The sequence below is a fragment of the Globicephala melas genome, chromosome 15 (assembly GCF_963455315.2).
Source record: "Globicephala melas chromosome 15, mGloMel1.2, whole genome shotgun sequence".
NCBI classification, from domain to species: Eukaryota; Metazoa; Chordata; class Mammalia; order Artiodactyla; family Delphinidae; genus Globicephala; species Globicephala melas.
In genome coordinates this window covers 74,812,614-74,945,863 of record NC_083328.1, presented here as the reverse complement: position 1 = coordinate 74,945,863, position 133,250 = coordinate 74,812,614, and the positions used below count along the sequence as shown (strand labels likewise).

Sequence of the window (133,250 nt, the reverse complement as noted above, 5' to 3'; positions counted from 1 at the left end):
TAGCAGAGAGGCTTTTAGATCTGAGGCTTTCCTTTCAAGTTTATGATTCAGAGCCAAGGGCAGATAATAGTCAAGTGGAGTGGGATTGGGGAGTAAGGAAATCCTGAAGGTTGCAAAATGCTAGGATCTTATTTCAGCACTGCTGAAGTATTGAGCCAGGAGGATTGGGAAATAGAACCCCAGAAACTCATTTGTCCTCTCAGGATTGGCTCTTAATTAATTTTAAATTTGGGTTAAAAAAATTCATGTAGGGAATACATCACCACTTTAGAAAAAAATTGGAAACATAGGCAGATAGTAAGATAACATAATTTTAAAATCTTACCAATACTCCAGCTGTATAATTGTTGACAATTATGCTTAATCCCTTCATGCCTCTATTTCCTCTGGGGAGTCAGGAAAGCCGTTCTGAGGTGGTGGCATTTGAGCCAAGGCAAGAAGGATGAGATGGAGCCACCACTGGAAGAGTGTTCCTGGCAGAGGGAATAGCATATGCAAAGGCCCTGAGGTGGGAGTGAAGATGGCTGACGGAAGGGATGGGACGATGGCCAGTGGGGTTCATGAGAAACAAGGGAAGGGGGAGTCGAAGGAGATGAGGTCAGGGAGGTAGACTAGAGTCAGATCACAAGAGGGGGAAATGGTTTTGGGGACAGGGAGCTGCTCATGTGCCCAAAACACAGATGATCAGCCAGTAATCCAAGCAGAAGTTTTATTACTTAGCATCCGGCTTCTAAGAGGAAGGGCAGGTGAGAGACACTACCAGGTAGTCAGTACATTTTTACCAAGTGGCTACTCTGTGCCAGGCCCTGCCTGGAGTTCTGGCTTCCAGGAACATTTGCTTTGAAGATCAGAAATTCAGGGGCAGCCAAGTCTATAAAGAGTCATTTTTCCAAAGAGGACACCTGACTAGCCAACAAATGGATGGCAAGAGCCTCAAGGTCCCTCCAAAGCAGGCAATGCAGGTTAAAACATTTAGAGACATTTCACAGCTGTGGACTGGCAACAATTTGAAAATCAAAACCCAGCAAACTGTAGAGGAGTGGTTAACAGCTCAGGCTCTGGAACCAGCTTCCTCGGGTTGGTACCATGCGCTGCCATTCCTAGCTGGGTGATTTGGGACTAGTTACTTCACCTCTCTGTGCCTTCGTTTCTCTATCTGTTGAATGGGGATGAGAATCGTCTTTAACTCAAAGTTTCTTAGGAGGGTTACATGAGCTATTTCATGTTAAATGTTGAGAAAGGTACTTGGCACAGACTTAGCGCCATATGTGATGGTGGTATTATTATTGGTGAGGAAGTGGGAAACAGAAACTTTCATAGACAGCAGTTTGGCATTTGAAAGGCATGCACCCTGTGACCAGCAATCCCACTTCCAGGTATTCACCGTAGAGAAGCTCTCACACCTGTAAGGATGGATAGCTTCACCCATAATAGGCCAAAAGTGATACCGACAGTATAGGTGTCAGCAGGTGAGTGGATATAACAAACTGTGACATACCCCCAGAAAGGAATATCAGTGAGCAGCAAAAATGAATAAACTAGATCTAAAGAGGTCTTAAAAATATAATGTTGAATGAGAAAAGAAACTTTCAGAAGTAAACTCTTAGTATGATACCATTTATGTAAATATTAAAGTCACAAAACAACATTATATGTATAGTAATACCAGAGGTGATATTGAAATATGACCTGGGCACCAACTGATCAGAGCAGAGGCTGACCATGTGGGCCCCAGTGGGTGGTCCAGAAATGGCTTCTCCATGCTCACTAGCACCTCCCAGCCTCCCCACCCCTGTTCCGTCCATTCTATTGCTTATTAGCTGTATGATGTCAGGCAAGTTGATTAATCTCTCTGGGCATCCGCTTTTTCATCTGCAACAGGGGAACAATAGTTGCAAAAGCTAATACATACACAGTTCCCCGTGTGCCAAACCCTCATTATAATCCTCATAGTAACCGTTTGTGGTAAATTCTATTATTACTCCCATTGTGTATAAATGGAAACTGAGGCATAGAGAGGCAGAGAAACTTATGGTCATGGTCCGTAGAACTTAACCTATTGGATTATTGCAAATATATAGTAAATAATACATGTTAAGAGCTTAGGAAAAGGTTTAGTACTGAATAAGTGCTCAGTAAACATTAACAGTTATTTTTATGTCACTGCCCTGCTCAAAAGTCTTCAGTGGTTCACCATTGCCCCTAGGAGACAGTTTGAACTCCTCAACATGGGCTACAAGGTCATGGCCTTTTCCCTTCCCACCCCTCTATCTCATTCCCCTGTTTCCCCCTGTTCTCTATTCTCCAATCAACTTTCCTTCTCTCAATTCCACCCATACCCCTCACCTTCCCTCCCACTGGGCCTTTGCACATTCTTTCCCTTTGCCTGAAATGCTGCTTCCTCCTGCTCTTATTTTACCTGGTTAGCCTCTAAACACCTTCACAGTCATATACAGTGACACCTCTTTCAGGAGACCCTGTAGGAATGGGTTAGGTCCTCCTGGTCTGTGTTCTCATAACTTTGAAAACATGTCCCTTAAGTAATGCTTCTCCCTCCTGGAATTAATTCTTTAGTGTTGGTCTGCCTCTCTCAACAGTGAGCTCTTGGGAAGCAGGGAACTCCTCTGACTTTATCACTGTTGGTGGCCTGTGGCAGGCATTACAGTCTGGCTCACTCAACACTTGTCCCAATCCCCTTGTAATGTGGCTTCTTGTACTGTAACAGCTAGAAAATGAAAAACTAGATTTCCCAGACTTCTTTGAAGCAGGAGTGATTCATGTGGTCCAGTCTCCCCTGGTAAGCCTTAGAGGCAAAAATAAGCTGTGGGGATGCCAAGTGGTAGAATCTTCTGGCAAGCACAACGGTGGAGATATCTGGTCCTTCTAGGGAATAATAGTGGAGTTCTAGCTGCCAGCCCCTAGCTCCCTAAGTCCTGAGCACGTAGCAGAGGCAGCAGAGATGTTTCTATTGGAATATAGTTCAGCAGTGAAGTTTTTTATTTCTCCTGGCTTTGATGCTCCTGGCTACAGTGGGGTTATTTAGCAACTGTGGTACCACCTAATACCTTTAATAAATCCCTTGTTCCTTAAGCTAGCTCTAGTTGATTCTGTTGTTCGCAATTTAAAATGCCTTGTGCACGCACTCAATAAATATCGGTTGAATGAGTGAATGAATGATGACCTCTTAGGAACCTCCCTGTTCCCACTGCTTTTATCCCCAAGTGGTAACATCACAAGTCCTAGACGGTTACCTTTCTTTCAAAGGTCAGGGACAGGAAGATGACGTGGAATGTCTTATCACTGGCAGGCCTTGTAGATGAAAGAGAGTCCTAGGAAGGAACTGGGGCTATCTCCTAGGGCTGCCAGGGGAGCTGGCTGGGGCCTCGGAATGACTGGGCTTGGAGAAAGGATGTTGTGTGAGGGAGAGGGAGTGGGCAGGGTGGGTCACCGAGCTGTCCCGGGGCCATCAGGGCAGGGGTTCTCTTATTGGGGCCCACCATACGTCAGTGCATGTACTGCTTTTCAGCTGAAAAGCACGTTGGAGAAATATAGTTATGAGCCAAAGATTTTCTAAGAAAGCTTAAACTGCATGTCAGCCAGAGCACTTTTGGCTGTGAGTGACAGAAAAACCGATCTTAGGAAATGCTTTGGTTGGGTTCCTGCAGAAGCAGATCTGAGATAAGGATTTGTTCATTTGGGAGATGATTCCGGGAAGCGCTGATGAAGGAAGTGGTAAGTGAGACGGGGAAGGGAAAGAAGCCAATATAAGGGGAGTCACTGAGCAGGCAGTCACTTTAGGCGGCTGAGGCTCAACCCCATCATGGGACTCTGGGACACAGAGTAGAACACAATTCAGAACTGCCCACTCAGTGGGCAAGGGAGTCGGGGTATTTACCCACCGACTCCTGTCAGTCATTGGGGAGGGTGACCCCCCCCCAGCATTCTCAGTTTGTTTGTACTAAATGCTCATGGGGGGCAAAGCCCTCAGACAGAGAGCACAGAGGCTGGGAATTGGAAGCCATTGAGCATCAAAACAATGATTGCCAAGGGGGTATGGGCAGAGGATCAACATCATCTGCTACAGTGACTTAAGCCAAAAAAAAAAAAAAAAAAAGAACATTTAGCTCATGGAGAATAGCATGTCCCGGGACATGCCGGCTTCATGTACAGCTAAATTCAGGGGCTCGTAAGTTATCAGGACTCAGTCTCTCTCTTACTCTCTCAATAGTGGCCACCTTTGAGCTTCAGGCTCTCTTCATACTGGTCTAGCCCAGCAGAAAGTAAGCAATGCTTTCCCAACGACTCCAGAAAAAACCTGAGGGTTGACTCATCGGTCCACCTGGGGCCCATGCCTATCCCTGAACCAGTCCCTGTGGGCAGAGGGATGAGGTATTGATTGCCTGCTTTAGGGCATTTGTACTCCCTTGGAGCCAAGGATGGAATTAGCTCCATCTGTTTCATATGGACAGGGAGTAAGGAAGGGGCCTCCCAGGGAAGTCGGGGAAGGATGGGGAATTGGATACCGAGTAGATAAAGCCAAGAGGACAGATGTAGTCCAAGCTCTCCATGTGTAGATGAGAACCAGCACCCCAGACAGGGGAAGGGACTTGCCCAAGGTCATTCAGTTAGGCAACAGCAACCTAGCTTCCTGTCTTAACCCAGCATCTTTCCACCAGGAGCCCGTGGCCTCTCAGTAAATCGGGTTGGCTTATCCAGTGCAAACCCTTTATATCCTCCCATCCTAGCTGCTTCTCTCGATCCATGAGAGCCGTGTGTGACTGTAACACATATCTCCCTGCTTTTATTAAATAAATATTTAATCCCTCATTTCCCAGGCAGAGAAACTGAGCGTTTTTAAAAAATGGTGTTAATTCAGGGGTTAGCAAGCTTTTTCTGTAAAGGGTCAAATAGTAAATCTTTTAGACTTTGTAGGCCACGTAAGTCCTCTTTTGCATATTCCTCTCCTCCTCCTCCTTCTCTTTTTTCTTCTCTGCCTATTCCTTCTCATTTCTTCAGCCCTTTAAAAATGTTAAAACCATTTTCAGCTGCAAGGGCCAACAGGCCACAGTTTGCCAATTCCCAGTATAATGAAAGAACAAAAGACTTGGTGTCCCAGGGCTTCCCTGGTGGCGCAGCCTGCCGATGCAGGGGACACGGGTTCGTGCCCTGGTCCGGGAAGATCCCACATGCCACGGAGCGGCTGGGCCCGTGAGCCATGGCTGCTGAGCCTGCGCGTCCGGAGCCTGTGCTCTGCAACGGGAGAGGCCTCGGCGGTGAGAGGCCCGTATACCGCAAAAAAAAAAAAAAAAAGACTTGGTGTCCCAGAGGGTGGACTCTGGTGCTGATTTAGAGCAAATCACTTTGGCTCTGAGCCTCAGCCCCTCAACCATGAAGGAGAGACCATACTCCCTCTCTCTTGATGCTGATCTAAGAAATAAAGATTGTGAACAGAAGATACTATATTATATTAAAGTACAAACTAGAGACCCCAAATAACCATGGCTTAACAAGGGAGAAGTTGTTTTTGTAATTGAGATAAAATACACATAACGCAAAATTCACCATTTTAACCACTCAAAAATGTATACTTCAGTGAAGAGAGCAGTTTTTAATTTCTTTTTTAAATCTATGTTGGATCTGAGGGGGTATGAGTGCTCCAGGGCCAGGATGGCTCCATGGGGTGGGGCCTAGGCTCCTACCTTGTTGCTCCTCCATCCCTAGAGAGGCATCCTTTCCACATGGTCCAAGACGGCTCCCCAACACCATGTCTGTCATTTCAGCCAGCTGGAAGGAAACAGTGAAGGGAAGAGCATTGCCCATTCCTTGTGAAGGTCACGACGCAGAAGTGGGTCCAGGGGATATGTAGCAGAGGAGCTTTCCATTAGCTACAACTTAGTCGCATGACTCCACCTTGCTGCAAAAAAGCCTGGGATATGTGGTAAAGCTGTGGGAAGCTGTGTGTCCAGCTAAGAGTCAGGTGTTCTCTTACTAGGGAAGAGGGGAAGGAACAGATATTGGGGGGAATCATTCATAATCTTTGCCCAAAGCATCTGGCTCAGAGAGGCTCTACAACTGCTATTGTTGTTGTCTCTTCTTTGAAAAACTCAGTAGGTGTATTTGAAAGATATACCTAAATACTGGATACTGATATCACCCTGCATTGGATTTTGGAATCAATACAGTAAGGTTTAAGTCTCTGTTTTCATGGCTATGTGATCTCTCCGAATCCTGTTTTCATCAGTCAAGCAGGGATAAAGGCATATTATTCATGCAGGGGCTGGGAAAATCAATGAGCGTAAAGCTCATGCACAATGTCCAGCCCAAAGGGGGTGCTCAGTAAAGGGTCATTTTATTGATAAGAAATGTGTATGATAGGTAAGAACATGAGCTCAGAGATCAAACAGACCTGGGTTCAAATGTAGACTCTTCTACTTCCTAGCTGGGCAAACTATTTAACCTGGCTGTGCCTCAGTGCTCTCATCTGTGAAATGGGAGCGGTAACAGCTCCAGCCCACTAGATGGGTTTCAGGCTCCAAGGAATTGCTGGCACATTGAAACCAGCAGCGAGGTGAGTTATTATTAGGTCCCCTTTCCCAGTTTGAGCTTGTGGAGGAAGAGGCAGGGTCAAACGCTGTTGCTGCAAACCTAATGTTGTGCAAAGAAGTCATACATGAAAGAATTAATGCTGTATTGTGCCAACACACAGAGTTCAAAACAGGTAAAAATAACCATTGGTTTTGGAAATCAGGGTAATGGTTACCATTCAGGGTGGCAATAGAGGCTGGAAGGAGGCTTCTAGGGGACTGGACAATTTCTGTTCCTTGGTCTGGAGGCTAGTTACCCTAGTGTGTTGCCTCTGTGAAAACGTATTGAGCTGTCACTTGTGTATGTGCACTTTTCTGTATGTATGTTACACTTCAATAAAAATTTCCCTCTAAAAGATAGTTGTAGTGTATTAGAAAGCCAGCAGTGGCTGAGGGGCCAAAAGGCACAGGTCGGGGCATCCTTCCTTGCCAGCCACCACAGTTTCTGTTTCAGCTCGAGGTACAGGCGTCAGCTTCCCCTCCAAATGCTCAGCTTGGCATCTACCACTGGAGCCTCTGGCCACAAAGTTCCCCTTTCCCTGTGATGTGGCCTGATTACCACATCTGGGTCCAGTCTGGTGCCAGCCAGCCTGACTGCCCATGTTATCAGCTCCTGGACCTTGGGAGAGACTTGTTTAGACAGGGGAACTTCCATAAGTCACCGGAACAGCAGCCTCATTTCATTGATCTTACAGCTGGGATTAGAGCTGTTCAATCTTCATTTCATTAATCCAGACACTATGTATGTAGCTCTTGACAAGGTTTGTGGTTGGTACAAAGATGTTTCATTCATTCATACAATAAATATTAATTAAGCACCTACGAGGCACTGTGCTGGGTACTGGGGATGCCTCTGTGTAGAAAACAGACATGGTCTCTGTTTACCTGGAGCTGACTTATTAGTGGAGGGAGATAGACAATAAATAAACAAATAAATATATAGTATGTTAGATGGTGATGGGTGCTATGGAGATGGAGATGGAGACAGAGATGGAGACACAGAGTGTAAGACAAGTTTGGGGACGGGGTTTGCAATTTTTAACAGTGTTCAGGGAATGCCTCCCTGAGAAGGTGACATTTAAGCAAAGACTTGAAGAAGAGGGAGTGGGCCAGGTGAGGATGGAAGGAAAGAATGTTCCAGCCAGAAAGGAGAGTAGGGAGCTGAGGTCAGAGAAATTGCAGGGAACCAGATCCCCTGCCTTGGGGGTCAGGGTAAGGATTTTGACTTTTACTCCAAGTGAGAAGGAAGCCATGGGGGGATTTGAGCAGAGAAGGGAGATGATCTGATTCTACCATAATGTTGGCTGCTGTTTTCAGAGTAAGTTATTGAGAAAAAAGGTGAAAGCAAGGAGACCGGTGAGGAGGCTGCTGCAATAATCTGGGTGAGAGATGATAGTAGCTTGGCCCGAGATGGTATCAACAGAGGAGTATGGATTCTGGATGTATTTTGAAAGTAGTGCCAAAAAAATTGCTGATGATTGGATGTAGGAGGCAGTGAGAGACAGAAAGGAATCCAAGATGGTGCTCACATTTTTGGCCTGAGCAAATAGAGGGATGAAGGAGACATTAACTAAGATGGTTAGAAACATGTTGGGGCAGTTTGGGTGGGGAGAAATTCAGGAGCTGGACTTGGGGCATACCCATTTTGAGATGGCTGTCAGATCTCTAAGTGGATATGTGGAAGGGGCAGATGGAGATCTGGGCCTGAGGTTCAGGACAGAGGTCTGGGCTGAAGCCATCCATTCAGGGAAGTCAGTGTTTAGATAGTATTTCAAGGCAGGAGATTAGATTGGAGAAGGTATCCAAGGACTAAGCTGTGGGGCACATCCAACACGGTCAAGGTCAGAGAGACAGGGAGAAAACCAGCAAAGGAATTGAACAGGAGCAACCATCATTAAAATAAAATTGATTCACCATTATTAAAATAATAACTACCCTTGGAAAAGATTGTATCAAGGTGGAATGCACTCCAAGATAAATTTTTACAAAAAAATAAACAAATCCGGGCTTCCCTGGAGGTGCGGTGGTTGGGAGTCCGCCTGCCGATGCAGGGGACACGGGTTCGTGCCCTGGTCCGGGAGTATCCCACATGCCGCGGAGCGGCTGGACCCATGAGCCATGGCTGCTGAGCCTGTGCGTCCGGAGCCTCTGCTCCGCAACGGGAGAGGCCACAACAGTGAGAGGCCCGCGTACCGCAAAAAAAAAAAAAAAAAAATTGGTGAATCTGGGTAAAGGGCGTACTGGAATTCTCTGAATTATTCTTACAGCATTTCTATAAATTTGAAACTGTCTTGTAACCCGTAATTGTGGTTGCGTCTTGGGTGGAAAAAGGAACATGGAGGAAGGAGCCCCACTTTTTCACCCTTCTGTAGTTTTTGGAAGTATTACCTGGTTAAATAAATAACTAAAAAGTGAAAAGTAACCAAAGTTCATTTATTAGACACATGTTCTAGGCACTGTGTTACTACTTACATGCTCCAGACCATTCTCATTTATTCCTCTCAACTATGCCCATTGCACAGAGGAGAAAATTTAGTCTCCAAGAAAGGAGGTGATTCACCCAAAGCAGAACTCAGAACCAGGAGTTAACCCAGGTCAGTCTCATCTCAGAGGCGTGAGTTTGGCAGGATCTTCATTGTTTAAAGGAAGAAAAAAAAAAGCATCTGGCTCTTACTGTGTGGGTGTGGATTGTCCATTGTGAAGATTAATAAGGGGTGTAGCCATTTGACCAATTAGTCATTCAACAAACATTTATTGAAAAATCTTTATTGGGCTCAAATGCAGATTGACTATGATTTACGAGTACTGGGAGGTATTAGGAGTTCTAGAGTGTTCTGGGGTGAGTGAGGGGCAGCCAGGGTGCAATCGGGAAGTATTTCTGTGTAAACTGCCTAAAGAGATTCCAGAGGAAGGGGTCTTGACTCTCCAAGTATCCAGTAATTTGAGGTGAGTTATTTTTTTTCCTTGTCAATAAATATTTTCTTACCTATTTCATATTTATAGATTGTGTTCTTTTTCTAAAATTACATGAACTTCAAAACCCATAACCACTAAGAATCGAAGAGGGATCTCACAGTCTGGAGGAGTTGAGCAGTTACAACACAGTGGCAGGTGCACTGCTGGGGGAAGTAGAGGTACCGTAAGTAGCCCTGATCCAGTCACTCAGAAGTGCCCAGGCTGTCCTTCCCATTTCCTCACAGTTGCCCCCAAACTCCTGTTTGACCAGCAATTGATATTTTTATCATCTAGTTTCTTGCTGTCCCAAAAGTGACACGGGTAACTGGCGATGGCTCTGTAGCATGTGTGTGATAGTATCAGATAATATAATGAATACTTGTCTGCTAGGCACCCCCCAGTCTGAATTTACTGAATTCATCTCATTTAAGCCTCAGAACAGTCCTATGAGGGACACACTATTATTATCTCCATTTTACAGACGAAGACATTGAGGCATGGAAAGGTTAAGTACTTTGCCCAGGTCACAGTGGCATGTGGAGGAAACAGGAATCAAACTTGGGCAGTGTAGTGTTGCCCAATACTGTGGGCATCTGCGGCTCATACCCGCCCAGAATCCCAACTTTCCTTTGGGGATTCACCCACTTCCACTTTGGACCATGTGGTTTGGGTGAAACTGACCATGCCCCTTGGCTCTGGGGTAGGTCATGTCATCAGTCCTGGCCCATCAAAGCTAGCCACGGTGATTAATTCAAAGGCGACCACAACCAGGTCAATGGGAACCCTCCCTCAAACCTTTATTAAAACTAGGTGAAAAACGTACTTCCCAGGGTGGTGGGGATGGTAAGAGAGAAGCAGCCTAGAGCTACTGAGACCTTCTTTGTCACCTGCTTGAGAAGGAAGGCAGTACAGGCGAATCTGAGCATGACAAAGCCCCACTGACATTGCTTGAGTCCTGGATCCAGCCATACCTGAAATGCCTGTGGGCTTTTCCATGAAGTGAGCTAATATATTCTGTCCCCCTCCCCCCTTTTGTTGGCTCAGTTAAGCACATAGTAGGAGCAGATGTTCAAACAGCAGTTGTGGTTGCTGTCATAGTCACAGGTCCATCCCCTTACTTCTTTTTTAAAACTTTCTTTAACAGCTTTATTGAGATATAATTCACATACCACTTAATTCACCCATTTAAGGTGTCCAGTTCAATGGTGTTTAATATATTCAGAGCCATGCTGCCATCTCCATAATTTTAGAATATTTTTATCACCGTAAAAAGAAATCTCGTATCCATTATTAGTCACTACCCATTTCCCTCCAATCCCCCCACACCACCCCAGACCTAGGCAACCAGTAATCTAACTTCTGTTTCTATACATTTGCCTATTCTAGACATTTCATATAAACGAAATCATATACTATGTGCTCCTTTGGGTCTTTCCCTTAGCACATTTTCAGGGTTCTTCCATGCTGTAGCATGTGCCATTACTTCATTCCTTTTTATTGCTGAGTAAGATTCCCTTGTAAGGGTATACCACATTTTTTTTTCACATCTTTATTGGAGTATAATTGCTTTACAATGATGTGTTAGTTTCTGCTGTATAACAAAGTGAATCAGCTATACATATACATATATCCCCATATCTCTTCCCTCTTGCGTCTCCCTCCCTCCCACCCTCCCAATCCCATCCCTCTAGGTGGTCACAAAGCACTGAGCTGATCTCCCTGTGCTATGCAGCTGCTTCCCACTAGCTATCTATTTTACATTTGGTAGTGTATATATGTCCATGCCAATCTCTCACTTCGTCCCAGCTTACCTTTCCCCCTCCCCGTGTCCTCAAGTCCATTCTCTAATAGGTCTGCGTCTTTATTCCTCTGCTGCCCCTAGGTTCTTCATGACCTTTTTTTTTAGATTCCATATATAGGTGTTAGCATATGGTATTTGTTTTTCTCTTTCTGACTTACTTCACTCTGTATGACAGATTCTAGGTCCATCCACCTCACTACAAATAACTCAATTTCGTTTCCTTTTATGGCTGAGTAATATTCCATTGTATATATGTGCCACATCTTCTTTATCCATTCATCTGTCGATGGACACTTAGGTTGCTTCCATGTCCTGGCTATTGTAAATAGAGCTGCGATGAACATCGTGGTACATGACTCTTTTTGAAATATGGTTTTCTCAGGGTATATGCCCAGTAGTGGGATTTCTGGGTTGTACGGTAGTTCTATTTTTAGTTTTTTAAGGAACCTCCATACTGTTCTCCATAGTGGCTGTATCAATTTACATTTCCACCAACAGTGCAAGAGGGTTCCCTTTTCTCCACACCCTCTCCAGCATTTATTGTTTGTAGACTTTTTGATGATGGCCATTCTGACTGGTGTGAGGTGATATCTCATTGTAGTTTTGATTTGCATTTCTCTAATGATTAGTGATGTTGAGCATTCTTTCATGTGTTTGTTGGCAATCTGTATATCTTCTTTGGAGAAATGTCTATTTAAGTCTTCTGCCCATTTTTGGATTGGGTTGTTTGTTTTTTTGATATTGAGCTACATGAGCTACTTGTAAATTTTGGAGATTAATCCTTTGTCAGTTGCTTCATTTGCAAATATTTTCTCCCATTCTGAGGGTTGTCTTTTGGTCTTGTTTATGGTTTCCTTTGCTGTGCAAAAGCTTTTAAGTTTCATTAGGTCCCATTTGTTTATTTTTGTTTTTATTTGCATTTCTCTAGGAGGTGGATCTAAAAGGACCTTGCTGTGATTTATGTCATAGAGCGTTCTGCCTATGTTTTCCTCTAAGAGTTTTATAGTGTCTGGCCTTACATTTAGATCTTTAATCCATTTTGAGTTTATTTTTGTGTATGGTGTTAGGGAGTGTTCTAATTTCATTCTTTTACATGTAGCTGTCCAGTTTTCCCAGCACCACTTATTGAAGAGGCTGTCTTTCCTCCATTGTATATTCTTGCCTCCTTTATCAAAAATAAGTTGACCATACGTGGTGGGTTTATCTCTGGGCTTTCTATCTTTTTCCATTGATCTATATTTCTGTTTTTGTGCCAGTACCATACTGTCTTGATTACTGTAGCTTTGTAGTATAGTCTGAAGCCAGGGAGCCTGATTCCTCCAGCTCCGTTTTTCTTTCTCAAGATTGCATTGGCTGTTTGGAGTCTGTTGTGTTTCCATACAAATTGTGAAATTTTTTGTTCTAGTTCTGTGAAAAAGGTATATCACGTTTTATTTATCCATTCATCAGTTGTTGAGCATTTGGGTTGCTTCTACTCTTGGCTATAATAATAATGCTGCTATGAACCTATGTGTACATGTTTTTGTGTGGATGTATGTTTTCTTTTCTTGGGTATATTCCTGGGAGTGGAATGACTGGGTGATATGGTAATGCTATGTTTAACCTTTATTATTATTATTATTAGTTTTTATTGGAGTACAGTTGCTTTACAATGTTGTGTTAGTTTCTGCAGTACAGCAAAAAAATCAGTTATACATGTACATATAGCCACTCTTTTTTAGATTCCCTTCCCATTTAGGTCACCACAGAGCACTGAGTAGAGTTCCCTGCGCTATACAGTAGGTTCTCATTAGTTATCCATTTTATATAAGGTAGTGTATATATGTCAATCCCAATTTATCCCATCCCCCTTTCCCCCCTTGGTAACCATAAATTTGTTTTCTACATTTGTGACTCTATTTCTGCTTTGCAGATAAGTTCATCTGTGCCATTTTTCTAGATTCCACATATAAGTGATATTATACAATATTTGTCTTTCTCTTTCTGACTTACTTCACTCTGTATGACAATCTCTAGGTCCATCCGTGTTGCTGCAAATGGCATTACTTCCTTCTTTTTACATGTTTAACATTTTGAGGAACTGCCAAACTGGTTTTTTGAAAATGGCTGTACCATTTAACATTCCCACCTGCAATGTATGAGCCCCTCTACCCCACCTTACTTTTGCTGTGTAACTCTGGCAAATTGTTTCAATTCTCTGGGCCTCAGTTTTCCATATTTGAAATGGGAACACACCGTTGTGGGGATTAAAAAGAGATCATGCATATGAGATTTAGGGCAAATCTCTTAAGTTCTGAGCCTCAGTTCTCATCTGTGAAATGGGATAGCAAAAGCATTTCCTTCATAGGGTTTTTCTGAGGAGGAAAGGAGACAGCTGCTAGAGAACAGGACATAATCAATAAAAGGTGGCTGTACCCCTAGTTAGAATGTGATTCCCTCTTTCCAGTTGAGCAAATCTCTCCTGCACATCTGTGTGCTATGCACCGGACTGTATATGTATCAATGCTCCCTTGATTTTCTTTCTTTTTTTTTAAATTAATTAATTAATTTGTTTGTTTGTTTTTATTTTTGGCTGCGTTGGGTCTTCGTTGCTGTGCGTGGGCTTGCTCTAGTTGCAGTGAGCAGGGGCTACTCTTCGTTGCGGTGCGCGGGCTTCTCATTGCGGTGGCTTCTCTTGTTGAGGAGCACGGGCTCTAGGCATGCGGGCTTCAGTAGTTGTGGCGCCCAGGCTCAGTAGTTGTGGTGCATGGGCTTAGTTGCACCGCGGCATGTGGGATCTTCCTGGGCCAGGGCTCGAACCCGTGTCCCCTGCACTGGCAGGCGGATTCTTAACCACTGAGCCACCAGGGAAGCCCCTCCCTTGATTTTCAAGTTGGAATTCCTTTGTCTTGTGCAACCCTGGAAGATTTGTGGGCTAATCATTGATAATCGGCTGACATTCAGGAACCCACAGAGTGTTTCAGTGGGGTGACATGATCTGCTGATGAATGACACATCCCCTTAGATATAGAAACTGCCAAGCTTGAAGCAGGAAAGTGTGAAAACCCCATGACTGAGTCATGATCCCTGGAGTGGGATGGGGGTGGGGAGGTGGGGGAAGGAGTGGGAGGGGGCTGGATAAAATCGCTGTTCCCTAAAGGCATCCGGTCTTTCTCTCTGATCTCATCTCTTCCTCTCCCTCCTCCTACAGTACCCATCAGTCAGAGTAAACCCCTCACATTTTCTGGAACAAGCAGTGCTCTCCAGACCTTCGTACTCGCTGTTCCCTCTGCCAGGAGCACCCTTTCTGCTCCTTACCTCCCTGTCACCTATCATAGTCCAGTTCATCCTTGAGTTTTCAGATTGGAGGTCAACTTCTCCAGGAAGCTTTCTGCAGTGGGGATCTTTTATCTTGCCTATGCAACGTTTGTTTCCTCTGGATCAGAAAACAGCATCTCAATTTTCCTTTGGGGAGCCACTGCCTCCCCAGCTTTTATCCATGGGGTTCAGATATGGGCCCCTGGCTCCACGGGTGAGCCTGGCCAATGAGCATATCCCATTCCCCTGGCCACAGTGATTGGCTCCTCGATGGGCACGTCATTCCAGGGAGGCCAATGAGACTCACTGGAGTTTTGTTGGAATTTTTGGGAGAGAGGATCTCCCTTCCCAGTGGGGTTGCCAGTTACAAGAATTAAGCAAGCTTGGAGTTGCTTGTGGCCATCTTTGGCACCAGGTGCAGAAAGCCTGTCTGAAAGCAAATCCAAAACAGAGGAAAGCAGAGCTGAAAGGTGGAGAGAGAGATGAAAGGAGAGACAGAGACATGTATTTTTTGATATTGTTCCAGTCCCTGGAGTCATGCCTCAAGGCAGTTTTACATCTTGATTTCTTATAACTCAGTAAGTCATCCTCTCCCACTTTTATTTCACTAGTTTGGTGGGTATTCTCTCACTTGCAACATAAATACACCTGACTAATACTCCCTGATTCCATACACACCCTTGAGCTGGGATGGATACCCTTTCTGGGCTCTCGCACAGCTCCGTTCCCTCCATTTTCATTGCATTTAATAGACTGTAGTATAATGATCTCTTTGTTCGGTTGTATCCCCCACGAGACGCAAGGAGCAGTTGTGCCTTGTTTACTGCGGTATCTCTAGGACCTAGCCACACCCAGCACATAATAGCACCTCAATAGATTCAATTTTCATTCCTTTTTTAAAAAATTACAGACTAATTCATAGAAGCATATATACACACACACAAAATGATTCTATAATTTTCTATGGGTCTGTATGGAAATGCACAAAAAAAGTTTGGAAAGCTACCACCCATGCATCATGGTGTAAGTTACCTCGCATCACGGTGGTCACAGGGCGAATGTGCTTATGTATCACTCATTATTAAAAATTAACTAAAGATGAAGCTTAACAAACAAAAGCGGCACAGGCTCTTTGTAATAACGAATGCAATCAATTCAAAAGTGTATAGTTAAAAAAAAAAAGTGTATAGTTAAAAGTGAGAGTTACCTAGCCTGTCCCAATTAATATCTGTTGAATTCAGGAATAACTGTCACAACTATAAATAGTTGATGAATGAATGATTAAATAAGAAAACAGTTCCGTCCAGAGAGACCTCAATTCAAGGTGACCTCCCTGTCGCCGCCCCCCGCCCAGCCCCTAAGAGGCCAGCTGGTTTCCCTGAAAGTCTGGGCCTTGGGCCAAGGTTTTAATTCTTTCTGGACTGGGCCCCCGTCTGGGAGTCCTTTTTCCCTGGAGCCTTGTAGAATGACTCACAGGGTTTTTTGTGGACAGAATCCCCTAGTGACCAGAGGGTCAGCTCCTATTCTTCAAGCAGGTGGGCTCTGAGTAGACTTCCCAAGGGCTGGGTTGGTGAAGGACAGGGGGTTCCTGAGTAACTGTGTGACCAGTGGCTGAGTGATGTTCCCTAGGAAACAGCCCCCAGTAGACAGTCCCCAGTTGTAACAGGCTGTGTGGAGAGACTGACAGCCCAGACAGTGGGCCCGAGGTCCAGTCCTGCCAGTTGACTTGTGGTGGGACCTTTCCCGTCCATGAAGTGAGGGAGGTATGCGGTGGACACTGGTGGTTGCCTAGCTAGTAACAGTCCTGCGCCTTCTTTCCTGCTCACAGACCCTCAGTGCGGGCGGTGGGGGAAGGGACTGGATTGCCATGTGTTTAAGGGGAAGGTTGGGCCTCTCCTTGTCCCCAATCCCCAATGTTTCTGTGTCCAAGTGAGTGTGCACACACACATGTATCTTCGTGTACACACACACACACACACACACACACACGCACACACACACACGCACACACATGAATCTTAAATAGTCCAAGTGAATCATTTTAAGGCCGTAACATAGTAATGGGTTTAGCATGTCATAACACCTTCGGTGTGGTTTTGGACAAGTCACTTATTCTCTTTGTGCCTCAGTTTCTCCTTTAAAATGGGAAGAGTTCTTACTTTCCGATGTTTGTTGTGGGCCTTAAAATGAAGCCAGCTAAAGGGCCCAACGTCCAGCAGGAGTTAGAGTTAACAGTTCTTAGACAAACACTGTTGGCTTAATTCCCCGTTTGAGGACTTTTTGTTCTTTTCATAGGTGACAGCTAGTGACGATGACTTTATTAACTCCATTTGCTAGTCCTACTTGGAATATGTATGAATTATTATGTTAAAGGCGCATTTTGTTCAATGAGCAAGGTGATCTCATAACATTGGGGGTGTGAATGAGGAGAAATCTCTAAGGACAGAGGATGTAGGCGGTGAAATATGGAGATTTACTTGTGTCTGGAAATTGCTGATGTCTGGAAAGCCATCCTGTGGGAAATATGGAATGCTGGCCCCTTCTCTACAGGTCCAGATGCAGCGGGGCCTCTGTTAACAAGAATTTTATCAGTTGAAGAATTTGGGAAACCGTGGTTTTAGAGATTCATTCTAATCCCTGATTTTACCCTTTACCATCTGGGCAAGTCATCCTATTTCCATAAGCCCTGGATTCCTCATCTGTAAAATGGTAATGATATAACCAACCTCAGTGGTTTGTAGTAAGAGTTAACAGTGGTTCCCAGCTGGGGGTGATTTTGTCCCCCAGAGGACATGTGGCTGTTTAGAGACATTTTTGGTTGTCATAACTGGATTGGTGAAAGGAGGGTGCCACCGGCATCTAGTTGAGTAGAGGCCAGGGATGCTACTAAACGTCCTACAGTGCACAGTATAGCATCCACTACAGATAATTATCTGGTCCCAAATGTCAACAGTGCTGAGGCTGAGAAGCTCCAGGTTAAGTCTGTTAATGGGCCTACAGAGGATGTAGGCCAAGAAGACTTTTTTAATTGCCTTAGGACAAACAAAGCTGCCCAGTAAAGCAGAGTTAAGTGCAGGGTGTAGATAAGGTTGGAGAGCCAGAGAGAGCTCCATTGTTCTGTGTGAGCTGTGGTGGGGAGAGTGGCAGCGGTGCCAGAATCTCTGTGTGTGACCCACTGGGAGAAGCCAACTGGCTGCCAGGGGTTGCCAGGGCCTTTACTCCAAGCTGCATTGTGTGGCGAGTTTGAGGTTTTTGCATAGATGGTATCTACAGCTCAATGAAAGTGACTCTGTTTTCTGAAGTTGCTTGTTGTTACATTTTATATAATATTAAGAAAATATCAATGGTCCATATCAGTGGTTCTCAACCAGGAGTGATTTTTGTCTCCTGGAGGCCTTTGGCAATGCCTGGAGACAATTCTGATTGTCACAACAGTGGAGGAGGCTGCTGGCGTGTAGTGGGCGGAAGCCAGGGATGCTGCTAAACGTCCTGCAGCACAGAGGACAGTCCCTTCCTCCCTGCAAAGAATTATTTGGCCCCAAATGTCAATAGTGTGGATATTGAGAAACCCTGGGTTATATCAGGCTGTTGTTGGTATTGTGTATTGGGGTCTAAAAGCCACCCCAGCTGTTAGAGGATGGGGGAGGGCAGGTGTGATGGAGTGGAAATGATAAATTCTGTTTGGACAGGTCAGGTAGTTCCTGAGATCATTTGGGAGCCAGAGGGGGACCCTAGGGGGTATTTCACAGAGTGCTTCTTGAGTGTTTCTTTTTCATGCCATGTCCTCTGCCCTCTGCTGACCACAAGGACATCTTAGAGAGAGTTCATCTCAGCTCTGGAGAAATGTCTGGTCAGTTGAATGACAGGCACTGAGGATTTTGAGGGTACAGAAGGAAGAGCCCTGGGCTGGGAGTTCAAGTCCTGACTTTGTTTCAGTGAGACCAGCAAGAGCGTCTCTCCTGTCGAGCTCTGCAAGCCCTGGACTCTCAGGGGCTGAGATGATAGGGAAACAAGATGGCGGGGACACGGGGAACTTGGGAGGAGGATGGGCACCACTGGGGTTCCCAGGACACAGGACACAGTTGAGGACCAGGGAGGTCCAATAGTTAGGACTTAGTGTAAGCAGATGCAGGGCAGGGCAGAGGCCTAGCCACCTTTTAGCCAGAGAGGAAGCAATGAAGGGAAAGAGAAGATTGTCAGGGGGAGGAGGTGGTGCAGAGGATACACCTCTCGAACTGGGTTAAGGTCTCAAGTCACATAGGGGTGGCTGCAGTTCCTGAAGTGGGTTTTAACACTGTGTCGCCAGAACCCCCTCAGTCCTAGGCAAACTGGGACAGTTGGGCACCCTGTTCAAGCTGCCCATTCCCAGTCCTCCTCCCTCTTGCCTTCCTCTACTAGAGAAGCCAGGAAGCTAAATATTTCATTTTCCTAGCCACCTTCTGGCCAGCGGAGACCATGAGACACAGTTCAGGCCAACCAGAAGTAAGCTGAAGTCCACTGGGAAGGCTTTCCTTCCGGAAAACAAAGACAAAGCCTTGCCAGGACAGGACGTTTGGACTTTCTCTTTCTTTTAGTAGCAAAATCCCTGAATTTTAGCTGGGTGGCCAAAGACTGCATTTCCCAGAACCCCTTGCAGATAGGAATGTCTGTGTGACTATGTCCTGGCCAATGGGATGTGAACAAAAGTGACATGCACAAACTCTGCTGAAGTTCCAACATTCACTCTGATTGGACTAATTGAGGTCATGGCCTATCTCAGAACCAATCACTGTCACTCAAGGGAGGCAATGCTTTGATTGTCCAGGCCTGGTCACTTGTCTCTTGGGGTAGGGACAGTCTCACCTGAACCTCAGGGACTAGACATGGGGGAGGGGAAGTTCCCCAAAGAAATACTGGGTGCTGTGAGCAAACGATAGGGGGATGAATGCTGGACAGGCGAGGGGAATTGTTTTCTGTGTAGAATTCCTGTTCTAGGCCATATATCTCCCCTACGTGCTCAGGGGCTCTGGACTTCTTGGCCCTGTTGTGCCAAGAAGGGTCCAAGCTGCCCTTTTGTCCAGATCATGAAAAGAGAACTGAGGCACTGACTTAGGAGACCATCAAAACCACGAAGCAGACTTTGTGGATTGCTTTATTCCCCTTCTTCCTTGCCAACAGAACCTAATTTTGTTGTTGAAGAGCAACATGCCAGGTCCAGAGAATGAATTCTGATTGGTCTAAGCCAGCCATAGCAATCCTGTCTCCCTTTGTCTTAGTCCCGGGGTAAGCTTGGGACCCAGTCCTGGCCAATGAGGCAGCAGGGAAAGTCTGCTGAGGGCTTCTGGGAAGGATTTTCCTTCTTGTTAAAAGAAAGAGAAGTTTTGTCCCCCAACCCCTTTTCTTTCACAGGTGTCTTGTTATAGCCTTTGGGTGTTGTTGTGACATTTGGAGCTGTAGCAGTCATTCTGAGACCATGAGAGAAAGACCAAGGGAATCCTCCAGAAGCTGACTCACTGCTCTAATACTGAGATGCTGAACTATCCAACCCTGAAACATTCCACCTGCCGGTTTATTGTTACCTGAGATTAAAAATGTCCTCATCATTTAAGGCCCTCTTAACTGAGTATACAGTTATCTTCAGCCCAAAGCACCCCAATGGATCTACCTTCAGCCTATAAATTTTAAGGCAAGGAGGTGGCCACTCCTCAGAGACTATTTGGTTCTAAAGCTGGTCAGGCCTCTCCTATTTTGCTCTCTGAATGTTCTATTATGAAGCTCTTGCACGTGATAAACATTAATAATTCAGGTTTCCCTCGTGGCTCAGTGGTTAAGAATCTGCCTGCCAATGCAGGGGACATGGGTTAAAGCCCTGGTCCAGGAAGATCCCACATGCTGCAGAGCAACAAAGCCCACGTGCCACAACTACTGAGCCTGCGCTCTACAGCCTGTGAGCCACAACTACTGAGCCCACGTGCCACAACTACTGAAGCCCACGGGCCTAGAGCCCGTGCTCCGCAACAAGAGAAGCCACCGCAATGAGAAGCCTGCATACCACAATGAAGAGTAGCCCCCGCTCGCTGCAACTAGAGAAAGCCCGCGCGCAGCAACAAAGACCCAATGCAGCCAGAAGTAAATGAATAAATAAATTTTTTTTAAAAAAAAAACATTACTAACTCATCGGGACTCTCCCACCATGGACTGAGTATTGTACCTTCCTTGTAAGTCTCAAAGTTGCCTGAAGCTCTTTACAAGCATTCACAACACAGAGAGTAAGAGTGGGCTGGCCTGGGAGTCTGGTCTCTAACATTTTAATTTTTGTTTCTAATTTTTGAATTTGTTAATAATATCAAACCTACAGGAAAGTTAGTTGAATAAAAATAGAACAAAGTATATCTAGATACCCTTTACCCCAATGCACTTATTGTTAATATTTCTATAATTTCTTTATCATTTGTGTTCTCTCTCTTTCTGTCTCTGTGTTTACATAATTTTTTGAACCTTTTGATTGTAAGTCACATATATCATGGCCCCTCACCACTAAGTATTTCCTAAGAATAGGAATATTACCTTACATAAACCCAGTGCAGTTATCAACCTCAGTACCTTTAACATTGATAACGTTTTAATTTGTGTTCCAATTTTGTTAATTAATTGATCCAATAATGTCCTTAAGTTTTTTTTCTCTTCCAGTATAGGGAGGGTCCAGTTTAGGGTGACATATTGCATTTAGTTGTCATGTCTATTTAGTCTCCTTTAATCTGGAACACTTCACAGCCTTTGTCTTTTGTGACATTGACATTTTTCAGTAATACTTTGGTCTTTTTTTTTTAAAACAATGTTTCTCATTTTGGATTTGTCCAATACTTCCTCATGATCAGACTCAGATTATGCATTCTCAACCTGGCCTTTAATTTTGATTCTAATAAAATCTGGCCATATGATCCTAAGCAAGTTATACCTCCTCTTTGAGCCTCAGTTCCCCTAAATGTAATAAAAAAGGGTTGATTAGAACCCCCTCCTAGGATTCTACTATCATTTTTCATATGACACCAACCCTGTAAATTCTTTCCTTCTTTTCTTCTAAAAGGAAAAAAATGAATAAAAGGAATTGATAAGAGAAGTATATAGCCACTGACAATTTGGGATTCATTCACTCAATAGATAGTTATTGTTCACCCATATTGACCAGGACTCTTTCAACTGGAAGGTACAGAAACTTAACTCATACTGGCTTGAACTACAAACAGAAGAAGCCCAGAGGAAGGTTTAGCTTCAGATAAAGGTGGGTACAGGTGATCAAGTGATGTCACATGGCGTCTGTGCCTCTCCCTTTCTTCATCCTGCTTTCTTTTCTGTTGACTTCATTCTCTGGCAGGCCGTCTCCTCATTGTGGGGAGCTGATCACCAGCAGCTCCAGGCTTGCAAACAACCAGCTCAGTAGCAGTAGTGGAAACGTTGCTTCTGCTTTCCCGTTGTTCTAGCATAAATCCTGGGGCGGGCTGTCATTGGCGAGGACTGGGTCAGGTGCCCATGCCTGAACCAATCACTGTGGATGGGAAAGTAGAATTATCTGGACGGGGGCCTGGATCATGTCTCCACCCAAAAGCCAGAAGATGGTGTCTGCCCTGGACTGTGTATCAATCAGCGGAGCAGAGCAGAGTCACTGTCAGTGACTATCCCATAGGATAAGGGATTTATTATAGGAAGTAGGTCCCCTACAATTGTGGGAGGAGTGGGGAAGTGAAGGCTTGGAAGAGAACTCAGCGGATCAAAATAACAGTCATCAATCAAATTGAGAGGCTAAGGCAGCTTTTGGTCAGCAGGGCCAGCAGTTAGGAAAAAGAGCTGGAAGTGGCATAGTGGAGAGCAAGAACAAGTCCACCAGTCATGAAAACAGACAATTACAATCTAGTTTGATAAGTGTTTTAACAGAGGAAAGCATAAGGTGCAATGGTACCCTAAGGGTTTACTGAATCCTGTCTAGAAATCAAGGAAGTCTTCCTGGAAGAGACAGCATTTGAGCTGCGACATGAAGAATAAAGAGAGGGCCAGATGAAATGGGGGAAAGTAGAAGAATTAGCACATGCAAAAGGCTAGAGCCAAGATAGGATATTAAAGAACTAAAAGTAACTTAGTCTGGCTGGGGCCTAAATATGAAGTGAGGAGGGTCAGGGGTGATGCCAGGAGGACAGCAGGGGCCAGATTGCAGGTCCTTACAATGAGAATTTTGAACTCCTAAGAGCAATGGTGAGTCATGGGAGGATTTGAAGCAACAGAGAAGTAAGTGTCATATTTAGGCGTTGGCAATTTGGAGACGGGTGGATTTTCTAAACATTGTTCCAGGAAAAGTCCAAATACCTCAGCTGGAACTCTGAGCTCCGTACCTTCAAGGGTTTGCTAGGTTTGGTTTCCTTCCTTGCAATTTGGGCAATAGGGCAGGGGTCCCCAACCAGCAGGCCGTAGACCAGTACCGGTTGGTGGCCTGTTAGGAACAGGGCCGCACAGCAGGAGGTGAGCGGCAGGCGAGTGAAGCTTCATCTGTATTTACAGCTGCTCCCCATCGCTCGCATTACCGCCTGAGCTCTGCCTCCAGTCAGATCAGTGGCGGCATTAGATTCTCATAGGAGCACGAACCCTACTGTGAACTGCCCATGCCGTGCAAGGGATCTAGGTTACGTGCTCTTTATGAGAATCTAATGCCTGATGATCTGAGGTGGAGCTGAGGTGGTGATGCTAGTGCTGGGGAGTGGATGCAAATACAGATTATCATTAGCAGAGAGGTTTAACTGCACCGAGACCATAATAAATCAACTGCTTGCAGACTCATCTAAACCCTATCAGCGGGACTTCCCTGGTGGTGCAGCGGTTGAGAATCTGCCTGCTAATGCAGGGGACACGGGTTCAGTCCCTGGTCTGGGAAGATCCCACATGCCGCGGAGCAGCTAAGCCCGTGCGCCACAACTACTGAGCCTGTGCTCTAGAGTCCGTGAGCCACAACTACTGAGCCTGTGCGCCACAACTACTAAAGCCCGTGTGCCTAGAGCCCGTGCTCCACAACGAGAGAAGCCACCGCAATGAGAAGCCCGCGCACCGCAACGAACAGTAGCCCCTGCTCGCCACAACTAGAGAAAGCCCACGCGCAGCAACGAAGACCCAACACAGCCAAAAATAAATAAATAAAATTAAAAAAAAAAAAAAACCTGTCAGTGAGTGGCAAGGAAAACAAGCTCAGGGCTCCCACTGATTCTGCATAATGGTGAGTTGTATAATTATTTACTGTATATTACAATGTAATAATAATAGAAATGCACAATAAATGTAATGTGCATTTAAATGTAAGTGCACATTAAATGCAATGAGCTTGAATCATCCCGAAACCATCTCCCCACCCCGCCCCTCCCTGGTCCGTGGAACAATTGTCTTCCACCAAACCGGTCCCTGACACCAGAAATGTTGAGGACCGCTGCAATAGGGCATTGGGAAGGTGACTGCATTGGTTATGATATTTTCAACTGTAAGTGACAGCATGCCTGACTCATAGTGGCTTAAGCAAAGAAAAAATGTTGTTACCTTTTATAACAAAATGTCTGGAGGCTGGCAGCTCCAAAGATGTTGCAGTGGCTTGATGGTGTTCTCAGGGACCCAGGCTCTTCTCATCTTTCTTCTCTGTCATCTCCAGCAGTTGGCTTTAGTTCTCAGACATATCACCCATGACAGCTGCTTCCAGTGCCCCACATCATGTGATCACAAGACACTGATCAAAGCAGGAAGGAAGGGGCAGGGGCAAAAGGCTCTCACCTCCTGAAGTTCTATGTTATTAATGAAGTTAATCCCCAGATTTCCCCTGACCTTCCATTGGGGTGAAGAGCTGGATCATGTGCCCATCCTGGACCAATCATTGCTGAAGGGGAATAGGATTACTGCTCTTACTTAAGATGAATCATGATTTATCAGCTGGGGTTGGAGAACAACCTATCTTTCAGAGATCAAGGGATTTCTGCCTCTTAGCTGAGCCCCAAATCAAGGTTCTTTGGTGAGGGAAGATGTAGAAGTGGAATGGGAATGCCTGTGGGGTAGCAAAGCGTGGTGTGTCCGTTCGGGTGCTCTGTGAAGCAGATGCTAAAGTGGAGTTAGGAATGCAAGAGGTTTATAGTGGGTGGGAGGAGTGTTATACTTATGAAAGATAAAACATGGGAGAAAGCAGAATTGATCAAGGGAGCTTCAGACTTCAATACAGATCTGACAAAGTCTTCATCAACAATGTGGGGAGCTCCAGAGCAAAGGCCGTTGGTTAGAGGAGCCCCATGTTGGGCGGAAGTGGCTGGCCCAAGTTCCCCACTATACTCAGTCATTGCCTGGGGGCTACTCAGGAAGAGGCTGGCCTTGGCTTGAAGTTTAGACAGATCCCAAAGATGCTGCAGCTGGAGGCTGTCAGCTAACTGCACTCTTCACAGGAGAATAGCAAGTTCTTTCTTGAAGCGGTGCCCCTCCAGGACTGTTGTAGGGCGCCCAGCATCTGGCCTGGCTGTGTCCAAGGAAGTCAACTTTGAGGTGACAAATCTATTTCTGCCCAGATCAGCGTCAGCCTTTACAGAAGAAGTGAGAACAATTGAGAGATTAGGCTCAATTCAGAAATTGAGTTTCATTTTCAGACAACATTTTTTCCCACACATAGGCTATTTTCATTATAGTAAAATTAGAAATTGCACATATGCACAAAGAAGACAAAAGTCAGTTGTAATTCTTGCACCATTGATGAGGATGATATTAACAAGATAATAACAGCTAACATTTATGGAGTAAGGATTATGTGCCAGGCGCCGTGATAAAAAATTCATATTCATCACTTCATTTAATCCCAACTCTGCTGCTTGAGTGAGTTGCTTAGCCACTCTGTGCCTCAGTGTGCTCATCTGCCTAATGGGGATATATGATAATATCAACCACATGGGGTTGTTCTGTGGATTCAACGAAGTTAATCCATGTGAAGTGCTTGGAACATGATCTGGCTCAAAAAATGCTCAATAAATATTAGCTGTTATTTTCATTACAAATCCTCATTCTTTTATCCACAATTCTGAATTTTTTTAAGTTATGAAAACCAACAGTTTCCCAAAAGTCTGGTGCCAAAGCTCATCTGGGAACAAACCCTGATGATCTGAGGTTATGTGTAGGCTTGTTGAACCCACTTAGTGTGAGTTTTCATGTGTCTCATATCAATGAGTTTGATTACTTTTCTGAAATGTAAAAATTTCTAAATTTTGAAACACTGATTTCTGATAATGGATTGTAGACTTGTGCTTTCAATCCTCGTGACAACTCTGTGAGGTGGGTACTAGTAATATCCTTGTTTTATTTTATTTTATTTTTATTTATTTATTTTTTGGGGGGGTGGTGTGCGCAGCATGGCTTACAGGATCTTAGTTCCCTGACCAGGGATCGAACCCGTGCCCCCTGCAGTGGAAGCGCGGAGTCCTAACCGCTGAACCACCAGGGAAGTCCCAATATCCTCATTATACAGACGAGGAAGCTGAGGGTCAGGGTCATTATGTGCATTGCCCAACCCTCCTGGCTAGTAGGTGAAACAGTGAGATTTGAACACAGACAGACTGACTCCAGAACTTCTGTTTGGGGGAAATTTTTTTTTTTTATAGTTTCCTTTACTGCAAGACTTTCCAGAGGCTTTAATCTGCTAACATGCTCTATAAATCTCCAGGAGGGGCCTACAGAAAGTGGCAATCCCCAAACTTATAGACGTCAAGGTCACTTTTTCACAGGGGATTTCCCAGTGCTAACACTGAGAACACTGAGGGAGTCCCCTTGGAGCAGATAAGGAACCTGGGCTGACCAGGATCATCAAGGGGCCAAAGCAAGTGAACATGGGCAAGCAGGGAATCCTCGGCAACTCCCACCCTGTCACCAATTGACTGTGTGTGACCTTGAAAAAAAATCCTACTTCCTGACTTGTAAAACAGATGAGGGTTTTGTCCAGTCTTTGAAGGAGAGGAGGCAGACTAATGCATCTGAAGTATACATTCAAAAAGAACTTCAGGGAGGTGCAGCTCATTCCAGCCTCCTGGAAATCCTTTGAAACTCTAGGCGGGGCTGGTTGAACTGCTCAGTGGCAGGAAAGCAGGCAGGAGAAATTCCGAGCGTCCCTCGAGCTCTGCAGTGCTGAGTCCCAGATCACCTTCCAACCCCTTAACAACTGAATTTGTCAACATTTCTGTTTTGGCTGTCCTACCAGCCTCTCTCAGATTATATCGGTAAGGACCAGGCTTGCCAGATTAAATTTATTTATTTCATGCCTTTAAAAGAAATGTAAAACTCAATTGTTCCACTGGCTTTTGAAGTTTTATTTTCTAGTTTTTGAAATGGTAAAAAGCTGACCTGAGATAAACAAAATTTAAGCAGAATGAAAATATCCAGAAAAAGTAAGTCTTCCTCTCATCCTCTTCCTACTGCCTCCTGCCCCCTTCCCAAGAGCCATTCATTGCCACCACTTTTACGTATCTCCTTCCATGTAAACTTGAGACATACACAAGCATATATTGTTTTATCTATTGAGATGCTTTGGGCTGCAAAACACCCAACCTACAAACATATGATTTACTTATAAGACGTCTGGATGAAGAAACATTTTAAAGTTGGTTCATTTAAGGGACCAATGATATCATCAAGGGTCCAGGTTCTTTCCTTCTTACTGCTTAGGCCTTGGCAGTATGACCTCTGGCCCTGCACCTTTGAGTCTTGATACTGGGTGAGTCAGAGTGTGGGCAGCCAGAATATTCTGGAAGCCACTCCTATGCCAGGACAGCAGGCAGTATTTTCACTATGCATGGAAGAGCTTGTGAGTTCCGTGATCACATCCACTGAACCCAGACTGAATGTATCCGCAGTTCAGCTTCTCTTTAGCTGGTCCCCCCCAGTGCCTGTGCTTCCCCAGTGCCACCTGATGCCAGGGCAGGAAATGGGAGGAGGTGGAGAGACAGCGGTCTTGATGATTACAGTTAAAATTCCTTACTTTGCAGATGTTACAGAACCACAGGACCCTGTGGACACATTGAAAGGGCTGTGCGGCTGAGGGACCCTGAACTTTTCCTTCATTCTCTTCATGGTAGAGCTACCTCTAGATTTATAGGAAAGCCAGACAGGACTGAGTGATGGATTGGATGTAAAAAGTGAATGAAAGGCAAAAGTTGAGAGTGATTCTAATGAGCTTCTTAGCTTGAGCAACCAGATGTTCAGTAAGGGAGAAGTAGGTTTTAGAGGGTCAGAAATCAAAAGTTCAATTCTGACCGTATAATGTTTGAAATTTCTATTAGACATCAATAAGTAACAGTTGCACACATGTGACAGGCCTTTATTGTCTCCAGACTTCTTGATAAGTAAATCATACATTTGTAGGTTATTATTTTGTACTTGCAGCCAAAAACATCCCAGCAGATACAATATATGCATATATATATGTGTGTGTATATGTATATTAGGTATAGGTATACATATATACATCTAAATATATATACATCAATCTATTTCTTTCTCTCTCTCAAATTTACCTGGAAGGTGTTATATGAACCTAGGAACAGTGCATGCATTCTGGGGATGGGGAAGCCGGGGGCAGCAGGATGGACACGGGAGAGAGCTGAGAGACTTACTTCTCCTGCTTGAACAAGGTAATGGAGGCTCAGATGTAACTTGCCTGAGGTCTCACAGCAAGTGGGTGACAGAGCTGCCATTTGAAATGAGCTTGGCCTGTCCCTGGAGTCCAAGCTCTTTCTATGCTGACAGACTCACTCTGTTTTTTTGGCCATGCCTCGTGGCATGTGGGATCTTAGTTCCACTGCCGGGGATCGAACCTGCGTCCCTGCAGTGGAAGCACGGAGTCTTAACCACTGGACCGCCAGGGAAGTCCAGACTCACTCTTAATGGAAACGGAAGTGAGTGGCTTCAGGACACATGCTGGTCTTCTCACCTGCCTCTCCCAGGGCTGGCTCCTTCGTATGTCTCACTCTGGCACCTCCTGCGGTTGAACATCAGTAACTGACTGCCTGAGAGGATTCCTGTCTGTGACCAGGAAAGGCTTTGTGCTCTCTTCTCCCCTCTTTTATGGAAACCACAAAGCCTGTGGCTACAGATGCAAGTGAAAATAATCCTGGAAGGCCCCCAGACTACACACCTTCCCCAAATGGATGAATTTCTCCTGCCTTCCTTTACTTAAGGATTAGAGCTGCTTGGGATTCTGGTTGGAGAGGTCTAACATCAGTTCTACCACTGCTGGTGGAGCTGTGTGTCCTTGGGCAAGTTACTTATCTTCTCTGTGCCTCAGTTTCCTCATCTGCAAAATGACACTGAAAATAGTAGCTACCTCATAGGATTGTTGTAAGGGTTCACTGAGTCAGCAGATGTATTATAAATTGCATGGTTCTCCGCCTACCTGGGTCACCATTAGTCCACCTACATCTCTCCTGCCTCACCTACTCCCTTCCCCTACAAGGCCTTAGCACATGCTGTTCCCTCTGCCTGCAATGCTTTTCCCTTTCCTCTTTGCCTAATTAATGGCTATTTGTCCTTCAGATCCTCCAACATTTGACCATAACCTTCTTGAGGGCAGGATCATTTTTGCCCTCCACTGTGGTCCCAACACTCAGGACACACGTATTTGGCATATAGTCAGCATTCATTAAATATTTGTTCAGAGAGTGAGTAAATGACTAAACGAATAAATGAGGCAAATGATCTGTTAATGCTAATTCAGTCAACAAATGTTCGGTAAATGGGGAAAATAGGTACCTACCTCATTGTATCACTGTGAGGATTAACAACATTTTGCATGGGACTTCCCTACTGGTTCAGTGGGTAAGACTTCGCCTTCTAATGCAGGGGGTGCAGGCTCGATCCCTGGTCAGGGAGCTAAGATCCCACATGCCTTGTGGCCAAAAAACCAAAACATAAAATAGAAGCAATATTGTAACAAATTCAATAAAGACTTTAAAAATGGTCCACATCAAAAAAATCTTAAAAAAAATAGTTAGGCATTTAAAGTACCTAAAGTGATGCCTGGTAGTGGTGCCGAAGAAGGATTACTAGTAGCACTGTTTTGTATTGTTGTCATGATTATTATTTCCTGCAGGTGTTCTTGTGACTTCCTGGTGGGATCAGGCTCTCTTGGCCCTGTTCTGATTGGATGCTCCTCTGGGGACCCTGTGGAGCTCCACCGCAACAGCTGGGTCCACTTGTCCATCCAGGCAGCTTCATCCATTCCCCAGAGGCAAGAATTTGTCCTGTCCTAAGGAAACACAGTCTTGGTTTCCACACTGCTTCTGCAACTTGGCTTCAATCTCTTTGTACATCACCTCATCGGGATACAGAGCATCATGGACACATCATGTGGTACCTGCCCAGTCCATTGGTGACCTCTCTCTTTGAAACAGGTGTGGGCACCCCAGGAAGCCATGCTTACAACTACACGACGCTGTCCTCCAGCCAGAGTTGACTGGATAAAGATGGGTGCCTGATTACATGAGCCAATCAGATCCTTTCTCCTGTGAATCTGGGATTATGACCTAGTGACTTTTGTGGGTAGTTGTTTAAAGGAAGGGGTCGTGCACTCAGTTGCTGTGAGGCAGCCATGTTTGGTCATGGGCTTGGGGAAGAGGAGGAGAGAGAGAGGGGGAAAAGGGAAACAGAGGTCAAGGAATCTGTGGGCAGGGTGATAAAGGGATGCAGAATATTGCTCCCACAATTCCTGGTGGTTTTTCAGATGCTATTTCCAGAAATGTCTGAAGCTACTGCTCTTCCTGCCCTTGTGTTCGATATGATAACAGTGGTTCTAACATAAGGATAGCTGGGTGATGTAGTGGACACCTATTGTCTTAGCTTTTCAGGTCTTGATATTCCCCCTTCTTCCAGAAATAGCACCTTGATTTTCCCAGGGGAACTACCCCCCTTTTACTTCCTGTCCATGGTGTTCAGCAAAGCTGATTCCATCTTCACCTGACTCTAAGCTGGCCCCGTCATAGCATTTTATCCCCTGAGGGTGATAAGTGGTTCATAAATGGACACATGACCCAGTTAGAACCGATGAGGACTCCATTCTGGGAGTGAGAAGACAGTGAGAAGACAGACTCTATTGGTCCTGTGGTTGCTGAGAGGGCTGGAGCCACTGGTGCCATATTGTTCGCAGGAGGAGAGGCTCACTGCTGAGGTGGAGAGAATGTACCTGGACCATCATTTAAGCCTTAGATCCAGCTGTGCCTGAAGCTGGCACTCATCCTGGTCTTTTAAATTAAGTGAGCCAAATGACTTCTCTTTTTGCTTAACCCAATTTTAGTTGGTTTCTTCTGTCACTTACAAAGGAAATGCTCCTCTCTAATACTCCACACAGTAAGCTCCTCCTTTTCACTTGAGCTAGTTTGAGTGGGTTCTGTTACTTACGATCTAAAGATGTTGGACTAAGATTAGGATTGAGTTTCTATTCTGATGACCATGCTTCTACTCCTTTCCCAGTGACTGTTGGTTCTTTTTCCTTTCTCTTTTGAGAACCTGCCTGGGAAAAAGAGAAGTGGGAATGCCCATTCATCAAATGATTACAATTTTAATGGTAACTCTGAAGAAGGGATTGTAATCAGCCAGAAGTGAGCTGAGGATCAATGAAGGCAAGGCTGTACAGATGAGGAAGCTGAAGCTCAAACAGGTGAAGTGACTTGCCCCAAATTAGCCACGTAGTAAATCACTGATCGGGGATTTGAACCCTGATCTATATGACTTCAAAGCCTGGCCTTTAACCACCACCTGTTGCTGCTCAGCAACAAGAACACGCCCATGTACCACCACCTGCCAACATTATATGCATGGAAAGTCTCCAGGTTTATGCTCTTTGACCTGCAAATCCCATGTCAAAGTTCTATTTTAAGAACTGAAGATATGCTTCACAACTGAGAGTTGTGAGTGAAAACTGGAGACAACCTAAATGTCCCCAAATGGGGATTCGATCCAGTATGATATAATAAATTATGCTAGGAAAAGCTATATTTACATATATTACAGGGTTATGGTTAAGGTCATAGGCTCTGGAATCAGACTTTCTTGAGTTCAGCTGTTTACTAACCATACACTCTTAGTTAATTTACTTGATCGCTATGAGCTTCACTTTCCTCTTCTATAAAATGGGTATAATAATAGTCCCTACCACAGAGCATTCTCAGGAAAGATTAAATGAGTTAAAACAGAGACTGCCTAGAAATATCACTGAGCGTAAGTAAATGTGGGCTCTGGAACTAGACTCTCTGGGTGAGGGTTCTAGCCCTGCTGTTTACTTAACCTCTCTTCTTTCCCCATCTGTACAATGGGCCTAAGGAGAGGAATATTGTGAAAAGTGAACACATACATACAAGTAAAGTGCTTTGGACAAGGCCTGGCGTATAGCAAGGACTTAATAAATGTTAGCTGTCCTGTGGGGCAGTGTCCTGGCTCCTCCTCAACGGATATACATAACAATGTGGTACATATCTCTGAGTTCTACAGGAACTAAGGCCCCCACCCAGGTGGAGGATGGTAGCTGCAGGCTGAGCACAAGCACTGGACCCCAGATTGGTTGGAACCAGAAGGCTGATGATTGAGATTCCTGGAACACCGCCCTGTTTCTTCACCACCAACCAATCAGAGGAAGGTCACACACCCTGCAGACCTCCCCTCAGATTTTGCCTATAAACACCGTTCCCTGAGAAATCATCGGGGAGTTCAGGTCTTTTGAGCACAAACCACCTGTACTCCTTGCATGGTCCTTGAAATAAACCTTTCTCTGCTCTAAAAAAATTTTTTTGAAAAATAAATGTTAGCTATTATTATTTTACCTGTTAAAGTCTTATAGAGTCACCTGTATCTACTTTTTACAAATTCTATGTGTTACTCTCAATATGATAATTGCTAATGTTCTGGAGCACTTATATGTGCCAGATACTGTGTTAAACTCTGTCCTAAGCCCACTGCCTGTTTGTTTGTTTGTTTTCCTAGATGGGCAATTCATATTTTGTTTCTCCAGTGACATATTTATAGTTGAATATAAATTAAAGGCCTCCTTGCACACCAAAGCCAGGTCCTTTGGGTGGACCTCACCTGTTTTTGTATGCCCATAGAGCTCAGATTTGTTTTTTACATTTTTTAATGGTTTAAAAAAATCAAAAACTGGGAGTTACCTGGTGCCCTAGTGGTTAGGATTCCAGACTTTCACTGCTCTGGCCCAGGTTCAATCCCTGACTGGTTAACTGAGATCCTGCAAGCCACTAGGTGAGGCCAAAAAAAAAAAAAAAAAATCAAAATTCGGTACCACATGAAAATTATATGAAACTCAAATTTCAGTGTACAAAAATAAAGTTTTGTTGGCGCACAGCTGTACCCATTTGTTTTTTTGTTGTCTGTGGATGCTTTGGCCTCTGATGGCAGAGCTGAGCAGTTGTGGCAGAGACTGTATGGCCCTCAGAGCTTAAGATATTTACTAAGTGACTTTTCCTAAAAGTTTTGTGGACCTCTGTCTTATTTGAGTCTTATAATGTTTTTATCCCCTTTGTACTAATCCCATTTTAATCTACTATCCCATTTTTATTCCCTTTCTATTAAGGAGAAGAACGAGAGGTTATGCCACGCCCAAGGTTATGCAGCAGGAAAAGCTCGTCTTGGAACACAGGTATCCTAGCTTCTGAGTTCTGGGCCTGCCCACTGGCCTAGAATCCTCCTCGTTAGCTGTGCCTGAGACTCACCCTGGGGAGCCCCCAGCCTGTGGCCCATCATCCTGGTTACAGCAGAGGCTGGTCCAGCATGAGAGACTGCAGTGTCTCCTCAGATGGCCTCACGGGGCACCTCGCCAGGCCCTTTTTCCCTCTGGAGCTCGGCCTAGCTCACACAGCTGCTCTGTGAGGCTGTGGGCAGGAGACCTCTCTTGCCAGCTGTGTGCAGTTACCCCAGTGACATTCAATTGTTCCTAGGGGAGGAGGCCCATTTTTGGCAGCTCCTAGACCTGGATTCCAGGAAGTTCTGCCCGACTCATTTTCTGTTTGTTTCCAATCAGCAAGTCGGCCTGTATCACTTTCCACTGGGTTGCGTAAGTCCGCCTGCCGCTCTCACTCTCTCTCTCTTGCTGTCATCTTTATTTATGCCACTCTGAGCTCACTGCCGGTCAGGGAGGAATACCTGGGGCCTATAAGGGGAGGGGACAAGATGCAGGGTGCCTCAGCAGGAGTTTATTGCTGCCCAGATAAACCCAAATGGCAGCTTGACCGAGCCCCAACATTTCCAGGGATGCATGTCTTACCCTAGACAGAGGAACCCAGGCTCTCAGCCCTGAGAAGAGATCCCCGAGGTGGCAGCTCAGCCCTGCAGGTGAAGAACCCATGTCTGTGTGTACACTGATATAGCCCCTCTACCCTCTGCATGGTAGTGTGGCAGGAGCTTAGAAAACTCCAGGTTGAACACACAACCCCAGAGGCAACTGTCCAAGTACAGATTCTAGCTCTGCCACTCATTGGCTGTGTGACTTTGGGCAAATTACTGAGCTTCTCTGTGCCTCAGTTGCTATATCTGTACTATGGAGATAATAATAAAACCTCCCTTATTAGACTGTAATAAGAATTGAATCAGTTAATACATGTAAAGGACTTAGTACTATGCCTTGCACATAATAAAGGCTCAATAAATGTAAGTGATTTTACTATAATTACAATAATAATAATTATTGCTATTCACCAGAGAGAAAAGTTCCTATTTGTGCCCAAGGAGATATGAACAGTAACATTTATTGAAGCACTGTTTTTAATAATGGTAAATTGAAAGCCATCTAAGTACCTCTCAGTAGAGAATGGCTAAACAAATCATGGTACACCCACACTGTGGATTTCTGTGCAGCAGTTAAAAAGAAAGGGGCAGATTAATATGGCCTGAGGTGTTTTCACTTCCAAAATATAGCATTCAGTGACAAAAAGCAAGAAGCTGAAGGATTTACAGACTTGAACACTGATGTAAAACACAAAAATGCAAAGCAGTGTGTGAGTAATATATATATGTAAATGCACACGGAACAATGTCTGGGACAGCACCGTCTGATACGGTTGTCACTAGCCTCACATAGCTATTTACATTTAAAGGTAAAAGTTTACTTAGTTATTTATTTTTGAATTTTACTTATTTATTTAAGTGTAAACGTTTATTTAAAATTAAATAAACAATTCAGTTTCTCAGTGGCATCAGTCACACGTCAAGGGCTCAGTAGTCACATGTGGCTAGTGGCTAGAGTATTGGACAGTGCAGATACAGCCTACCTCCATTACTGTAGAACGTTCTATCGGATGGTACTGGTCTAAATGGTTGAAAAAGCCAAACTGATAATAATGGTTAACTTGGCATGGAGGGGGCAAGGATGGCAGGGTATCATTTATTCTTTTAACAGGTATCTACTGAGCACTAACTCTGTGCCAGGCACAGAGTGGTCCTTACACAGGGACCACGGTTATGAGTAAATCACTGAACTCCCTGCCCTCTTGGAGTTTTCGTTCCAGTGGGTGGTATGTCAAGTGGAAACTGGTGCTTTGGTGAAAAATAGAGCAGGCTCGTGGATAAAGAATGTTGGCAGGTGGCACAGGGTGGTCATTAAAGACATGTTTTACATTCACCTGCATTTTTTAAAAAGGAGGAGACTGCCTTACTTGTGTAATTAAAAACTGATAAAAGGAAACAAAAGTACCTCAGCCCTGGAGAGAGGAAACCTGGGTTCCTGCCCCAGTTCTGTCCCTAACCCTTGCGCCCTGTGCCTAGTGGTTTCAGCTTTCTGGTCCCCCAGTTCTGTATCTCGATGTGCATTAGATGAGGGCTCTGAGGCCCCATCGACCCCTCCATCCTGTGGTTGGATGTTTGCACGAGTCTCTTCATCTGTCCAGGAAGCCCATGGATCACTGGTGTCCTTTGGAAGTGTTAACATGTAAAGACTCTGCACGAACCTGTTGCAAGAATCATAACAAACCAAGGAGGAAAAGGACAGAGAAGAGGAGGAGGACAGGATGGGGGAGTGGGGGAGAGACAGGAAAGTGGGGAGACCTCCTGCCGTCAGCAGAGGCTTGGATTTTCAGCAAACTCAGCCTGAGAGCTGCTTCTGCATAGCCAGGTTAAATTAACACAGAGTTCTTATTATAGTAGTGCAGACAGACACTTTATAATCATAGCTAATGTTTATTGAGATTGATCATGCTGCAGGCACACTTTACGTGGATTAACTCCTTTAATCCTCACTACAGCTCTATGGAGGTCAGTACAGTTTATCAACCACATTTTACAGATGAAAAACCTGAGGTTCCAACAAACTAAATAACACCCGATTGTTAGGTGGAGAGGGATGGACTTCAACCCCAGAGGTCTTATCCACCATGCTTCAGCTCTTGTGGCTTATAGTCAACTAGAACATGAAAGAGAAGTAAAGGCTTTTGCTTGTTGAAAGCAGTCCATGCGTGTGTTCTGGGGGCATAGACCAAATGGGGATTAATTCTGATTGAGGGTGTTGGGTCTTCTTACTTCTGCCCTTGCTAGCCACTCCCCAAAAGCTAAAGGAATCTTAAGTCAGATCCTGTCCCTCTGCACAAAATCTCCCACGGCTCCCAGCTCATTCAGAGTAAAAGCCTTTCTTTGATCAGCAAGGCCTTCTGTGATGGCCCCCACCCATGTTACCTCTGACCTCGGTCCTCCTGCACCACCACCCCCCACCCCCCCGCAGCCCACTCCAGCCACACTGGCTGCCTCCCTGCTGTTCCACCTGGCAGGGTGTGTAGGCGTATTTAGCCTCAGAGAGTGGGAAAGGGAGGGGAGGTTTTCAGGGAAAAGGGGTGTGTGTTGGGGGAGAGAGGGGGGCAGGGCTCATGCAAGGGACATAAAGAAAACCAGTGACGTCCATGTTCCTGAGAAAAGAGACTGAGTGGAAAAAGGTGGAGGAGGAATGACAGGTGCCCAGAGATCAGTTCATGCAGGTCTTGGCAAATGTTAAGAGTATTTGGATTCTCTCTTGAGGGCAATGGGGAGCTATGGAAAAAGGTTTGAGCAGAGGAAGGACACATTTGAATTTGCTTTTCCCCAGTTCACTCAGTCCTTCCTGGGGGCACGTTGCTGCTCATGGTTGGCTACAGGTGACCCTCAGTTTCACCTCCATCAGTAACTCAAACAATATATATATTTTAAAATTGTGTCTTTTTCCCCCTTGAGGAATGTGTTTGTGTACGTGTCAATTGTTTATTTTTTTTTTTTAGTGCAGTTTTAGGTTTACAACAAAATTGAAGGTACAGAGATTTCCACATAACCTCCCCCCTCCACCGTGCATAACCTTGCCCATTGTCAATATCACTCACCAGAATGGTACATTTTTTTAAAATCAAAGATGAACCTACATGGACACATCATAATCACCCAAAGTCTACAGTTTACCTTAGCCTTGTATGTTCACTCTTGTACATTCCATGACTTTGGAGAAATGTGTAATGACCTATATACACCATCGTAATATCATAAAGATTATTCTCACTGCTCTAAAACTCCTCTGCACTCCGCCTATTCATCTCTCCCCCTGCCCCATCCCTGGCAACTACTGATCCTTATCTTGTCTCCATAGTTTTGCCTTTTCCAGAATGTCATATAACTGAGATCATACAGTATGCAGTCCTTTCAGATTTGTTTCTTTCACTTAGTAATATGCATTTAAGGTTTCCGTTTTTGGGCTTTTATGACTAATGCTGCTATGACCACTCATGTACAAATTTTTGTGTGGACGCATATTTTCATATATTTTTTGTGTATACCTCAGAGTAAAACTTCTGGGTTATGTGGTAACTCTATGTTTAACTGCTTGAGGAACTACCAGATTGTTTTCCAAAGTGGCTGCGCCATTCTGCATTCCCACCAGCAGTGTATGAGGGTTCCAGTTTTTTGATACCTTTTTATACTTTTTGTTTTTTTCAGTCACACAACCATATGAACATATAGAGAAAGAGGTGAAGAAAGGTGAGGATAGGGTGACCAGAGGGGGTTAGAGAGGATGGCTGGTTGGTACCTGATCCTTCTGGGTCCGTAGGCCTCAGTGAGGTGTTGACTTTTATTATTATTTCAGGGCATGGCTCTTGGAAGTTTTTAAGCAGGGAAGAAGCATAAACTGATTTGCATGTGTGTGTATATGTATGTGCACTTTCATTGTTTCAACATTTAATTCCTAAATGAGTAATGAATGATTCATATGGTTCCCTCCCGCTGCAACAGGTAATTACTATTTTATTTTTGTATGTGTTCATTTAGAGTATCTTTTTTTTTTTTTTTTTTGCCATACTCGGGCCTCTCACTGCTGTGGCCTCTCCCGTTGCGGAGCACAGGCTCCAAACGCGCAGGCTCAGCAGCCATGGCTCACGGGCCCAGCCACTCGGCGGCATGTGGGATCTTCCCAGACCGGGGCACGAACCTGTGTCCCCTGCATCAGCAGGCGGACTCCCAACCACTGCGCCACCAGGGAAGCCCCATTTAGAGTATCTTTTTGAATACATGTGCAAATACAAACATACAGTCTTGTTTTCCTACAGTTTTTATACAAGGTAGGTATCATCACACTTATTTTTTCCCATAACAATGTATTTTAGAGACTTTTCCATATCAGTACATAGAGAGCTTCATCATTCTTTTTTTTTTTTAACTGCTGCGTCGTATTCTGTTATTTGATGGGTCACAGTTTACTTTATTAGTCTCCTCTCAATGGACAATGGGTTTTTGTTTCCTTTTTTTTTTTTTCTATTATGGCCCATGTTTTTGTTAAATAATTTCATACAAATGTCATCTTTCACATATGCAGGGTTATTTGTAGGACAAATTCCTAGAAATGAACTTGCTGGATCAAAATGTATATGCATTTATCATTTTGATAGATTTTGCCAAATTGTCCTTCAGAGAGGTTGGGCCAATTTATACCCCAGCAGGAATTGAAGGTTCCTGTTGCCTCAAACTCTTATCACTCAGCATGTTATCAAGCTTCTGGAACTTTGCCAAAGTGATAGATGGACCATGGAGATTCCTATAGTTTTAATTTGCATTTCTTAGAATGAGAGAGGCTAAGCAGCTTTTCATATGTTTAACAGCCATTCGAATTTCCTTTTCTATGAACTGTATGTTTATATTCTTTGTTCGTTTTTCTATTGGGTTTTGTCCATTTTTCTTATCTGTCTCTATGAGCTCTTCTTACATGAGGGAGAGTATCTCTTTGTGGGATGAGTTGCAAGAATTTTTCTCTGGCTTGTCATTTGTGTGGTTTTTTTTGTTTGTTGTTTTTTGTTGGCCACTTTGGGTCTTCATTGCTGCGCATGGGCTTTCTCTAGTTGAGGCGAGTATGGGGGGCTACCCTTCATTGTGGTGCACAGACCTCTCATTGAGGTGGCTTCTCTTGTTGCGGACCACGGGCTCTAGGCGTGTGGGCTTCAGTAGTTGTGGCACGCGGGCTAAGTAGTTGTGGCTTGCGGGCTCTAGAGCGCAGGCTCAGTAGTTGTGGTGCACGGGCTTAGTTGCTCCGTGGCATGTGGGATCTTCCCAGACCAGGGATCGAACCCGTGTCCCCTGCATTGGCAGGGGGATTCTTAACCACTGAGCCACCAGGGATGTCCTGTCATTTGTGGGTTTTCTCTCTCTCTCTCTCTCTTTTTTTGCCGTAAGTTTTTATTTTAACATAGTCAGATTTATCAGTCCTTTATGGCTTCTGGTCATTGAATCATAATTAGAAAGCCCTCTTTCATATTTTCTTTTAGTATTTATAGTTTCATTGTTTATATGTTTTAAATTCAGCCTAATGTTATCCCCCTGTATGTCTCATTTTGTAGCTTGCTGTTCTCTCACATTATTGATATATAGAGAAGCTTTAGTTCATTCATTTTAACTGTTGCATGGTATGCCATCATGTGACAAATAAAACCAGTTTTTCCCCCGTTCCCCTAATAATGGTTTTAGGTTGCCTGTAATTTTTCACTGTTACACTCTATGCTGCAATCAACACCCTTGTATATATCCCCTTATGCTCACTTGCCAGAATTTCTTTGGAGTACATATCTAGAAGTAGAATTTCTGTCAATCTCTGGATGTAAAACAGTATCTGATTCTGGTTTTAGTTTGTATTTCCCTGATTAATCCTGACACTGGGCACCTTTCCATATGTTTACGGGTTACTTCTTCTCACAGAAATGCCTTTTAAAACCCTCTAGTCCTTTTTCATTGGGGTGATTGTCTTTTGTCTTATTGATCTGTAAGAGTTCTTTATAAATTCTGGATATAATCTCTTTGTTATATTGGTTGTGAGTATCTTCTCTGGCTTGTCCTTGTCTTTTCCCTTTGCGAGGTCTTTTGTCATTGAGGGATATTCAATTTTGATGTAGTCCAATTGGTTAATCTTGTCCTTTATACTTTGTGCTTTTCGTGCTTGGTTTAGGAAATCCTTTTCTCTCCAAGGTCATAAAGATATTCTTCTGTGTGTTCTTTAATCATTTTAGAGTTAGAGGGAAAAAATTTCTTTTGAAATCGAAATGATGCCAAAGGAGACTGAGGTGCTTTTATGTTCATTGAAGGCGGGGTATGGGTTCAGAAAATGGAAGAACAGAGCTCTAACCTCTGCCCATCCTGTGGCCTCTAGCTCAGGGCAATATTACATTTGCTGTCGTATGGGCTGATTGATTATAGCCGGGCTCTGGGATGTTTAGACCCTAGACTCAGACGTTCTCTCACTGCCTTTGGTCAACATTCCTGATTCCTGCCTGTGACCCTGGGGCTTAGCTGCCGCCACAGCTCCTTCCTCTGACCCCCATTACTCTGCTGGGAGTCATGCTGCCGGCTCAGAGGATGGGAGGGGGAGAAGCAGACACAGCTGTTTTTCCTTCCTGATACCATGACAATATCTGATTGCTCCAGGCACATGCCACAACATAATGTCCTTGGCTCACTGGCTTTCCCTGTTGCGGACATGGGCAGCCTTTCCTCCAATCAGTGGGTGATATTTGGAGCCCTGTCTGTCCCTTAGGAGTTGGGATATTTTCTTACCCCAGCAGAGAATGAACTGAGCCCAGCTCTGGAATGTCAGCGTTCTGCTCAGGAGCTGGGCTGGTAGGGGCAGCAAGTGGCTTGGAGATGAGAGTCCTCTAACCTTCCCACGGGAACGTTCCAGCAACTTCTCCATCTAGGGTCATTTTAGGATATTCCTGGGCCTCTGGCATTGTTACTTTGTAAGGCCGCATCCACATCATATTAAGCATAACAAAATGCATCCCCATGGCTCAGTAGATACAGTTAGATGCAATCGTGTGAGTTCAGAGGTAGATGACTAGCTGACCTAACATTATATTTTGTAGATGTTTTTATTAAACTTAGACTAATTTCAATTTTTGCAGTTTCCTTTTTATATTTTGGAGTCAGTATTGGTCTCAAACATCTTTATGTGCACTTGAAGCATTTAGAGACTCTGGGCTCTGGCCTTTGGGGTCCATTGATAGAACTGCCCATCCCACAGCTTTCCTTTGTAAGATCAGATTTGCCAAGCCCACTACAGCCCACAGAATTCCCAAGCACTTGCCAAGCACTCTCCTGTGTATTAAGTAATGAACTGCTTCCAAATCCTCTTCCTGTATGTAACATCGAGGGACATTTGTAGGGATTCTTTGTCTTCTCAGCAGAATCAAGGAGTGTTTGCTGGACTCCCTTCATCTGTGTAAAATCTTGGAATGTGTTCCGAACCCTCTCCTACATATAAAATCACGAGATATTTGCAGACTGCCCCTCCTCTGTGTGAAATCAAGGAATATTTACAGAATACCCTCCTATCTGTAGTATCATTAACTGCACACAGAGTTTCCTACGTTTGGTACCGTGGAATCTTTACAGAGCATTCCTGTTCTCAGTAGAATCAGGGAAATGAACACCCTCTTCTGAGTAGAATCATTAATTGTTTGTAGATCCCTCTCCAGGATCACCAACTGTTTGCAAAACACCTTGGAAAATCAAGGAAGACTCACACAGCCCTTTTTTATCTATAGAATTATGTAATATTTGTAAGTCTCTTCCTAGGTATAAAATCATAAAATGTTTACAGAGCACTCCCTGAGTATAGAATTTTAGGGTGTTTGATCAACTTTTCCTTCCTGTATATAGAATTATGAACTATTTTTGAGGAACACTCTTATATGTACAGAATCATGGAATGTTTGCAGAACCCCTTTTTGTGGCTTAAATCTTGTACTGTTTGCAGGACACCTGTTTCTATAAAACCATTGAATGTTTGCAGAGCCTCTTTGCTTATCATTATGGAATGTCTACAGAGCTTCCTCGTCTGTATAGACCCAAGGAATGTTAGCTGAACCCACTTCTTTTTTTTTTTGGCTGTGTTGCGTCTTTGTTGCTGTGTGTGGGCTTTCTCTAGTTGTGGCGAGTGGGGGCTACTCTGTGTTGTGGTGCACGGGCTTCTTATTGCGGAGGCTTCTCTTGTTGTGGAGCATGGGCTCTAGGCATGCGGGCTTCAGTAGTTGCAGCACGTGGGCTCAGTAGTTGCAGCACATGGGCCCTAGAGTGCATGGGCTTCAGTAGTTGCAGTGCATGGGCTCAGTAGTTGTGGCGCGCGGTCTTCAGTAGTTGTGGCTCATGGCCTCTAGAGTGCAGGCTCAGTAGTTGTGGTACACGGGCTTAGTTGCTCTGTGGCATGTGGGATCTTCCTGGACCAGGGATTGAACCCGTGTCCCCTGCATTGTCAGGCGGATTCTTAACCACTATGCCACGAGGGAAGCCCTGAACCCCCTTCTTCTGTGTAGAGTCATGGAATGTTGACTGAGCCCTGTACGGTGTAGAATCATGGAATGTTACTAAGCACACTCCTCAGTATAGAACCTGAAATACTTATTCTCTATCCCCACTTACATGTTGGAGAGAAGTAAGTGATACAAATGGTCATGGCCAGGTCATGGAGGGTCTTGAAGGTCAAATGAAGATTATGCTTTCTTCTATAAGCTATAGAGAGCCACCAAAGTTTTTGATAAGAAGAGTGACATGATGAAAATTATGTGCCAGGAAGTTTAATATACTGAAGGAAGTAAATGGGATAAGCTGAAGGGTGGTAGCTTAAAAAGTAATTTTTCAAAACAAAGTAAAAATTAAGGTACTGATGGATTTTACTAAGTGCAATAATCTGTAGTAAATACTTTGATACAACAGAGACTCATTCTCTAGTGCAGGGGTTAGCAAACTACAACTCATGGGCCAAATCTGGCCTACTGCCTATCTTTGAAAATAAAGTTTTATTGGAACACAGCTGCATGTCTATGGCTGTTTTTGTGCTACACTAGCAGAATTAGGTGGTTGTGACAGAGATTGTATGGCCTGCAAAACTAAAAATAGTTGCTATTTGGCCCTTTACAAAAGAAGTTTACTTACCCATGCTCTAGTGGGAAAAGAAATACCTTGAAACATTTTTTAATGATTGGACTTTGAGGGGGAATTTTTTTGTTTTCTTACAGTAGACTCAGATGAATTCATAAACATTTTATTCATGCATTCGTTTAACCAATATTTGCCAAATATCTACCATGTGCCAGGCCTTGATTTAGGCACAAAGGGTGCAAAGATGAAAAAGAGACATTTTCTTGCCCTCAAGGAAATGTATAATCCAGCCATAACTGACGCATAACTTATATATTAAAAAAAACCAGCTGTGTGACTTTGGGCAAGTTCCTTAATCCTTCTACACTTCAGTTTCTTCATCTGTGAATGAGGGTGGTGATAATACCTCCCTCAAGATGTTGCTGTAAGCCTTAAGTAAAACGCTTAGAACAGTGCCTGATGCAGCGTAAGTGCTATTTAATTGCTTGTTTTATTATGTACACATGTGAAAATACACCCATATGTATGTACGTACACATAAAGCAGTGTAATTGGTGCTCTCACAGAGGTGTCTACGATTATTCTACACCAGAGAATTTTATGTCAGGATGTAGTTCAGGAAATAGAAACCACTCCAGGTACTTTAGTCAAAACAGGATTTGATACAGGATTTAGGTGCTTGCAAAGTCACCAGAAGGGGTGGAAGAGTGATCGGAGTGACCATTCTGGACTTTTCTCTCTCTCTTTTTTTTTTTTTTTTGGCCATGCTGTGTGGCATGTGGGATCTTAGTTCCTTGATCAGGAATCAAAACCGAGCCCCCTGCAGTGGAAGTGCAGAGTCCTAACCACTGGACTGCCAGGGAAGTCCCCATTTTGGACTTTTGATGTTAAGGTTCCTCCACTTTAAGGTTCCTTCTGGTCATGCTTCAGAAGTCACCAAACTGCTGCTGCTCCTGCCATCACCACTGCCACATCCTCCTGCCTCACACCCTTCAAACTGGGGACTAGACGGAGGACTCCACTGCCAATGCTCCTCCCATCTTCCAGGACTGGCTGGTCAGGGGCCACAGCCACAGGAAGAGGACCACTGCCTCCCTCCCACCCTTCAGATCTCATGCAAATGCATCTAGTTGACAGAACTTAATTTACCACTGGCCTCCTTGCTGCAAGGGAGCCTGGGGAATGTCATTTTAAGCTTTTGAGCCTCTTCCAGTAGAAGGAGAGTGAAATGGAGGTCAAGAGCACCCATCTGAGTATCCAGACCAAGAATTCTGGGAGATATCACACTGGGGAAAAATATTTGAGCTGGGTCTTAAAGGATGAAGAGAAATGAGAACCCAGGGTTTCCAGGTAGCAGAAACAGAGTATGTAAAGTCATGAAAGCATAAAAAAAGCTTGGTATGGTCCACAAACGTCTATTGTTTTTGCCTACCCAGCATCTATTCCACTGGAGTAACTGCACCTTGGTCTCCCTTTGGGGAGTCAGCCTTTCCACTATCAGTCAGGTAGTTCATATGAAGTTCTTCTTGCCCCCTGGCTCTGGGTGTAGGCATGTGACCAGGTCCAGCCAATCAGCACACTCCATTCCCTTAGTCCCTGATTGGTTCAGGGATGGCCATGTGACTGAAACCAAGCCAATGAGACTTGATCATGAACACTTTTTTTTTTTTTTTTTTTTTTTGCGGTACGCTGGCCACTCAGTGTTGTGGCCTCTCCCGTTGCGGAGCACAGGCTCTGGACGCGCAGGCTCAGCCGCCATGGCTGACTCCGCGGCATGTGGGATCTTCCCGGACTGGGGCAGGAACCCACGTCCCCTGCATCGGCAGGCAGACTCTCAACCACTGCGCCACCAGGGAAGCCCTGAACACTCTTTTTTGGGCAGGGATTCCTTAGCTGTGGGGACCACCTCCTTAGGGGGAGCAGGTGAATCTGATGAAGCCAACCCAAAGGAAAGCAGAGCTAAGATATGGAGAGAAATTGCGTGCTGATATTACATGAGCCCTTGGACTCAGCTATGCCTGAAGCCATGTAACCTTGCTTCAGGCCATTATAGTCATTTAAGGCAATAAATTTCATTTTTGTTTAAGCCAGTTTGAGTTGAAAGTCCTAACTAATACGTTATGTCAAGAGAGTAGTTTACTAGTACGAGAGCCACTACACTAAAGACTTTACAGCAGCATTATTCATAGCAGTCTCCAGCTAAAAACTGCACAAATGCCTGGTAACAGTTGACTGGAAAATAAAATGTGGTATAGTCACACGATGGAATACTATGCAGCAGTTAAAATGAGTGACTTACAACTTCACTCCTCAATGTGACTGAATCTCACAAACATAATGCTGAACAAAAGAAGTCAGACATAAAAGAATATATGATTCTATTTGTACAAAGTGAGTGTCAGTGATGTACTGCTTCTTTTTTATGTGAGTGCTTGTTAAATGGGTATATTCAGTTCTAAATATTCAGTGAGCTATACACTTGTGATATGTGTATGTTTCTGTATGTTATACTTCAATTAAAAATAAAACAAAACAAAACAGAAAAAGTTCAGCAGGTAGAAAACTTGGTGTGTGTGTGGGGGGGTGGGGGGTGGGGCGGAAAGAATGGCAGGCTAGGACTAGATGGATCCAGGACTCAAGTTATGTCATCAGGACTCGATTTCTCTTTGTTGCTTGCATCAGTTTCTTTCCATGTGCCGGCTTCATCCCCAGGCTCCACACGTGGATAAAATGGCTGCCATTGCGTCAGCCTCACAACCTTTCATATTTATATCTAGCATGAAAGAGAAAGTTGGCTTCTCCAAAAGCACAAATTTAAATGTTTGGGAATTGAGTCTCATTGGCCCTGACTGGTCTACCCAACCCTGAATCAATTACTATTACCAGAGGAATACAATGTTCTGACTCGCCAGGCTGGCTCACCTAACAAGTCTGGAGGCAGAAATGGAGTCAACAACCTCAGAGAACCCCACAGACTGAAAGCAGAGGAGGAGGAAATTGGAACTATTGCAGAAGTGAGTGGAAGTTAAATATCTAAAAAAGTCCAATAAATATCTGGTACCTATACTTCTTCTCCTCCTCCTCTTCTTTCTTTTCTTAGCATTTTGAAAAATGCCTGGCACCCACTTTGGTAGATATAAATACTTGCTGAATGAGAGAATCACTTCCATCAGTTGATACTCCCTAGGAGCCACCTGGTCATGCCCTAGGCCTTCCTGTCCAGGATAGAAAAGATAGTGTCAGAATTAAAAAAGGGATATAAATCAGTCTTTTGACTGCAAAGCCATAGGTCTCTGTAGAATCAATGCTCTTGAAGGTCTTTTGCTAACTTTTTATGCCAGTTCCTCATATCTTACTCTCTTTCTTCGGAGGGGCTTCGTGGCAGAGAGACAGAGCCCTGGAAAAGTCTCATCATTAGCAGCCACAGTTGAGGCAGGAAGTCCTTGTTCGCTGCTGCAGAGAGTGTAAATTGGCACACTCATTTCAGAGAACAATTGGGAAACAGTCAGTTAAACAGAAGATGTGCATATCCTACTGCTCAGCAAATGCACTCTTGTATGTTTGTGCTCTGGAGAAACTTTTGCCCTGGTGCGCAGGATATATACAGAAGAGCACTGTTGTAGGTACTATTGCTGCGTAGCAAACCACCCCAGACTTAGCGGTGTAAACAAGAGCCATTTTATTATGCTCATGGATTTGGAAAGGGCACAGTGAGGACTGCTTGCCTGGGGCTTCAGCTAGGAAGGGTTGAAGGTGGAGGATGACTTGACAGCTGGGGGCTAGACTGTTTAAAGGTTTGCTGTCTCACGTGTCTGGTGATTGATGCTGGCTGTCAGCTGGGACCTCTGCTGGGGCCTTGACCAGAGCACCTGGACGTGGCCTCTCCACGTGGCCTGGGCTTCCTCACAGTGCGGTGGCTAAAGGCTCTTAAGGTGGATGGTCCAACCAACAAGTCAGAAGCTGCATTTCCTCAGAAGTTGTGCATTGGCATTTCCACTACTTTTTATTGGCTATAAGTGATTCACAATCCCACCAGGTTCAAAGGGAGAGGAATTAAAGTAAGTTCCAGAAGAACATGGGAATGGGAAATATTGTTGAGGCCATCTTTGTAAATGACATTCTGCAAGAGATGTTCATTGCAGCAACGTTTTTACTGGGCCACCATCCCTCATCCAAACCCCTTTGGGGCCAGATATGTTTTGAAATTAAAAAAAAAAGTCTCAGAATTTTGAAAGGTAACATGGTACATACACTGAATATTTATATAACACCCCTTGAGAGGAATGGGTCACCCTGTAAGTAAAAATCTAAATATTTTCTCAGTGGAACATATGATTATTCATATTAAGTATGATAAAGATTATAGATAGCTTTCTGTCTATTGAGGTCAAGTTTTGCCACCAAAGAAGTTCAGGTCAGGTCAGGTCGTAACTGACAAATAAATTATGAAAAAGAATTTAGGTTTCAGATTTTTTAGATTTTGAATTGTGGCTAAGGATCTATGGACCAGTAATAGAAAAAAAAAAAGAAACAAATTAACATCATCAAGAAATGAATAAACCTCAGTTACATGTTTCATTGCGGCTATACCTTATAAAAATATATTGAGGGAAAGCATGACGCACGCATATGCGTCATGAAAGCATATATTCATGACGCAAGAGTATATTTGTGATCAGTTAGGATAAGCCAGGTTATGTTGTAGTAAAATAAACAGTAAAATCAGATGCTTAAAACCAAGTTTTATTTCTTGCTCATGCTATATGTTCATCACTGGCCTGATGGGCTCGGGGGAATTTTCTCCTCCCTTTGGGACTCAGCTGGTGGGGCAGCTGCTCTGTGGAACATTGATGGTCACTGTGGTAGAGGGATAAGAGGACACACCGGCTCTTAAAGCTTCTGCTCTGAGCCTCAGTTTCCTCTGAAAGGACTGCCTGGCTGGAGTTTACCAGGGTGAACGTCACAGTCAATACTCAGTCAACAGGAGTTTCTGGCACCAGAAGTAATCAATGCCAAGTCTCCTGGGGCCTGGAAAGCAGTTATGAAATGTCAACGACATTTATCTACTCATTGCCTCTGGGAGTTTGAATTCAGATAGTCACTGCTTTGTAATATTATCACAATACTGGTGATTGGCATTTATGGATTGTGCAATGGCTTCCTCGGGGCAGGTGCCTGGAACAGGAGAGTTTGAGGGGTTGGGGAGGGCATAGTGTTATTTCTGACTTACTTCAGGCTCTGGATCCTTTTCTTCACGTGTTTTACTTGGGCTAGTCTGTAATTGAGTGTTGACAAGCATGTGAGGCCCAATTCATGCTCTCTTGGAATTTCTCAAGGGACCACCCCCCCCACACACACCTTTCTTTAGGCCACTCCTCTCCTCTAAAGCCTTCAAGGGCTCCCTATGGCCCACAGGAGAAAGTGTAAGAATAGGACAGCTCCCATTGATTGAGCGCCTGCTACATGCCAGGCACTTTATACGTACTATCTCTAGTCCTCACAGCAACCCCAGGAGGAAAAACTATGATCCACATTTTACAGATGTGGAAATGGAGGCTCAGAGAGGTGAAATGACTTGCCAAGGTCACAGAGCGAGAGTGAGGAAGAGGCAGGACTGGTTGGTCATCAGATCTTTCTGACTCTGGGGCCCCTACTGAGCTATAGGGTTAAGGCCCCTCTGATCTCACCCCATCCCTTTTCCTTTTCCTTGGAGTCACCAGCTGCTCCAGGCAGGCTGGCCTCCTCTCACTGCCCCTCGAGCAAGCATGTCTCACCTCCCTTTCAAAGGCCATCTAGAATCTCACAGAACACTTCCCCAGACTGCTGATCATATGAGTCTTGCCCTCATCGCACTGTACCACAGTTACCTCACTTTCCTGTCAGTCCTGCCAGTGGGCTGCAGGCACCTCCTCTCGGTCACCTCTGCATTTGCCATGCCCAGATGTGCTCAATGCACATCTGCTATTCATTCAGCATTCCTTCAATAATTACTGAGCACCTGCTGTATGCCAGGCACACTGCTAGATGCAAGGATTCAGCAGAGAATGAAACAGAATCCCTGACTGCATGGAGCTTATGTTCGATACAGGAGACAGAAAAGGAATAAATAAACACATACATGTATAATATAATGTCAGGGATGAAAAGTGACGTTGGTCTCATGCACAAAGGCAGAGGCATCTCTTCCCTCAGCTTCCAGAGCCCTCTGTTTCCTTGGCAGAGGCATAATTTTTGGCTCTGCCATTCAAGGTGGACTTCCTCCAGGCTCGGCTCTAGGCACTCCCTGTTATCCTCTGAATCAGCAGCCCACAGATGGTATTGAGGTGTGGTTTTAATTTGCATTTTTCAGAGGACAAATGAACGCAAGCAACTTTATGTGTGCTTATTGGCCACTTGCATATCTTCTTCTATGAAATGTGTGTTCAAGCCTTTCCTTTTTTTTCCTTATTGGTTTGTTGGTCTTTATAAACCTGCGTGTGTTTTTAAACAATATTCTGGATATGAATTCTTTATCAGCCACATATTTCTAGTTCTTCTACTGTGCGGCCTATGCTTCCCCTTAAAGGTGTCTTTGGATGAAGAGAAATTCTTATTTTAATGTAGCCCAACTTATCAAAATTTTCCTTTTTGGCTGGTGTTTGATGAATCTTTGCCTACCCCAAGGACAGGAAGATATTCTTCTATGTTTTCATCTAAAAACTTTTGTTCTTTTGTTTTATCGTTCGTATTTAGATTTACAATCCATCTTAAACTGATTTCATGGATAGTGTGAGGTAGGAGTGGTGTCTTTTTTTTTTTCCCATATGGAAGTCCAACTGACCCAGCACCAATTGTTTTGTTTCAATTAAACAAAACATTGAATGGTGGTGTATGGGTGTTTATGGTACCATTCTTTCAACTTCCCAATGGGTTTAAAAGTGTTTTAAATAACATATTGGGGGAGGGATGATGAAAAAAAAGGTAGAGGGACTATGGTAGATAAACAAATACTATGGAAATAATTTCAAATGCAATGTGTAAACCCTGATTTGATACTGTTAAAAAAAAAGCTATAAAAGACATTTTTTAAAGCAAAGGGTAAATTTGGGAATGGACTGGATATTACAGGTCATTGTGGTATGATTGTTCATTTTCTTAGGTGTGATAATGTTATTGTGGTTATGTAGGAGAATGTACTTTTTCTTAGGATTTCTGTGGAAGTATTGAAGCATGAAGTACCAATAAGGCAGCAACTAATTTAAATAATTCAGAAAAAAACTGTACATATGAATATAGATAGATAAATCTGAAAAAATAGGGGGAGGGGCAATATAGGGATGAAGAAGTGAGAGGTACAACCTATTAGATGTAAGATAGGCTCAAGGATGTATTGTATGACATAGGGAATATAGCCTATATTTTGTAATAACTGTAAATGGAAAGTAACATTTAAAAATTGTATAAAAAATTTAAAAAGCTGGAAAAATATCAATCCAAGTGGAGAGTGTACAGGTACTCCTTGTACTAGTCTTTGAACTTTTCTGTATGTTTGAAAATATTTGTTAAAGACAGAGCTGGGCAGGAGGCGGGAGCCATTGTATGGTCCAAACAAAAGTAGTGGCAGGTCAGATTATTCCAGCTAGTTTGAGATTTCTGGTCTAAGGCCTCATCTCTGCTATCTCACTTACTCTGCGTCACATCCCTATGGGGTAGGCAACACTGGGCCCATTTCACAGGTAATGAATAGAAGCTCAGAGGGTGAAGTGACTTGCTCAAGGTCACACAGCCAGTTGAGACCAAGCTAAGATTTGAACTCACATCTGCCTGAGTCAAAATTATTTGCTTTTCTTTTTTGTTGTTTAAGCCTCTTCTCTCCCATTCCGTTTCCCAGGGGTGTTGGTCAGCTGAGAGCCTGTGTGCATGTATTACTCAAATTCTCACAACAACCCGATGCAGTCATTACTAATAATACATGTCATTTTACTGAGAGGCCGAGAGGTTAAGTAACTTGCTTAAGGTCACTCAGCTAAGAATGGAAGAGACAGGAACAGGGAACAATGAACAGGAACAAGGAACCAGGACAGTCTGGCTCTAGAGCCCGAATATAAAGAGTCAAAGAAACACCATAAAAAGATAAATCACTTCAGGAATACAAAGCAGGATTATTGCTGGTTCTCACAGAATCCCTGCAAAGTCCTTTCTTCTCCTGACTGCTATGGCATTCCAAGGGGACACTTGCCTCCCCAGTTCAGCTGGCAACTTCTTGAGTTGAGGCCGAGGCAGGTTCTATTGGCCCTCACCTGAGTCTCTAGTTACTGCCTACTGCCATCAGAGGTCTTCTGGCCTGGGGCTGATCTTAAACCATTGTTTTGGATATGGCCGCACACTATCCTACGGAGCAGGGTACCGATTTGTCTGCAGGATGGAAATTAGGGTTCAGATGGAATGCTGAGGCACTTACAGCCTAGTGGTCAAGGGTGCCTTGGGAGACAGGTCGTTTTTTATTTAAGCCCTTATTGCAAGGCTTGGGTGGATTACTTCTCCATCTAGGAGCCTCAGTCTCCTCAGCTGTACAATAAGAATAATAAGAGCACACATCTCAGGCCTGTTGGGGTAATTTAATGAGGTAGGTAAAGCCCAGTGTCTCTCAAGGGCAAGTCTTCATATTGATAACTGTTATCATTAAGCTCCTTAGGAATCTTTGGGATATGGAACCTGCCCAGAGCTACAACCTCATCCCTGTCGCTCTCCCTGCCCCACTGGATTGTATCCATGCTGGCCTTGAGTTAAGCTGGGGTCAGATCAGGCTTTTTAACCTCAGGACCTTTGCATCTGATGTTCACTGTTTTATGTCACCCCTCAGTGAGGCCTTCCCTGACCACATTAGTCCGCCTCAAACATATTCTCCTGTTTTATTGTATTCATATCACTTATCAGTACCTGACATTATGAACTGATTCGTTTCTTTTTCTCCTCCCATTTGAATGTTATGTTCAAGAAGACAGAGATTTTGTCTGTTTTGTTCTATGTAGCATCCCCAGCGCCAAGAACGGTGTCTGGCATATGTCTGGCTTTCAATAAATGGTGAACTGAATGAATGAATGAATGAATGAATGGAGGTGTATACCGAGCCCTCATGCCTACAATCCCTGCTCTTCTGTCGCAGTGGGTGGCCAGCCGAGTCAGACATTGCATACGGCCCCTTGGCTCCCAGGTTGGGGGCGTCCAAGAGCGGACCGACGGGCACTTGAGCGACGTTCCCCAAAAGCCAGGGCGGTGGCCGCGCCGGTAGAGGGGCTGTCGCCATTTGGCGACTTTCCCTGCGGGCCACTGCGCCGCCGCGGGGGCCAAACAGGGGATCGCTCTGTGAGCGCGCGCGCGCGCGGGTCTTTTGCGACGGTGCCCGGCGGCGCTAGCCCCGCCCCCTCCCCGCCCCCGCGGCCCACCCCGCCCCGCCCCGCCCCCGCCGCTGCGCTCTCTACCGGGCCGCTCAGGCCCCCGCCCGCTTCATGTGGCCCGGCCAGCGGCGGCCGGCGGCTGGGAGCGGCGAGGCGGCGGCGAGCGGCGGCCGGCGAGGCCCGGGAGGTGGCGGAGGCCCAGGCGGCGGCGGCGGCGGCGGCCAAGGAGGCGGCGCACGGAGAGCGGCGGGAGCAGGCCCGGCCCGGCCCTCGAGCGGCCGCCTGGCTGCAGCATGCGCGTCCGCCGGGGGCTGCTGCGGCTGCCGCGCCGCTCGCTGCTCGCCGCGCTCTTCTTCTTCTCGCTCTCGTCCTCGCTGCTCTACTTCGTCTATGTGGCGCCCGGCATAGGTAGGAAGGGGGCCTGGGACCCTGGGGGTGCCTCTCTGGCCTCAAGGGGACCCCGGGAACCCCCGCCCCGCCCTGAGGGGACCCTGGCTTTCAGAAGACACCCGGCTGGGAGGCGACCCCGAGCCTGGCCCTCAGAAGACTACGGGGACTCGGCCCGACCCTCGGGAGACCCCACGCCTGGCCCTCGGAGGACTCCAGGACATTCCAGTACCCTGCACCCCGACGGGCTCCAGAACCCCCCTCCCCCCGCCAGCCTCCCGCCCACCCCCTGCCCTCCTTTAACCCCTTCCCCGCGGGAACCCGACCATGCCTTCACACACACACACACACACACACACACACACACACACACACACACACGCGCGAGCGCGCGCGCGTGCTGGGACGCCCCCTTTCTTGCCCTGGCCTCCCTAGAACCCCCACTTAACGCTCCTCGGCTCGAGAACTGGCGCTCTCCCTCCTCCGGGGTCTCCTCCAGCCCCGGTTCCGGGCATTCCTCGGCCCCCGAACCTCCGCGGCCCGCCCTCCCCTCCTCGCGGAGCCCCTGTGCTGGGGTCTCCAGGAGTCCCACCTTCCTGGTTCCCATCCATCCTTCCCCTCTCTTCTCCCTGGTGACTCCACCGTTTCCTGCTCTCCCTCCTACCCTTTCTTCCCTCGACTTTCCCTTGTTACATCCACCTTCAGGTCCTCCTCCCCAACACACACATTCTCCTCTTCCAAGTGGCCAGATCCCTTTCCTAGCAGGGTGGCATCCCCCACCCCCCAGGGAGGTCCACCCCCTCCATTCAGTCTACGAACCCCTGAGTGTGCCACGCCTCCTCTCCATCCCCTCCCCCTGCCCCGCCTACCCCCAAGAGCACTCCCTGTCATCTCCTCTCCCTTATCTCCTATCCTTCCCCGAATCCTCACCACCCCCCTCTGGTCCTCAGGCACAGTTTCTTTCTGATTGAAGACTTGGGGAAGGGGTGCTGTCTGGGCTCTTCCTTTCTCCCCTTTCTTTAACTTCTGCCCTCTCCTAGCCTTGAGGGTAGAAGGTGGCCCTTCAGTAGTATCCTATGGGGCCGGGGGTGTGTACATTTAAATTGGTCCTAGAGGAGGAGATATGACAAGGGCCTTGGGGAAATGGTGCAGGTGGGAAGGAGCATGGAGAAAAGGTGGAATGGGGACTCATTCTTCTCAAAGGCATGTCCTTTAAAGGAAAGACAGCCCTGGAGAAACTGAACCCTGACCAAGCATAGGCTGTCTAAGAGCATAGAGCAGACATTTAGGATGTGAAGAAACATTAGAAGGAAATAACAGCATGAGGGTTAAGGTCAGAGGACATGGAGGTCAGATTTGGATTCTAATCGCTGCCCTTTATGACCTTGAGCAAGTTACTAAGCCTCACCTTTTCTTCTCTGTAAAATGGGGGTACTCATCCTAACCTTATAGGGTTTTAAGGATGGAAGTAGATAAGTTCCCTTTTAAAGCACTTATCATTGTACCTGATGCTTAGAGAGTTTTCAAAAAAAAAAAAGCTATTATATGTAGCTTTCAAGAAAGAAGGGAGGGAGTAGATGGAAGGTTTAAGGTATGTATTTGCCTGACTTGGCATCACCATGAGGCCCTAGAGAAAACCTCAGTTTAAGGTGAAAAATGATCAGAAAATGCTGTTGGGGGTGGGGCAAGGAGAGTAAATTTTGCTGTAAAAAGTCTGGATCATTTGGATGTTAGGAAAGGGTTGATGGTTTAACTCTAGGGAAATACCCTTTAGGATTGTAGTAATGATTAGTGCCATTCTCTGTTGACCTGTCAACACTGAACTAGCTGAATAGAGAAATTTCCAGATAGAGCCGGAGATTGTCTCCTGATTTTTTTTTAAAATAAATTTATTTATTTTATTTATTTATTTTTGGATGTGTTGGGTCTTCGTTGCTGCGCTCGGGCTTTCTCTAGTTGCGGCGAGCGGGCTTCTCACTGCGGTGTCTTCTCTTGCTGCAGAGCACGGGCTCTTGGCGTGTGGGCTTCAGTAGTTGTGGCATGCAGGCTCAGTAGTTGTGTCTCGTGGGCTCCAGAGAGCAGGCTCAGTAGTTGTGGCACACAGGCTTAGTTGCTCCGCGGCATGTGGCATCTTCCCAGACCAGGGCTTGAACCCATGTCCTCTACATTGGCAGGCGGATTCTTAACTACTGCACCACCAGGGAAGTCCTCTCCTGATTGTTTTTTTTAAAGAGCATATTTCATTTGATGGTAAATATTGATGATTTGTAGTACAAACTAGATCTAGTTTGTACTACAAAGATAGAACAGGTAATATCCTACTGCCGTAACATTTTATGAAATGTCTTAGGAAAAGCATCCCTCTGGGAAGGTGTTGTATGTGGCCTGATGGATCAGATGAGGGGATAGGAGTCTGGGCAGAATAAGAACAGGTGAGTAATTAGTGGAATTAATTGAGAAAAGAGTTCATTAACATATTGGATATTAGGCTAATAAAAATGGGTGTGAAATGATGGATTTGAACCTAGAGGCAGTCTTGAAGCCATATCCCCTTTTGTGAAAGTGATGGGTTTTTTCTGGTGTGGGTGCATAAATAAGCTATGTCGAAATGGAAAAATATATCCCACTGGGATAGTAAACACCCTCTTGATTAGAAAGATTAGAAGCCAGATTCTAGAACAGAGATGGAACGTAACAACTTAATTAAAACTCTTCAGCAGTAGATTTTTAGGTCAGTGGAACCCCAGTGAAAGGCAGTGGGCTTGGGGCTTCCCTGGTGGTGCAGTGGTTAAGAATCCGCCTGCCAATGCAGGGGACATGGGTTTGATCCCTGGTCTGGGAAGATCCCACATGCTGCGGAGCAGCTAAGCCTGTGTGCCACAACTACTGAGCCTGTGCTCTAGAGCCCGCGAGCCACAACTACTGAAGCCTGCGCACCTAGAGCCTGTGCTCTGCAACAAGAGAAGCCACCGCAATGAGAAGCCCCGCACCGCAACGAAGAGTAGCCCCCACTCCTGCAACTAGAGAAAGCCCGCGCGCAGCAACGAAGACCCAACGCAGCCAAAAATAAATAAATAAGTAAATTAAAAAAAATAATAAAGCAATGGGCTTCTACCACACTTAGATTCCTACATCACTGATAACTGAGAAAGATGCAAAGCACTTAAATATTCACTAATTTCTTCTTAAATGTGGGTCTTCTAAAGGGCAGATCTACTTAAGATTCACTTCTGTTAGTTGGAAAGGGGAGTGGTGGGAAGGATGTGAAGTGGTTTTAGAAGGATACATTGAGCAGTTTGGTGATTTTATTTATCTTGGCTTTCCTGTTTAGGAGCTTAATTTTTTAAATAATCAGCTTTGGACAGAGGGTGGCAAATTTTTTCAAAAAGTTAAGGCAGTCTAGAGAAATAGAAGGTTTTATATGCCTTGGATTATGAAGACCTTATTTGAGACAATTGTTAAAATGAGCTTAGAAAATAATACTGGGTTGAACCACATGAAATTTCCATTTTTTGCAGGTCAAAACCAGTTGTATATTGGCAGTTTGATATATAGCTCAATCTAATACATTTCCAAATAATGACAATCCTGTTTTCTGGCATAATGGGAAGTGTCAGACTTGTATTTCCTTCCAGGTTTAATATTTTTCCAGTCCTGCTTTTGATTTACTTTGTATACCCTGTGGCCACGCTGTGCTCTACGGCTAAAGAGAAATCATCAACCTGAGAGTGTGTTACAGCTATATTTGGAATTATGTAGACTTGAATTTGAGATATGAGAAAAACCATGTTAGTTTTAAATGTTTTAAAGTTGCTCATGTGTAATATAGCCCAGCTACAATTTCAACCTAACTATTGTTGGTATTTTTGAGATCTAATGCTAGCTCTTAATGTTAGTGTCCCATAGTCTAACAGCAAAGGGAAATTTTCCTGGACTTGAGGGTCATCTGAAATGGAGGTAGTGGTACCATTTGGCTTAGAAAATTGGATGTGAGGAATATTACTAAATCTGACTATAATGTGTTTGTAACAAATACAAAGTGCACTTAGCTACTTAAATAAACCCCTGCCAATCCAGTTAAGTAATTTAAAAATATGACTGCATTGGCCATTATGTTTTTGTTATTAAATCAAAAGTAGTGTTTTATATCAGCAGTTTAAAAGTAGAAATGAAAAGGATGGGGCAGAAAGTGTGAGGGAGGTGGTGGATTTGAAAAAGGAAGAGGAAGGGAATATGGTTATAAAAATGCATACGTGGGCTTCCCTGGTGGCGCAGTGGTTGAGAGTCCACCTGCCGATGCAGGGGACACGGGTTCGTGCCCCGGTCCGGGAAGATCTCACATGCCGCGGAGCGGCTGGGCCCGTGAGCCATGGCCTCTGAGCCTGCGCGTCCGGAGCCTGTGCTCCGCAACGGGAGAGGCCACAACAGTGAGAGGCCCGCGTACCACACACACACACACACACACACACACACACACACACACACACACACAAACAAATAAATGCATACGTGCCTCTTCTCTGTAGCACCCTGCCCTCCACAGCCTGAGTGATTATCGTTTATTTCATCACTTGTTTTACCTGCACTGTTGAAATATCCCTATTCCTTTCAGGGTTCCGAAGAGAACTTTGAACTTATTTATGATCCTTTAACTTAAAAAAAAAAAAAAAAACCTAAGAGCTTGGAGTACCTCCATGTTCCAGTCTGACCAGGTCTTTTAGAAGATAAGAGAAGTGAACTATTTACAGATGGACATACATTTGAAGGGCTGATTTTAAAAATCTTATTAACTTTATGGTGCTGTCACATGGCAAGGTTGTATAGAGGTTACTGACCTTTGCAAATTGTTTAGTTACTGATTTTAAGAGAGATGCCTGTGCATGGTTAGAGGCAGTAGTCTATATACTGATGAAATTTTATTAAAGTTCCACTATTTAAATTAATTTTTCTTTTGTCTTGATTATTGAGGAAAGGAAATGGGGAATGATTTTTCCCTTTTGTCCTGCTTAGTTCCAAGAAAAGTTTGATTCATGGCTGGCTTTTGGAAGACAGGAATCAGTAATTCTAATCCCACCTGATTTGACCAAATGACCTTGAGCAAATCACTTGATTCTCTGATCTTATACTTGGCCAGAAAACAAAGCTGTTTGAAACACTAGAACTGCATCTTAGCCAAACTTTTAGTAAGAAGTTTTTTTTTTTTTATCTTTATTGGAGTATAATTGCTTTACAATGGTGTGTTAGTTTTTGCTTTATAACAAAGTGAATCAGTTATACATATACATATGTTCCCATATCTCTTCCCTCTTGTGTCTCCCTCCCTCCCACCCTCCCTATCCCACCCCTCTAGGTGGTCACAAAGCACTGAGTTGATCTCCCTGTGCTATGCGGCTGCTTCCCACTAGCTATCTTTTTTTTTTTTTTTTTTTTTTGCGGTACGCGAGCCTCTCACTGTTGTGGCCTCTCCTGTTGCGGAGCACAGGCTCTGGACGCGCAGGCTCAGTGGCCATGGCTCACGGGCCCAGCCGCTCCACGGCATGTGGGATCTTCCCAGACCGGGGCACGAATCTGCGTCCCCTGCATCGGCAGGCGGACTCTCAACCACTGTGCCACCAGGGAAGCCCTAACTATCTATTTTACATTTGGTAGTGTATATATGTCCATGCCACTCTCTTGCTTTGTCACAGCTTAGCCTTCCCCCTCCCCATATCCTCAAGTCCATTCTCTAGTAGGTCTGTGTCTTTATTCCTGTCTTACTCCTAGGTTCTTCATGACATTTTTTTTCTTAAATTCCATATATATGTGTTAGCATAGTCAGAAGTATTTATGTATAGAAAGTTGATAATTCATTCACATCCTATGCAAATTTTGGACCTAAGATTTTAGATAAGATACATGTTTTAAATAACTGAATGCAACTTTCTCTAATAACCCCAGGAAAATTTCAGATTCCCCCCTTGTTTTAAATATATATATGTGTGTATATATATATATATATATATATTTTTGGCTGTGTTTGGTCTTTGTTGCTGCGCGCGGTCTTTCTCTAGTTGCGGCGAGTGGGGGCTACTGTTCGTTGTGGTGCGCGGGCTTCTCATTGCAGTGGCTTCTCTTGTTGCGGAGCATGGGCTCTAGGCGCGCAGGCTCGGTAGTTGTGGTAGTTGTGGCTCATGGGCTTAGTTGCTCCGCCGCATGTGGGCTCTTCCCAGACCAGGCCTCAAACCCGTGTCCCCTGCATTTGGCAGGCAGATTCTTAACCACTGTGCCACCAGGGAAGTCCCATCTCCCCCCTTGTTAAGTGTAGTATGAAAACAGCCTTTTTGTTGTTGTTCCTCACATGAAAGTGTCCTCTAAATGCTTCAGTGCACTTAGTTTCTGAGCTTTTCTGGAGTGAAATATGTCATATTGTGAATGTGGGTTATTTTATTTTAGAAAATTAAAAAGCCTTACCCTGTTTAAGGACCCCCTTCTCCCCACGTGTGCCTGTACGGACTCACTCACTCACTCAGATGTTTCCTTTGAGTATTGCATCGTGTCAGTCTTCTTAGAAGGAAACCATATTTGGAGAACAGATTGAAGTTATAAAACTAAACAGCACCACTTTTGACCAGGATTTTGGTGATGTTTTATGTCCTTTCTGCCGCAGTTTGCTATGTCGGAAACAAAGTCTTGGGTTTGGAATTGAAGTCTCTTAACAGTGAAAATGTGCTAGTCTTGGACAGTCTTTGGAAGCAGCCGTTTGGCCAGTATCAGTTGCTGTTCCAAGGCATCGCTACTCTAGCCAGTAGATAATTCTGCCCCCAACCCTGACATTTCCCCCCAGAGCTTGACAGGCCAGTGAGAGCAGCGTATAACATCGTATAACATCGCCAGGAAGGAGGGTCTTCTTGTGTTGCCATGACTCTTTAGAGCTCTTTAAGAGAGGAAAAAGACGTAGAAGCCAAAGTGCTACTGACTTACTTGCTTCCCTAATTTTGCAGCGTTTTAGATCATGGAAGATACGTTGTACACATCCAACTATATAAGCAAACAGAACTTTAGTAAGCAAGAAGTAGGCAATGTGATGCTGCAAAGGCCTGTCAAAGAACTAGAGAAAACTAGTGGTTAACATTGGTCAAGATAAAGGTTAATCAGAAGCAAACAGATTGGGTGTTGGCTTAGAAGAAGTTAAAGGAGTTATCGTGAGAAGAGGCAGGCCTGTGTATACTATTAGTGAAAGGACAGTTATTCTTTAGTTTCTAATACTAGCTGAATAAGAGTATGCCTTCCTTTGCACACTGTGTGTATTTTTGTAGAAAGCTGTGAGAAAATTAAAGGAATTTAAGATCTGTGGGTCAATAATAATCCAGTATTTGAGTGTCTTCCTATCATGTTACCAGCTATGGGAGATATTTGGATTCTAGACTTTTGACTGCTGCTTTCATTTTACAGATGATTGTATAAGCCCAGGTTGAGTCATTAACTTGCCCAAAGTTGAGAATTACGAAATAGCTGTAAAAATAAATAAATAAATAAATAAATAAATAAATAAGATAAAATACCTCTGCAGCATATACTATATGGTTGAAAATACAAGATTAATCATAAGAAATAACTAGAGAAAATAGAAAATAGTATGTAATCAATTGCTGACTTGTATGATACTGATCCTTAATGAGGTGAGAGATTCAGACACAGGCACTCATTCCTTTATTCAATAGGTAGTTTTTTTGGAGTGCCTCCTCTTGTCAGATACTCTTTTGGGTATCAGGCAATCTAGAAATGAGTAAGGCAGAATGTTTCTGCCATCCTGGTGATTTCATTCTAGTGGGACGTTTTTGCCCTTTGTGGTGTTTTAATTCTGATGGGGAGACAGCCAATATACAATATAATTTCAGACAGTGGTAGGAGTGACTGAGGGTCTATTTATTTATTTATTTATTTATTTATTTTTGGCTGTGTTGGGTCTTTGTGGCCGCGCACTGGCTTTCTCTAGTTCTGGCGAGTGGGGGCTACTCTTAGTAGTGGTGCGCGGGCTTCTCATTGCGGTGGCTTCTCTTGTTGTGGAGCATGGGCTCTAGGCGCGCGGGCTTCAGTAGTTGTGGTGCATGGGCTCAGTAGTTGCAGCACGCAGGCCCTAGAGCACATGGGCTTCAGTAGTTGTGGTGTGCAGGCTCAGTAGTTGGGGCCCTCACGGGCTTAGTTGTTCCACGGCATGTGGGACCTTCCCAGACCAGGGCTCAAACCCGTGTCCCCTGCATTTACAGGTGGATTCTCAACCACTGCGCCACCAGGGTAGTCCCTGAGGGTCTGTTTTAGATAGGGTGGTTAGGGAAGGCTTCATTAATGAGGTGATATTTGACTTGAAGGGGTAGAACAGGTCACAGGTCTGGGGATTGGGATGGTGATGGGCGTGTCAAGCATACGTGAAGGTCTTGAGGCAGAAATGCACTTGAGGGAAGGTTGACTGGATTTTTATAAGTGAGAAATGGTAGGAAACGAGCTTAGAAAGATGGTAGGGGTCAGGCCTTGTAGGACCCTATAGGCCATGGTAAGGGCTGTAGGATAGGAGTGAACATTAACTTAGAAATCAGCCAGATCTGGGTTTGAATCAACTCTGACTGAGTGGGCACACTATTTTCAATTTTCTTATCTGCCCCATGGAGGATACCATCTTTCTCAGGGTCGTTGTGAGAATTGAGTAGAATATGCCTTTAAGAGGGCTTAGCACAGAGCTTGACACAAAGCTCCATATGTTAATAATTATTATTTATAACCATAGGAGATGTCCTCTTGGCCTAATGCTAGTACTAAACTGAGAGGAGGATTGAGCTCCAGTCCAGCTTTACCAATAACTAGATGGAAACCTTTACTTCAGTTTTCTCATCTGTAAAATAAAGCAATGGACTAAAGTACAGATTCTAGGGTCCCTCTCAGATCTGAAGTTCCATGATTCTGAGCAAGTGTGAGTTGAACCTTGAAGGAGAAGAAGGAATAATGAGTTCTGTCAAGTAAAGACACCCCATTAAAAAAAATTCACATCTCCCATTCACTTAGTTTCCCACCTTTAGTGCAATACTGAGCCATGGATTCTGTGAAGTGTCGGTGTATAACCATCAGACTTAACAGTTTCACTCTGTAGGGTGAATGGAGAAATTCAGACTGTGCAATGCTATTGTTTGAGGACATTTGCCCTAAAAATGAGACAGACGTAGAATGTCTGCCTTGAAGTCTATCTTTGAAATCATTGTGTCAAAGAAACAACAAAAAAATGTGTGTTGTCTTGGTCAAAGGAAAAATACTAAAAGAATTTTATGGAAATATCTTTGGGATGTTGAGACTTTTTTTTTCCTCTTTTTTTCTCTGCTTTTTGTCCCCTGGGTAATCCTTTTAAGTTTTAACCTGCTAAATCAGTCTTTACCTCTAGCCTCACACTTTTGCTTTTAAGCATGAAATAGAGCCCTGGACCCATTAGCTCCTGCCCCATCTTCATTCCTCTAGGTAATTGGATGTTAAATGAGAAATGAATATTACATTTTGACCCAGTAATTCTTTTTCTTTTTTTTAACATCTTTATTGGAATATAATTGCTTTACAATGGTGTGTTAGTTTCTGGTTTATAACAAAGTGAAAAAGCTGTACATATACACATATCCCCATATCTCCTCCCTCTTGCCTCTCCCTCCCACCCTCCCTAACCCACCCATCTAGGTGGTCACAAAGCACCGAACTGATCTCCCTCATCTCGCTGTGCTATGCGGCTGCTTCTCACTAGCTGTTTTACATTTGGTAGTATATGTATGTCCATGCCACTATCTCACTTCATTGCAGCTTACCCTTCCCCCTCCCCGTGTCCTCAAGTCCATTCTCTACGTCTGCATCTTTATTACTGTCCTGCCCCTAGGTTCTTCAGAACCTTTTTTTTTTTTTTAGATTCCATATATATGTGTTAGTGTACGGTATTTATTTTTCTCTTTCTGACTTACTTCACTCTGTATGACAGTCTCTAAGGTCCATCCACCTCACTATAAATAACTCAATTTCACTTCTTTTTATGGCTGAGTAATATTCCATTGTATATATGTGCCACATCTTCTTTATCCGTTCATCTGTCGATGGACACTTCGGTTGCTTCCATGTCCTGGCTATTGTAAATAGAGCTGCAATGAACATTGTGGTACATGACTCTTTTTGAATTATGGTTTTCTCACGGTACAGTAATTCTTTTTAATATTGTGGCTTATATAGAAGAGCATTCATACCTCCTCTAGTGATCCCATGAATCCAGGGTTTTCCCAAGCCTGGGAATCACATTGAATAATTTAAAGTGCTGTCTCTTCTTAGATTCCCTCCCCCCACCCCTTTTGTTAGTTTGAGTAATTATTAGACTATAAGTATTGTTCCGCCTCCTTCCCAGGTTACAAAGATAGCCAGGTACTTTGCAATGACTAGAAGGGAAGCTGGGCATTGTTTCTGAAGTACCTTAGTTACCATCATCAATTATGAACAGTTCTCTGAGGCTTATTAGTGGCATAATTATGATTATGAAAAATGTTGTGGAGTGACACGTACAGGGAAGTGTAGATTGTAGGAAAACTCAGTGTTGTGTTTTAAAACTTAAATTAGAGGTGTGCTAGTGAGCACAGCTGTTTATTATTTTTATTAAAGAGCTGTAAAACATTTAAATACCAGTAAAGAGGGAACTTTTTTCACCATCTAAAAGTGTGATTAATAGTCATTTAAACTTTTTGCTTAATTCTCATGTGTTGAACAACTGTATGCTTGGAAAAATGGAAAAGCAGGAGTATTTTTTTTACTCATAGAACTAGTTACCCCATTTTGAGGAGTTGTGCTTTTAGGCACTAAGCCTAAATTATACTCATGATTATAATGTATGTGTTTTCAGATTGGTAGACCATTGGCTTTTGAAGGCTAGAAAATAGTATTTTCCTAAATGCTGTGTTGGGGTCATGTTTGTGTAGTTAAAAAAAAAATTCTTTCTTCCATTGCAGAAAAATGAAAACATTGCCAACTTAGGGAAGTTAAATCAGATGGATCAGAGATGATAGTAGACTGACTTTCTTGATGTACTTATTATGAATCTTTATATTTTAAATAAAACCATTTAATCGTTTAACTTTTAAAGAAAAACTCATTTTATCCACATCATCATAATCTATAGAGTAATGATAGGGGAGTTCTCTGGGTTGTAATGTCCTTTTGCCTAGCACGTTATATGCACTTAAATATTTATTGAAATGAATGAAGAAACTATTACCTGGTCAAGCTAGCCTCTTTGTTGTTGGATTGCATTTAATCTGGGGGAAGGATTGCTTCTTCTGTTAATCCTGATTTTGAAGTGATTTTGAATTCATTTTGCCCAAAACTACTTTGTCTTTTTTCCCCCTATTTCTTTGTGGTAAAATATTTATAGCATGGACTTTGCCATGTATTTTGGTAATTTAAATGTGCAACTCAGTGGCATTAATTACATTCACAATGTTTTGCAACCATTACAGCTATTTCCAAAAATTTCTATTGCCCCAAACAGAAAGTCTCTTCCCATTAAGCAGTAACTCCCCATCCATCACCCGCCCCCAACTGCTAATCTACTTTCCATCCTGTAAGTTTGACTGCTCTAGGTACCTCATATAAGTGTAATCATACAATGTTTGTCCTTTTGTGTCTGCTCTATTTCACTTAGCAAAATGTTTCCAGGGTTCATTCATGTCATAGCATGTGTCAGAACTGTATTCTTTTTATGGATGAATAATATCCTATCTTGTATATACCACACTTTTTCTCATCTGTTGATGAACACTTGAGTTGCTTCTACCTTTTGGCTGTTGTAAATAGTGCTGCTATGAATGTTGGCATACAAGTATCTGTTTGAGTCCCTGCTTTCAATTCTTTGGGTATTTACCTGGGAGTGGAATTGCTAGGTCATATGGTAATTCTGTTTAATTTTTTGAGGAATTGCCAGACTTTCCACAGTGGCTGCACCATTTTACATTCTCACCAGCAATATATTCCACATCCTTGCAGCCAACACTTATTTTCTGAGTGTGTGTGTTTTTTTTAAAGTGTAGGCATCCTCGTAGGTGTGAAATGGTAGCTCATTGTGGTTTTGGTTTGCATTTCCTTAATGACTAATGAGGTTGAGCATATTTTCATATGTTTATTGGCTATTTGTGTATCCTGTTTAGAGAACTGTCTATTCAGGTTCCTTTGCCCTTTTTAAATTGGATTGTCCGTTGTTAAGAGATCTTTATATTTTTTGAATATTAAACCACTACCAGATATATATGATTTGCAAGTATTTTCTCCCATCCTATGGGTTGTCTTTTCACTCTCTTGGTAGGGTCCTTTGATGCGCAAAAGCTTTTGACTTTAACGAGGTTCAATTTATTTATATTTTTCTTTTGTTTGTACTTTTTTTTTTTTTTTTTTTGCCGTACGCGGGCCTCTCACTGTTGTGGCCTCTCCCGTTGCGGAGCACAGGCTCCGGACGCGCAGGCTCAGTGGCCATGGCTCACGGGCCCAGCCGCTCCACGGCATGTGGGATCTTCCCGGACCAGGGCACCAACCCGTGTCCCCTGCATCGGCAGGCGGACTCCAACCACTGTGCCACCAGGGAAGCCCCTTTTGTTTGTACTTTAAAAAATATACTACTTGGTAAGTTTTTGACTGAACTTTTGCTCCCTACATTGTAGTCGTTTACTTTTTCTGCCCGTGAAAGTTTTCCCTAAGTTACTGATAGGCATATCTTACACAAGCTATTATTGAGCTGATTTCTGAGAAGCAGGAGGCAAGGTTTTTTGGTTTATCTTTCTCTCACTTGTTTAAGTTTGATGCTGGTTTCTTGATTTCTTTTTTTAAAAATTAATTAATTTATTTTTGGCTGCATTGGGTTTTCGTTCCTGTGCACCAGCTTTCTCTAGTTGCGGGGAGTGGGGGCTACTCTTCGTTGTGGCTCGCAGGGCTTCAGTAGTTGTGGCTTGTGAGCTCAGGAGTTGTGGCTCACGAGCTCTAGAGCGCAGGCTCAGTAATTGTGGCGCACGGGCTTAGTTGCTCCGCGGCATGTGGGATCTTCCTGGACCAGGGCTTGAACCCGTGTCCCCTGCGTTGGCAGGCGGATTCTTAACCACTGAGCCACCGGTGGAGCCCTGATTCTTGGTCTTTAAAATGGTTACTGTCTTTGCCAAACTTGACATGCTCTGCAGATTCCATTAAATATTTCAAGTGTTTGAAGAGTCCAAATCTTATTGATGTCTTTGTTGATTATTTTGTTCAGTAGGACTGAAATGTAACTTAAATTTAAATGTTTTCTGTTTCTAATTGCAGTTCTCTGAAAGTCCATGTAAGACAGGGCCAGAAGTTGGCACACCAAATTTTTGTTGGGGACAATACAGTTTACTGATTAAACATATGATATAGAAGAGAAATTTAGAAAATATTATAGATTGATGAATATAGTCCATGAAACACTGGACTTATTTTTTTTTTCCATACAGAAATTAAAGTATACGATGATTTTGAAGATAGGGAAAAGTATATATCACTTGGCATTTTGTTAGCCTCAAATCTCCATTAACCAGCACCTTTTATGTTTTGCTGTTTAATAAGTGGTGATACTTAGAATGTAGACCCGGATGCATGACTTTGAGTTTGGTGTTAAGTATGATTTTTTTCCTTCTGATTGTTTGAAACAGAGCACTCTGTTTCCCCATACCTCCCCAGGCCACCACAGGCACAGGATGGCAGGTAGTGATGAGAAACAGCTTGCTAAGATGGTGCCTGGCTGACTAGGAGGTGTGTGATGTGAACACAGGATTTGTTTTTTCCCCTTATAACATTTTTTAAAATTATTTTATAACATTTTCCCTTTATAACATTATCAGAAAGTGAAGAGAACGTTAAAGAACGAGGAAACAGAAAAGTCTAACGTGTAAAAACCTGCTGGACTTCTGCATCTGTGACATGGTAAAATTTGGCACTTTGATTTTTTTTTCCCTGGTATCAGCTGAATTTCAAATGTATTTATCTAAATGTGAGTGATAATGGTAGTGATTAAAGACAGGTGGGTACTTAGAAAATGTTTGTGCTTTGGGGCCTGTGATAAAAGAAAAGATTTACAGACTTGCTTTGCATTTGCCTGTTTTGGCTGTTTTCTTAGAGCTAACTTAATCTTTATGTGTTAAACCCTTAGAGTGTGCTAGGTTTGGGGGTACAGTGATGGATGATGTGGACACCATACCTCTGTTATTTTTTAAGTCTTCAGCAAGGGAGCATGGCTTCATTTTAGTAAAAAATTTTCAGAATTTTGAGTGATTTTATATCCCCAGAAGATGTGTTTAATTGAGGGTCAGTTCAGTTGATGTTAACGTGCCTTAATTGCCAGGAATAACAGTGAATGTATTTTAATTGTAGACATTTAAGACAGCAAAAAAATTTTAAAGAAATTCTTGAAGAGTCATTTAGTTTAATTTTTTACCCCACTGGGCCCATTGGCTGTACATGTTCTTGGTGGTATTCATATTTACATGAATGTTTTTGCTGTTTATCTCCTGAACAGAGTCATGGCAATGGTGGTGAACAGTGACCTGAAGTTTCTTAGTAACATAGATGCTCTCTGGACCAGTGGCGGAAGGATGCATTTAGATGCTGAGGCCTCTTCCCTTCTACCTGGAAGAGTATCTGTCTTAGAATAGAGGTCTGGCACTGAGCAGGTGCTCAGAGAGCATTTGTCAGACAGGATCAGTCTGTCTTCTACTCTTCAGTGGCTTTCATTGCTTTTAGGATAAAGTTCAGATTACTTATTGTAGTTTATAAGAATTTTTATGATCTGACCTTTACCTCCCTCTCCAGCTTCATTTATGCCACTTCTCTCCCTCCAGACACATGGGCCTCCCCACCTGGTTTCCAGCATAGACTAGGCTCTATCCTTAAGCTTTTCACTAGCTAACTCAAATATCCCTGCCCATCCTCAGACTTCTAAATCAGTGGCAAATGCATGGGCCTCATTTCTTTTTTTTTTGCGGGCCTCTCACTGCTGTGGCCTCTCCCGTTGCGGAGCACAGGCTCCGGACGCGCAGGCTCAGTGGCCATGGCTCATGGGCCCAGCCGCTCCATGGCATGTGGGATCTTCCCGGACCGGGACACGAACCCGTGTCCCCTGCATCAGCAGGCGGACTCAACCACTGCGCCACCAGGGAAGCCCCAAGGGCCTCATTTCTTGTTCATTGTTGTATCCCTGCCTGGAACGCTGGTCTGGCACACTGTAGGTGCTCAATGAATATTTATTTGTTAAATCAGGGAAGTAAGGTGGAGGTGGACAGATCTGAGGTCCTGAAAAGTACAACTAGCCAATTCCCTGCTCATTTGGGTATGTTGAAGGTTGCTGTGCTAACTGCTAGGACTTCAAGGTGAAGAACTAAAAAGGATCAAATAAAAACACAATGGATTTGTAAAAATATTAATTGTAATTGAAATTATGATTCCTAGCTCAGTCTCAGATTAATTATGTCCAATCCAGTCAGATGTTTGTTTTTGTGGGGGCCTGGTTTGGTGGACAGATGACAAGTAGGAGTTTTAAAGTTTTACCCATTTAAGATTCAACATGGATTTTAACCCTTTTAAGTGCTTTTTGTATCTTACATAGTATGTGTATGATAATGCTTTGAAATTGCAGATCACAAATGAATGTATTAATGGTTAGTCTTGTTCCTCAACTTGAAATCTAGATGAAAAAATTGATAAACAAGGAATTCCCTGGCAGTTCAGTGGTTAGAACTCGGGACTTTCACTGCTGTGGGCCCAGGTTCAATACCTGGTTGGGGAACTAAGATCCTACAAGCCGTATGGGGTGGCCAAAAAAATAAATAAATAAAAATAAAATAAAAATTAATAAACAGGAAAACACTCAGTCCTGATTTAGGAAGAAGTAGGTACAATAATTCTTATATATTGCTAGGAACATTGTTTCTAATTTTTAATTAGACAGATATTTAGGTTAATGGTTTTGGTGTTTTCAAATTTATGATAAAAGCTATACTTTTATGTCTTGAATATGCTTGTCAGTCTTTAATTTGAGAGGTAGTCTTTGCCTAGGAAATGAGAAATTGTTGTATATTTTACTTCTTCCAAAGAGCAATGAGGAAGAAACAAATTCTGGAATTGGAAGACCATATGGATGGTATGGAAAGTAAGTCTGTTATTCATAAACAGCTAGTCTCTTGTGCTCTACGCTGTTGGATGGAAGGTGGACATAACCTTGCCTCTGTTGCTGAGATTATTTTTGAGCTGACTCGTGCTAGGCTGGCACCCATCAATTGCTTTGTCTGGAAGGGACAACTGGAATCCTTCATTTTGTGTATGTGTGTGTGAATGTGAGTGGGAGGACGTGAAATGTTTGGTTTTGGTATTGGCTTGATTTTTCTGTTTCATTGTTGACTTGGCATGCCTGGCTTTTTCATTCTGCTTTTAAGTATTCAGAAATCTTAAGATATGTGTGAATTAGAAGATTTGGATTTATTTGAATTTCATTTGGCACTATGGGAAATTAGCTTTAGGTAAGAGCTACTTTTTGGGTTGGCTTTATGTTAAAGATAATTTTTTCCCTTAATTATTTTATTTTATTATAGAAAATTTCAAACACATACAAAAGTAGAGTGAATAGTATACTGGACTCCCATGAACAAAGGTATTTTGATATGACCTTTATATTTGTGAAAAATATAAATGTGAAAGGGCACATAGACAGCCCCCATTCCCCCAACAAAACAAAACAAAAGTACAAGCTTAGGCTAATTAATAACCTGTATTTTTAAAACCTTTGGATAATTGGATTTCATTTTTGTTCAGATGTTTTGCTGATCCATTTACCTCAATGAGAGTTTCTTAATATGTCAAAAGGGAAGACTAAAAGTATATAAACATAGGCTTATTGTGAGGATTAAAGGAGAGAGTATTTGTCAGATGTTTCCATGGCTTGGTACCAGTTAGATGCTCAACAGGTAAATGTCTCCTTGCCCTTTCACAGTTCCTCAGTCACAGTGCTCAATTGGAGTAGAGAGGGGAAGGGACACGTGGATGAACTGGTACACGGTAGAGAGTTGATTACGGCGAAGTTTCCAGAGGATTTATTTATTTTTTCTATTACCCTGTCCTTCATTTGAACCCTTGAAGTTTAGAGCTGGAAAAACAAGGGTCAGATGTTTGCCAAGAATAAACCTTTCTGTACTGTGGTGGTACCTCGAAGGCACTCCTTAGCTTGAGGAGCAGGTGCTCTGGCTGAGGATGCTGAAGTCTCCGAGGTGCCCTGGGAGCAGATGATTACTGCTCGAGTGTGTAACACCTGTGTTCTTTTGCTTCTCTTGGCCTATTTTTCTGAGAATATATTGCTGAATTCTGTCGCTATTTACATCAGCTTTGACCAAAGCCAAGTGCCAAGCTTGCAAGGGAAAGAATGGCAAAAATACCTCTTTTAGGATCTGTGTTGGCACAGATTTTTTGCTTTGTGTTTAGTAACAAGTGAACAACAACACTGATTTAATTTTAGTATTATTAGTTATATTAATTTATTAGTTCTATAATTAAAAAAGTAAAACAGTCTGCATAGATTGAAGCTATAGTTTCGGGTTGTATGTGTGAAAAACTCTCTCCATTGTGAATTTTGAACAAACTTACCAGTAGATTATTTATGTAAGCTTGTGTCATCAGAAGCATTCCAGAATGAATCATGTTTAGTTAGGATCTAACAAATGTTACCACCCTTGTTCTGTTAAGCAATATTTTTAAACTATTAAATCAACTTTAAGGATAATAAAGGAAATTACAGTAATTTATTCATAATCATCTTTTCCTCAGGTGTTTTCATTTCATTGTTTCCTTCTCATCTTTGTATACACACACAGATATTTGAAAGTTTTGTACCTTATAGGAATTGCTAGGCTGAGAGAATTGATGTTAGAAGGGTGGCAGCAATTTAGTAAATGCTGTGAGTGTTTGATTTAGAATAATCTTGTCCAGTCTTTTTGCTGTAACATCTTTTCCTGGTTAGTTCTGTTCTCTTCACTATAACTAAACATTGTGTCTGTTTTTTTTTGAATTTTTGAATTTTATTTTATTTTTATACAGCATGTTCTTATTAGTTATCTGTTTTATACACATCAGTATATATATGTCAATCCCAATCTCCCAATTCATCCCACTGCCACCACCACCACCACCTTCCCCCCTTGGTGTCCATACGTTTGTTCTCTACATATGTGTCTCTATTTCTGCCTTGCAAACCGGTTCATCTGTACCATTTTTCTAGATTCCACATATATGTTAATATACGATATTTGTTTTTCTCTTTCTGACTTACTTCACTCTGTATGACAGTCTCTAGATCCATCAATTTCATTCCTTTTTATGGCTGAGTAATATTCCATTTTAACATATGTGCCACATCTTCTTTATCCATTCGTCTGTCGATGGGCATTTAGGTTGCTTCCATGACCTGGTTATTGTAAATAGTGCTGCAGTGAACAATGGGGTGCATGTATCTTTTTGAATTATGGTTTTCTCTGGGTATACGCCCAGTAGTGGGATTGCTGGGTCATATGGTAATTCTATTTTTAGTTTTTTTTATTTTTATTTTTTATTATTATTATTTTTTTATTTTTAGTTTTTTAAGGAAACTCCATACTGTTCTCCATAGTGGCTGTATCAATTTACATTCCCACCAGCAGTGCAAGAGGTTTCCCTTTTCTCCACACCCTCTCCAGCATTTGTTGTTTTGTAGATTTTCTGATGATGCCCATTCTAACCGGTATGAGGTGATACCTCATTGTAGTTTTGATTTGCATTTATCTAATAACTAGTGATGTTGAGCAGCTTTTCACATGCTTCTTGGCCATCTATATGTCTTCTTTGGAGAAATGTCTATTTAGGTCTTCTGCCCATTTTTGGATTGGGTTGTTTGTTCTAGCTCTGTAAAAAATGCCATTGGTAATTTGATAGGGATTGCATTGAATCTGTAGATTGCTTTGGGTGGTATAGTCATTTTCACAATATTGATTCTTCCAATCCAAGAACATGGTATATCTCTCCATCTATTTGTGCCTTCTTTGATTTCTTTCACCAGTGCCTTATAGTTTTCTGAGTACAGGTCTTTTACCACCTTAGGTAGGTTTATTCCTAGGTATTTTATTCTTTTTGTTGCAGTGGTGAATGGGATTGTTTCCTTAATTTCTCTATCTGATCTTTTGTTGTTAGTGTATAGGAATTTAAGAGATTTCTGTGCATTAATTTTGTATCCTACAACTTTACCAGATTCATTGATTAGCTCTAGTAGTTTTCTGGTGGCATCTTTAGGATTCTCTATGTATAGTATCATGTCATCTGCAAACAGTGACAGTTTTACTTCTTTTCCAATTTGTATTCCTTTTATTTCTTTTTCTTCCCTGATTGCCGTGGCTAGGACTTCCAAAACTATGTTGAATAATAGTGGTGAGAGTGGACATCCTTGTCTTGTTCCTGATCTTAGAGGAAATGCTTTCAGTTTTTCACCATTGAGAATGATGTTTGCTGTGGGTGTGTCATATATTGCCTTTATTATGTTGAGGTAGTTTCCCTCTATGCCCACTTTCTGGAGAGTTTTTATCATAAATGGATGTTGAATTTTGTCAAAAGCTTTTTCTGCATCTATTGAGATGATCGTATGGTTTTTCTTCTTCAATTTGTTAATATGGTGTATCACATTGATTGATTTGCATATATTGAAGAATCCTTGCATCCCTGGGATAAATCCCACTTGATCATGGTGTATGATCCTTTTAATGTGTTGTTGGATTCTGTTTGCTAGTATTTTGTTGAGGATTTTTGCATCTATATTCATCTGTGATAATTGGTCTGTAATTTTCTCTTTTTGTAGTATCTCTGTCTGGTTTTGGTATCAGGGTGATGGTGGCCTCGTAGAATGAGTTTGGGAGTGTTCCTTCCTCTGCAATTTTTTGGAAGAGTTTGAGAAGGACGGGTATTAGCTCTTCTGTAAATGTTTGATAGAATTCACCTGTGAAGCCATCTGGTCCTGGACTTTTGTTTGTTGGAAGATTTTTAATCACAGTTTCAGTTTCATCACTTGTGATTGGTCTGTTCATATTTTCTATTTCTTCCTGGTTCAGTCTTGGAAGGTTGTACCTTTCTAAGAATTTGTCCATTTCTTCCAGGTTGTCCATTTTATTGGCAGAGTTGCTTGTAGTAGTCTCTTAGGATGTTTTGTATTTCTGCAGTGTCCGTTGTAACTTCTCCTTTTTCACTTCTAATTTTATTGATTTGAGTCCTCTCCCTCTTTTTCTTGATGAGTCTGGCTAAAGGTTTATCAATTTTGTTTATCTTTTCAAAGAACCAGCTTTTAGTTTTATTGATCTTTGTTATTGTTTTCTTCATTTCTATTTCATTTATTTCTGCTCTGAACTTTATGATTTCTTTCCTTCTACTGACTTTGGGTTTTGTTTTGTTCTTCTTTCTCTACTTCCTTTCGGTGTAAGTTTAGATTGTTTAATTGAGATTTTTCTTGTTTCTTGAGGTAGGATTGTATTGCTATAAACTTCCCTCTTAGAACTGCTTTTGCTGCATCCCATAGGTTTTGGATCGTCATGATTTTATTGTCATTTGTCTCTAGGTATGTTTTGATTTCCCTTTGATTTCTTCAGGTGACTCTTGGTTATTTAATAATGTATTGTTTAGCTTCATGTGTTTGTGTTTTTTACGTTTTTTTCTTTGTAATTGATTTCTAATCTCATAGTGTTGTGGTCGGAAAAGATGCTTGATATGATTTCAGTTTTCTTAAATTTACCGAGGCTTGATTTGTGACTCAAGATGTGATCTATCCTGGAGAATGTTCTGTGTGCACTTGAGAAGAAGGTGTAATCTGCTGTTTTTGGATGGAATGTCCTATAAATATCAATTAAACATACCTGGTCTATTGTGTCATTTAAAGGTTGTGTTTCCTTATTAATTATCTGTTTGGATGATCTGTCCATTGGTGTGAGGTGTTAAAGTCCCCCAGTATTATTGTGTTACTGTTGATTTCCTCTTTTATAGCTGTTAGCAGTTGCCTTATGTATTGAGGTGCTCCTATGTTGGGTGCATATATATTTATAATTGTTATGTCTTTTTGGATTGATCCCTTGATGGTTATGTAGTGTCCTTGTCTCTTGTAACATTCTTTATTTTAAAGTCTATTTTATCTGATATGAGTATTGCTGCTCCAGCTTTCTTTTGATTTCTGTTTGCATGGAATATCTTTTTCCATCCCCTCACTTTCAGTCTGTATGTGTCCCTAGGTCTGAATGGGGTCTCTTGTAGGCAGTGTACATATGGGTCTTGTTTTTGTCCATTCAGCGAGCCTGTGTCTTTTGGTTGGAGCATTTAATCCATTCACGTTTAAGGTAATTATCGCTATGTATGTTCCTATTACCATTTTCTTAATTGTTATGGGTTTGTTTTTGTAGATCCTTTTCTTTTGTTGTGTTTCCCACTTAGAGAAGTTCCTTTAGCATTTGTTGTAGAGCTGGTTTTGTGGTGCTGAATTCTCTTAGCTTTTGCTTGTCTGTAAAGCTTTTGATTTCTCCTTCGAATCTGAATGAGATCCTTGCTGGGTAGAGTAATCTTGGTTGTAGGTTCTTTCCTTTCATCACTTTAAATATATCATGCCACTCCCTTCTGGCTTGTAGCGTTTCTGCTGAGAAATCAGCTGCTAACCTAATGAGAGTTCCCTTGTATGTTACTTGTCATTTTTCCCTTGTTGCTTTCAATAATTTTTCTTTGTCTTGAATTTTTGTCAATTTGATTACTATGTGTCTTGGGGGTGTTTCTCCTTGGGTTTATCCTGCCTGGGACTCTCTGCACTTCCTGGACTTGGGTGGCTATTTCCTTCCCCATGTTAGGGAATTTTTCGACTATAATCTCTTCAAATATTTTCTGGGGTCCTCTCTCTCTCTCTTCTCCTTTTGGGACCCCTGTGATATGAATGTTGTTGTGTTTAATGTTGTCCCAGAGGTCTCTTAGGCTGTCTTCATTTCTTTTCATTCTTTTTTCTTTATTCTGTTCCGTGGCAGTGAATTCCACCATTCTGTCTTCCAGGTCACTTATCCATTCTTCTGCCTCAGTTATTCTGCTATTGATTCCTTCTAGTGTATTTTTCATTTCAGTTATTGTATTGTTCATCTCTGTTTGTTTGTTCTTTAATTCTTCTAGGTGTTTGTTAAACATTTCTTGCATCTTCTCGATCTTTGCCTCCATTCTTTTTCCGAGGTCCTGGATCATCTTCGTTATCATCATTCTGAATTCTTTTTCTGGAAGGTTGCCTGTCTCAACTTCATTTAGTTGTTTTTCTGGGGTTTTATGTTGTTCCTTCTTCTGGAGCGTAGTCCTCTGCCTTTTCATTTTGTATGTCTTTCTGTGAATGTGGTTTTCATTACACAGGCTGCAGAATTGTGGTTCTTCTTCTGCTGTCTGCCCTCTGGTGGATGAGGCTATCTAAGAGGCTTGTGCAAGCTTCCTGATTGGAGGGACTGGTGGTGGGTAGAGTTGGGTGTTACTCTGGTGGGCAGAGCTCAGTAAAACTTTAATCTGCTTGTCTGCTGATGGGTGGGGCTGGGTTCCCTCCCTGTTGGTTGTCTGGCCTGAGGCGACCCAGCACTAGAGCTTACTCAGCTCTTTGGTGGGGCTAATGGCACCTCTGCAGGAGACCCTCCAACACCAGCAGGTAGGTCTGGTTCAGTCACCTATGGGGTCACTGCTCCTAGCCCTGGGTCCCGATGCACACACTACTTTGTGTGTGCCCTCCAAGAGTGGAGTCTCTGTTTCCCCCAGTCCTATCGAAGTCCTGCAATCAAATCCCGCTAGCCTTCAAAGTCTGATTTTGTAGGAATTCCTCCTCCCATTGCCGGCACCCCAGGTTGGGAAGCCTGATGCGGGGCTCAGAACCTTCACTACAGTGGGTGGACTTTTGTGGTATTAATGTTCTCCAGTTTGTGAGTCACCCACCCAGAGGTTCTGGGATTTGATTTTATTGTGATTTCACCCCTCCTACCATCTTATTGCGGCTTCTCCTTTGTCTTTGGACATGGGGTATATTTTTTGGTGAGTTCCAGTGTCTTCCTGTCAATGATTGTTCAGCAGTTAGTTATGATTCTGGTGTTCTTGCAAAAGGGAGTCTAAACGTAGTGTCTTGATATAAGATTATTTCTGGCAAGGGACTCTTGAAATGAAAGCTCTAAAGAAAACCTACTTGCTTTCTTTACCAATATGTGGAAAACTTGATGGGAAATTCTAGCCCTTATGGCGTCAAGTCAATATAATCTCATTCTTAAATACTATTAATAATGTTAAATAGAAGAACCTTAAGTTTTATTAAATGTTATAACAGTGTGGCTAATCTAATGTGAGAGTGTAGTATTTGATCTGTCTCCTCCCTTGATTGGATTCCACAAAGTAGAAATAAAGTCTTTCTCAGAAACCTATTTGTACTTAGTGGTTATTTTTCTCCAGTCTGATATTTTTTTCTCCAGTTTGTCAAGAGTAACTAAACTTTGAATGAGTAAGAAACTGTTCAAAGACGGATCAGATCAACTGAGCAGAAACCAAAGTGGGTAGGTTGGACTGCCGTGGCCACACTATAATTATATACATTATTGCCATTATTTTCTTTGTTTTTCAAGTGTAAGCTGTGTGACACAGCTTGCACTCTATATCTATAGTTAAAGGAATTAAATATGTAAAGTTAGTTTGTATGGCCTTCTCTAGATTGACCTGGGCTTCCTTTAGCCCTTTGGAAGATCTCACCTGGGAGATCCCCATACCTATATGTACAGAAGGGGGACACCATTGATGTCATGCAATTTATTCTTTTCTGTAAAGGTGATTATATCAAATGCAATTAGCTCTGCTCTGACATGACTTAAGTGTTTCTAAAAATCACTGTGCTGTACAAAATTGTTGAATAAAAACCTAGAGCTTATGGGAAAAATGGGGTTAAGCACACAACACTTAAAAACTAAATTAGTGTCCTATTAAAAAAGAAAAAAAAAAGGAACCTAATGAAACCAGTACAGTTTTACACATGTTAAATGGTTAAGAAACACCATAAGTAGGGCAGTTTATGTTGATAAAGACCTGAAGTTTGCTTGTGGAAGTGGGCATCAGAAGGATTGCAACTTGTGGGTTATTGTGGAGGAAGGAGAGTTGTTCTAAAATAGTACTGGATGTTGTAATATCCAGATGTGTATGGGATACTCACTTGGTGAACTGAGGTCACTGGTAGACATTTGAAGTATGTGCATAGGTGTGTGTCTGTTCAGCGAGTTGTAGTTTTCTGGGTGTCACTCATGGGTGGAATTGCACATAAGCAGATGCAAGTCCACTTACGCTCAGATTGTTCCCAAATATGTCAGTTGTGTTGGAACAAATGTGTACTTCCAAAATAAGCGTTATAGCGTAACTGACTGTGAGACAAAATATGATGTAATTTGTATAAATATGTGAAACTTAAAAAATATGATTAAAAAAAGTTTTGAAATCTCAAGCTTACGGAAAAGTTGCACAGGTAGTCCCGTGACTTTTTCTTGAACCATGTGGTGACATTATGCCCCTCACCCCCAAATATTAGAGTGTGTTTTTCAACAAAGAAGGATATTGCAACCAAGGACAATACAACCATTAATGTTAACATTGATACTTCACCTTTATGGCCATCTAATCCTCTGACCTCCATTCAAGTTTTGCCAGTTGCCCCAGTAATGTCTTTTATGTCAAAAGGATCCAGTTCAGAATCGCCCATTGTGTTTGTTGTAATGTTTCTTTAGTCTCCTTCAGGAAAATTTGGAAAAGTTCCTCAGTCTCTCTTTGAGTTTCATGACCTTGACACTTTTGAGGATGACAGGCTAGCTCCTTTGTAGCATGTCCCTTACTTTGAGTTTGTGTGATGTTTCCTTACAGTTCGATTCAGGTTATGCATCTTTGGCAGCAAAATCACAGAAGTGTATTACATCCTTCCAATGCATGTCAGGTGACACAGGATTGTGATTTGTCCCATTGCTGAGGATGTTTGCTCTGATCACTTGACTGAGGAGGTATCTGCCTCGTGTTTCCACCATAAAGTGACTCTTTTCCCTTCTGTAATCAGTATGTATTTTGTGGAGAGGTACTTTAAAACTATAAAAATATCTTTTTCTTCATCAGACTTTTCAGTGTATTTATTTATTTATACCCATGCTTTTTAAAGAGTTTATTATTACCAGCATGGGCTTGTGGTTTTAATCTGTTTACTGTCATCATCTTCATGCTCAACTGTCCTCATTAGGCCAATGGGAACCCCTTTGCCCTGGCATCTGTCCTTTTGTCCCTCTCATTCTTTTTTTTTACTTTTTAAAAATTATTTATTTATTTTTGGCTGTGTTGGGTCTTTGTTGCTACACACGGGCTTTCTCTAGTTGCAGGAGCAGGGGCTATTCTTCGTTGCAGTGTGCGGGCTGCTTATTGCGGTGGCTTCTCTTGTTGAGGAGCACGGGCTCTAGGTGCACGGGCTTCAGTAGTTGTGACTCGCGGGCTCTAGAGCACAGGCTCAGTAGTTGTGGCACACGGGCTTAGTTGCTCCGTGGCATGGGGGATCTTCCTAGACCAGGGCTTGAACCCATGTCCCCTGCATTGGCAGGCGGATTCTTAACCACTGAGCCACCAGGGAAGTCCCTGTCCCTCTCATTCTTGAACGCTTCCTTACTTTCTGGGATAGCAAGGTGTTCTAGGCACATTTTATGCTTTTTTTTTTATCCCGGACCTGGAATCAGCTATTTCTCCAAAAAACTCTGATTCTTTTTAGTGGAGAATGGCTACTTAGAAGTCAAGATCCTGGTTCTGGATGTACTCATTGCTTTTGGAGTGTTGTGACTTCTAGGCTTTCTCATCAATGTATAGAGCTCTGGAATATATGTATGTATACACACACTCTTACACACCCACACATTACATCTATATTTATTTCTCCATTTATGTATATAGAAAATGGTGAGTTCACACCAATACCCACAATTTAAATCTGACAGCTAAGGGGTTCATTCTAGTTTTTTCCCTTTCCATATTTGTAATTCCTTTCTCTGACAGTGAGAATCCTAACTCCCATTTTCCTTACTGTATTTACTTATTTGATTAATTTCCCCATACGTAAGCATGCTGCTCTTGTCCAGTCCCTGTTTGGGCATGTTTCTCACCCCAAATGTAGTTCAGCTCTCTTAGCTGGGCTGTCTTCCCTCTTCATCCCACTTGGGTTCCTACAAGCCTGCACCAGGCTACTCCGTCCTCCCTGTGTGGCTCCTCCTCTCACCCCTGCTTCAACTCTGGAACTCCACCGTGGCATCCCCTCTTCCCTGTTGCATGCTTTTCTCACCCTTCCTGGCTCTGACACTCCATGCAGGCCAGCCCCTATCCTGCTGTGCTCAGACATACGTCCGTGTCTCCCCTGTCTACCCCTGGCACGGACATCTACCTAGCTTGGTCCCACCTAATAGCTTCCTTTAGGACTGAAAAATAAAAATTTTTTTTTTTTTTCAGAAAGAAAGGAAAAGGGGAAGGCACTATATAAAACTTCTTGATAAGTAAATTCACATGTGGGGGGGAAATTTTATTTGCCCTGACCATGTCACCTAGTTTTGCATTCTGAAAGTAGAGTCACCATAGCTGTCTGAAGTTCTTTTTAGGCTATTTTCTGTGTCTCCTGATGCACAGGTTACTCTTGATTTCTTCCTATAGACTCCACATTTTTCACTAACTAGATGGTGACAAAGTGACATTTAGCCCACATAATTATGATGACTCTTCCTTCCCTCTTGAGTCTTAGGGACTGGTATTTGAGAAACCCTATTTCCCAGAAGTGATTATCTCAGTGAGTAGTTTGTGTTCCGTCTCCCCTTCTTCTAGCTCAGCAGTCTTCCTCTGTCTCCCAAGGAGACAGTGGCAGCAGGTGCTGCTTCCATTTGTTGAGCCTTTCTAGAAGTGTTTTTCATATTTTATCCTATTAACACCCTAGCTCTGTGAGACCTAGATGTTTTATAGATGAGGAGACCAAGGCTTGGAGAAGTTAAACTGTTCAAGGTCACAGAGCTTGACTGTATTACTGGAATAGGCCCAAAGAAGTGGTAGGTGTGAAGCCTAGATAAACCCTTCCCCACCCCCACCCCACCCCCACCCCTATCTGGGCACAGTTCATCTCTTTGTACTTAGAAAAGGCACTTTGAAGTATGAGGATCAGAGCTTTTTGAACTTCTTTTGGGAAACTAATGTGAAAATTAAGGTCTTAAAAATTATACTTAGGGACTTCCCTGGTGGTCCAGTGGTTGAGACTTCGCCTTCCAATGCAGGGGGTGCAGGTTCAATCCCTGGTCAGGGAGCTAAGATGCCACCAAAAAACCAAAACATAAAGCAGAAGCAATATTGTAACAAATTCAGTAGAGACTTTTAAAATGGTCCACATCAAAAAAAAAAAATAAAGTATACTTAAGCTGTCTGTTGCTTTTTTAAGGAAGAGCAGTTTAGACGTCTGCTTATTTATCAGCCCATCCAGTGCCATCATTTTTTGGTGAATGGAATGATGTGGCTAATTGTTATGTTTTATTGTTGGGTTTTTTTTTTTCAGCTCCAGAATTTCTACCTGGTTTGTTTAAAAATTGTCTATCTCTTTTTTGATATTCTCATTTTGTTCATACATCATTTTTCCTGCTTTCCCGTAGTTTTTTTTTGGCTGCATTGGGTCTTCGTTGCTGCCCGCGGGCTTTTTCTAGTTGCAGGGAGTGGGGGGGGCTACTCTTCATTGAGGTGCGTGGGCTTCTTACTGCAGTGGCTTCTCTTGTTGCAAAGCACGGGCTGTAGGCACGCGGGCTCAGTAGCTGTGGCTCGTGGGCTCTAGAGCGCAGGCTCAGTAGTTGTGGCGCACGGGCTTAGTTGCTCCCTGGCATGTGGGATCTTCCCGGACCAGGGATCACACCCGTGTCCCCTGCATTGGCAGGCAGATTCTTAACCACTGTGCCATCAGGGAAGTCCTAATTGTTATGTTGAAAGTGGGTTTCCATCATGTGGTTTTCAGTTATTTTCCAGGTACAGAGACAATTGCTTTGTGCCTTTGTCCCCCTTTACATCAGCTCTCCCTTGTGACTGGTGTGAGGCAGCTGTCAGGAATTGGGGAACTTCCCCCCAGGCTACTCCTTATGCAAAGAGTTGTTCTCTATGCAAAGCTGCAGGACTGCATTTGTGCTGCTCTCTAACCATGGAACTGAGCTAATCATATCTGAGCATAAACACAGTCAAGTCAGTCAGGCTTTTTGAAACTGGTGAGGAAAGTAAACTTGTTTCTTGATGATGTATAACCATGAGAATAATAAGGATGTTTATACTTAGAATTCCTAGAGTCCTAAAAATCAGAGGTATGGGATTCTTTCTTTCCTTTCTCTCTCTCTCTCCCCCCCTTTCCTTCCTCCCTCCCTGCCTCCCTGTCTCTTTCTGTATCGTCAGTCAATCATCTGGCTTGCAGGCCTTTTAGAAACACAAATTATGTTGTACTGGCCCATTGTGCTCTATTTAGGACAAGGGGAATTTGCCTGCCCCTGGGAGATGTAAACCCGCAATAAGTTCTGGAGTCACACCTTCTGAGCTCATGTCCCATCTCTGCAGTTTGCTGGTTTTGTGACTTCAGGCAAGTTTACTGAACCATTCTGTACCTACTTCAGTTTCCTCATGGGATAATATCAGTTCCTACCCTATAGTGAAGTGCTTAGCAAGGTCCCCGGCAATGGTGAGCATGCCCAGTAAATGTTAGCTGCTACTATGATTGATAGTCTGCCTATTGGGAGATTGTAATCTTAGATGTGTTTTCAGGACTAAGTCACACATATAGGATCACAGCTTAAGAGAAGAGGATATTCAGGGTTACTGGAACAAACTCTGTATTGTACAGGTGGGGAAATGGAATCTGAGAGATGTTACAGGATTTACTCAGTCTCCCAGGCAATACCAAGACTAGAGCTGATTCCCAGTCTGGTTGTACTACCAGGGATTTTTACCAGTCTCATCAGGGATTCTTATAAAGTTGGCCTTGAATGATGATGATATGATGATACCAGGATTTTTTTTTTTTTGGTTGGGGATAAGGCAGAGAGACATTTGTGTATAAATAGAAAAAGCACACTCAACATACCTATTGTTTTTATAATGCAGACTACAGCGAATAAGTTTAAAAAAAAAACTTGGCAGGTGGGAATATACCAAAGATAGTGAGAAAGCATGATTGTAGGGGGCATAGGTTTAAAACAGTTGAATTACCATCTGTTGTCCTTACAAACATGGGGTAAGTGGGATGTCAAGGTGCTTTGCTGCTGGGAGAACCAGGTTATATGCATCTTTGGGGTGAGCAGAAAGATAAAACAGGTACAAAGGGCACTGTAACCAGTGAGATGGGGATCATTACAGGTCAGTTGCTGCTAGGGTTTTTGTATTATTTTTTATTTTTTTAAGTATGTATTTTGGATTATAAAACTAATACATTCACTGTTTAAATTTGGAAAATACAGCAAAAGAAATATATAGAAAGAATATATATATATAAAAGAATATAAAAAAAGAATATATATATATAAAAAATATATATAAAGAATATATATATAAAGAAAATAAAGACAGCTTAAAATCTCAACCCAAAGATAATTTGCTATTAACATTTTGGTGCTCTTTCTTTCTTCTCTTTCTTTTTTTTGGTATGTGTGTAATTTTTCAAAAACATAATTGAGCTCACATTATGTACAGTTTTACATAATTAAAGTGTTAAAACAATCTAGAGGCAAAGTGACTGTCACATTTTCAGTCCTGTAAGAAAATCTGGACTTTACCATATGCCATAGAAGAACGTTCTTTGGTGTGTGTTTCATGCAGTAGTAATGCCTAAAGCAGGCTGATTGTGATGCACCTTCACTTTTATCAGAAAGACTCATATTTCCCCACCTATAGGAAATCTCAGAAATGAAAAGAATAGTAATTAATTCTCAAGGAAGTTTTGCCTGGTTCAGCTAGCACCATTTGATCACTTACTTACTTAGATCTTATCTGCTATCTGTCTAATAATATTCTAGGACCAGAATACAGGCATAATCTGTTAATTTGTGTTAAATTAACTGGTTGCTAGATAATGCCAGGTAACTACAGTTCACAGCAGAGAGAGCAATCCATTCTTGCCAAGAAAGATTCACTTTGGTCATATGCAGAAAGGAAAGCCAAATATTCAAGGAACGTAAATTACAGATAACATGGAAGTCTGAAAGTAAGGATTCTTCCCTAGAATATTTTGTGCTTCCATGAATTCATAAAAGTAGAATTTCAGAAAACAAGAACAGTTGTTAAATAATGGCTACATATGTTGGACATACCAATCAATGTGCCTTCTTCAGAGCTAAATATTATCGCATTGAAAGATACTGGCAGTAAATTAGCTATTACTAATACCACACTTTAAGTCGGTTTATAAGAATTGAAAGATGTCACTTTCTTTCCTACTTTACATGTATAGATACATTAAATTTAACTTCAGGAATGTGCTTCCACTTAATATTTTATAATGAAAATGCTTGTCCTTTTTAAACATGACTTTTCTAAGATTCACTCTTTACACTAGAGACTTGAAAATGTTTAAAATGCAGTTCTGTAACATAGTGGGTTAAAAGTAACACTTGTTCTGGGAGGGGGAAGTGATCATGGAGATTGACTAGGAGGGGGCTTGAGAAACTTTCAGGGGTGACGGTTGTATTTCATATCTTGATAGGGATTTGGGTTACACAGGTGTGTGCATTCGTCAAAACTCAGCAAATGTATACTTGTTCATTTTATGGAATTTTACACCAAAAGGGGAGTATTTATACGGATATCGGTCTCTTATTAATGATATGTATGTTGAAGTATTTAGAAGGCAATATAGTGATCTCTGCAATTTGCTTGGAAATGCATGAAAAAATAAGATGAATTGATGGATAGATAGATGGATGTATTTTTGATGAGAAAGTTAAGATGAGGATTGGTTTGGGCGTTTGGGATTAGCAGACACAAACTAATATATATGAAATGGATAAACAACAAGATCCTATTGTATAGCACAGAGAACTATATTCAGTATCCTATAATAAACCATAATGGAAAAGAATATGAAAAATAATATGTATAACTGAATCACTTTGCTGTACTCTAGAAACTAACACAACATTGTAAATCAACTATACTTCAATTAAAAAAAAAAGTTGAGTTGAATCAAGATGGTGAGTATATGGGTGTTCACTGTAAAATTCTTTAAACTTTGCTATATGTTTGAAATTTTTCATAGTAAAATATTGGTTAAAAATGTTATAAATTAGTATCTTTTTTTTTTTTTTGGCTGCACTGCTGTGCATGTGGGATCTTAGTTCCCCAACCAGGGATCGAACCTGTGCCCCCTGCATTGGAAGGCAGGGTCTTAACCACTGGACCTCCAGGGAAGTCCCATAAATTAGTATCTTTAAGGTTCTAGTTACCATAGGGCAGAAGTGGAGCCATTTGAATCTGACCACTGACTTGATCATTTTAACTTTGAGATTGATAGAGAGCAAGCTAAGAATTGTTATATTCTCCATCTTTACTGTGTTAAAGCTCTCACAGTCTTTCTCTTTAAGTCCAAAGATTATTTTTCTGATTATTATACTGTCTTGGATGTGAGCAAGTAACATAAATCCTGTATAATTGTCAAAGGTAGCATCTGTGTTCGTTTCTACATACAGTATCCAGTGGGTACATAAACACTACTTTGCCACGGCACTTTCTAAGGCTAGTGCTCAGTACAAACCTGTAGTTTTCTATTCTCCTCCCCTACTCTACAAACTTCAATCTGGATGTTTTCTATTGTCCTGACTTCTAGTTCACTAATTCTCCTTTTGTTTTTGCTATGTCTAATCCAATATTAAACCTGTCTACTAAATTCTTAATTTCTTAGCTCTTGAATTTTTATCTGATACTTTTTTTTTTAAAATTTTTGGCTGCGTTGGGTCTTCATTGCTGCACGCGGGCTTTCTCTAGCTGCGGTGAGTAGGGACCATGCTTCGTTGCGGAGTGTGGGCTTCTCAGCGTGCGGGCTTCAGTAGTTGTGGCTCACGGGCTCTAGAGTGCAGGCTCAGTAGTTGTGGCGCACAGGCTTAGTTGCTCTGTGGCATGTGGGACCTTCCCATACCAGGGCTCGAACCCGTGTCCCCTGCGTTGGCAGGCAGATTCTTAACCACTGCACCACCAGGGAAGTCCCAATACTTTTTTATAGATTCCATTTATGGTGAAATTCTTCTTTTTTCTCCCCATCTTTTTTCTTAATTTTTTTCCTCTCTTTTCTCGAATGTACTTATTTTTAAAGCCCATGAGTGATAACTCCAATACCTGGATCACCTGTGGGTCTTTTCCTATTGTCTGGTTCTTCTTTTGATATTCAGTCATCTGGTGTCCTGCCACTTGGCATGCCTGGTAATTTTGATTGAAAACTGGATGTTGTGTATAAAAAATTGTAGTTGGCCTTACATGATTTTATTCTTTTCTAGAGAAGGCTCACTTCACTTGCTACACAAATAGGATGAGAGCTGATCCCATTTATCCTATTGGGCGGACCAAAGCTAGGGTGTGGTTTTTGTAAGGCTCCATTTACTTCTGCTTTGCCTGCTCTTAGGGAGTAGCCCTGCAGGAGTTACAGCTGAGAACCTGGGCTGTTTACCATGGCCCTTCCTCCATGGTGTGTCCTGAACTTTAATCTTTGTCTCCTCAGCACGTGGGATGGATTAAAAAACCCAGCTGTGCTCTTCAGAGGCTTTCGGCTTGGTTTCTTAGCCCCCTGACCTATGCAGTGTTGGGATTCTACAAAATCTCGTAAAGGGAAAACTGGCTCAGTTCTTTTCATTAGGATACTGACCCCTTAAGTCTCCATTTTTGTTTCTTAGACCTGAGATAACTGCCAAAAGCTCTCCTGGTTTCTCTGCCTCTTAGTAGTGGCTTCAGTCCTGTGCCCAGACTGTTTGCCTGCTTCTTCAGCCTTGTTCTTGGTACCCAGAACTGGTGAACACCTGGAGGAACAAACCAACTGCAGTGTGTGGCTCACCGCCAAGGGTTTCTCCCTTCTCCAGGATTTTGTCTCCTCAAGTCCTGGTTGCCTCAGCAACTCTCCAAAGTCTTCAAACTTTTTTCTTTTTGTATTTTATTTGGCTTTTCTAGTTGTTCTCTGAGGAATCCCTGGTCTACAGTAAGCTACTCAGTAATAGTCAGAAGCAGACACTACTTTATATAAATCTTGCTCATGTGCTTTTTCCTTACGTTGTAGAAAAGATGGTATTAGTCTTTGCTTCATTTATAAAGGAAGACATGTTCAGTTCAAAGGGAATTGAAAAGAAATGTGATCTGTTTATTAATCTAAAAGTGGGGGCTTCCCTGGTGGCACAGTGGTTAAGAATCCGCCTGCCAGTGCAGGGGATACGAGTTCGAGCTCTGGTGCTGGAAGATCCCACGTGCCGCGGAGCAACTAAGCCCGTGCGCCACAACTACTGAGCCTGCGCTCTAGAGCCCATGAGCCACAACTACTGAAGCCTGCGTGCCTAGAGCCAGTGCTCTGCAACAAGAGAAGCCACCGCAATGAGAAGCCTGCACACCGCAATGAAGAGTAGCCCCCGCTCGCCGCAACTAGAGAAAGCCCATGCACAGCAATGAAGACCCAACGCAGCCAAACAAATACAAAATAAATAAATTAATTAATTTAAAAAAAATCTAAGAGCGAACCAGACATTAATAAACTTACTTGTACATTACTACTATGCTTTTTGTCTAAAAATATTAATGGTTAATTTAAAAGTAAGTGTTAGGCACAAACAAATTAAATGATTTGTCTGAGGCAGAGTTTCTCAATACCGGCACTAGTGACATATCGGGTTGAGTAATTCTTTGTCGCTGGTGGCTATCCTGTGCAGTGTGGAGCGTTTAGCAGTATCCCTGGCCTTTTACCCATGAGATCCTATAGCACCCCCTCCCTCAGCTGTGACAACCAAAAATGTCTCCAGATACTGCCAGCTGTCCCCTGGGGAGCAAAGTCACCCCTGGTTGAGAGCCACTGGTCTAAGAGGAGGGATTAGTTTTCCTAATTGGATATATTACCAGAGAAGTGGAATTGAATTTTGAGTTACCCGTTATTGTCTTTCACCACTGGACTAATTTCCAACTTCATTCTTGCCTGCTCATTTGATGGTAGACACTGGGGCCTTAAAACCGTTATAAGAGTAAATAGATTTTGCCACCATTAGCTTGCCTGCTGTGAATTTGGAGCTTAGGTCACATGAGAAGACAGACTTGGCTTTCAGGTGGTAGTAACTGTCCAGCCCGTGTGTGGTGTCTCCTTGGGCTTCTGCAGAGCAGTACTGTTGCCCTCTGGTTTCACGGTGATCTAACACATGTACAGTCTAATCTTGACAGGAGCAAATTAACACAGAGAAGTCCACTCAGAATGTAAATAACCACTGGGAATTTAAGGGACACAGGGCATAAAGAGATCAGAATTAGGGCTAAAGCTAAGGGTTAAAAGTGGAAAAGACAGCTTAGAAGAAAAGTGAGTTGGAGTGGACATTTCTGACACTGGCAAAAATGATTTAAGCTGTTTGCTACTCTTTCTCTGCAGACATTTCCCTGTTTTCCAAATCATTCTGCTTTGATGCCAAGGCTCTTATTAATAATGCATGGCTTTTTTATGGTACTCCCATCGTGCCTCTTAGGTGCTGAGTCAGAGAAGATTGTTATAGCAGCAGCTCAGCACCGGTGAAGAGGAGAAACCCCGCTGCAGTGCTCAAATGCTGCCATCTTTCATGCACGCACATCTTGTAGCAGCTTTTCCACCTTAATTACTCTAAAGCTTCAATTCAGAGGGTGCTTTTTTCTTACTCTTAAAGGCTTTAAAAACTCCAGAAACGTCTATGACATAAGGTTTTTGAGAGCTCTTAAAAGTGGGTCTGAAAAAAGAAAAAAAAATTGGTCTGAATGTTAGTGTGAACTGCATTCAATTTCTGGGACAATAGCTGTTGTTTTCCCACTTTTCTAGCTATTGTCTGGATACGTCTCTTCTGAGCTCCCTAATTTCTATTTTGTAAAATTTAAAATGATATTTTTCACATTACCTTTATGATAGGCAGCTGCTAGGAGTCAGATATAAGAGAATAGAACAAGTAATTCGTTGCTCCGTGAGCACTAGGGTCCAGGCTTGGAGCCAACATTTTTCTCCCCTGCCTTTGCCAGCCCACAGCCTTCTGGATGGCCACTCAGAGTCTGACCTTCAAGAGCCCAGCCGCTGCTGTGCCTGCTGTTTTCAAATGCAGGTCTGTTTGGGCCACAGAGTTTTATTTCTGGTTGGTTAGGAAGTAACTATGTTAGGATGGGCCCTGGAGAAAAAAGGAATTTTTGAAGCCATTGGGTTTGTGGTATGGGTTGAGGGGATACCCCGCACACCCGCTGAAGCTCCTGTTGGAGATGGTCACGTGGAGAACGTGTAGCGAGGTCTGTGGTGAGCATCATAGCCTCTTACTCAGGTCAGCCTTTAAACCATGACACATCTTAACAAACTTGTGAAATCAGTTTATTGATGTGCTGTGGTGCTTTGAGTGCTTAAATCGGGATTTTCCCAGAGTGGTAGTCCTCATTGTTGCCATGGGTTTTCAAGGTAGCCTAGAAGCTATTTACCTCTCTTCACGATCAGAATAACAATATGGATAAAAAAGAAAAATTGTATGGGAACTCTTTGTAATATCGTCACAATTTTTCTGTAAAATTATTCTAAAACAAAAGGCTCATGAAAATAATAATAACTGTGACTCAGCAAAGGGCCACTTTGTTCTAATCACTAACTTTTGGGTCTGACATGTGTTATATCCAACCTTCACAAGACTGTGAGAAGTTCAGTCTTGATCTTAAGACCACACTGCTGTGCAGGGTCCAGACTCAGACCTTGGTCTTATATGAGTGAAAGACTAATCCTACCCCATTTCGCTTCCTCTCTGTTTACCGGGGAATGAGGATAGAATTATTCGAACAAGTGGCTCTTCAGTGTGTCATTTAAGTCTACACATAAGCCTTGATTTTTTTCTGTTACAGCGCCACTAATATTGCATGGCACATAATTGATTTGCATGCTCATGTTCTCGGTATGTGGCCTCCATCAGTTCAGGGACCAACTTTTTCTTTTTTTCTTTTCTAATTAAAATTAATTCTAAGCTAACATGTGAGTGCTAGCCATACACAAGGTCCTGTTCTTAGAGCTTTGCATTTGTTACTCATTTTCCTTAGCCGATGAGGTAGGTGGTGTTATTTCCCTCATTTTATAGGTGAGGAAATTGAGGTACAGAGAGTCTAAGTAACCTGACCAAGGTTCTTCAGTTACCATGTGATGAAGCCAGCACTCAAGCCCAGGTAGTCTTATTCTGGAGGCCAGGCTCTTAAACACTAAGCTGTAGTCCCATTTTAATGTCTTTGGATCCCCATTGCTTCGTAGTAGACACGTAAATGTTGATGGGTGGTTAGATTAATAAATTAATGAATATAAAAGCAACTCCTTGGAGGGTGGAAACAATGAAATTCTGATTTTATAATGTATTTTCCTTTTTCAGTTTAGATCAGAGGGTATAAACTCAAAGGCTCGTGTCTGTAAGCACTAGACAGGCCCTGGTGAGGATTAGAGTCAACTAAAAAGGTGTTTTCTGTTAAAAGGAGAGAGCCACTAGGCTACTCAGCACCTGATGATTGCATTAAGGTGGGAATTGCACGTCCATTTTTGCTAGATCTTCCAATATTTCAAGAAAATCTAGAAATCTGGACTTTTCTGTGAAGAATAATAGCAAATATTTAAGTAAATATAGTGCTTATTATGTTCTAGGCTTTATTTTTAGTATGTGACGAATATTAACTCATTTAATCCTAAATGAGGTAGGGATATTGATATCTCCATTTTATGGATGAAGAAACCGAGGCACAGAATGGTTAAGTAATTTGCCCAAGGTCATTCAGCTGACTAGGATTTATCCCTAGGTAGTTGCTCCAAAATTGATACTTTTAACCACTAAACTCTCTGGCAGTTAATTCACAGTTTGAAAGTGAAAGGAAAACCGGAAGACACCTGATAGGCCAAACAAAACACATTTGTGTGTAGTTTGCAACTTCTCATCTGAACGTTAGCTATTTGTGAGATGAAAACAATTTATTTCTAGGATAATTGCTTCATTAATCATTTTCAGTTGAGAGTTTTTATCTGCTGTATACAAACTTATTTCTATATCATTTCTCTATATCTTTATTTTTCTCTTACAAAGGAATATAAGGTTACATAAAATGCAAACATTATAGAAATATATAATCTTAAAAAGTCAAAAATTCTGCGTAATCCCACCTGTTGCTCCAGGTAACCTCTATTTAAACAGCCTGCTACATGTTCTTCTAAGCTTTTTTCTAAACAAAAACTAATGTGTTATTAGTTTCTGAGCCATTTCAGGTATACTAGTGTTGTTAAATATCAAAATTGTATTTGTTAAACTCTCTGCCTGTAGGGCTGGTTTGTTACTTGGTAAATTCAAAACCTGGAGTTCTTACAGATTTCCTTTCAGGTTTTCTTGGTATTCTTGGTAGTGGGGCAAACAATTTACTATCATTCTAACATCCTTCACTTTACTTGCATGATACATTTTTCTTCTTTAAAATATTGCTTATAAAAACTAGAGTTGCCAATTTTGTTAGCACATGGTTGGTTGGTTTTATTTTGCAAACATATCATTTCTTTAACCTACTTCATCAAAGCAGGAGTTGTTTTTACTACTTCTGGTCTTTTCAGCTAAGAGGGTAATATGAAAAGCAGTATTAATGGGATATTGGAATAGAATAATAGGAAATGTATCGAATATTAATTAAAATGTCAACTTTTGAAGATTAAAAATAAAGTTCAGTAGGATATGAATAAATTGGAGATTACAGCTTAAAACAGGTTTCGCATTGTGAGCACATATGATATTTATTACTTAATTGCAACTCTAGACTGGTGTTTGATTTTTTAATTGAGAAATTTAACTGTATTTGGATGTGTTAGAAGCCAAAATTGTGTTTTCAGATTCTTTTAAAGTACAGATCCTAGTTTTTCCCATCTCTTTTGTTAATCATTTGATTTTTACTCCCTACGATTAGAATAGAAATCTTGAATTTAGCCTTAGGCTCACAAACTATACCATGCATACTCTTTGAACTATATTTAACAAATTTATTGGGCTGTTACAGTATGCCAGGCACTGTTCTAGGCACTGGGATACATGAACAAAACATACAGAAATCTCTGCCCTCATGGAACTAATATTCTAATGTACTGAGGTCAAGTCAGACAAAAAAGAAAATTACGTACCGTAATAGGTGATTGGTGCTATGGAGAAAGATAAACTGAGAGGGGCAAGATAAACTGGAGGGTGGGGCAAGGGCTGCAGTTTGAAATATAGTTGGGTTAGGGAAGGTTTTGCTCTAGTTGCACAAGCAAAACCGTGCCATTGTCTGCGGAAGAGCAGCCCCGTGTGGGCGGTGGCCTTGAGGTGCTAGCTTGCCTGGGGTACCCGCGGAACAGCAAGGAAGCCGCGGTGGCTAACGCAGAGTGCGTGAGGCAGACAGTGGAAAGAGATGCCGGCAAAGGGGCGAGGAGAGGTGCAAATCATTGCGAGCAGGGGAAGACAGACTGACGCTGTAAAGGGCCAGCTGTAAATGTTTTAGCCCTTATAGTCTCTATAGCAACCACTCAGCTCCGCCCGCCCTGTAACTTGTAGCGCTGAAGCAGCCATAGACAATACTTAAACCAGTGGGAGCGGCAGTGTTCCAATAATACTTTGTTTACAAAAATAGGCAGTGGACAGGATCTGGCCTCCAACGTTTGCTGACTCCTGATTTAGAGCCTTGTATGCCATTGTCCAGAGTTTAACTTTACTCTGAGAGAGATGAGAATTCATTGGAGGGTTTGAAGAGGGAGGAGTGAGACCATTTGACTTCTGTTTCAAAAGGATGCTGCTGGCTGCCTGGTTGAGAATGACTGTAAAAGGGGGTGAGAGTGAAAGGGTAGAGTTACCACTAACCAGGACAGGACAACTACAGTGGAGCAGGTTTGTGGGCGGGAAGGACAGTGATTTGGCTTTTGACCAGTTAAGTTTGGGAGGACTGTTGGACATCCAAGTGGAGATGTGGAGGATGCAGTTGGTATACAGACAGGGTGTTTGGGGAGAGGTCCAGGCTGGCCTTACAAACCTGGGAGTCATCAGCATAGATGTGGTACGTAAAGTCCTGAGACTGGATGAGAGAAGCAGGGGAGCAGCGGTAGCTTTGTCTGCACTGTTTTGGCGCTTTGGGAGTGTTGATCCTTCTGACTCTTAAGTGGATTTTATTTATTTATTTTAATTTTAATAAAAATATTTTTTTGTTGAGGTGTAGTTGATTTACAATATCATGTAGGTGTCAGGTGTACAGCACAGTGATTCATTTATACATGTATGTGTATACTTTTTGAAATTCTTTTCTTGTATAATATTGAGTATAGTTCCCTGTGGTATACAGTAGGTCCTTGTTGGTTATCTTAAATGGATTTTAAATACAGAACTTTTATGCCCCTTTGGTTAGGTTTATTATTTATCACCTGTAATTTTATTGTTATAATTCTAGTTTTTACATACAGCTTTTAAAAAATTGTGGTAACATAAGCAAACTTAAAATTTCCCATTGTAACCACTTTAAGTATACAATCTAGTGGCATTAAGTACCTTCACACATTGTGCAACCATCACCACTGTCCATATCCAGAACCTTTTCATCATCCCAAACAGAAACTGCACTCCTTAAGCAACAATTCCCCAGTTCCCCTTTCTCCTGGCCTTTGGTCATCACATTTCTACTTTCTGTTTCTATGAATTTTCCTGTTCTAGGTACCGCATGTGAGTGGAATCATACAATATTTGTGCTTTTGTGTCTGATTTAGCATGTTTTCAAGATTCATCCATGTTGTAGCAAGTGTCAGTGCTTTTATTACTTTTTAAAACTTCTTTGAATAATTAATATCTCTTATACTGAGTCTTATTTCTAAGAGGAGTTCTTCGCTACAGAGCAACCTCAATAACCCAGTCTTGTGTCCCAAAATACTCATGGTCTGTGTGTCTGGAAAGCTTTAAGAGTTTGTGAAGTGCCTCTTCAGCCCATGCATCCTTCTTTCTTGCTTGTGCAGCTAGTGAAACAATGGTGTTGATACTGAGGAGCCGGATGACTTACTCTCTGGCCTACATGACTTGATGGATTTTCTGATATTATACGGCATGTTTAATCAAAGGATAAGCTTGTCTCATTTGGGATAGATAGAAAACCTGAAAAAATGGCAGCTTAAAGGCAGCAACCAAGTCAGAATAGATTCCTTCTGGTAAAGGGCGGAGAGGTATTTGGGGGAGCGTAATTTTACGCCGGCTCATTTGACAAATTGCTGAGCTTGGGGCAAAGTCCTGTAAGTTTGCCTCTCCCTTCAAAGCAATTACAGTGTTATTTGCCATATCTCCTAAATAACCTCTTCACTCTGCTTGATAGCAGCAGTGTTTATGGCAGTGAGTGCATTGAGGAAAAATCTGGCTCTCCTTTGGGCTTGGGGATTGAGTCTGCTGCAACCTTAGCTGACATGTGAACATGGTGATGTTTGTTTAACCAACATTCGGTCTCATAGGCAAGACTCAGTGATGTTCCTGCCTGGAGTGAGAGAATGACTAAGGATAGAATGAAAATTAATGTTCAGCTTCACTTCGGGACTGGCAATTGCAGAAAAATCTTTGTTAGTTAAAAAATAAAATAAATTAACAAAATTGGAGGCAAGAAGTCTTTTTCAAGACGCAGTCCCCGTTTAGTCATTACCAGTGGGCCTTTCAGGTCATTTCCCATAGTTCACTGAGCCATCCCAGCAGTGCTGAAAACAGTCAGCTGTGATGAGAGTTGAAAAGGAAGATCAAAGTATCCATTGTTCTCTCCTTTTGAATTGTGGTTGGCTTTGGGTCTTGGCCCTAGGTTTTATTTTTTTTTAATAAATTTATTTATTTATTTATTTATTTTTGGCTGCGTTGGGTCTTCGTTGCTGTGCATGGGCTTCCTCTAGTTGCGGCGAGCTGGGGGCTACCGTTTTTTTTTTTTACCCTTTGTTGCAGTGCGCGGGTTTCTCATTGCGGTGGCTTCTCTTGTTGTGGAGCACGGGCTCTAGGCATGCAGGCTTCAGTAGTTGCGGCATGCGGGCTCAGTAGTTGTGGCTCACGGGCTCTAGAGCACAGGCTCAGTAGTTGTGGCACACGGGCTTAGTTGCTCTGCGGCATGTGGGATCTTCCCGGACCAGGGCTTGAACCCGGTGTCCCCTGCATTGGCAGGCGGATTCTTAACCACTGCGACACCAGGGTAGCCCTGTTTTTTTATAAAATGGAAATAATAATACTTCATCAAAATTAAATGAAACCCCTTGTCTCTTAATTTTCTTCTCCATCAAGGCTTGTGCTAGGACGAAGTTTGAGAGGAGTGTGTCCTTGTTACACTGTTATATCTGTCTCACTTTGTCCTTCCAAAGACCTGGTGAGCTCCTGGATGGCTTCCAGGGCTCAGCGATTATGTATCTTATCAAGTACACATTGGTAGGCATTTTTCAAGACCTCATGGCCAGCTGATTATAAGTCTTGTCCTTCAGAGGTAGTGCCCGCCTATACCAGAGGGTGTATCCACTTAAGGACTCCTGGCTGGTGTCTAGCTTGTGGCTACAATAGGAAGGCATTTGCATTCTTTGAACAGTAGATGAATAACTCAGGAAAGGGCCTAAACTCTTGTCCAGCCAAGTTATTACCCACCTGTCCTGGGCTATAAATAATGCTATGATATGCATTTAATCCTATTTGAGTCCCAGGGTTGGTTCTGCTTTTCTGTCTTGCTTCCCTTGGGCTGTCTCTGGGAGATTAGTAACCAAGTTGACCTTCATCTTCTAATTTAGCCCAGGAGCCCTAGGCTGTATCTGATTGGCATCTGAGGAGGGGTGAGATCTAGGCTCTCTTCCAATGTCATCTGATTCTCCACCTTGCCATTCTCCTCTGCTCTGAAGAAATAAAATTTGTTTACCCTGAGTCCTAAGATGGAAAATGTCTTTAGAGCATATGCTAACATTTGATTTAAAAGATATTTCACCTACCACGTTAGCCAAATCCATATGTAATTTTGGAGAGTATGACTCTTGTATTGTGTTCTGGTTATATTTAATTTTTGTTTTATCTGTTCAGCTGCATCATAAAAAAAGCAGTTTCAGCTCTTTTCCTCTGCAGAGAATTCCACTTCAGAAATCAGATAAAGATCAAATAGAATTTAAAAAGCCTGACTTTAACATAATCACCAAGGGTTTGCACCTAGCATTTGGGATTAGAGATTTGTGTGTTTACAGTCTAAATGGTGTGAAAGGGAATTAAAAAAAAAAAAAAGAAATAATAGTACACTTTAGCCAGTGTTGAAGTTTCAGTGGATTCAAGATCGTGCTGTCCTGGAAATGCTGCTTTGGGGAAACTGGAGTGGAGGTGTGGTGCTGAGCAGGTCGGGGGAGGTGGGGTAGAAGGAGATTGTGAGCATCTTACCCTATTCAGTGTCTAAGGTGTGATCTTAGGGCCAGACTTTGGGGAGGGAGATTACTTTAAGACTTCTCATACTCAGGGTGAACTTGTACTTGAGTGTGGATCATCTTTGCATGATAGGTGGTGAGGCTGTGGTTATCCATGAAGCCTTGTGGTTCCCCTTCTAGCCCATGCTCCCTGACTGACATCAGAAAGTTGTAGCACTTTCTGGCTAATACTCTTAAGGTTCTTCTGAAAAGATTGCAGAAATGCCTCCAGGAACAAAGAAGTTATCAACACTGTAGCACCTTTTAAAAGCTAGGCACACACCTCATAGGGTGCTTTTAGGATACCGGAGTCCCATAATTAGAATGATGATGGCTTTTATGTTGTAGAGGAACACAGAAGTAACTCTTTGTTTCTCAGGATGACTCCCCTTCCTTACTCACCAGAAAGCAGCAGCAGCTAGTCATGTTAAACACAGAGGATGAATGTCATTGAACCTTATTCTTTTAAAGAGTGAAAACTATTGTTTGGTTTTTTCTCTGTCCTTCCCTCGAGATGGGCCAGGACAGGCCGTTCACAGTCTTCTGTCCCTTGTGCCTCCCCTGCCTTCAGCTGGCTTCCTACTAGTTTTATGTGTGCCAGCTCTAGTCCTAGTACCAGGAGACCTTCACAGACTTCACAGCCACTGCACAACTGCCAAGTGCAAAAAGTGTGCCCAGAAGAGCAGCAGGGCTTTTTAAAGAAGGAAGAGATCAATTGGCAGGTACATTTGCACAGGGTCTTGAAGGGACTCATTCATCCTTCTCTCTCTTTTTGGTTGGGGGGAAGAATGAGGTTGGCACAGTCTTCAATTAATAGCTTAACTTCATCTCCGCTTTTATTACTGCTCCCAGCATAAATTATTTAGCACAAACACAGGCATAATCTCATAAAATTACTTAGTATTAGTGTCCTGCTGTGAGCATCATTTTCTTGTGTTGTGCTCTAACCACAAATTAGCAAAAGACACTTCAAGACAGTCTTCTGTGGATTCACTTAGAGGGGTCATGTGGGTAGAAGGTTATGGTTGGTGCTGCCTGATCTTTTTTTTTTCTTTTAGGTGAATTTTTCTATTATTCTTATGTACTTCACAGCTCTCCTAGAACAGTTTTTTTCTTTTTAACTCACTTTTTAACCTGATAATATTTCAGTTCCTTAAAAATTTGCCAATGACCCCATCAGTAGACTGAGTCATTTTATGAGCAGGGATCCAGAAAGTGCCAGGCTTTGTTTGAGGAGCTAGAGTTGGGGTGCGGGGGAGAGGCAGTAATAAAACTCTAGCCAGAAGCCTCAGGGCCTACAGTTGAGTTCAAGAACTAGGTTTGTTTTAGGGTGGCCTCAGAGTACAGCAACCCTACTCTAAAGATGAGTCACTCACTCACCCCTTTAATGATTTGCTCGATCGTCGAAGTAAAGTCTAGAGCTGAAAATTTTGCTCCTCTTTAATAGTGATCTAATTGTGAAAAGCACAGATGGCCACCGACAGTTTATGAATGTTACGCGTTTGCTGATTTTATTTTATTTTATTTTTTGAATATTTATTTATTTGGCTGCATTAGGTCTTAGTTGCGGCACGCGGGATGTTCGTTGCAACATGTGGGATCTTCTGTTGTGGCGCACGGGCTTCTCTCTAGTTGTGGTGCACGGGCTTAGTTGCTTCACAGCATGTGGGATCTTAGTTCCCTGACCAGGGATCGAACCCGTGTCCCCTGCATTGGAAGGCAGATTTTTAACCACTGGACCACCAGGAAGTCCCGGCATTTGCTGATTTTAAAAATAACTGTGAGAAGGGAAAACCAAGGTGAGAAGAGAGACTAAAAATCAAATGGCTGCGTTAGATTGTGGATTGTCAGCAAAAGACAAAAAACAAAATCTGGGCAATTCTAAATTTGCTCAGGTAGTTATTTCTAATAGTTCAGGTTTTCCTCCCTGTACACTGAGCCCCTAGTACATTCATCGTAGTAGGTTATTGGTCAGAGGCACCTGCTGACAAACCCACAGGGTTGTAAGCAACTTTGAACCCTGGAGAGCAGAGTTGTTGGGCGTGGTGAGAAATGTTAATTGGCCTCTGATAGGATTCTTATCCCTTGATAAACTTACTCCCTCTGGCAGTCTTGTTAATACTTAAAAATAAAGTGCTAAATCTATTACAAAGGACCGTAATTTAATTTTTTGACATTTCAGTGCTGTATGGTTGCCGGCAGAGGGTCAGTGTCATAAGGTCTTTGGACGTACTGTAGTGTTTTTGATTGTGGGGTGTGCAGGCCTAGGAATTGTCTTTTGTCTGTTAATAAATCCAATCTCAGGAATTAGCCATTTTTCTTTTGGCCACCCTACAACTGTAATTGAAGAGAACTGCAAACAAGCCAACCTAAGGAATATTTGAAGGGAGAGGGAGGCACAGCTGGGTTTGGTCTTCGCTGGAATCTTTTCTCCTCTCCTCTATTTTCATCCCAAGCACATGCTTTTTCTGTGATAGTTGATTTCTCCTGGGAAGCCTTCCTTGTTTTTGTGCCTTTAAGATCCAGGCAGTAGGAGCAGAGTTGTCTGAGATCCTGGAGAACTGCTGACGTCCATTGTGGCTGGAATTGGGGAGTGGCAAGATCTGAAATTGCAGAGACAGGGGAGAGGTTTTATGGACTCAAAAGTCATGCTAAGCATGAGGAATTTGAACTTGACCTTGAAGGTGGTAGAAAGCCATTCAAAGATTAAGTGAGGGAGCAGGAAGATTTATTTATAATTTCTCTTCAGCTTTCCTGAGGAAAAGAGTAAATGCAACTTTTGTTTCCAAAAAGAAAGTAAAGAATTAAGGAGGGGGGCATAGAATAGCCACTGAGGGGCTTCCCTGGTGGTGCAGTGGTTAAGAATCCACCTGCCAATGCAGGGGACACGGGTTCGACCCCTGGTCCGGGAAGATCCCACATGATGCAGAGCAGCTAAGCCCGTGCGCCACAACTACTGAGCCTGTGCTCTAGCGCCCACGAGCCACAACTACTGAAGCCCGCAAGCCTAGAGCCTGTGCTCCGCAACAAGAGAAGGCACTGCAGTGAGAAGCCCCTGCACCGCAACGGAGAGTAGCCCCCACTCACCGCAACTAGAGAAAGCCCACATGCAGCCAAAAATAAATAAATAAATAAAATAAATTTAAAAAAAAGAATAGCCAATGAATGCTTTAAGTTTTTATGTGACCATCACTAAGGGTATTTACTCCCTGTATTATAATTTTTGACCCACTTACAGAATCTTAGTATAGCATTAGTATACTTTAATTTAGATGTAGTTGGCAGTTGAGATACATCCAAAATCAGACTTCGCCCCCAAATTTTTATTATGAAAAAATTCAGACATACAGAAAAGTATACAGAATAACACAGTGAACACATTACCCTCCATCTAGAGTCAACAGGTATTACCACTTCGCTTTATTTATTTTAACTCTGGCTTTCTTTTTTCTTTTTCCTCTGAGCCATGTACAATTAAATTGTAAGTAGACATCAAGTTTTTTTTGTTTGTTTGTTTTGCCATGCCGTGCGGCTTGCGGGATCTTAGTTCCTGGATGGAACCTGCGCCCTTGGCAGTGAAAGTGTGGCATGCTAACCATTGGACTGCCAGGGAATTCCCAGCATCAAGATATTTAACTCTAAATACCTCAGCAGGCATCTCTTTAAAATATAAGGATATTCTCCTGTATAACCACAATACTGTTATTGCAACTAACAAAATTAACTGTACTTTCATAATGTCTTCTAATATCCAGTCCATATCCCAATTTCCCCAGTGGTGCTGAAAATGTTACTTATAGCTTTCCTCCCCCCAACTCACATTATTATATCATTATATTTGACTATGTCTTTTTGGTCTCAGTCTGTAGCTGCTTGCCCGGTCCTCCAACCCCCCAGTAACTTTCTGAAGAGTCCAGGCCAATTGTTTCATAGACTGTCCTACAATGTGGAATTGCCTGGTTTGAGTTTGATGTCTTCCTTAATCCCCTGTATTTTTTGTAAACCAGAGATCTAAAATCTTGATTAGATGTAGGTTAAAAGTTTTTTGGCAGGAATTGTCTTGAAGGTAATGTTACTTTGTTTTAATGTTAGCAATGCCCAGTTTGATCCCTTGGTCAAGGATGCCTGTCTAATCTCCCCATTGTAAATGTGTACTTTGCCCTTGGCAATCAAGTAATCTGTGGGAAGAATTTGTTTTTAATGTTCCAGAGTAGTCTTATAAGTTTTGAATACGATTTACACTTTACAGCATTCCCTTGTAGAGTAGGTTGGCCCTTCTGTTTCTGTGGACTTGGTGGGCCTTGCATTGCTGTAACATGTGAGCATCACTTAGCTGAAGAAAGAAGAGTTATTGTCTGATCATTCTGGATCAAGTGAAAGGCAAAGCGATATTATAGATGACAGCAAATGAGTGGCTCAGAAGACCCCTTTCTAGGACTACAGTTTGATGTTTGCTAAAGACAAGCCATCTGGTCTGGAGGGAGGGTTTCATACCCACAGGGTGTTAAGGGAAGACCTTGTTTGGCTGAGTGTTTATGCCTCAGAGTCAAGACATTTTCAAGTGCTTTCTTTAGTAATTTTTGTCTTTCTGTAGAAATCATGGCTCTGATTTCATGTGTTTGACAACTGGGTTGCTAATTTCAGCTAGAATGATGCCTTCTGGAAACACTTAACTTCCTAAAGAGTAGATAACCCTATTAGTCTGTTACAATCTTCTAGGGTAAAAATAATATGATTATCATATATTATCCCCATAGGACATGGAGAATAATCTCCTTTCCAAAAGAGGATCAGGAGGGAGACTAAAGAGCTGTCTACGGAAAAATACTTTGGGATCGTGGGATGGATGGAGAAAACTTGCTTGATGAAGTTACAACTAGAAGCACCAGAAGTTTTAGGATAATTATGAATCATATGGGGGTAGGTGGAAGTAGAATAATGGTTTGGCGTTGGGGAAATTATTGGGGTCTGGAGCAGTAAAGAGGGGGGGATCCTTAAGAAGGCAAAAGCTCGGATGTGTTTTTGTGTCCCTCCCCCATATAAAAATGTATGATCATTGTTTAAAAAGATGAAAACATCATTGTTTAAAAAAATGAAAAAGACCATGTCTTAAGGCAGCATTCCTAGAGTTTGTTCCTAGATATTAAAAATAGGTGCTGTGTGAAAAAGGCATTCTTAGTAATTCTGGAAACTTTGAAATTTTGGATCAACTCAAACAGATTTGGTTACTGCAAGAATTTCCACTGCTGGAACAGAGACTCTCTTTATCATACAAGGGTTTTCTGACTGTCATGGAAATGCTGCCTCGTAACAGCAAAGGAACTATAGAAGACCCATAATTCTACTGAGCAGAAATGACACTGTGAACTTCTTGATGTACAATTTCCAAAATTGTTTTATGCATGTATTTTCCTCTGTGTCTTTTACTTTAACACAAATGTGATGTCCCGTATACATTGTTACACAATATGATTTCTTTTCATGAAGTAATGATTGCTTAGTTTTCCATGGTATGACTCTGCCACAGTTTTTTCCTCTAGTCCTTTTGTTGCTCATTTAGGTAGGTTTGTGTTTTGCTTTTATAAATAATACTGAGATAAACATCCTTGGACATACTTCATATTTGTCAAGTTATTTCTTTAGGATGAATACCTGAAAGTGGGTTTAAAGAGAGTGATCATTTCACTTTGACATAGTACATCGCCAGGTTGCCCTCTATGGGTTATATCAATTGATGTTCCCTTCAGCAAGGTAGGAGACACCTATTCTGCCACATCCTCACCAACATTCATTATTGTCAGTCTTTTGAATCCTTTAGACAAGCAACTTTTAGCCTGATCCTAAAATCTTGTGTTATATATTTGCAAAGGGATAGAAGAAACTGAGTTGTAGGCAGATAGCATTTGAGTTAAAGAAATTCAGCTCTTTACTATAGAATTGTTTTCTTTTAAATCATCATGAAAATGCAATTTTTCAACATGGTCAGGGAGGAAGAGAGGAAATATAGGGAATTAGAAGCCCTGTGTGGACCCATGTTCCCTCTAGATCACTCCAGTGTGTATGGAGAAGGCAGTGGCTCTGGGAATGTGCTTTCCCATCTCATTCAGGGTCCACTCCCAGCTTTATCATGAAGGAGGGCTAAAGCACCGTTGTTCTGGAAAGGAAGGCCGGGGTGTAAGGACAGCCAAACCCTACTCCCTATGGAAAAGAAGGAGTGAGAAGGTAGACAAATGTAAATCTGAGGTGTTTGTAAGTCAGTTTTTCCCAAATGAAGAGAGGAGAAGACAGTGAGTTTATAATTGTGGTATTTTGAGCTGAAAGAGACTTTGCAGTCTAGTGATTCTCAAGATCCAAAGGGAAGGGAGAAGAATCAGAATTTACAGGGGTTTGTGTGATTTGCAAAAGCACATTCAATATTATATAAGTTTATGTCTTGAAGATATTCAGTGTAAATATAAACATTTTTATTTGCAGAAGATCTCCTATGTATATCAATGATGGGGGTCAGGCTTGGTAGAAAAGGATAAGGAAACTGTATCCAGTTCAGTAATGCCATTGTACAGATGGGGTGGTCAAGGTCCGGAGAGGACCACAGAGCCAGCCAGGGACAGGACTCGAACCTCTACCTTTTTCCCTTAGAATATGAGGGGTTTCTTCTCCTTCCCCTCAGGTCTGTTGTTTGTGCAGTGTAGATATACTCTACTCCCAAGAGAGAAAACTAGAACACCTTGTCCATGCGTAAATTCTTGGTTTCTGTAGGCAATTCTAGTCTAAGAAGCTCTCCTGGCCTTCAAGGTAGGGAAGACTTAAGGAGAATGTGGCAGCCATTATTGGCAACCTTTCTAAAACAGAATGTGGATGTGGAGATAGTTCAAGTGTGGCAGCTGCGCACTTTATACACCTACCTACCCCCTCTCCCATTAGCCTGACAAGCAAAGAACGGAATTGTGAATATCTTGTTTATAAATGTCATGTGAGATAAAGTCAGTCTGGCTGGAGGAATCCTTTATTTTTCCCTACTGTATATTAACAACAACAACAAAAAGCTGTTACAGAGAAAATAGGAAAAACAGAAGAAGGAAAAGTCAATTCATATCAATGTTACCCCCTACCATCTAAGCATATTAGTAAATTTGCTTCTAGTCATTTTTTGCTTTATGCATGTGCTTATTCTTTAGCAATAATTACCATAATATAACAGAACTTTTTTTCATATTCTTAAGAGTATGATAGTCTATGCTAGGTGTTCCACATTTATTCTGTTTATAAGGTTTCATGGCTTTTGCTTGTAAAGTTGTATAAGATTCTACCAGGAAAATGTATTACTGTTAACCTATCTGTTCTTTAATTGTTGCTTTTGAGTTGTTTCCCAAGTTTTTGTTTTTAGGAATAATTTAATTAAAAACTTCGTGCATAGAATGTCCTCATATTTAGGATAATTTCCTTGAAATTGCTAGACCAGAGGATACGGGTATTTTTATGGCTCTTTGTTGAATTTGCAAATAGTTTCCCCAAAAGGTTATACTTTACACTTACACCAGAAAAGTTAGTCAAGTATCAGTTTCACTATGCTGTCTTCTGGCTTATAGAATCTTTCTTGTATGGTTGCAGAAAAAATAGTCTACTTCTCATTTGAGAAAACAAGGCTCACCTCCACCAAATGGCCATAACAGCATGCTGTGTGCTGAGCTGTAATTCAGTAATTTAATAAGTAGCTAAGTGTCTACTGTTTATCAGATATTGTAGATGAAAAAAAGAGTAAGACAGTCTGTACTCGTGAGGAGTTTACAGCCTGCTGGAAGAGATAGGCTCACATTTATAGGGGTCATGGTAAGAGTTTATCAGCTGGGAAAGAGTCAAGACAGTTCTAATCTTGGGGGTGGGATGATATCAGGAAAAGCCATGAAAAGAGCCATTAAAGCTTAGTATGAACAGGTGTCACCAGAAAGCATTCGTACAGAGGAGTGTGAAAATTGTCACACAGTTGCTCCAGAACGTTAAAATAGATGTGCCGAAGGGTGTAAATTTATTGTCAAAAAATTCCTTGCATCTTAAAAAAAAAACCCAAACAGCTTTCTTTTTTTCTTCAATGTTTGTCACTGTGTACCCACACCTTGGGTCTTCATCTCTCTCTGTATAGTATGAGTATCCAACATTTTAAGTAGATCTGAAATGCAGAAATTTGTGATTCATACTAAAGCTTCAAACTGATAAAATTTTAATAAAATTCTAGGGATGTACCAGACTATACCATGATCATTGGCACCACCACTGAAGTGGAATATTGGAGGCCAATCATGTATGAGTTCAAGGTAAAGATTCAGATGAAAGGAATCAGCGAGCAGAGTGTGGTGATGACAGCTGTGGGTTCACAGGACTCCTGGGCATCCAGAACCAGGGAGATGATAGAACATATTTGTTAAAAACCTGGACTCTGGAAACAAAGACCTGTTGGGAAATCTTGGCTCCAAATAGTGAAGTTACTTATATCCAGACCTCAGTCCCCTCATCTATAAAATGAGAGTAATGACCTACCTCTCGGTTTATTGTGAGGATGAAATGGGATAACGCAGAAGGTATTTAGAAAGGCACTGGCACATAGGGGACTCAAGAAATGCATTGCTTTTTACAGGAATCTGTCTCTTTATAAGCAGAATAAGTGGGTTCATTCTTTACAGAACACCTATTGTGCGGAACAGTGAACACTGATAATCTCTGATTTGGGGAGTAGAGATCAGTTATTTTTCACGTTCTGGTATTTCTCAGAAAATATTGGTCCAAAAAAGCCATGCAGGTTTTTCAGATATTCTAGCATGGCAGAAATCAAACTTCAACATTCCTATGACATATTCTGTTCGTTGTTTCCCCTTGATTTTTATTATATCTCATTGGTGTATTTTATATATGGGGGCAGGAGGAGAGAGTGAGCAGCCTTCCTGTTTTCTTCTATTTATTCCTTTTCTACTTCTGTTCCTTTTATATGCTCTCCCTTTCCCCATCCTTTATTTTATTTTGAAATCATATGAATGTGAATGGTGTATAATCCTTGGTCCATTGATTTGTTCCATTGTTTTCCTGGAATGTACTTGACCCTGTTAGAAATCATACATTGTTTGGCCTGTAGGGGGTGTTCAGAACAAAGATACCAGATGTGAGTCAATCCCAGGAAAGAACACCTACTCTGATGGGCCCACTGAATGCCAGGCCCACCTTTGCCCGCCCCTGCCCCAGCTCTCCCCGGCTGTGTATCAGTAGTACTGGCTTTATATCTTGATGTCTTTCACTCCATCTGCTTGCTTCAAGATTTGGCAGACAGGGCATTCCTCCTGCTGCTTCATGTAGAGCGAAAATACAGTCTTTGGTAAGATTTGGCACCCAGCTTGTAGTAACCAAATGGAATTCTACGTACAGCACCTTATTCAGTTCATCCAAAGAAGTTTCTCCCTTTAAGGAACTTGGGTCTGGATACTAAAACGCTCAGTCTTTTATCTGGAGCCCTGAAATTGAGTAGGGGTGTATTCACTTGTTTTGATTGATTCCTACTAGTTGGCCCACCTGAAATCTGATCCTGGACTGTTTCTTCCATGTCACGCCCCTAAGTATAGCACATAAAGCCCTTAGTGTTCCTGCGCCCCTGTGCTTTTCTAACTCCATCCCCACCCCACCGCGTCCTCGCATTTTGGCCATACATACCCTTCATTCCAGCCATACCCGACTGCTTTTAGTTCCTCAAATGTATTTTCTCCCTTTGTGCCCCTTCATTTGCTCTTCCCTTTCCTATTTCAGCGCTCTTCTTTCAAGACCATATCCTAGAGTCACCTCTTCTTGGGAGTATTTTCTGATCCCCCGCGTCACTATATGAGTTACAGCCACTCTCCTGTTCCCCCTTACAGACAGCACTGGCTACAGTCTCCTTGTCTGGCTCTTTGACTGAAGATAGTGACAAGATCTGTATCTTATTTATAATTATCATTTTATTCACAGAGTGAAGGGCAGTTCCTGGCACACAATAGGTGTATAATGAATGTTTACCTGGTTTGCCTTTCCCGTTTCTTCCTATAAAAATATGTGTATAAAATTTCACCTTATGTCTTGAACAGCCAGCATAACACACACACACACACACACACACACACACATGCGTGCGCGCGCGCACACACACACACACACACACACATACTATTGATCTTTGCTTTTTTCCAGTTAACAATATATCCTGGGAATTAGTTCATAGATTTTCCTCATTCTTTTTTTTTTTTTTTTGGTAAATGTTATGGAAGTATAGCATACATATTAAAATGTGCACAAGTCAGTGAGCAGCTTGATGACTTTTTCCAAAATGAATATACCTATGAAACCAGTATCCAGGTCAAGAAATAAAAGATGACCAGAAGCCCCCTTTCCAACTCTCCTCCCCTGCCCCACAGATAACTCTTCCCTGGCTTCTGACACTACAGGTTAGTCGTGCCTCTTCTGGGGCCCTGTGTACATAGAATTACGCCATCTGTGCCCTTTGGTGTCTTTGTTCCATGTGATGTATGAGACTCATCCATGTGGTTGCATATAGTTGCAGTTTGTCTCTTCCGGTTGCTGTATAGTTTTCCAAGATTCAAATAGGCTACACATTCTTAATCTGTTCTACTATAGATGGACGTCTGGGTTCTTGCCAGTTTGGAGCTATTTTGAATGGTTCCTCATTCTTTTGTGTAGCTTCACGGTACTCCATCCATGTGGATGTACAGTAATTTATTCAACCAGTCTCCTTTGGGTGACATTTAGTTTTTTTCCCCATTGTTTTCCTATTACAAATAATATTGCACAAGGTTTTGAATAAACTTGTGCGTTATATTAAGGAACATTAAAAAAACAAACAACTTCATGAGGAGTGAGAGTACCAGAGAACATTTTTAGGGAAAAGCTAATCTATTTGGCAGCTCTGCTCGGTTGATGAAAAGGAATTGCTGAACTTTTCTTAAGAACAGTTTCGTGCAATGAAGCTGGTTAACTCAAAGCATTTTGAGTTCCTCTCATAAAGGAGAGAGAAAGGCTTGGAATCCCATATCCACGCCTTCCTGGGCACAGCTGAGTTTGGAGGTCTCCACTGTTCATTGTCCTGACTTAGATACTCATTTATTCGAGTGTTCACTGTGCATCTTCTGTGTTCCAGACACACTGTTCTAGCCACCAGGGGCATAGATCCTTGCCCTCATGGAGCTCACATTCTAGAGGGTGATAACAAGACAAATAAGAAAAGGTGTAATAGAAAAATAAAGCCGGGAGTGTCTGGGTGTTGGTGTTAAGACAGATTTTAGACAGTGCTCAGGAAAGGAATGGCTTTCTTTTTCTACTTCTTAATGCTGTTTTAGCTTACCAAGCCAGATGTAACAAACATTAAGGATACACATGTTTAGGTTAAAACAAATTGTGAACTCTCAAGTATATAGAATCTTCTAATTGTCATTTCCTCCTGGGTTCAGTTGTGTCAAATGATTCTGCTCCTAATCGGGAATGTCAGATTTCATTATCTAGTGAGGAATTTTTTATGAGTCAGAGTCATTTATTAATGTGTGTGTTCAAGTGAAAATCGTGTTACTTGATTCATAGGGATATGGAGGCTGACTGGAATTCTGATGGAGAGAGGAGATGGTTGCCTTCCTGTTAGGAGGCCCGGTGCTTTGCTCCCGGAAACTCTCCAGTTAAAGCCATGGCCCAAGGCTGCTTACATTGGCATCTGGACGGAAATTTCCAATTATGTAAACCTGAATGGGGCTTATTTTTCTCAGCTAAGTTATGATCATAAGAGATGCCTCAATCTAGAAACAGGGGCTGGATAATAATTACCATTTCTCGTGAAAGTGTAAAAAAGCTACTGGTAAGCCTGAATTGGTAGTAAATGTTATTTTAGCATTTATCACACTGCATTATACCTTCTTATTTAATTGTGTCTGTACCTTATTCTGTGTTGTCCTGCTCATCCTTGGCCCACAGTGGCCTAGAATTGTGTGTAAAAAAAATAAAAAGCACACAGGAAAGTAGGGGCTCAGTAGGTACTTGTTGACACAATTAAGGATTTAACAACCATGTGCCAATTAAAATTTTTTTTTTCTGTGATTCAGCTACACTTGATCAGGAACACATTATTGGAAAGTACCGTTTTTCAAAGGAACGTTCATCAAAGTGGTATGGAACACCTAACCTCACCTCTCTCTGTTTTTGACTTCACTAACCATGTGACCTTAGGTAAATGACTTCTGGAGGACTTTACATCTTTATCTTAAATAGGAAATCAAGATGATATCTACTTCACAAAGATGTGACTTTTAAATGGGATCATTTAGACTGAAAGCAGCGCACATATACACTTCCTAGTTTAGGCCAGAACCATGGGCTAAATTTAGTAACAAGACTTTTAATAGGGACACTTGTAAAGGTCCTACAGTTTGATCTCTATAACCAACTGCATGAGCACAGAACAGAGGAAGTGTAGCTTAGCAGCTAAAAAGATTGAGTACTTTGCCTCTAGCAAGCTTAATGTGAATCAGTAATATGGTGTGACTGCTATTTACTAACAACACTCAGCAATTATCGATCGATTATCTACCATGTAATGGAAGTTTTAAATTCTATTAATAAAAATACCCAAAACAGAATTGCCCAAAGTGAGTTCTGCAGAGAATCACTTGATGCTACTAGTTATATTATGTGGGGGAAAAGGGGCTGGTTTGGGAAATGGTGGATTAGATTATTCAGCCTCTCCCCTGTAGGATTTCTTTGGCCTTGAGTTATTGTGCATTTGCATCTCCAAGAGGAGGCTTTAGTTGACAGCGCTTTGGTAACAGATGGAATAGGGCTGCTGGTAGTTCTGCTTGTTTCTGGGCCCATCAGACTGCACCTGGACCACTGTCAGCCTGGGCACCACTCTTTGTCAAAGTGTAGACCACTGGGCGGGTATTCAGAGGACAGCAGCCAGGATGGGGAGGGAAGGTGTGGTGATGGCAAGGGCAGGGGGCTCACAGAGGAAGTGGGGCTATCTAGCATGGGGTTGCAGGAGGAGGTTAGGTGGGGTAGAGGTGAGGGTGGGGGGAGGTTGAAAATGCCTGTCTTCCAATATCTGAAGTGTGGGAAAGGGACTTTACTGTTCTGTCAAGGGGCAGGATGAGAACCAGTGGGTAAAAGTGGCTGGAAAACATTTTGGACCCAACCCAAAGTAGAATTTTCTTTGAAGATGGCTTTATTTTACTTATGATTCTGTGTTCTTGGAAGGCATAGTTTTTGGGTGGTGTATGAGGAGGTATTGAAAAGTGTTCTTTAAAATCCCATCCAACCCTGAGTCTGTGAATTTGTGATTATTTTCTTTTGTTTGGCAAAATTTATGTCTTCAGCCTTTTGTTTTTTCAGCCTTGTGCTAATTCCTGTGGATAATTAGAAAAAGCATTGATAATACATGGTTTGTGTAAATTTGTTAATTGAATGACAAGACTAACACACGAGACAGTTAGCAAACTAAGACAAAATGTAAACCAAAGGCAAAATTTTGACAATCTTTAACAGTACCACAGACATTCTAGAAGGGGAAGACTGGAGAATTATATAAACTGGGGTTTGAAGGATTAATGAGATTTGGATGGCAGAAAGGAGAGCAGAAGCATTGCAGATCAACAGAAGCCCAGGCATGCAGGCAAGAGACGTAGCGGGCTTTTGAGGAGCAGTGTGGCTAAATCTGTAATTAGGAAAGATCCACCGGGCTTCCCTGGTGGCGCAGAGTCTGCCTGCCGATGCAGGGGACGCGGGTTCGTGCCCCGGTCCGGGAAGATCCCACCTGCCGCGGAGTGGCTAGGCCTGTGAGCCATGGCCGCTGAGCCTGTGCGTCCGGAGCCTGTGCTCCGCAACGGGAGAGGCCACAACAGTGAGAGGCCCACGTACCGCAAAAAAAAAAAAAAAAAAAATCTCCTTAAGAGCAATCATTTAAGTCATGTAGGTGTGTGAAATCTTTGAGGGACAGGTTGTGGCTAGAATATGGATGAGCAAGTTCTTAAGTTCAGTGGTTAGAGCGTAGGTCCACCTGGTTCAAATCCATCCCTCAGTGACCTTGGTGAAGCAAGGTGGAGAAACTGAAGCCTAGAAGTTGACTCTAAGTTGGATGGTATTACTTGCCTCTTAGGTTATGAGGATTAAACAAGATAAAGAATTAGGTAATTAAGTGCTCAATAAATGTTACTCACTATTATTTATTAGGTAGCTGAAGTCTCCCTAGAGCCTTGGTTCTGGAAGTGTGGTCCTCTGACCAGCCACACTGGTATCACCTGTGAGCTTGTTACAAGTGCAAATTCATGGGCCCCACTCAGACTTACTGAATCAGGGTCTCTGGGGGTGGGAGGCGTAGAAGCAGGCTTCAGAAAGCTCTCCAGGCAATAGGCAGGGAAAGGTTTGAGAACTGCCCTAGAGGAATCCTACAGAACTAAGAAAGGGAGGGAATTTTTAAAAGAGGGGCTAACAACATTGCCCTTTACAGTGTAGAAGATAAAAAGCTCAGAGAAGATGAAATTCGGGAGAAAAGAGGTAGTGTATTTTTTGCAGTGCCTGACAGCTTTACACACAATGTTCAATAAATATTTGTTTCTATGTTATTGAAGACAACTGGTTTAAGTAGTATGTTGGGGATAGAAGGAAGATTTAATATAATATGTATAATATACATAAGTCTAAGTGATTAAAAAATATAGTACAGAACCATATTAGAAATATGATATTGGAAGAAGTTTAAATCTTAGGCTTAACTACCTACCTACCTACTATGACCGGGCACAGTGCTCTCTGCTGTAAATAGAAAATGAGATGCTACTGTTGTTTTCAGAGGCTTCACAGCATGGTACTTTCTTTAAGGATTTGAAGCTAATTTTTTTTCCTGTAACTTTTTCTTGCTACAGAGAGTAAACACTGTATCTGATCTATTCTCAGCCAGTGCCAGGAGTTAAGCATGCAGTTGTCTTCCAGTCACAGCCGGGCCTAATCTGAAACTGCTCCCTCATTTCTAAAAGCATTATGAACATTGATTTCTTTTGTTAATTATTTTACGGCTCTGGATTTATCTTAGAGATGATTAGAAATCTTTTGAAAGAGTTTATGTCCCCGTTTAATGTGGGCCACCTGATGTTTTCCACATTGAGAATTGTGCCATTTGATTTGTCCCTGTCCCCACCCCCATCACAAGTACAAGCACCACACACAATAGCTTGAAATAAAGTAAATAGACTTCTAAGCTTCATCCATTTAGTCGTTATTTACTGCCCATTATGTGCAGGACACTGTGATAATAATGATGAGACAGTGTCCACAAAATATGTCTTGCTGAAGAACCAGGACCGCCCGAGGCTGGGTGTATTGAGTCTGGAGGAGTGGCCCAGCCTCTCTGCTGCATACCTGCCTGGGGCCTGGTTAGGGGTCAGTCAAGTGTTCAGATGATCCCTAGCACACGCCAGAGTTTAGACTTGTAAATGTGCCACCCCTGAGATTGCTTTCCAAAGATGACGATGATTGGGCGGTTAATGTGGTTAAGAATATGGGTTTTTTTGTTTCGCTTTGTTTTTATTGAGATATAACTTGCATATAACATTATTTTAGTGTCAGGTGCGCAACATAATGATTGGATATTTGTATGTATCATGAAGGGAATATGTTTTAACTGACACCTGGACCAAGCCCCCTGCTCCTTTCCCATTGCTTTGAACTTTGGGGCTGAGGTGGGTGGGTAGTGAGGACTGCTAACATTCTTTCGTTATTTTCTTCTTCTCTCCAAATAAAGCAAAGAAAAAGAGCTGGAACCTTCATCACCACTTTCGAAAGATAGCCAGGACCAGACCTACATCTAAGTGTTTCCAGAAGGCAGGGCAATTGGTGGTTTCCTTTCTCTGAGAATAGCGATTGAGTATTGAGAATGTGAACTTAAAGAGAGCGGAGATCTTTTTCAGAATGTTTTAACTGATCCATAAAGGTCTTTCTGATCATAACGGTGCTAGAATACAGCTTGGGTATTTGAAGACCAGGTAGAATATAATTTTTTTTTCATTTATGGTTTTTCTAAAACTGCTGAATATGGACAGAAATACCCCTAAGTTCTACTAGCTACCCAAGGAATATTGATGTCCTGAAAACATAGAACCCAGTATGGAAAATAGAAGTTACAGCATTTGTAGGGTTTTAGAACTGAAAGAGGTTTCAAAAAGAAAAGGGGATAAAAAAGAAAGAAACCCAAAGTTATGTGGGGTTTTCTGTGTGTTTTACATTACTGATTGCTTTTGAATTAACCTCTTTTCCCTCCCCGTCTGTTTCCTGCAGTGAACACCTACCTCTTCATGATGCAGGCTCAAGGCATTCTCATCCGGGACAACATGAGAACGATCGGCGCTCAGGTTTACGAGCAGGTGGTTCGGAGCGCTTATGCCAAGAGGAACAGCAGCGTGAATGACTCAGGTATATTTTTAGTAAAGAGGTGGTCTGCTCAGAGGGCCTCCTCCCAGGAGTTCAGCTAAGCGGTAATGATGGACCCAGGAGTGAACATTTCTGCCTCAGTCTGGAGCTTTTACCTGTAACTTTTATTATCTTATAAGCACTAAGTATATAAAGAGGGGAAAAGAACATCGAGGTTAGATGGCTTTGCCCGACATTATATTGTAAGAACTTGTTCCCGAATCGTAGTTTTCACTTTAACTACTTTTACAAAAGACTGTACATAGCAAGTTCTTCACCTTTGAGAGGAGGCTGTCTTTTTTATGTCTCTCTTTTTAACTCTTCCAAAAGTTGAACAGAGGAAGTATTTCCAGATGGTTAAATGGGTCTGTTGTGAAGCCTCTCCAGTCTCCAGCCAGGGATGGTTTTTATTTAGAAAACAGATTCTGAGATTTCATTTTGCTTCGCATTCATGATTTGCCACTTCTTTCTTTAACTGAGGACTAATGTGCTTCCCCTGTGGCTTCTTAGTGATTTCACTCAAGCCTAGTATTATAAAATATGTATATTTTTAAAAATATTCTTTCCTCCAAATCAATCCTTTTTTCTTCTCGAGTAAGTTCTAAGATTGTCCAGAGCTCACCGTAGAATGTGAAATTGCTTTGCAACCGTTGCAAGTGAGAATTATTCTGGGGTGTTGGGATATCAAGAGAAAGCATTGCCTCTGAAAGGGAAGTTAAATCCTGAGAGGAACTGACCACGCCCTAATTTATCAGTCTGTCCTGCTGGCCAGTTTAGCAGCAACCAAGCACTACAGTTAGCAAACCCATAAGCTTTGGTACTTACTTCCTTTCTTCTTGTTCGCAAAGAGCGAACGATCAACTTTTCAGAGCTTTTCAGCCAAATTGTGGCCTCACGGGACAAACTGCCTGAGCTCTGTACCGTACCTGGAAGAGGAGTCCCTGCAGCTCCTGAAGTCAAGGGAGGAGGCCAAGCAGATTTTTGTTTCCTAATTCATCCTGTGTGGTGTTCAGTTTTAACAGATGATCCCACACACATTGTCTCACTTGACTCGGATATGGCTCCATCGGGTAGGCAGGATTTTGTTACTTCCGTTTTTCACATGTACAGGTAATCTTGGGGGTGTTGGAGTGGCTTGGTCATGTGACTTTCCCTAAACCCCGCCCGAACCTGCTTCTAGTTGGGTGATAAAACTCAGGAATACTTTGACCGCCATTCAGAGCTCTTTCCCCTGTATCACTCCAGATAAAGGAGCATGTGTGCTGTCATGACCTTTACCCAGTCCATGTGTTCATGCCTCTCCAAGGTTAGAGGTTGCTGGGGCTTCTCTCTGGGCCATTGGCGAGGTAACCTGTTTTCTGTCAAAGTTAGAGGGTGCGCAGCAGGTCTCCATCCCTGCACCACTGCTGGTCTTGCAACACAGGTCATGCTAATTCCCTGAGGGGTTATTGTCCCTGGAAGTTGAGCAGAGAGTGAGTTGCACCCTTGGAAGTCCTATCCAGGGACCCATTGTTACTTGAATTTGCATGTGTTTATCCTCAAATTATCATACACTAAAATAATTCTTCCCAGCATCCCTCTGGTTGGACTAGTTGATCATCCATTTTGTGTTTAATGTGTCTCTCTTCCTCATAAATCGGAAGTCTTTGCTGTCGGGGCCTGCTTATGATAGGGTAGATGATTTTTTTTTTTTTAACTTGGAATCTTTATTCTTTATGATTTTGTAATAGCTTATCCTTAGTTTGGTTAAGCAAACTCTAATTTGGCTATGAGAACTCTTTCAAATTTGCTAAAGGAACTATGATGATAAAATTACACAAGTTGGGAAAAATACCCGTGAAATAACACAACTTTTTATAAAATTGTCAGGTTTCAATTCCAGTAACCCATAAGACAGGGCCTAAAGCCAATTCATAGTCACATCATTCCAGAATGAGGGGCTATTGCCAGAAACTTTTTATGGGGTGGGAAAAGGAATAAAAGATGGTCAGTGCTGATAAATACAGGTTTAATGATACAGTGCTCTCCACAGACAGCTACAGAGACTATAAACTATTATCCAGAAACTTACAACCATACAACACAGATCACTTAGCCAGATCTAAAATAAACTGGCTTCTTGTAAATACTACAGCCCTTCTTCCATCCAAAAATGACCCTAATCTCACATGAAAACAGTTACTGTAGGGGAACCAGAAACCCAGCTTTGTGGCCCAAAGTAAAAACCAAAGGAAAAATAGCGATTCAGTGACTAGCTGGTGAAAATGGGAGATCTGGTGCCCTTCACTGCGCTGCTTTGCTCTTCTTACTCTTTTTGTCCCCCTTCTCCAGCCCACCCATGTTAGCTCTCAGTAGGCTTGAACAAGCCATCTGAAACTGAATCATTTCTTCGGAGCTCACCACAGTGCTGATCTTCCTTTTCCCATCAGTAGCTCTTAACGGACACTTGTCATCTGAGGACTCAAAGCCCTCCACAGAACCCTTCCTTGGAACGGCTTTATTAGTTCTATCATCATCTGCTCGCTCTCCAGCGGCACCATCCTGGCGCTGCTGGCTCCGCTCCGTCAGCATAAACGCCCTGGGGTAGATGATTTGCTTGCATTATCTCATAGGCTCCTCACAAGAACTCAGTAAGGTAATGACTGTGTCCCCCTTTCAGGGATGAAGGGGTCGGAGTTATAAGATTCTCTGCAGCAGTGGGGTTGGGACTTGCTGACCTCTGAACCCCAGCAGCGCTCCTCATTGCCTGTGTTGCCTTTGTACTACCCCTGGTACCTGGTACACTGCCTAGCACATAGGAGGCATAGAGTAAATGATGTTTGAGTGTGTGAGTGGATAGATTTAACAAGAAAACACATTTTAAGTGTTGTAACCTAGTTCTGAGATTACCATCTTGATTGGCTTTTATTTTATTGGCACATCCTTGGTGAGTAAGTGTTGAAGAGGAAACATCATTTCATTGGAAGTTATCCAGTAAAAACCAACTATTTTTATTCATTTCAAAGTAATTTTCTGCCTAGCACAGTCAGAAAGAGCATTTGGGGCCTAAAGCTGCTGAGATAGCCAGATGACCACCACCGCTGACCCCGGCCACTCCCGCCAGGAGCACCGTGGGTTTGGTAAGAGTAGCCTGGACTGAGGTAGTTCATGAACTGTGTTGCCCCGCTCTGGAAAAAAAGTGCTGTGGCACACACCCATGTTCAAAGGCCTTCAGGAGGCCAAGGGTAGCTAAAAAGCTAGTGTGTCGTTTAAGTAATGCTAGCTTTCTTTATCCTTGAAAGCTAAAATGGCTACTGCCTAAAAAGAAAGTACTTTGAGGGACCAGGACTGTGACCTGGAATTAAGCCTGAAATAATGACCTGGAGAAGCTTCTTGTCACTGAAAGCCTTTGGTATGTGAAATTGTGAGTCCTGTAAAATTTACCCAGAGCACCGGGGGGAGACGCTCAAGAGAATATTGGCATCAGAAGAGAATCCCTGGGTTAATCCAGTCCAGCCACTTAGTTGTATATTTGAGGTGAGTGGTTGGGTGGCCTGGCGTTTCTCATTCCTAAGTACGAATTTCCAGGTGTCATTCTATGCAGTCACTTTTACCCAGAGGGAGATTTCTTCCCTCTGTATTCACGTGCATATGCACACAAACCTTCCCGTGCTGATGGCCTCAGTCCCCTTCTGGTCACATACTCAGGAAAGTATCCTGTTGCCCACATCCTTCAAAACAGGTCTGTTGTGGTAGACAAATAAAATGAACTGAGTCACTGCCAGTACGTTTCATACTTTATTCCGTGAGGTCGATGTTCTTTCTTAACCTCTTTCTCTCTGGTTTTTGCCTGCTCAGCCCATAGTTGTCTTTTCGTCTCCTCTCCCAGCAGGTGGTCAGCCTTAAGCGAGCTAACTCTCGAAGAATGCAAATTCTTTATATTTTACAAATGCTTGTCCTGATGGCATCTTTCTAATATATATATATTTCCACTTTTTTTCAGTCAAGAGAGGCAAGGGTTTGGCCTTTTCTCAAATGGGAGGAGAAAGTAGTGATTCTTCCTGGCATCTGTTACTCAGCACTTTTCAGTCCCCGCTCAGCTGGATTTGGTAATTTGAGGGAGAAAGCAGAATTTTCCCACCACCGTGGACTGGGGTAGCCGTGTCAACCTGGAAGCACACTGGACTCCCCTGGGCAGCTTTACAAGATGCTGATGCCTGCCCCCACCCCCGACCCCCAGAGGGTCTTATTTAATTAGTCTGGGGTATATCCTGGGCATAAGGATTTTTAAAAAGCTTCCTAGATGATTCTAGTATGCAGCCAAGGCTGCTGAACCACTGATGTAAAGCAAAGTTGACCGAGCAGGCCATTTGGATCTGCAGGTAGGAAGGATGTCTGTTGTGGTCCCATGTTATAAATGTAAAAGCAGCTGCCTTCTTTGCCATCTACCTCCCTTGCTGGAAGAACATGTCCTGATTCGAAATGGATTAGATTTAAATTAAAGAGTAAAACCGTGACCATAGAAATTCAGCAGGCTGGCTTTTTCTCTCAGCAGTTCCCTCATTCAGTAGGGTTGTGCTTTAGAAGACTAAGAAATGGGTGTTTGGGGCTTCCCTGGTGGTGCAGTGGTTGGGAGTCCGCCTGCCGATGCAGGGGACGCGGGTTTGTGCCCCGGTCTGGGAGGATCCCACATGCCGCGGAGCAGCTGGGCCCGTGAGCCATGGCCGCTGGGCCTGCACGTCCGGAGCCTGTGCTCCGCGACGGGAGAGGCCACAGCAGTGAGAGGCCCACGTACTGAAAAAAAAAAAAAAAAAGAAATGGGTGTTTGGAACCCCTGAAGAGAGTATGCAGTATAGTCCTCCCATTTCTAGGCGGCTGGAGGAGAGCTAGGACTCCACAATAACCAGGCACAGTTTTACCAGGTTGTGAGCAATTAATTTCCTCTGCCTCTTCCAGTTTAAAATGCTTCTACTACTAGTGGAAAGGTAGATTTTGTTTAAATTTTTATGTAAAGAATTTAAAATTACAAATGAGGAAATTTGTGTTTGTTGGGGGTGGGTGTTCTCCACGGTGTAGGGCAAGGTTATGGAGGACTTTCACTTAGGAGTTGTGTGTTTCAGGTTTTCTTTTTTAAAAATGACATTATTAATTTAGTAACCAGAAGAAAAGAATAAGTGGTGTTTTGTTTCATGCTAGCTGCTAACGAAACAGGAGGGAAGGGAGCAGGGCACAACCTTTAAAAGAATGACATAGCCCTTGGGATATGACATAAACTGGTTAGAACCAACTAGGTCCAAGATGGCGGAAGATTCGACTTCCAGTAGACCTTGAGCCTCATAATATACTCTCCGTAATACATTAGCTAAATGACACACCCACAGGCGCATGACAGTTCCGAGGCTGACCGTAAAAGGTCAAAAATTAGGCGGTGGCCCAATTCCTGGAAATTCTGCCCCTTCCCCCCAAAAGTTGGAATTATCCTCCCACTAGTTAGCCTATGAAGTTACCCGGCTCAGAAAGACTAACAACAACCCCGTATTTCGAGGCCTCGCACCTTCTGAGATGGTCCACACTCTGTCTGTGGTGTGTGTTTCTTCCAAGGCCATTCTCGCCTTTTGCAATGGACTGCATTCTTCTGCCTATGGAATGTGTATCTCTAAACAAATCCACTTCTTACTTATCACTTTGTCTGTCACCGAATTTGAATTTCTGTGCTGAGACATAACCTGAGCTTCAGTAAGTCCTGAGACCAGGTGTGTGATCTCTGTTAAAAGACAGTAGGTTCATGGGACTTCCTGGTGGTCCAGTGGTTAAGACTCCACGCTTCCAATGCAGGGGGTGCGGGTTCGATCCCTGGTCAGGGAACTAAGATCCCACATGCTATGGGAGTGGCCAAAAAAAAAAAGACAAAAGACAGTGGGTTCAAGTCCCAATCTGGGTTGCACAGTTTCACTACCAGGCCTATTATATATATATCAGTGTTGGAAGGAAGTAGAAAGGAATTTATCTGTGTCCCCAAACAGACCCCCAAAGTAGGATCATTAAGGTTAGACGGTGTCTTATCTCCTCTCCCACATGTTTTTTTAACTTCTTGTTCCCTACTTAGGTTGTAGCTCTAAGGCTTGGTTCTGTCTTTGCCCAGAATTATTATTCTGTTTTTGTTGATTTGCTTATGAAAATGCCTGTTGTAATACTTCTGGGAATTTCTTTGCCTAATTACTGTGATGCCGTTTCTTTTTTTTTCCCTTAAAAAGTATTTATGTATGTATTTATTTCACACACACACACACACACACACACACACACACTGTATTTTATTTTTACAAGAGATAAATAAACTGACACCAAGCATTGTAAATGGATGACCACAACAGAAGCAAAAATGATTGCAATTACCAAACACGAAACACACTCACACTATGTCATAATATTGACATTCAGTCCAGGAATCCTCCACAGTAACAGCGCCTTTACTTTGCAGTGAAAATTGATTTGTATATTTGACATGGGACTGAGTGAACTGATGAGGATGACTGTAATTTTTGTGATGACGTTTCTAACCAGCTTCTCCCTCCACACATGCACACATCACAGACATACACGTTTTCTAGAACACATGAAAACTGCTAATTTTTTTTCTTAAAAAGAATCATTTTATGTACAAAAAAATATGTGTGTATATATATGTATACAATTAAGCAAAATGAGAATCACCCAGAGTAATGATTAGCATTGGAGGTTCTTGATGTAGCTTTTTGAAATGTTAATACCTTCAGAAAGGGCTGGACTTAGGATGGATTTGCATGTGTGAACTGAGGACTTTGGGCTAATTTCTGTGTAAATGTAATTTTACCTTTAGTGTTCATGCTGACTTGGTTTATGTCTTTATATAAATGCAAGCTTATTGTTTTTCAGGAAAGCTGCAACTAAAAAGGACAGAAAGCATTCTGTCCTTTCCTGCCCTGTTAAGAGACTTAAATATTATTGTATTTACGAGATGATATGAAACCTATTATATATATATGAATCCTTGTATTCAGCCATATTTATAATAAATACTCATAATATATAAAAAAAAGAGACTTCAAATTCTCTTCAAGTTGCCTCTCATTGAGTTTCGTCCTCCGAGTACTTGTAGAATAGGCAGCCATGTGTCTGTATAAAAGGACTCACTGTATTAGCCATTTGATTCTTGGAAGCCTTTTCATAGTGCTTTTTAAAAACTATCCATGTTGAAGATTCTAGAATTCCAGGGTGCAAAGTGAATGTGAATAGGAAGTTTTAATTTTCATAGAATCAGCATGAATCCAAAAGGACTGGAGAAAGAGATTTTCATACTCTGAAAAAATAGGGCAGTGTAATGGAAAGAGTTCAGTCGGGTCTCTGTTATGTACTAGCCAGGTCTCCTTGTACAAGTTGTGTATACGGTGCCTCACTTTCTTTATCTGTCAAAAGATAAAGAGGTTGGAGGACCCCCTTCATACCTCCCCCTAGGAAAAAGGCCTCTGCTTTACTCTTTAACACATCACTAAAATGACAGTAGTTTGTGTGTGTGTGTGTGTGTGTGTGTGTGTTTAATGGCGTAAACCCCTGTAAATGAGAACAAGAAAGGAGACCACAGCAAAAAATTTTTCAAGTTGGAAAGCAGATGGACCAGTGATAAAGGACTTAATGGACCCAAGAAAACTGACTGCTAATGTGGCAGCAAGGAAAGCCAGCAACCACTGCAGTTTATACCCCAGAATCCCTCAGAAGCTCAGGAATCAGCAACATCAAGTACTTTTGGAGATAAGAATAAAGGTGGCAACTAAGATAAAGGTTGGTTGAAAGCTGTTTAGAAAGCAGTCAGATACCCAGATTCCTTCCCCCGTCCTGGCAAAGTACGAGAGACTTGATAACCTCCAGAGATGGCAAAATAGAGGGTCCTTCAACCGGGGGGACCTGGCTTGGTTTAGGGTACCCTAGCCTTTTCCTCTTCCTCAGTTTTAGGGTGCTTGCAGCAAAGAGCATGTGATTCTGGCAGGAGATTAGAATAGACTTCTCTGGGGAACCTGACTGGACCAAGAGGAAAGACCCAAAGATATTGGCACCGGAGGTTTCCAAACCAAACTTTTGGCCAGAACACCCTCCGATGAAGAACCTCAGTCCAGACCCTTCCAGTTAGCTTTCGTTCCCCACTCCTAAATATTAGCAGATGGCCAGGGATCACTGTGCTAGAGACCAAAACAAATAAGAAGCAGCAAATTGAAAGAAACAGAATATACTGGGAGGAAAAAACTTAACTATCACATATGTTCTCAAGGGTCAGAGGAAAAGGATTGCAAACATGGAACAAGACATTGAAAAAAAAATGAACATTCAGAAAATTAAAGGGACACTTTGAAATAAAAACTCTAACAGCAGAAAATGATAATTAGAAGAAGGACTGGGTAAACTTGAGGAAATCTCTCAAGATAGAGCAGAAGAATAGCAAGATGGAAAGTCAGTTAGAAAAGATGAGAACATTGTAGGGCCAGGAAGCCCAGCATCGGAGTCCTATCTTCTGTTCTCCAGAAAGGTAGCACAATACAGAGGGGAGGAAATCATCATCACAGTAATACCTCCTCCTCACCCCAAAATTTGAGAACAGAAAATGAATTTCCAAACTTTAAAAGCCCACCGAAAGGTCAACACGGTGGGCTAGGCACACCAGTGTGAAATTTCCTGAAGAGAAAGTTCTTCACACTTCCAGAAAGAAATTACTTCACCTTTTACAAAGATAAAGAATGGGAATGGCTTCGGACTTAACAGGCACAGGGGAATCTAGAAGGCAGTGGGAAAGCACCTTTACAATTATTTCCAGCCTTGAATTCTATAAAACCAACCAACCGTGTATCAAGTGAGGAAGAATGAAAATAATCAGCTATACAGGGTTTCAAAATCACTGCCCTTTCCCCCTTCTTAGGAAGCCACTGGAAGAATGTGCTCTACCAAGTGAGAACAAGGGAGAAGCTGAACTTAGGAAAACTGAGGTTCGATACTATAGGAAGATGAAGGGACTCCCCAGGACACTGAGGAAGGGAGATCCCAGAGTAGCATGTGCACATCAGGCTCACAGGAAAGCCTGTCCAAACTGGAGTGGATCGGGAGGTGCTGGACCTTCTTAAGGAAGAGGAAATTGAGGGAAGACCTGATGCCTGTGTCTTCAGGGGAAATGAAGTGGCAAAGGGCATGACGTCAAGTTGTCATCATTTCACATAAAACTAAGCAAACGGGAAAACAAGACAGTCGCTCCAGGAAAAAATAATTATGCAGGAAAGGAAAAGTAATCGTAACTTTCCACATTTCTCAGCTACAGCGATCGTCATAATATAAATACTGAAGTTTGTCCTAACCACGATTATCATATTTGACTGGAGGGAGACTGGAGGATGGAAAGCGTATGTGTGTGGCGGGGGCAGGGGAGGGAGGGAGCGCAGTCTTCAGCTCCCGCAGTGAGAAGTCAACAGATGGACCTAAAACCGAAGCATCGAGGTTGGGTGTGCAGGCTGACGGAGATAAATGCTGAGGTAGTAGGTGAGGAAGTGAGAGCGGCTCCTTTAGAGAAAGACATGCGAGGGGGCCCTGTGTTTTTTTTTTTAATTACGTTGTAAGGTTATTTGACTGTGAACTGCCTGCATATAAAGCTATAACAACAGTAAGAATAGAAACACTGGTAAACTAGTATCATCTGGTTAACATTTTTATTGACAGGTTCAGATTTTAGCTGAAGAGCTAGGCCAGCGGCCTGCCTCCCCAAAAGATGATATCTAAGAAAAATACTCCTTTGGTAGGCATCGAAGAGTTGTAGGAGTGATGACATGTACCAGTCTGAGTTGCCTTTTTTTCTTACCTCTCTAGATTATCCTCTTGACTTGAACCACAGCGAAACCTTCCTACAAACCACAACTTTTCTTCCTGAAGACTTCACCTACTTTGCAAACCATACCTGCCCCGAAAGGCTCCCTTCCATGAGTGAGTAGAGCTCTTGCTTATCTTCCTCTGCTTTTGAAACTGATGCCTTCTCATTTGAGTAAACTAAAAGGGAGAGTGTTCTTGAGCTGTCGATGTCTACTTACACAGAGATTGTAAACGCCTCCCGGATGTTGGGAACGGGGATTCTGAAAGTTACTTGTGCCCTGACTCCTCTTCAGCACTTCTGTAGGGTGACCTGTGTTCCTGGTGCCATTTTCTACCACATTTTTCACTCTCTGCTTTACACATGCCCCCCTCCTTTGTAACTCGGGGTCTGTTAAGATGTCCTAGAGAAAGTGTAGGCAACCAGCTTTGTCTTTTAGTATAAATCTCACACTGATTATATGACTTGCTCGCTATGAGGGAAGTTATTTTCTTAACAAAGTGCTAGTTTAGGAAATTCTTGGATCTTTTCTTTCTCTTCCTTTTTCTTCTTCCTCTCCCCTTCCTCTTCCCCTTTCCTTTCCTTTCCTTCTTAGAATCTCATGTATAATCTGAAACAATGACAATGTACTGTTACACCTTTTCTGTACTTTGGGGCTTCTTGGACAGTCCTCTTCTGGACTTGAGTCCGAGACGATGAGAGTTCTGAGTTTGGACGTGACCAGTCGGGGTCACTGATCAATGAATTGGGATAGTGTGTCTATACATGCCTCAGGAGCACACAGCGACGGTGCCAAGCTCAGCTACTTTCCTCCTTCCATTTTCAGAAGTTCAGCTGCTGTACACCCTTGGCAGAAGCAGAACTCAAAGGCTCAATTTCTTGATTTGCTGCTTTACACAGTAATAGTAATAGTGATTTGCTGAAATGCAATGAGTTGGAAAGCAGAGGAAGGGACCCCCATCCCTGTTAAAAACACCACCCACTGAAAAAGCACTGAACTGCTCCAGAGATTACAACCCTGAACATAGGAATAAGAATACCATTTTCTGGCCTCTTAATTATTATTTTTTTCCCTCCTCTGTTCAGAGGGCCCCATAGCCATAAACATGAGTGAAATTGGAATGGATGCCATCCATGAACTCTTCTCTAAAGACCCAACCATCAAGCTCGGAGGTCACTGGAAGCCATCGGATTGCATTCCTCGATGGAAGGTAGGGGGTGAGGTCAGACCCCAAGTGCTGGAAGCCTACCTGCCATCATCTGAATCACCATGGGTTTCACTCTGACCTTTTGTAATTTGCACCCTACTTACTACTTAATGCAAAATATTTGCATTTGATGGGAACATACTGGAGGAATGGATTTCCCTGAGGACTCTTCTGTAGCCACAGAAATTCACATTGTTCTGATGACTGAGCCAGGACCCTTTTTCTTCCTTACAGGAATATTGGCTAAGCAGGGCGTAGGGGGTGGTAGGTCTCTTGTGACACATTTGCAGAAGCCATCTTCACAAATTCAGTGCTTCATGCCTTATTTGGCATTGTTGCCGTGAGTCTAGTGGAATAAAAAGTGGAGTTATCTAGCCTGACACTGAGAATTGTTTAGTTTTTTTCTGCGTGACTCTAATCAGGAGACATCGGTAGTGTGGATCAAGCTTATGGCACTGGCTTCAGTCCATTCTTTCAACAAGTATTTAGTAAAGTGCCTGTTCTGTGCCAGCCCTATGAGATGCTGTGGTGCAGCAGTGATCAAAGCACGTCTGGAACAGATCAGTGTTTCCAGCCCATCACTGGGTTGTAAAATCAATTTAATGAGCAGCATTTAAAAAAATTTATGTATATATATAAAAGTGCATTGCATGTTTTAAGGGGAAGTACTGTTCTGTGAAGCGTGTTTTAGTTGTATGTCTCTATATTTGTGTACTGGGTCACAGTGAACATGAATGTATGTCTTTCTCTGGGTTGTGGTCTCGAATTCATTTGCAGGCCCACTGTGTACATGGTATGGCACATGTAAGAACGAGGTCCACTTACTTCCAAGGGTCGACTTGCCACCATAGGTCTTCATTTAGAGAAGCTGAGGATAAGACAGCTCCCAGAACTCCCCAAGAGCTGGTCCCCGATTCTGCAGAAGTGCCCTGCTGCAAAGCAACAGATGAGGGGACCAACAGGGCGGCCTCTTTTGCTGTGACCCATTGCAGGTGGCAATCCTTATCCCCTTCCGGAACCGCCATGAGCACCTCCCGGTCCTGCTCCGACACCTGATTCCCATGCTCCAACGCCAGCGCCTACAGTTTGCATTTTATGTGGTGGAGCAAGTAAGTGGTCCTTCTCTCTTCTTTCTCTTCTGAGACAGCAGTTTAGAGAGCTTCAAGCTAATGCATCCTTGGTGTAAAGATCCAGTAAAACTGAAAGCTCACAGTCGACTGAGTCGCCCTGCGGCAGGAAGGGGAGCAGAGAGCAGTCCTGCTTCTGGTTTGAGATGTTGCTCAATATCAGCAGATTTGAGTGCAGCCTGGAACTTGTTTACCCTGAACAAAGGCCTCTTGTGGGCTGCTTTTGCTAGAGCTGCTTTAAGTGTTGTCTTTAGGCCCCAGACCCAGGAAATTCCCCTTAAGATGAGGAGCCACAGGTCGAAATGGCAGTGTTGTTATTCCTTCCGTATATGGGGCTGGGTACCCTTCTAAATGCTGTTACATGGCTGACCGTCTGCCTTTACAACAGCCTTGGGAGAGAGGAGCTTGGGTTTATCTTTATCACCCCTTTTTATTTCCGAGGAAGTCAAGGCCAGAGGTCAAGTGATTGTGAGTCAGTGATGAGCTGGGCAGGACCCACCTCCCTTCTGGCCCAGGATCTCTCAATAAGCTCTCCCTTAGGCAGGGCTGAGGCAGCAAAGATTGTGCTTCAAGAGTCCTTTTAAAAATAAAGGTCTGCTTCTTTTAGGTTGGCACCCAGCCCTTTAATCGAGCCATGCTTTTTAATGTGGGTTTTCAAGAAGCAATGAAGGACTTGGACTGGGACTGTCTTATCTTTCATGATGTGGATCATATACCAGAAAGCGATCGTAACTATTATGGATGTGGACAGATGCCAAGGCACTTTGCAACTAAACTGGATAAGTATATGTATCTGTGAGTATCATTTCCCCTTAATTAAAGAGGTTAAATCTAAAAGGATGGTGAGAGATGCAAAGATGCCAAAATCCAATTAGCTCCAACCTGAATGGCAATCAACTGATGAATGGATAAACAAAATGTAGTATATGCATCCATACAATGGAATGCTATTTGGCAATAAGAAGGAATGAAGTACTGATATATGTGACAACATGACGAACCTAGAAAACATTATGCTCAGTGAAAGAAGCTAACTACTAAAGACTGCATGTTATATGATTCCATTTATATGAAATGTCCAGAATAGGCAAATCTGTAGAGACAGAAAGGAGAATAGTGGTTGCATAGGGTTGAGGGGAATAGGGGGAAATGAGTGACTGTTGATGGTGGGTACAAGGCTTCTTTCAGGAGGGTGATGAAATTAATTAAAATTGTTGGTGGCCATGGTTGCACAGCTCCATGAATATACTAAAAACCATTGAATTATACACTTTTAATGGGTGAATTATATGGTATGTCAATTCTGCGTCAATAAAGCTGTTATTAAAATAATCAATTAGGAAAAAGTTCAATTAGCTACTCAGATTGATGCGTCTCGTCCTGAGGAAACAGTTTCAGGTGGTTCAGGGCAGTAGCACAGAGAGTATTGTTTTACTTAAGACTTAGTTCTCCAGTGAGATGGCCTGTTCTAGGAGAAAAAAATCACCCTTTAATGCACAGATGATTGATACCATACATCTCCTTTTAGGCTTCCTTATACTGAGTTCTTTGGTGGAGTGAGCGGCTTAACAGTGGAACAGTTTCGGAAAATCAATGGCTTTCCTAATGCTTTCTGGGGTTGGGGTGGAGAAGATGACGACCTGTGGAACAGGTACTACCTTCTTCTGATGTCTTCTAGAAATGCTACCTTAGACTCTCCAGACTATCACTGTCTAATAGGAATATGATGTACTAAGCCATGTATGTAAATTTCAGTGTTCTAGTAGCTACATTTAAAAAGGTTAAAAAAGGAAAAGGTGAAATTAATTTATTATATTAATAAAAATATTTTTTAAATTATATTTATCATAGTATATCCAAAATAATACCATTTCAACATGTAATCAATATAAACTATTAATGAGATATTTTACATTCATTTTTTTCTGACTAAATCATAGAAATCTGGTGTGTACTTTACACTCACAGCACATTTTACTGAAACCTCCGCAAACCAGAGGTCAGATGTTTGTTATGTGTACACAGATTTGTCCATGCCATCAGATAAGGCTTGTATTATGTAAGTTTGTATGAACAATCCTGTGTGTGATCAGTGTAAAGTAGTATTTTTACAGAGTAAGTAACTAGTAACCTAATAAGGAACAAATAACCAAAAGAATTTCTACCTTGTATCCACTTTCTATCTCAGCTTTGAAAAAAGAAAGGGTGTGTTGGTTGTTAATACAAAATAATATTTTCGGGTAAAAATTCAGATGATACAGATGTGTCTAAGCCAGGGAGTATAAGTCTTAATCCCCATTGTTACCCTGTTTCCTTCCCAGGAAGTAGCCATTTGAACAAGCTGTTTCTTTCTATAGACTTCTTTCTATTCATACATAAACAACCCAGACACATCCCTTCTCCCCTTCCAACCATGTTAGAGAGCCACTTCATTATTTTTAACAATTGCATGGTATTTCTTTATGTAGATAGACAACAATTTATTTTAATCCTCTCTTGTTGATGAACATTGTTTAATTTTGAACATGTTTTGTTCACATGTGCAAATATATCTTTAGATTAAATTCCTAGTTGCAGAACTGCAGAGTCAAGAAGTAAATGCACTTTTTAAAAAGATTTTTTTTTATCAATTAATTTATTTTTGGCTGTGTTGGGTCTTTGTTGCTGTGCGTGGGCTTTCTCTAGTTGCAGTGACCAGGAACTACTCTTTGACGCAGTGCGAGGACTTCTCACTGCGGTGGCTTCTCTTGTTGTGGAGCACGGGCTCTAGGCACATGGGCTTCAGTAGTTGTGGCATGCGGGCTCAGTACTTGTGGCTTGCAGGCTATAGAGCGCAGGCTCAGTAGCTGTGGCACACGGGCTTAGTTGCTCCGCGGCATGGGGGATCTTCCCGGACCAGGGCTTGAACCCGTGTCCACTGCATTGGCAGGCAGATTCTTAACCACTGCGCCACCAGGGAAGTCCCAAGAAGTAAATGCACTTTTAAATTTTGATAGTTATTGTCACATTTTCCTCCAGAAAAGATTGCAAAAATATTCTGACCAACAGCACATTAGCGTACAAATTTTCTTACACCACCAGCAACATTGGATGTAAACAACCTTTTCAACGTGTGCCGTGTTTCAGCTCTGTAGTAGCTCCGTGTGGCTTGTGGCTGCTGTTAGGCAAAGCAGCTCCAGACAGTTCTTTCTCAGTCTGTTAGGTAGAAGTGGCATCTCATCCTTTTAACTTGGGTTTCTTAGGAACCTAGTGAGGATGAACAGCTTTTCCAGACATTTAACTAAGTTTGACTGGTTTTTGAATCCAGTTGAGCTCCCCCAGGATATCTGCCATAACTCTCGTCTTGCTCTTTCCTCAGCTCAGCAAGGAGCCCCTCAGTGCAGGAACCTACAGCTGGTTTTCCCCAGCGCCCCGCACAATTCCAGACACACAGTAGGCATTTCATATATATTTATCAAGTGAGAGTGAGGACACATCTTCACACAGTCGGCCCTCCGTACCCATGGATTCTGAAGTTGAGGATTCAACCAACTACGGAATGAAAATATTAAAAAAAAAAATTCCAGGAAGTTTCAAAACGCAAACCTTGGATTTGCCACATGCTGGCACCTATTCTCATAGCATTGTATTAGGTGTGATAAGTTAGCTAGGTTTGGTTTAAGGTATCCTGGAGGATGTGAGTGGATTATATGCAAATACTATGCCATGTTACATAAGGGACTCGAGCATCCACAGATTTTAATATCTGTGGGCCCAGTGCTGGAACCAGTCCCCCACCCAGAGACTGAGGGCTGACTATATATCAAAATGAGAGTATAATTTGGAGTCGAGGAGGATGTTGAAGTATGAAAATGATCATAAATATCGCATAGATATCCAAAGTCTACCCCATGTATTCCGTATTTCTTGGAGTCCTATCAAGTTTCCAGTAAACCCAGCCTGGGAAATCTTATATTTATCATGTTAAGAATAAATATCCTGAACACCTCCTCTAAATTCTTCTTCCCTCATGGTCACTTTTCATAAATTGTGAAGTTTTATATCTATATCGGAGGACATCATATAAATTAGCTCATCCCCCTGGTGATGGGGGAGGTGGGCGGAGACATAAGGTCTCTCTAGGGGGGACACACGGTGACTCTGACTTTGCTGACTTGCTCTGTGGTAGGTCATGGAAGACAGGTGTGCCCACCGGGGAGAACATGTTTCTGATAGGACCCAAACAAGCCGGCCCAGAGGGAGTGTGGTTGTACCTGTCACGGAGACCCTGTGTCACACCTCAAGAATTTTGAATTTCTTTTTGAATTTCAAATTTCTTTCCTTCTTCAAAACGTTTTTGTATTGTAGACTTCTTTTCTAAAGCTGTGAACTTATCCAGAGGGGAAGCAACATGAATATTTAGATGCAGAAGTTCTGTTGTTCAGCTTGGGGTCCTTCAGCCTCGGGATGGGTTTGGTCACCTATGGGACTTGATCATTTTACCCAAAAGCCCACCCTCTTTGTCTTGGACAGAGTGCAGAATGCAGGCTATTCTGTGAGTCGGCCAGAAGGTGACGCGGGGAAGTACAAGTCCATTCCTCATCACCACCGCGGAGAAGTCCAGTTTCTTGGACGGTTGGTGCAGTTTATTTATTCCTTGTACAAATATCCTGTATACTTCGCATTTCCAGGTGTCCCCGAGCACTGCAGCCCCTGTCTTGCTCCCCACCCCTCTCCAGGGTCTTGTTCGGACAGCTGTTTTAGAGTTCCTATATATATTTTAATTTAAGTGTGAGGCAGGCGTTTGGGGGCAAAATCATACCATTGGTGAAAATTTTTGACAGTAAGATCTTTTAAGGAAATCACTCATTCTGTGTCTTAAGCTTTGTCGTCTCCTCTGTAGCCTTCAGGGAGTTGGGGAAGAATCCACTCCGGTAAAGGTTTCTGTGTAACTCACAGTCACATGACAGAAAGTTTGGCACCCTCTTTGCAAGCTCTGGTTCTGGAAGGGTGTCCCTCAGCTTCTGTTTGCGTGGTTGCAGCTGCTTTATTACCCTCTGTACGTTCAATAAAGAAATTCCTGATCGGACTGAGCGGGGCATGTGGGTGGAGTACGTCTCTGCGTCCTCAGGAGTGGCTCTTTGTGTCTTTTGTTAGTAGTGGGGAGCACTATTCTCTAGACAGTCGATCTGGCTGCGTGAACTCTGTTTTCATGGGAGTAAGCAGGCACTGAATACAGACTGAACTTTCTCATCCCATGTGTTTAGCAGCTTACCTCCCACTTCCCCACTCTGTGGTTTTGGGAAAACCAGTTAATATTGAGAGCCTTGGTTTCCTCATCTGCAAAGGGGCAGGCACATTAAATGAAATAATGCTGTAAGTAAAACACCTCGCATGAAATAGGACGTGTTTCTAATTCTAATGATGACGTGTAGCCTGGAGGAGCTGAACGGCCAGTCACCGCCATGTGGGGCAGGAACATCGTTTGGGTTGTGCCGCCTCCTGTGGTCTGCCCTGCCCCGTCCGTGTCGTGAGGAGCTTGGACCCTCGCTCAGAGCCACCCCTCTGTTCTCTGCTTAACAGGTACGCGTTGCTGAGGAAGTCCAAAGAGCGGCAAGGGCTGGACGGCCTCAACAACTTGCACTACTTTGCAAACGTCACGTGTGACGCCTTGTATAAAAACATTACTGTCAATTTGACACCCGAGCTGGCTCAGGTGACCGAGTACTGAGACGAGGGGAGAATATATGTTTGCTTCACCCCCCGCCCCCAAGAAAGCAGCCTGACGCCATGTCTCGGGGCTCCGCAGAGGAAGAAAACAGAAATCCAGTGTGGATCCATGAGGGATCACAGGGTTCAAGGAAAAAATGTGAACAGAGCACACGCACATAACGCCTTCACCGTTTGGACCCACTGGACTTGAGGGAGTCAGCCGGGAACTGACTTGCTCTTTTCACAAGACAGACGTCTGTCCTGCTGCTCTTCTCCCTCATCTTCTGCCCTGACGTCCCATCTCCTCCACAATCTGCAGAACCGGAACTGTGATCCGCCACCATCCCGCCACGAATGGCCTTGGGAGCTTCTTGCCCTTCAGAGCAAAGAGGCAGACCCACCACAGGGCAGCTGTGCTTTAGGAAGAGCAAAGGCAACTCCACACAACCATTCTTCTACATCTCTGGTGTTCTCTTTGGTTTCATTAAAAAAAAAAAAAAAATTACCTGCTTTGGGTGGGGATGAGGGGGGAGTGGGGGAGGGATTGGGGAAGATAAATAGACATATAACAATCACTTCTTGAAGAAGTATAATTGTAAATAAGCCATGTAAAATGCCTTTTTTAAATTTAATTTTCTAGCTGGCTCCAGTTCAAACCGAGGGTTTATAAATTAGATCCCGTATTTGTTTGGCAGATGCAGGAACTCAGCTCAAGTGGAATAACATCGTCTCCCAAATTGCTGTCACTCTGGAAGGGAGTGGTTATAGGGCATGTCACAGGAGAGCAAAACAGTCCAATCTTTATCACCGGTAGCTAACTTCTTGTGCCCCCACCCCGTCCCCTTTTCCAAAAGTCTTGCTCCCGACTTTGGCTCTGGAGTCTCTGCCCTGCTGGGCACGTCCACTCTCATCCCAGTCTTGTGCTGAACACGAAGCTGCTGTGTTAGAACACTGCTCTCCCGCTTGAAGCAAACCCGTCAGGTGGGCCCACTGTGCGCACACCCCTGGATCTCTGGACTTCCTGTCTTGTCCTTCCATCATCGTAAAGAGAGAGTGTAGGTGTTGTTTTTCCCTACTTCCGTCTCTCTCTCTCTCTTTCTCTCTCTCTCTCCTTCTTTCGCTTGCTCTTATGGAACTTGGCCACAGTTTCTGAAGTCTGTGCCTAAATTACCAACCAGCTTCAGCGATTCCTTTGAATATTTCCCATTTTGGTTTCTGGAAAGCTTTGTCGTTAACACTATTAACTAGGACATAGAATGATGAGCAACTGAATTATGAAGAATTCAGCCAGGGAGCAGGTGACACTCGTGTGCTATGGGTCAGCTGGGATCCAGGTTAGACCAAATCCAAGCTTTGGGATTAGACTAACAAAGCTGCCGGACGGCGGCCGCAGGAGCCCAAGTGCTCCATTCACACCCCCATGTGCTTTCTGAAGTCAGATTCTCAATCACATTTGAAGTTGTGCCTTTGTGTTTTCTCCTGAGCCGAATCCCTCACCTCATAGTCCCCTTTGGCTTCTGCAGAATTCTGAAAAATGCCAGGTTTTCCCCCTCCTTTTCCATAAAACATATTTATATATCATTATTAGGAGTACTTTCTGAAGAGTACTTCATGTTTTTTTTTAATTGCCTTGTTTGCCTTCAACTTCCTTAATTTTCATGGTTTACATGGGTGTGTGTAGAGGCTATATTTGTTTATATACACATGGGTTGGGGGTTTATTCCATTGCATGTGTTGGTTCCATGGACGTATGATCCCCACACGCTGTGGGAGTGATTGGCCAGGCCTTGTTTTTTTTGTTGTGTTTTTGTTCCTTCAAAGAGGAGAATGCTATTTAGAAAATAAACTGCATTGCAAAGCTCTTACCAGCTCATATGAGAGAGCAGACTCCTGCCCTTGAACACGCTGGTAAGTTGTATCATAATGTTTTAAAAGAGTTTTTTTTTTGTTTTTTTTTTGAGCATTTCTTGCTTTAAAAGACCTTCACGAGGAACATGACACACAGACGTTCTTTTGGCTTTCCTTTGATGTATGGTGCAAATAGCAATAAAAATTTCTTTCCCCCCTTCCTTTGAGCACCCCCAGGCCTCTGGGCTAGCCTGGCCTCTTCTCTCTGAGGGCTGTGAGCTGCTTTCAGTGTGACAAAATTATGATGTCATTTGGAAGAATTTGCCAGGACAGACTGATTCTTGGTCAAGAATGGCTCGTGTACACTCGGCAGCATTGTAAAATGACATTGTTTGAAGCCTTTCATTAACACATTTACCATCAAGAACAAAATGTTGGCAAAAGGCTAACACCTGATTTGAAAAAGAAAATGCTGATTTGAGGACAAAAGGAAAAGTCTCTTTCCACTGCTCAAAGTAGGGTCATTTAAATCATCTTGCAGTCATGTGTGAGTTTGTTTTATTCATGTGAAATCTCTTGCTGTGCACTGTAAGTCATTTATCCACCAAGCTGAGTATCGTGTGGGGAAAGGTAAAAGTTAAAAACACAGCCAGGCCTGTGTGCTGTTAATAGTGTGAAATTCTCACGTTAAGAAAAAAAGAACAATAAGAACCAAATGTGACCTTGCATATATTTTGACAGCTGAAATTCTTTAAGGCTACCAACGAATGACCCCTTAAATCAGTCTTGTCTTTTGATTGCTGCGTATAGGAAGAAGTTTTCCTTTCACGCTGTTTTGTTTTGGGGGGGGGTTATCAGCAAAACTATTCATTCTGACATTACAGGGCCTCTTGTGAGAGCCTCTCTACCACAGACGTTAAGAGCTAAGCAGCAGCACACGTACTGATTGTATCCACTCACCAATGACCATTACATTGAACGTAGCTCGCTTACTTCCATCACTACGAGTTTTTTGAGCTTGCTCTTATGTTTTAAGAGGTGCCAGGGGTACATTTTTGCACTGAAATCTAAAGATGTTTTAAAAAACACTTTTCACAGAAAATAGTCCTTTGTCATTACATTATTTACTCATGTGTTTGTACATTTTTGTATGTTAATTTATGAATGATTTTTTCAGTAAAAAATACATATTCAAGAACCAAACCTTGGTGGTTGTCTGTCTTTGTCTGGGACAGTTTGACTTCTTAGAGCCTTGGCTTCCACTTTGCCGGGCTGAGCTCCAGGTAGTCCTGAGAGAAGTACTGCCAGCCCGAGCCCTGCAGTCAGACCACTTGAGTGAAAAACGCTGCCCATGTAGCCAAAGCGTCGAACCCCACTGTGCTACCAGGCATCCGCCCACACTTGGGTTTTCGTTCAAGAACTGGCCCAGGCGATGCCCATCAAGTCGAATAAGACACCTGGGCAAGGGGTGGGGCGAGGGTCGATGGAGTTTGCCTCCAGGAGGTCCTCTGGGGCCAGTCCACAGTT

At 42.6% G+C, this 133,250-nt stretch overlaps 1 protein-coding gene across 1 annotated transcript; it reads left to right on the top strand.

The window, feature by feature from the left end:
* The first annotated feature begins 52,630 nt into the window (after nt 1-52,630).
* On the top strand, nt 52,631-132,926 carry B4GALT5 (beta-1,4-galactosyltransferase 5). The gene is made up of 9 exons (XM_030839043.2): nt 52,631-52,805; nt 111,862-111,996; nt 121,852-121,965; nt 122,936-123,060; nt 124,050-124,166; nt 124,792-124,979; nt 125,713-125,835; nt 128,697-128,798; nt 129,747-132,926. Exons 1-9 carry the CDS (start codon nt 52,691-52,693, stop codon nt 129,892-129,894), a joined length of 1,167 nt encoding a protein of 388 aa, XP_030694903.1. The 5' UTR covers nt 52,631-52,690; the 3' UTR covers nt 129,895-132,926.
* Nucleotides 132,927-133,250: the final 324 nt, after the last annotated feature.

What these genes read in the sequence shown, in the direction of transcription:
- B4GALT5 (XM_030839043.2), top strand. Translation starts at nt 52,691, where the DNA reads ATGCGCGTCCGCCGGGGGCTGCTGCGGCTGCCGCGCCGCTCGCTGCTC. An exon ending in GATGACGACCTGTGGAACAG is followed by an intron (nt 125,836 to 128,696) that starts GTACTACCTTCT and finishes TGTCTTGGACAG; the next exon opens with AGTGCAGAATGCAGGCTATT. An exon ending in GAAGTCCAGTTTCTTGGACG is followed by an intron (nt 128,799 to 129,746) that starts GTTGGTGCAGTT and finishes TCTGCTTAACAG; the next exon opens with GTACGCGTTGCTGAGGAAGT.